Source organism: Muscardinus avellanarius, assembly GCF_963383645.1.
Source record: "Muscardinus avellanarius genome assembly, chromosome: 3".
Lineage (NCBI taxonomy): Eukaryota > Metazoa > Chordata > Mammalia > Rodentia > Gliridae > Muscardinus > Muscardinus avellanarius.
The window spans coordinates 88,147,166-88,279,614 of NC_137788.1; the positions used below are offsets into that span (position 1 = coordinate 88,147,166).

General features: G+C 37.1%; 1 protein-coding gene across 2 annotated transcripts; it reads left to right on the forward strand.

Moving 5' to 3' along the window:
* Positions 1-31,891: 31,891 nt before the first annotated feature.
* On the forward strand, positions 31,892-118,224 carry SNX7 (sorting nexin 7; the record flags this gene model as incomplete). 2 transcript variants are annotated; one of them, XM_080692648.1, is made up of 9 exons in its annotated part: positions 31,892-32,083; positions 53,081-53,263; positions 56,598-56,708; positions 57,048-57,212; positions 61,944-62,142; positions 66,471-66,670; positions 69,444-69,530; positions 100,415-100,567; positions 118,147-118,224. In XM_080692648.1, the coding sequence occupies exons 1-9, from the start codon at positions 31,904-31,906 to the stop codon at positions 118,222-118,224; spliced, it is 1,356 nt and encodes a 451-aa protein (XP_080548774.1). In that variant the 5' UTR covers positions 31,892-31,903. The 2 variants fall into 2 exon arrangements, with proteins under 2 accessions (XP_080548774.1, XP_080548775.1); XM_080692649.1 differs by lacking the exons at positions 31,892-32,083; positions 100,415-100,567.
* Between the last annotated feature and the right edge of the window lie 14,225 nt (positions 118,225-132,449).

Here is a 132,449-nt window from a genome sequence, read left to right on the forward strand (position 1 = left end):
AATAATTCATATATTAGGAGCTTGTTCCCCAGAGTCATGTGATAATGTATTTGGAAGTGGTATCTTTGGTCCATAATTAGGATGAGATACAGAATCATGAGAATGGGGCCTCCATGATGGGAATAGTGTTTTTATAAGAGGAAAGGAGTCTAGCATACTTGATCTATCTCACCATGTGATGCCCTCTAGCATATCATCTGGCCCTCCCCAGATGCTAGAGTTTGCTTATAGATATCCAAACTTCCAGAACCATGAGATAAATAAAACTTTATTTGCAGCTATGGTGTAATCCCAGCTACTTGAAAATCTGAAGCAGGAAGAATCACAAGTTCCAGGGCAACTGTGACAACTTAGTGACACTCTGTTTGAAAATAAAAAATAAAAACTGCTGGGGATGATGCTTAACAGTTGAGCACCCCTAGGGTCAAGCCCTGATAATAATTTTAAAAAACCACAAACAACAGCAAATACTGGCAAGTATATCACATGTGGAGAAGTGGGAACTCTACTACATTGTTGGTGGGATTGCAAATTAGTGCAACTTTGGAAAACAGTATGGAGGATCCTTGGAAGAATGGGAACGAATCTACCATATGACCCAACAATACCACTTCTGGATAACTACTATAAAGAATGGAAACCAAACTACTAAACTTAATGCATGCATATCTGTGTTCATAGCTACACAATTCATAATACTCAACAATGTAACCAGCCAAGATTTCCATTGACAGATGAATGGATTACAAAACTATGGAATATGCACACAATGGAATTCTACTCAGCCATAAAGAAGAACAAAATTATGTCATTTACAGTGAAATGGATGGAATTGGGGAACATTATGCTAACTGGTATTAGTCAGTCACAAAAAATAAGAAATCAGATGTTCTCTCTGATATGTGGAAGCTAGGGAGAAAATGGGCCATAGGAGGAATTCTAGACAAAGTAAAAGAAACTATAGATGAGCAAATAAGGTGACCTGACTGAGGGGGATGGAAGTGGGAAGGAGCGAAATTCCGTAATGCACATGATGCATATTCACAAACATATCAATCACTAAGCAAAACATAAGAAGGAGGGAAGGGGGAAGGAATGGGGTAAGAATTGAGGAAGAGCTAAATCAGTGATGTGTGTATATATGTCTATACCATCTTGTACCCCATTAATATGTGTGACTACAATGCACCAATAAAAAATCTAAAAAATTAAAAAGCAAAATTTTATTTTATTTATTTATTTTTTGTGCTACTGGGGTTCCTGGAAGCCCTTCTACCTCCGGGATACACTCCCAGACCTATTTTATATTTTTATTTGGAAACAGGGTCTCTTAAGCCAGCGAGGCTGGCTTCAAACCTGCGAGATCCTCCTGTCTCTGCTTCCCAAGTGCGGGGATTATAAGTGTGTGCCACCACACCCGGCTCAGCAAAATTTTATGTTTACTTAACCTGGTATTTAGCTATAGCAACAGAAAACTAAAGCACTATGATTGAAATTTGTAAATTGCCACCTGTAAAATTACTGAGTTTTTTTAAAATACTTTTTCTGGCTCCTTTTCTCTCCCCAAACTCTAAAGATTGGAGTACCATAGGTTCAATTTTCGTATTTCTTCTCTATACTTTATATGTTAGGTTAATTCCTTAAATTTAAACTTAAATATCATTGATATGCAGTTGAATCTCACATTGTTAAACTTCTGATTAGATATTCTCTGAAACTCAAGTTTCATGACCTGACATCCCACTTCAATATCTAATAAACTCCTCAGTTAACCAGAAATTAAACTCCTGATTTCTACCCTTCTTCAAACATGCTCATTAAGTAATTCTTCTTATCTCAGAAAATACCAATAGCATTCTTCTATATGTTTATTCCAAAAATTAAGGAGTATTTCCCTGGTTTCTACTTAGGCTCTCAATAACTAAATTAAGAGATTGGCCTTTCTAAGGGCAATCCTATCTTTCGTCATGGCCACCATAGCTTTGGAGATGAATTTCTGGCTCAGTGGATAGTAGCCCAGGGAGTAGGGTCACTTGGCCCAAATCCCAACATCTCATTGCATGGGAAATCCAATTGGATTCCATCTTTAGGATTTGCCCTGTGGGGAGCCATTAAGGTTTTCCCCTTATCTTTACTAAAAACATACTTCTGACTGTCCTTGCCCAGAGTCAACAAGGTTTGGGCCCTTGAAAGCTTCAAGATTACTAATGCTAATGATGATATTGTTCTGTCTGAGCTAAGACTGGGTTTGTGTTGCATCAGGGTATTGTTTGACCTGCTCGAACATTGGAATTTTTCCCTCCAGGGTAACCTAAAGCAAAAAACTATAAATACCACTAGAGAAGAAGCCCCAGTGTTGGCCAGTAGAGATATCGACCCGGGAGTTGACTGGCGATCCTTCCATGCTTAGGAATAAATCATATTTGGAATTTAATTCTTAAGAGTTATACTATTTCATCCTCACTCCTCTCTTCGGATCCCGTACTTTTGCCAGCTGGCTCCGGCCTTGCCCACAGCACCACCACATCTAAACTGGTGTAAACTACCAGCCCTTTCCTATGTGAATTAGCATAACAGCTGCTCTGAATTCACCCTTTGCCCTCTGAAGGCTATTCTTCAAACAACAACCAAAGTAATTCTTTTACTCAAATGGGTTTCCCAATGATTTTTGGTCCTCAGATTAAGCCTGAGATTGCAATCACCTACAAAGGCCTTGGTGATCTGACTGCTCACTACCTGCAGGACCTCATTTTATCACTTTTCCCCTTGTTTAAGTTTACAAACATGCAAAAGATTGTGCTGCCTTGGACATTTGCAATCAATGTTTCTTCTACCTGGAATGTTCTTCTTCAGGGCCTCATTTCCCCTCTTCTCTTTTGGTCTTTTGTCAACTATTACCCAATGAGATCATCTTACATTAAATAGTAGGATTCATGCCAGGTGTGGCAGTGCATGCTTGTAATCCAGTGTTTAGGAGGTGAGAGAGGGGTTCGAAGCCAGCCTCAGCTACTTAGTGAGGCTCTCAGGAACTTGGTGAGAACCTGTTTCCAAATAAAATAAAAAATAGGTCTGGGAGGATAGCCTGGAGGTAGAGGGCCCCTGGGTTTACCACACATTAAAAAAATAATAGGACTGATGACCTACTGCATAAATAATGTCTTCTTCTACTCCAGCATTCTCTAACACTCTTATTCATCTTAACTTTTCTTTTTAGATGCATATCACACCTAATATTCTCTACGTTTATTCTTTTTTTAATTGACTGATTCTACCTAATAAGAATGAATGCTAGCTGAAGGTTGACATTTTTTCATCATTGTGTTTGTTGTAGTAACTCCAACATTAAAATAACAATTTGCCAAGAATTAGATGCTGAAATATTTCCTGGAAAAGTACTATTGATTTTTTATACTATGCACTAAAATAATGTGTATTATCAGTAATTAGATTTTAATATCATCATAAATCCTAATTTTAGTATTATCAAGAAATTGTTTAGAAATCATACATGCCTGCCACATCTGAATTTTTCTTCTAAAAAACATAGCCATGAGCCATTCTTTCCAAACAAATGAGTCAAGCTTTAGGTCATGTAATCTTGTTTCCCAGGCCTGTTCTGGTAGGGCTAGTGATTTCTGCCCAAGGAAAACATTGGATATGATAAAAATAGGGTTGAGGGGGAAGAAAGTCCTCTTATCCACTTTTGATTCATCAAGAGACTGTGTTTGATATTAGAAAGTGGCAAACTATCCCAGACAAATATTCCCTTTTGGAACTTCTGATATTGCAATTCAGCTTGAGTAAACAATAGGCAGCAGATATATGCACTTTAAAGAGTCCAATAGAGGTCACTGGTCAGACCACTTGAGGCAGTAACACTCCTCTGATATCCTGGATGATATGAATGCTTGATGCAATGCTCGCTGAAAACAACTCTGTTTTCTATCTTGGAAGCACTGGAACTTGACTGCTGATATGGTTCCCTTTGCTTGTTTACTTCCTCAAATGCATTTATAACAGTAGTATTTCCTAAATTAAGTATGTTAACAGGCACGACACATAAACTGGAATCCAAACCCTGCTGCTTATTATGTGTGTGAATGTTGGCAGTTATTCAACTTTTATTTTCTCACGTGCAAATGGAGATGCTTACCTCTTAAAGCTAATGCTGGAATTAAATGAGTTAATATTCATGAGGTTCTCAGAAAAGTACCTGCCATGTAGTCAACATTCCATTAAGAATGTGGTGGTGTGATATACTACCTCATTTAATCCTAAAACTCCAAGATGTGTTTGGCTGTGGACCTCTCTTTTTTGGAGACTTCTTGCCACAGTTGGAAGACCTAGGAGTTTCTGAAGAGGGAGACTTCAACTCTGGATCCAAGGAATGGGGTTCTTGGCCACTATCACAGACAAGGGAATTGAAGGATGTGTCCTTTGGAGGCTTAGGCAGAGATTTATTTAGAAAAGTAGAGATATATTAAATGAAGAGGTACAGTCCATCTCAAGAGTACAGTGGTTTGGGGTTATAATTCTCAGGGGGACAGTAGCAGTAATGAGAATCTAGCTAGAGGTGGAGTCAGGGCAAAGTTACACAAGTGCACCAGTTTTCTTTGTGCTGAGCATTGTCCTCAATGGATTTTCTTAGAGGAGCTAGTAAGTCTGGGTCACTCATAAGTTACTTGTTTTGCATTCTAATGGTCTACCCCGTGCTTCTCTGTTGAGACTCAGTCTAATTTTTCTCTATATATCCCCAAGTCCCTATCTCACTCTCAAGAAATTACTGCTCTAATGTCTGAGCAATGCTGGCTGGCGTCAGTGAGCCAATGCCACAAAGGGCATGGCAGTAATGTGGTTCATGTTTTAGAGTTACCACCTGCATATTATTTGATCTCATGGCCATCTGACTAATGAGACGAGAATTAGTTTCATTTATAAGAACTACTCTATTCTTGAGTTAAGAGAGCTGTTTAATCACCTTTATTATTTATAAACATTTGTTGAATTTTCTTTTACTTGCAACTGAAGACATAATAAATGCCAACCTGGAGATGTTCTCAAATATTTTGTTCTTTTGTTATCAACTTGAGTAAAGCTTACAGTAGTATTTCTAGGTCTTAAATTTGCCTTTTTTGCCACAGGGGGGGAAAATCACTGCTCAAATGATGTTATGCATTTTAATTTGAGGAATTTCAACGTTAGAACATCAGGAATCTGTTCAGAGTTAAATGACTTATAATTCAAGTAAAGAATTCTAAGATGCCTCACAAATGCACATTAAACCACTTGAGCATGAGAAATATCTAAAATTTTGGTTGTTTAGCCCCAGACTTGGAATTAAACCTTGAATAGAAACTCCTTTATTTTTGTAGTAATGGAAATAGTACTGGGTATTGAACCCAGGGATATTTTACTTCTGAGCTACACACCCATTTCTATTTTATTTTTTATTTTGTAACAGGGTCTCACTAAGTTACCCTGCACTGACCTTCAACCTGTGATCCTCCTGCTCAGCCTCCCTAGTACTGGGTAAAAACTCCTTTTGATTCTTAACTATAAAGACACTGTAATGGTAACAAAAATTTCGTTAGATAATTAACAAAATCATCCATTCATCCAGCAAATAACTACCTGTGGTCACATATTTACCAGGCATTACACTAGACCTTGGACATACAGTGATAATCAAAGGAGACATGATCCTTTTATTTTTTGGGTTTCCAATTTCCAAATTCATTGGTAGGAAATTGACAATAAGTAAGTAAATAACTGCTATAATAAATAATTACTCAGTTGTGATAAGAGCTATTTATATAGAAAACAAACAGAACAGCATTCTGGCTGATGGGGGGGAAGGATGCTAAACTAAGAGGTTTGGGATTGCTTTCACTGGGCAAACACAATTGCAAGTTTAGGATGGACCCTGGGATAAGAACTGTGGATCAGTGCAAGGAGAGCACAGTGAGCAAAGGGAGGGGACCAGAGTCTTCTCATTCAGAAACCTATAGAACTGGGCCAGTGATTTGAATTTGTTGAGGCATGGTTGGCCCGTGGGCAGAATCATCTTTACCTCTCCTCTGGTCTCTCCTCCTTACCTGAGTCCCTCCTTCAAAACTTTGCCCCTCCCAAATATCCTCATCTTAGCTGCCAGAGTGATTTTTTTCAAATATAAATTTGAGCTGGGCATGGTGGCATACACCTTTTAATCTTAGTAATTGGGAGGCTGAGACAGGAAGATCAGAGGTTCAAGACCAGCCTCAGCAACTTAACAAGATCTTGTTTCAAATTCAAAACATTTTTAAAAGGGATAGAAGTTAGCTCAGAATGTCCCTTGTTTTAATTTATATATGTAAATATATATGAATGATTATACTATTTCATTATTTAAAATACAAAATAAGATGAATCTGTATTAAAACACATAAACATGGCAAGAGATTTTGTTTTTCATTTTTATTTAGCTATCCATTTTTATTCCCCCATACCAAAAAGGCATTGTTGTGAGAGGAACAGTTGCTGGGAGGAGACCCCCTGCAGCCCTTCCTTTCTTTTATCCCCATCCCAGCCTGCCCTGAGCACACTTCACACACAGCCTTTCACTCAACCTGGGCTTATGCCTTCCTGCATAACACCTGAGTGGTTGCGGAGACACAAGGCCCAGAATCCTGTCCTGAGAAACTGTATCTAAAATATCTGGTGACCGAGTTTGAGGGCTGGGTATTGCTGGGTATCACAGATCAAGTATTGAACCAATGACTTTGGTGAGGGCAAGGAAACCGGTCAAGATCCCACCTTAAAATCCAGCTGGGTTTTGTTCTACCCCAACTACACATCTGCCACAAGAGAAAGGAAGGATGATGGCATGGATGCTGTACAGATGTCATGACCATTAAGCTAGTCATCTCAACAACAATGAAAGAATCACCAACTACATTGTTTTGTTGTTGTTTTGTTTTGCTTTGCTTTGTTTTGTACTGGGGATTGAATCCAAGGGCATTCTTCCTCTTACCTACACCTCTAGCCCTTTTTATTTTTTATTTTGAAACAATGTCTCCCTAAATTGCTCAGAAGCTCACTAAGTTGCTGAGGTTGGCCTTGAACCAGCCATCCTCCTGTCTCAGTCTCCCAAGTACTAGTATTATAGGAGTGTGCTGCTGTGGCCCACTACCAACTACATTTAATTTCATAAAATTGAGTGGGTAGGCAGAAGCCAAGCCGGGTTGGAGAGAACAGAGATGTCAGCGCGTGGTGAGAGTTTGTGGAGAGTACGTGTGAAGGATCATGCTGACCTGGCCAAGGAGCGATGAATATAGTCCCTGTGGCACCTTTTATGCTTTAGGAAATAACCCAGGTATGAGAGGAGAAGACAGAGAACTTGATATTATAGAAAATAGCCCTAACTGAACAACATCCCGCCACCCCAAAATTTTTATGCTGATCTCCTACCCCCCCCACGATCACAGCATGTAATCATATTTGGAGATAAGGCCTTTAAAGAAGTAATTAAATTAAAATGAACACTTAAGTGTGGACTAATGAGAAGTAATTAAGTTAAAATGAGCACTTAAGTCAATAGGCTAGTGTTAGATGAAGAGAAGATTAAGATACAGACAGGCTCAGAGTAGAAATTCTATGAGGACACACTAGGAGTAATATAGGAGACCCAGACAGAAATTAATCCTACCAAGCCAGGCATGTAATCCCAATGTACCTGTAATCTCAGTACTTGGGAGGCTGAGACCAGTGAATCATAGGATTGTGACCAGTCTCAGCAACTTAGTGAGGCACACATCAACTTAGTGAGACTGTAAAAAAAAAATAAAGTAAGACTGGGAGCATAGCCCAGAGGTAGAAAGTCTCTGGGTTCCATGTCATTAACCCCTGCAAAAAAAGAAAGAAAGAAAGAAAGAAAGAAAGAAAGAAAGAAAGAAAGAAAGAAAGGGGAGAAAAAGAAAAGAAATTAATCCTACAAACACATTCATGTCAGACTATCAGTTTCCAGAACTATGGGGAAATAAATTTCTATTATTTAAGTCACCCAATCTATGGTATAATATTAGCTCTAGCAAACTGATACAATGATAAATCAAAGCCAGAGACCCTATGAGAAAGCTTGGGGAAGAAACATGTGAAGAGAGACTAGTCTTTCATAGGGAAAAGAATGTTTCTTCCCTTTAAAAAAGGAAAAGGCATTGATTGGAGCATCTGTTTGACAAAGATGATCAAGTTTTCATCATATAGTTTCATTTTTTTCTTCTATGGTACTGGAGATTGAACCCAAGACTTCATGTGTGCTAAGAAAGTGCTCTTCCACTGAGCTATATCCCAGGCCTTATTTATTTTGTTAAACTTAATTTTGAGACAGGATCTCACTAAATTACTCAAGGTGGTCTCAAACTTGTGATTCTCTTGTCTCAGACTCCAGAGTAGCTGGATTATAGGCATGAACCACCATGACTGGCAACTTTAGTACTTTTAATGAACTAGAATAACACTTAAAGTTGTTTGTGTTGTTTCTATTTTGTTTGTTTTTAAACAAGGGGAAGGATGAGCTATGAGCATTGGAAGTTTAAGAAGAACACAGATGGAGCTAAATAATTACTTTGATGAGTAGGAAAGCAGAAAGGCCATTACTTGACAATTTTATTTTAATATTTATCTTTGGAAAATAAAAATATCTCACTTTAGTTCTTATACAAAGTATAACTTTTAAAATTTTTATTGAAAATATTATACATGAAAAAGATGAATTAATTTGTTATGAATAGTAACAATTTATTATATATCGAAACCTAGATAAATATGTTAGAATCAAAACAGATTTCTTAAATAGAATTGAAATTTAAAAAAAAATTAAAACATTTTACTATATTAGTAATTGATAAAAAGAGGTTATATCTCAAGAATTCAAATGTAAGACTTACAATTCATGGTTAATTAGGATCAGAAATGTCCTTCATGAAATGTTATGATTGCTTAGAAGAGATGGGTCATGTATTTAGTATTACATTAGAAAAAAAATTGAATGAGAGAAGCAAGTATTGACTGTGCAGCTAAGTATCTGCAAGGAAACAGAGCTTCAGCTGTAGATTTTTAAAATTAATATTTTAAATTTAAAGTTTGGAGCAAGCTAGCTCTGCTTTTGAGATAAGTGTGTCATACTATGTCTAATATTAGATTTTTTTCTTTGCTACATCAGAAAGACCATCATATTATAGCTGGCTATGTCAGTGTCTTACTCAGCCTAATTAAACAAGTTACTCCCCTAACTTTCTTTAATCCAGTTCCAATTTCAAAAATGAATTTCTGATGCCCAATCCAGTTTCAATCCAATTCCAATTTCAAAAATCACTTTTGGTCTGGCTATGTGGATACAGGGCACCTTGCCCAGCCTCCATCTCAGTGAGAGTGATGTCTTAGAATAAACACATACAGTTGTATCGTATGGTTTAGATTCTCCCATTGTTTTATTGACAGAAGGAAATGCACTGATTATGCTCAAGTGTTTGTTTCTGGACAGTCACAAAATATATGTAAGGGGAGAATCAGTAGATCTTTTGATAGATGGTAAGACTGAGAGAGGAGAGAGAAGATTTATGTCTGATTTCTGATTTGGGTAATTAGTTTGACAGTCACACCATTTGCTGTGATATAAAAACTGGAGGGAAATCATGATTAGGGAGGGAAATAGCAAATTAAACATTATAGTCAACATAAACCCTGGGAAATGGTTCTGACAAGATGCAAAATCTTTGTCTTCTAGACAGGTTACTCAGAAGATAAAGAAATAAAGCATTTATACTTTTTATAAGAGCAGAAACATAATGGAAGACACTTAGGGAATATTTTAGCAAAAAGAAACCAAATCCTGTTTTTCATATCAGTATAATATTTGATACTAAAGCAAACCTTAGCTTTGACTGGAGAAATGAAGTTTCTTTTTCTAAGTTTTCTACAGCCGTTCACATCCGTTCAGACTTTTGTCCCATTCTTTATTTCTCATTGTAGGGGAGCATTTTTGGACAAAACTACCCTTCTTGCTCTTTAAAAGAAATACGGTTACCTTGTGTAATTAACTTAGTATGAACCTAAGGGTTTAAGCTACCAAAAGACTTTGGAAACTATCTTCCAGACGACCTATTAAGTATTCAACTTAATAATGGCCGAAGAACAGTTTTGGCAGTTTAAGTGGACATTCACCAATTTCTGAGACTATTAGAAACATTCAAGGTGTACAGTAGAGAAAAAGAAGAAAGAACAAAAGTGTGATGGGAAGGGAGGGAGCTTAGATGAGCCATTGAGGGAGGTCCCAAGTTTCCCAAAGAGGCTGCCGCACTTCTAAGTTGGCTTTCATCAACTTGGGCTATTTTAGAGGATATTTAACTGAGTCAGCACCATAATGGTGAAGCCTGTAGTCACATGAAGGTAACAGGGAAGAGGAAAGGAGCCTTATGGGAATAACATATAGTTATAATAGTAAGAGAGCTCAGGGAACCCAGGGTTATCTTTGTCTACACTGCCCCATAATGCCGATCGCAAACTGTTATTATTGCTTGTCAACTTTTTTGCAGCCCTGCCTAGAATGTTGGCCTCCTGAGGGCAATATTTCTGTTTTGTTCACTGTTATATCCAAAACTAAAAATATTGTGCAGCTCAGAAGTATACATTGAAGTCTATGCATATGGAATAAATGAATACGCACATACCAATACATGCATACATTAAAGAAATCCAGCCTTGACAGAGTTTCTATGAAGGACTCATTGTCTGGTTTACTACTGGAAGAGAAAGTAAATAGTGGAAAGAAGACATTTTGTAATTATATCCATATTTAAACTTTAGTTTTACCATTTACTAACCTTGTGTCCTGGAAAAATGTACCTATTCCCATTAAGCCTCTAAATAGCAAGCAGTAGAGGGAATAAAAATACCAACTTTATGAGTTATTTGTGAGTATAAAATGGAATAACATGTAAGGTTTTACAGTGATGTTAGTTCTCTTTCTTTCTCAACATACATCTCCTCTTCCAGTTCATACAACCATCTGTTCATGTTTTCAAATAATTCAACTTTATTGGTAGATTCAATAGCCTCTATACAAATCTTTTTCAATTCTTTACTGATGTGTCAGAAAAATAATAAAAATTTAAGGCATATATCACTGAATCAAAAGAAATATATGAGCCAGGCATGGTGACGTACACTTGTAAACCCAGCATTTGGGAGGCTGAGACTGGAGGATAGTGGTTCATGGACAGTCTCAGCTACCTAGTGAGGCCTTCTGTAACTTACTGAGACCCTGTTTCAACGTAAAGAATAAAAAATAGGGCAGGTGGTATAGCTCAGAGGTCGAATGCCCCTGGGTTCCATCCCCAGACCCACAAAAAAAGAAATATATATTTAGAAATTATTCATAAATATAATAAATTTAGATAATATGCACACAACAAGAATATAGGATGGGTTTAAGTCAAATTTAGTGAATTCAGGTCTTTTAATGGTACTAGGCATTGAACCCAAGAGCATTCTACCTCTGAGCTACACCCTCAGCCCTATTTACTTACTTACTTACTTACTTACTTACTTACTTACTTACTTACTTATTTACTTACTTACTTACTTACTTACTTACTTACTTACTTACTTACTTACTTAGAAACAGAATCTCATTAAGTTCCTGAGAGTTTCTCTAAGTTGCTGAGGCTACCTGGAACCTAAAATCCTCCTGTCTCAAAGCTTCCCAAGTATTGAAATTATAGGTGTATTCCACCATAGCCAGCAAAGTCAGGTTTTGTATATAACAAATAGTACCCATAAACTTTTTGACTGTAGGAAATATTTCATATCATGATTTTGGTTCTGTTTATATGACTGTCTCTATTTGTCAAAACTCATCAAATTGTACATTTATATTTGGTGAAATATATTGAGTATAAATTACACCTGAGTAAAGTTAATTTAAATTTAAACGGCTGTGATAGCATCTATTTCCAGTAATAGTCAATTAGATAATTCAGATCAACTTCTCCATTGGAAATACACACACACACACACACACACACACACACACACACACACCTAGCCAAGTACGGTGTCAGATGCTTATAATTCCAACTACTTGGAAGGCTAAGGCAGAAGGATTATGAGTTTGAGTCCAGTCTGGGCAATTTAGTGAGACCCTGTCTGAAAATGGACAACACATTGAATTGTGTATTTAAACATATGGAATGTGCCTTGCTTGCTGTAAGGCACTTGGCAACCTAAGATATAGAATTTTAGCCTTTCTATCCTAATAAGAGTAGACAAAGACACCCAAATTCTTCAGAGTATGTGAGTATAGTGGCAGCCCCATCTCTTTTCCCACACAAACAGGGTTCCCAAACTGCTATAGACCTCGATAAAAGTTACTGGAAATGGAACTTCCAATGTAGCCACATTCAATTTTTCTTAAATTGAGCCGGGTGTGGTGGCGCACGCTTGTAATCCCCGTGTTTGGGAGGCTGAGACAGGAGGATGGCAAAGGTTCAATGTCAGCCTCAGCTACTTAGTGAGGCTCTCAGCAACTTAGTGAGACCCTGTTTCCAAAATAAAATATAAATGGGTCTGGGAGTATAGCCCAGAGGTAGAAAGCCCCTGGGTTCTACCTCCAGTACCACCACCAAAAAAAAATTTTTTTTCTTAAATTTAGTACTTTTTTCTTTTAGAATGTAGAGGACTTTGGGAAATAAAGCAAGAGGGGAAATACAATTTAAATAACTTAAACAATAAAACTCTAAACATTTATTTCTTCATAAACAACTACAGAGTCTCTGATATAGACCTTGCTAAACATGCTTGATAATATACTTAATACCACAGGATCTAATTACTTTCCCTTCTGTGGACTGCTAACTTCATAATGTTGATTTTATCTTCCTACATTCCTAAATTAGGCTCAATGAGCCCCAATGTCATATCTGTCTTATCTAGAATCAACAACTTCCAGGTTTTCAAAAGTGGGACAAGGCTTGTGTTCTAGAAGGAAGGAAGACTATAGGTAGGCAGGAGTAAGTTGGTATGTGTGTTTGAAAAGTGGGGCTTTTATTTTCTTTATAAAATTGGAGACAGTTACCTGCTGAGAAGAAGGAGGGAGATTGAGCAAGGAAGGTTCAGAAGATGCTTGAAATCATCACTGCGGGTAGTAAGAATGAGAGTTGAACAAAAAAACACAATAGAAAAAGTGAGCATTGGTGAGGGCCCAGTTCCGGTTGTGACTATGAAGCTATACTGATAACAGTCTTCCCTGCTCAGCAATTCTTCTTTCCAGCAGCACAAAGTTCCTCAGGTATGGATATTGAGAAAATGAATAGTTGATACTATCCAGTTTGGGGATATTAAGGGCACACACAAAAAGAAAGCATAATAAGTAGATTAAGTATTAAAATGATTGGCATGAAGAAATAGGCAATAGAAACTGCACAGTGATATATCAGAAGGAAAGTAGTATTCTGAGGCCCATTGAGACAGAAGAATTACCAGAGAGGCAATAGTTACAAGAACAAGCTTGAACAACAGAAAACTGTGCTCAGAAATCAGGATGATTGAAGTTACATATTTGGTGACAGAAGAACCTTTATTTTTAAATTGCATTACAAACCAAAGGAACCTGAATGCATTCTTCTTTGGATTTCAGAAAAATGTCAAAATTCTTTGATTCATTTTGTTACGGTTGGGGAACTCCTCCGGGGACCTTGTTGGACTCCTGGAAATGTTCCTGTGAGAGAGAGAGATGTAACCGCAGGTTCTTGTTCTGAACTAGGTATAGAAAAAACACTGGTCTGAACTCTTGTTGAAAGATTAAGCCACTTTATTATTACAAAGATGGAAAGATAGAATACTGTCCCTAACCTGAGATAGTAATGGGGGGGGGGGGTGACTTGAAAAGAAGTCATCAAAGATTACTGGATACAGAGTATTTTATAACCAGTCTTCTGACCCAACTAGATCTGCCCATTCTTTGGGGCAGGTCTTTTAATAGACTTTCCCAGTCTCCTGCACAGACATGATACCTTTTTTTTTACACTCCAAAATGTGTTAAGTTACTTATCTGGAATCTGGAATATCTTAGAGGCTCGTGGCATTCCCCTAAATCTTTGAGGATGTTTGCTTCTCTTAGAAATGTAAAAAGGCCCTAGGGTTTGGGGCTTCTTCTATTCTCTCACCAATTACCCTTGGTGCCTGGAAATCTGTAGCCCTTTCCTTGAAGCTCCTGGATTTTTTTTTACTGAAGTTATTTTTAGATATGTTTTGAAAATTGAAAATATTTCCCAATACTGGTACACTAATACATTTTGATGCCTCTTCCCAATACTGCTACACATTTGAGTCAAAGCTAGAGTTGACTTTGGATACTCACATTCTCCCTCTCGACAGAAAATTATGATAGGAATTTTAATGTCTAGTTCATGTATATATATTTGCACCCAAAGAAAAATATATTATTGGTTTGTGTATGTATATATATGGATATGTATTTGTAGTTTACATATCCTATTCTGAAACAATTTTGCATTTTTAATATTTTATTTAACAATCATATTTGACTCTATGGATGTATGTAACTGCTATACATTCCTTTAGCTAATTAATCATTTTATTATATGAGCCTCTAATATTTAATTTAGTCATTACCTCATTGTAGGGGCATCAGTCAGGGTTTAATGCAAGAAACAAGCCAGGCATGGTGGTACATGGCTGATATCCCAGTACTTGGGAGGCTAAGATAAGGGGGATCACAGGTTTAATGTCAGCCTTCACAACTTAGTGGGACTCCCAGTATCCCTGCAATACCCTGTTTCAAAATAAAAAGTAAAAAGGGCTGGGGGTATAGCTCACAAGTAGAATGTCCATTGAATTCAATCCCTAGTACAGAAGAAGAAGAAGAAGAAGAAGAAGAAGAAGGAGGAGGAGGAGGAGGAGGAGGAGGAGGAGGAGGAGGAGGAGGAGGAGGAGGAGGAGGAGGAGGAGGAAGAAGAGAAAAAGGAAAGGGATGAATGAAGGAAAAGAAAGAACAACTGTGTGTATATTAAGCAAGAAGCGATAAAATAGAATTGGGGCTTAGACAGTCACTGAGAGGGCTAAAAATGAAGGGTTCTCAGCAGGCTTTTGGGGAACATCTCCCAAAACAATGTAGAATGACCAATTAAAGCAGCTACTACCTATGAGACCGCCTTTAAAGTGTACAAAAATTAAAACACCAATGTTTTTCCTACTGCTTCCAGCAGACCAGACCTCAACTCTCAGGAAACTGGAAAATGTATTGTGGAATGATATTGCTGTTAGAAACATTCAACCAAATGACAGGAGTTATCAAAAATCAGCAGAGTTTTACCACCTTGCTTACCAAATAAAATGGGAAGGAGGATAATGTCCATCTCATTTCTGCCTTCTAAATTTTAAATAAATATATCTAATTGATTGATTGATCCTAGCTTATATCCAGAACACTAGCACTAGTCTTTGTAAAACAGCAACTTCTAAAAATATGAAGATTTTATAACTGGTGCATTGTAGTCATACATTTTAATGGGGAAGAAGTGAAATTTAAAGGAGCTGATTTACAAATATCCAAAACCAGTTAAGGGCATTTGAATTATTACCAGTTCGTTACAAAGGCAAAAATGCTGATTTTGATACAGGTATTTTTTAAATCTAGGGCATTAACTTATAAAATTCTTTTATCTTTTAGAAACAAAATAAAACCTTTTTCTCTTATAATAGTAAACTTTCCTATAACATCTTTGAAACAATAATCTTCTCATGAGAAGAACCACTATTCTTCCAAAAAGATAAAATCACGGTTAAAATTAATGTTGGTTACCTACAAACATTCAACAATGTTGTTCCTGTTTTTTGAAGTATGTTTTCTTCATGTTTTGTCTTTTTCCAGAAGAGTTTGAATTTGAATGTCTTAGGGTTTTTTTGTTTGTTTGTTTGTTTTATGTTGTACTGGAGATGGAACCCTTCTACCTCCGGGCTACACTCCCAGACCTCTTTATATTTTTTATTTGGAAACAGTCTCTTAAGTCAGCGAGGCTGGCTACCAACCTGCGCGATCCTCCTGTCTCGCCTCCCAAGCGCAGGGATTACAAGCGTGCGCCACCACGCACAGCTGAATGTCTTAATGTACTTGATTTTTTTAATTCTTACATATTTATCTTGGATCATCATTATTTATAATCTAGTAGAAATTTTAGATAGTTTTTTTTTTCTTAAGCTGTATCTAAAATCAGTTATTTAAAATAGTTCTACAGGCCAAAATGTTGATACTGTTAAACTGTTAATTGGCTTTTCATCATTGTGACATAATACCTGAGATCAATAACTTATAAGGAGAAAAGGTTTATTTTGGTCCAGAATTTTGAAGGTTTAATTCCAGGGACACTTGGACCTCCTGCTTTGGGCCTGTATAGGGGCATATGGTGGAAGAGGCTAGTTCACCACATGGAGGATAGGAGAAATAATAGAGACAGGAAGTTATTACAATCCCAATACCCCCTCTTAGACCACACCCTCGATGACCTCACTTCCTCCCACTAGTCTCCGCCTATTAAAGGCTCCACCACCACCCAAAATATCATGGGCTGAGGGCCAAGCCTTCAATGCATAGGCTTCAAGAGAACTTTCCACACCTAAACTACAGAAAATAGCGCACAGAGATGATTTTTTTTTTTTTTTTTTTTTTTTGGTGGTACTGGGGATGGAACCCAGGGGCCTTCTACCTCTGGGCTACACTCCCAGACCTATTTTATATTTCACTTGGAAACAGAGTCTCTTAAGCCAGCTGAGGCTGGCTTCGAACCTGTGTGATCCTCCTGTCTCAGCCTCCCAAGCATGGGGATTACAAGCATGCACCACCAGGCCATGTGTACACACAGATTCTAAAGAAATTATTTGTCAAGGTTTTTTTTTGTTGTTGTTGTTGTTTTGGTGGTACTGGGGTTCCTGGAAGCCCTTCTACCTCCGGGCTACACTCCCAGACCTATTTTATATTTTTGAAACAGGGTCTCTTACGCCAGCGCGGCTGGCTTCGAACCTGCGCGATCCTCCTGTCTCCGCCTCCCAAGCCCGGAGGGCGGGGGGGGGGGGGGGGGGGGGGATTACAAGTGCGCCACCACGCCCGGCCAAAGGTTTTTTTTTTTTTTTTTTTTTTTAACAAAAATGTAATTATAATTAATAAAAATTTTTTAAATAAAGGTTTTCTTTAAAATCATGCCACATTGCAAAAATCCTGTGTCCCAAGCTCTGCATCATAAACTTAAAGTCAATACTACCCTTGGTTTGAGGAATTGTTAGCCTTTATTTTTTTCTTGGTCACTCAGAAAATAATCTTTAGACACAAATTTCTGAATGGTTCATGAGAGCTCTGCAGATCCAAGGGTAAAGACCTTTAATGGCAAAAATTATTGTTAAAGCTATTTTCTTTTTAGATGTTGAGGACTGAATCCAAGCCTCACACATACTAGGAAAGTGCTCTGACACTGACCTACACTATAGCACTTCTATTTTATTTTGAGAATAGATGTTACTAAGTTTCTTGGGCTGGCCTTGAATTTGTAATCTTCCTGTCCCAGCCTCCTGTGTATCTGGGATTATAGGCTTTTGCCACCATGCCCCGCTAAAAATTACTATTATTATCAGTATTATTTGGCACTGGAGGCTGAACCTAAGAACATTCTACCTCTGAGCTATATCCCAGCCCTGTTTTACTTTGTATTTTGAAACAAGTTTTCACCAGGGAGCTAAGAGTCTCACTAAATTGCTATGGTCAGCCCCAAACCTGTGATGTTCCTGTTTTAGCCTCCCAAATACTCTTGTTATAGGCACACACTGCCAAATCCAGCTAAAATTTATTTTAAAATAAATTTAAAGTCTCTTGGCATTGACCTAAGGGTGTATGGCAGATTAAGAAATACTTATTCAGGCCGGGCACGGTGGTACACACTTTTAATCCCAGTAATTGAGAGACTGAAACAGATGGATCACAGGATTAAAGCCAATTTTGTCAACTTAGAAATAAAATCAGGCTGGAGTTGTAGCCTGAAGGTGGAATGCCTCTGGGTTCAAGCCCCAGTACCAAAGAGGAAAAAAACAAAAAAGACAAGAAAAAGAAACATTTATTCAGGAAAGTCCACTGAGTCGTGACTACAGCCATGATTACTCTGTGGGATTTGAGCCACAATCTTCTGCCCTCTCCTCCCCCTCCTGGCTCATGGTGACTGAAGCTTCACTCTGAGTGGCTGTGACCATGAAGACAAGGGTCCTTCTCCCCCTGGGTCACATTACAGGGCTGTAGTATCTCCCTCGGATGGACAGGAACATCCACATTTCCATGTTCCTCTCCTTGTTTCTGTGTCCCAGAGGCTAAATTCCAGGCTACTGCAGCCAGTGTTTGGAAATTTCTGCACCAGCCCTCAGTCCCAGAGACTCTCTTTACACAGACAGGCTTGTTCTGGTTGTAATGGTGCTGTGGCCTCTTTTTCTTCTAGCCAACTATAATTTCTTGAATAAGGAAATCAAAACTAATAGCTTGGTGCAACTTCAACAAGTCTTTTGCACAAAATCATTAGAAAATGGAAAGGGAAGAGAAGACAAGCAGCATTCCTGGGGCATGCTGGAGAAAAGTGGAACTCTGCCCCTTCTCCATCCTCGGACTTTAAATAAATTTTGTATTGTTATGTTCTTATCAGCATTACCAAGGCAACAGGGTAATAACTTATTTTTTTTCCAGATGGCGCCTCTTTGCCTCCAGACAGTCCACTTACTAAGTGCAAGGGTCAATAATTACCTTGTGTTTACTTCTATTGTATTGGGCTATGTTGGTTGCTCATCAACTATGGGTGCTTTGAAGCGGCACACAGACCCTTTTTTATACCCAGGCCAGTAACAAAGGAGAGGATGTCAGCAGGTTTTTACATATTTTCTGCATATTTTTAGGGCTAAAGTCTTCAACTGTCTCTAACAGGCTTCATTTTCTTTACATTTTTACTATAGGTTAGTCATTAGAACAAAGGGCAAAGAGAGAGTAGAGCTCTGCAGGGTCACAGCTGCTGTCCCTCCCTGGTTGGTGCATACACAGCCTCTAGGCTCTGACTGCTTTTTACATTTTGGAATTTAATATCGAGCAATTTTCCAATACCCACACAAGGCTGAGAAGTACCAGGTCCCAGACCATATTCACACTCAGTCATGGGGCAGAAAGTCTATCCCATGAGGACAAAATTTCATGATCATCTCAATGCAAACAGTGAGAAAATCCCAATGTTAAACAATCCATAAAATTCCTGAACCTGATCAAGATATCTATGAAGATTATCCAGAAAGCATTGCACTTAAAAGAGAAAAATTGAATGTTGCCCATGTAAAATCAGGAATAAAGATCTTAGTTACAAGGGGAGTCGTGTTTCCACCAGAAAACACAACAATGATTTCACTGAACTGGAAGCAAAGACTTGCCTCTGCCTCCTCTGAATCAGCAGACAGAGAAAAGAGATCCTGTACTAGCTGGGGTGATTGTTACCAAGGACAACCTAAATAGAACAATTAGAGACAGTCTCCAATGAATAATGATGTATATATGTTTAGGTTTTGTCATTGTTGTTATTTAGTTTTTGGTGGTGCTGGGTATTGAACTCAGAGGCATTCTACTTTCAAGCTATACTCTCAGCCCTATTTATTTGAAGCAGAGTCTCACTAAGTTCCTGAAGGTCTTGCTAAGTTGTTGAGGTTGGCCTCAAATCTGTGATTCTCCTGTCTCAGCTTCCCAAGTACTGAAATTATAGGTATACGCCACCATACCCAACAGAATAATGATACTTGAGAATAGCCAAGCATTGAGATGAGAATACTCATGCTGTAGTAAACTAAGGGCATATTCGAAAATATTCTGTCAAAAGGAAGTTTTCAAAGACAATAATGGGAAGGATTACAACAGATATTTTGAAATGATAATCTTTGGACACAACAATTAATGACAATGGTGGCATCGATCTGAGGTTGGGGAGATATTTTTGTTTACGTACTCTTCCTAGGAGATTGTGATGGCCTCTCTGCAAGCTTGTGGCTCTGACACAGTCATCTATGACAATCGCCAACATACAACTGTGTGCAAGAAAGCTTCCCTAATAAATAATAAGTTTCATTTTTGTTGTTGTTAGAATTGACGCAATGACTCCAGGTTTTGTTTTTTGTTTTTTGGGGGTTTGTTTGTTTGGGTTTTTTTGGTGGTACTGGGTTTCCTGGAAACCCTTCTACCTCCGGGCTACAGTCCCAGACCAATTTTTTATATTTTTATTTGGAAACAGGGTCTCTTAAGCCAGCGCAGCTGGCTTCGAACCTGTGCAATCCTCCTGTCTCTGCCTCCCAAGCGTGCACCACCACGCCCAGTCCACAATGACTCCATTTTGATTCTGACAACTGTCCCATTTCTTTCACATTACCAAGGACAAATCTGACTTCTACTCCCTGGTGGAAGAAAGGAAGAAATGAAGACAAGAGATACTTCAGGACATGTATTGTTATTACTATGCCCTGTGATTAAAGTTAATGGAAATCTAGGACAATTCAAGCCAAATGAGACTACTGATGGCCCTACCCTTCTTGAAACCAGGTGTGGGTCACAGGACCAGATAAAGAACCACAGCCAGCTGAGGTGCTTGCTGACAGCAAAGGGCATATAGACTGTGGAGTTGAAGAAGGTAGTTATAAACATCAGCCGTGACCATAAGAACAGTTTCAGAACTGTGGACCATAAAGTCATGAGTATTTACTCTTCATTTTGTTATGTCTCTACTTGTGAATGTATATGTATGTGTGCAAATTAAATATCTTGGTTTTATTTTTTTTATTCCCTTGGCTGTGACATAAGATGTGTTGACTTTATACTGGAGTATTTAAAAAATAGTAATTTCACATCATAATGTTTATGTTATGGGTATCGCTATGGTTTTGATAAATGGCTCCCAGAGGACCATGTTAATGGCTTACTGGCCAGCCTTTGACATTACTGAGAAGTGGTAGAAATTTTAAAAAGTATGTCCTAGTGAGAGAAAGGTCACTAGGGAAATATTCTTTTTGTGTGTGTGTGGTACTGGGGATGGAATCCAGGGGCATTCTACCTCCGAGCTACACCCCAGACCTATTTTTTATTATTTTTATTTTTATTTTTTGGTGGTACTGGGGTTCCTGGAAAACCTTCTACCTCCAGGCTACTCTCCTAGACCTATTTTATATTTTTATTTGGAAACAGGGTCTCTTAAGCCAGCACTGCTGGCTTCAAAACTGCTGGGTCCTCCTGTCTCCTCCTCCCAAGCCTGGGGATTACAAACGTGCCACGCCCAGCATTATTTTGAAACAGGGTCTCACTGAGTTGCAAAAGACCTCACTAAATAGCTGAGGCTGTCCGCTCACCTGCGATCCTCCTGTCTCAGCCTCCTGAATGCTGGGATTACGAGGTGTGCTACCACACCTGGCTGGGAAATATTCTTGAAGGAATATATAGGGACCTCCGCGTGTTCTGCTTCTTGGTTCCTTACTGCTATGAGTTGAGCATATTTTCCACCATATGCCATGATGTTCTGCCTTGCCACAGGCCTGAAGGCAAACTTAATAAATTGGTTATCTTAGGGTTTTTTTTTTTTTTGTCACAGTGATGGAAAGCTGACTAACATGGTTAAAAAGGAGAATAGTTATCATTACATGAATATTTTATTCTTTATCTTCTGGGACAAGAGTGAATGCTTGTAGCATGTTAGGCAGAATATTATAGCCCTATTATTGGATTTATTTTTAGATTAAGCTTGGTTTAAATAGGTGTGAGTGGACACTAAAAAGAGAATGCTTTCTGATTTTCTTCAATATTTAATAGCACCCTCAATACTTCACTTCTGACAAAATTAGTGAATTTTACCCCACAGCAATTAAAGTCATTCCTCAAGTAGACACCAACTGGATATCCTATACTTCAATTCTGAGACCGTCAACCTAAAGTTAGAGTCAGATCCCACAGATTAAGGGCTCAGCCCCTCAGGATGTTCCCATTGCCTCCAATGTCAACTGCAAGTAGTGCATGTTAAAATTGACCACAGAATTTGCCCAAGTGTGCTACAAACAGAAGTTCCCATGACCCCTTCTTTGGTTTTGATAATTTGATAGAATGTCCCACAAAGCTAAGAAAAATAGTTTACTTAGAGCCAGGTGTGATGGAGCACACTTGTACTCTCAGCATTCAGGAGGCTGAGACAGGAGGATCACGGTTCGCGTCCAGCCTCAATTACTTAGTGAGGTCCTTTGCAACTCAGTGAGACTTTGTTTCAAAATAAAACATAGGGCTGGGGGGTATAGCTTGGAGGTGGAATGCCCCTGGGTTTCATCCTTAGTACTGCAAAAAATATAGTTTATTAGATTATCAGTTTATTACAAATGATGCAACTCAGAAACAGCCGATGGAAGAGGAACATAGGTCAAGGTGTGAGGAGAGGAACGTGGAGTGTCTATGCCTCTCCAGAGTGCCACACTAGGACCTTAACATCTTCATCAACCTGGAAAGCCTCTGAATCTCATCCATTGGGGTTTTTGTAGAGATGCCATTGCATAGGCATAGCCCATTAAATCGTTGTCCATCGGTGGTTAATTTAATCTCTAGTCCTTCTTCCCTTCCTAGAGGTCAGAGAGTGGGGCTAAAAGTTATAACTTTTTAAGCACTTTCTTGGTTTCACTGGCAACCAGCCTGCATCTTTATGTGTTTTCCAAAATCATTTATAATATTTTGTAAGTACACTAATAACACACATAAGGACTCTGCCCTAATGATCTAATCACCACCGGAAAGTCCTCCATCTCCTAATACACCACTTTGTGGGTTAGTCTATCTTGGGGAGGGATACAAACATTCAATTATAGTAATATTTTTGTGTTATGCAAAACTTTCTTAGCTATGAATTCAAGAGAAAAAAAGTGAGAGAAGTGTGCTTTATCAAAATTAAAACCTTTTTGCTTCAAAGGATAGCCATAATAAACTAATGAGAAAATCCACAGAATATGATACATATTTTCATATATCTCATAAAAGACTTTTATTCTAATAAGATAAAATCAGAGAAAGAATCTGAATAGCTATTTTCTAAAAGACAAATGATCAATAATCACATGAAAAGATTATTAGTATCATTACTATTAGAGGAACACAATTCAAAATTTCAAATTTCAATGACATGTACCATTTCATTCCATGAAGATGGCTGTAATAAAAAAAATTGCCAAGTTTTGTCAAAGATGTGGAGAAACTGAAACCTTCAAATATGGTTGGTGGGAATCTTAAAAGTACAGCTGCTGTAGCAAATAGGCAGTTTCTCAAAAGGCTCAGCATAGAGTTATCATATGCTAGCAATTCCACTCATATGTAAATAACCAAGAGAAATGAAAAACTGTCCACCCCAAAATGTGTATGCAGTTGTTAGTAGCAATAGTATTAATAATAATTCCAAAGTGGAGACAACTTTTATATTCATAAACTGATGAATGAGTGAATATATTTGGCATATCCATAAATGGCATATTAATTTGGGATGAAAAGAATGATGTGCTGATACATGCTACATCATAGATCAACCTTGAAAACCTTGTGATAAGTGCAAAAAGCTAGTAACAAGCTGGGGTGTGGTCACCACACACACACACACACACACACACACACATACACACACCTACTGTACTAGTGACTGTGGCAGGCTAAGACAGGAATATTCCAAGTTTGAGGCTAGTCTCTGTAATTTAGTGAGATCCTGTCTAAAAACAGAAAATAAAAAGGGTTGGGGAAGTATCTCAGGGGTAGAGTAGTACTGGAATCAATTCCCAGTACTGGAGCGGTGGGGGGAGGGGAGAGAATTTGAGTCACAAAAGTCCTGATATTGTATGATTCCATATAGATCATATGTATAGAATGGGCAAATCTATAGTGATAAATGAAGATGAGTAGTTTCAGGAGTTTGAGACTGTGGGTAAATGACTGTAAAAGTATATAGAGTTTCTTTGGGAGATGATTAAATTTTCTATAATTGATTTTGTTGATTGTCACAAACCCCTGTGAATATATTAAAAGCCACAGACCATTAAGATGTATGACTACAATGCACCAATAAAAAATTTTTAATAAAGCCACAGACCTGAACTTTTTAAATGGAAAAATTATATGGTATGTAAATTATATCCAATAAATATGTTACTTTTTATTTTTATTTATTTTTTTGTTCTAAAATTTTTTAAATTTTTTATTGAACATAAATGGTATACATTTAAACTATACTTGGTTCCCTTCCCCCCGCCCCTATTTTCCCTTCCCCCTCCCACCAATGATTGTCCAGGGTAACCATGCCATATTCATAATTTTACACATATTAGGATGTAGACCCTCAGTAATCAATTTCAGTCTTCTTCCTCCCCTATCTTTCTATTCAAGCTTTGCTGGTATTTCCCCTCGATTACCTGAAGTACCACTGGTATCCTCTACGTTCCCTAGTTTGGGCATATTAGAGGGAACATATGTACCTTCTCCTTCTGGTCTTGGCTAATCTCACTTAACATATTGTTCTCCAGGACTTTCCATCTCCTTGCAAATGATATTATTTTGTTCTTCTTCATGGCTGAGTAGAATTCCATTGTGTGTATTTCCCAGAATTTTGCAATCCATTCATCTGTTGATGGAGGCCTGGGTTGGTTCCATATTTTGGCTATTACGAATTGTGCTGCTATGAACATAGGTATGCATATGTTGCAATAGTTCTCTGGATTCAACCCTTTTGGAAAAATACCCAGGAGTGGTAGAGCTGGATCGTATAGTGGATCTATTCCTAACTTTCTTAGGAATCTCCACATAGATCTCCATAATGGCTAAACTAGTTTGCACTCCCACCAACAGTGTAAAAGAGTTCCTCTTTGCCCACATCCTCGCCAGCATTCGTTGTTGTTTGATTTCTTTATGCTTTCCACTCTGACTGTGGTTAGATGGAATCTCAGTGTAGTTTTGATTTGCATTTCCCTGATGGCCAATGATGTAGAACATCTTTTCATGTATCTATTGGCCCTTTGTATCTCTTCTTTTGTGAAGTGTCTATTTAGTTCATGTGCCCATTTCTTGATTGGGTTGTTTGTTTTGCTAGTGTAGAGTCTTTTGAGCTCTTTGTATATTCTGGGTATTAGCCCCCTATCAGAATGGTGGCTGGTAAAGATCCTTTCCCATTCTGTAGGCTTCCTCTTTAGGTTATTGGTAGTTTCCTTTGATGAGAAGAAACTTTTTAGTTTGATGCTATCCCACTTGTTAATTCTTGCTTTAATTTCCTGAGCTTTGGAGGTTTTGTTGAGAAAGTTACTGCCTGTGCCAATATGGGCAAATCTATAGTGATAAATGAAGATGAGTAGTTCCAGGAGCTTGAGACTGTGGGTAAATGACTGTAAAAGTATGCAAAGTTTCTTTGGGGAATCATGAAAATGTTCTATAATTGATTTTGTTGATTGTCACAAACCCTTGTGAATATATTAAAAGCCATAGACCATTAAGATGTATGATTATAATGCACCAATAAAAATTTTTAATAAAGCCACAGACCTGAACTTTTTAAATGGAAGAATTATATGGTATGTAAATTATATCCAGTAAATATGTTACTTTTTAAAACAAAAAATAAAATAAGCATTAGATTCTTGCTTTTATAATATGGTTCTTCTATGTTTCCTAACACCTCCAAGACTATCAGCAAACATATAATTTATAGGAACAACTCTTTCTAAAGTATTTTTTTAAAGAAACTATCTTCAAAGAAACTTGCAATGGTTTATATCTGGAATGCCCCCCTCAAAAGCTCAAGTCTTTGCAATATACAAATCTTCAGTGGTGAAATAATTAAATCATGAGGGTACTAACTTCATCAGTGGACTAATCCACTTGATTGATTAATAATTTGAACTACTAGCTGGGCGGGGTAGCTCACTCTTATAATCTCAGCATTTGGGAGGCTGAGACCAGAGGATCATAGTTCAAGGACAGCCTCAGGTACTTAGGGAAGCCCTTTGCAACTCAATGGGACCCTGTTTCAAAATAAAGAATAAAAAAATAAGACTGGAGGTATAGCTCGGAGGTATAATTTCCCTGGGTTCCATCTCCAGTACTGAAAAAAAAAAAAAAAAAAGATTTGAACTACTTAAGTTACTGGGTGGTAACAGTAGACTGGTAAGTTGTGGCTGGAAGAAGCAGGACAATGTGGGGTACTGGTCTTGGACTATCTCTGTATGGGGTCCCTTCCTGTTTCTCTCTTTTCCAGTTGCCATGAGTTGAACAGCTGTCCTCTACAATGCCCTGCCACCATGATGTTTCTGCCTTGGAGCCAGCTGACCGTGGACTGAAACATTGCAACTGGGGACCAAATATACTTTTCCTCCTCTAAGTTTTTCTTGTTGGGTATTTTGGTCAAAGAGTTAAAAAACAAAGATGACCAATGAAGAACTGAAGATAAGTATTGATTACAATGGCATTACTTAAAGTTTCATGGTAGCAATGATTTGTCCCATGGATCTGTTCATGGGGGAAAAAATTAGTAGATCTAAGAAGCTTTCAAAACATAAGAAAGGTTTCTTTCGGTTAAGAACATAAACTTCAAGAAATATTAAGTGGTTTTTAAACCTGTCCAATTATAGAATTAGGTATTTTTTTGTTGTTGTTGGATAATGGTCTACTATATGTTATGGTTTGGGTGTGGATATCCCCCAAGCGTTTATTTGAAGAAGGTTTAGTCTCCAATGCAGCAGTGTTGGAAGGTGGGTCCTTGGGGAAGTGATTGGACCATGAGGACTCCAGTGAATTCATCCATTGATGGATTAGTAATGTGATAGAATTACTGCGAGGTGGTAGAAATGAGAAAATAGGAAGTGGGGTCTAGATGGAGAAAGTAGGTTCCTGAGTGCATGCTCTGGAAGGTTTATTTTTTTCTCCAGCCCCTTCTCTCCTGCCCCCTCTGCTTCATCGTTGCCATAAGGTGGCCATGATGTCTGCCATGATGTGCCTTACCAGGAGCCCTAGCAATGGAGCCAGGCAACCATGGGCTGAAACTTCTCAAACTATGGGCTGAGATTTATCTATCTTCTCTATGTTGTGTATGTCAGATATTTGGTCACAATGATGAAAAGCTGATTAACACACTATGCCTAGAGTTTACCCTACCTCTATATTTTTACTTTCATGGGGTAATAAATTTGCTTCTTATTTTGACTAATGATCATTGATCATTCCTAAGTTCCTGTCTTTGACAGCAGAATTATTATATCCTGTTTAAGAGAAAATAGGGTGATTTTAGGTTATGGAATTACATATAGTCTCTGTTCTTTGAGCTTGGATGAGTTAAAAGAGTTTAAAATCATGTTGCTTTATTATTGCAACACATTAATTTATTTGCACAATAAATGTCAGCAGACATGAAACTGCCAGTGTCAGATAAGATATACTTTAACCAGAGCTGCAAAGCATTACATTGCATTACAAGAGCTAACCCAAATATTACTGCTTGGAAGTCTAAATGAAATTATGGGGTAAATATAGCAGCCACATGCTACTACTTAAATTAATACTATTAACATTAATAGTAAGAAAATAATTAAGATTTATATAGATATTTAGTTCACAAATGATTTCAGCTATATTAGTTTCTTTGATCCTCATAACCTTTGAAGTATCTACTACTAATTATCCAAATTTTGTTGATGAGAAAATTGAAGTTAATAATTTGAAATAAATGCCTGAGTTCTCAAAGCTTCTAAGAAATTTTACGTAAAAAACTGTATACTTGCAGATAATTGAGTATTAATCATAGGCTGGAGGTTATGGCTCTTCCATTAGCTATATCTTTGCCTCATGTTAATCACCTAGAATTAACCACTTAAAGGTTACAATTGTCATTTGTGCTATTCAAGTATTTTTGACCCTCTGACTACTGAGCACATGGTATGATTATACTTCATGACCCCATTTAAGTTGAGTGGAGCAACATGAACTGTTCTGGCCAATGAGTTACACTCTCTGATTCCTAGGCCCTCATTTTCTACCTACATGGAATCTGATGTAAAGTATATACTTCATCCTCTGAGACAGAACCTCATTTTTTCAGGATATTTTCTCCCAAATGGCACTGTAATCATTTTCAGGAAGCAGGTCCACATTTCAGTTAAGTCAGCTACTTGCAAGTTACGAAATACATGGTAAGAACAGTCCATTCATGACCTCGAGCCCATGATAACTTTCTCTGCTATAAAATGTATTTCTTGACCAGATGTAATACTATTGGGAAGGCCATGATGGTAATAAGACATTTTATGAATCCATGGATAGTGATGTTGGAGGAAACCGTAATGGAAGGGAAAATAAATTCATATCCAGGATGCATGCATTTTGGTGAAGACAAATCTCTATGGAATCCATGGGAGCAGAGGCCCAAGGTAATCAGCTGGCTGGCCTGGCCCCCACATACCAGAATATTGCTATAGTGACAGATTAATCATGAATCTGTGCTGTTGGCAGATTAGGTATACAGCTTTGGTGAGGAATGTCCATGTTACTGTACCCACACATAGTCTCCATTCTTGTCACCCTAGTTACTTATTTCATGGCCCCAGTAAACAGTGGATGTGATGGCTGGTGAGAAAGGCTATCATTCCACAATGCATAGTGCCGTCTACTTGACCATCAAGTCCCTCCCCCCTGCAGTGTGGACCCTCTTGTGGGTGTTTCACATTCACAGATATTTTTGTGACCAGGCTGCAAAGTTCATCTACATAGTTCTCTGAGCTCCCTTTACACCAGTTACCCAATACTGTTTCCTTCCAGGTTCTTGATTATCCAACCCAACCACATGTAACTACTCATGAATTAGAATGGATCTGCATTTCTGTCTGGCTATTTCTTTCTCCAGACAAGGCATATAACCAAATATCACACTGAGAGTCCTGGCAACTGGGAGAATTTGCCTTCACTGCTGTCCTCTAGTTATCTTTGACTGGAAATACAGTGCTGTAGCTACCCACTTTCATGTGGGCATAGCAAATTGTGAAGTACAATGGTCAGAATAACAATGGCCAGAAATAAGGGACAGGGCTGGGTGTGGCTACTTTCAGTGAGACTTATAGTCTAAAATTTGGATCTTGTCAGTTTAAAGGCCTTATTACCCAAATAAAAATTCTTCCATTAAAAAATCAAATGCCAGTCCCATTTAACGTGCAGCTGAAACTGCAGGTGTTAGACATATTTAGAGTTGTACTAATAATGTGTAGGTTTGGGATTTTCCTCCTCTGTTGATCTGTGGACTGTACACCCAGGTGCTTGAGGGGCAGCTAAAGTGTGTCCTTTAGGGAATGGCAAAGGAGTGAGGAATATGTGAAGGAGACAGGACTGATGGGGAGCAAAAGGGGCAAATTATAGTTGGGATTTTTTTCTTTTCTCCTTCTCCTTCTCTCCCATTTCCCTTGGCTCCCTTTTTCTTCTCCTTTCCATGTCTTTTTCTTTCTGACCAGCATCAATATGGCCTCTCCATGTTTACAAACTTCTCTGCCTTAGGAATCTCCATGAAGTTGGTCAGGTAGGCCAAACAGACAAACCCTCTAGGGTCTTGAAACTGGGACTATAAAAAAGAGAAATAAAGCCATGTGTGGTGGCACATGCTTATAATCCCAACATTCGGGAGGCGGAGACCAAAGGATCATGGTTCACAGGCAGCCTTAGCTACTTAGTGAGGCCCTCCGCAACTCAGTGAGACCCAGTTTCAAAAAAGAATACTAAAAAGAAGGTCTGCGGGGTGTAGCTCAAAGGTACAATGCCCTTGGGTTCCATCCTTGGTACTGCAAAGAGAGAGTGAGAGTGAGAGTGAGAGTGAGAGTGAGAGTGAGAGTGAGAGTGAGAGTGAGAAAGAAAGAGAGAGAGAGATAGAGAGAGAGAGAGAGAGAGAGAGAGAGAGAGAGAGAATTGCAGAAACATTAAAAATATAATGTTGAAGTTCTTTTTAAATTTTAATTCAATAATTTATGTTCTTATGCTCTACTTGCAATTATCCATCATAGTGAGGTTCAAAGTGATGCATTCATACAGGTATGCTGCACTTGGTGAGTTTGCCTCCGTTTTCCATCTCCCTCCCTGCTCCCTCCTTGGTAGTGACACCTTCCTTAGGGACATGACATTATTTGAGCTGTTTCCTACTTCAAGCCTTTTTTCTGCTCTCCAGCACCTTCTCCACTTCCCTTCCCCTGTTCTTACAGGCAGTGCAGTACCGCCTTAGTACATTCTTAGAGATGTTGTCAGGGACAGCACCTGGACTCTCGTGTGACATCATCAGTGTCCAGGTGCTGCATGTGAAGGTGGCTTGGCGTCTAGTATCAGGCAATGGCGGCAGCAAAGGCTGCAGGAGTGGTCTCGTGGCTGTGAGCCAAACCGTGTGGCCTTGTCCTATTTTCTGAGGCTGTTCTCTGTGCGTCCTCAGCAATTCTGAGTCACAGGATCATTAAGAATTTCCTCGTTCAGAGATTACAATTAGGAAAGCTTGAATTTTCTTAACTAGTTCATAACGAGCTTAAAGAGGGAAAAACATAGTCTTATATTCCGTGTAGATCTTAGCAGACAAGCCTTTTTGAGTGAGCGCATCTGCTACGATGGCTTACTAATAAATCTAAAAAATGTGATAGTTTACTAAGGAGCACAAGACATATACATGAAGCAAATGCAGTCTATAAAATGGAAAAAAAATGCAAAATTGGGAAGCAGCTGTCATTTGGAAAGTCTGAAAAAGATGGGACTAAGGTTAATTCCTGAAAGACCAGGGTTTTGGGTATAGGAACCATAAAACTCAGCAAGTTTACTGAGCTGTGGGTACATCTAAACTCAATGGAAGGTTAATTCGAGTGGTCCAAAGGCAATATATTAGGGCTAATATCAGAAATAAAAATCGCAAATAAAGGTATTCTCTATGTCCTCCAATAGGGAATTCTTACATGTAGTTTTCAACTTAAAAATTTAAACAGGGCCTATAGTAGGTCAGGTTGAAGGGCATAAAAAATCTGAAAGTAGTTTAAAAATATCAATTTGCTTTTGACTTTTCAGTATTTCTGGAATTTTAAAATTAGTAAGCAGTGAACTAGCAAATAAATAATCACAGCTTTGCATCTGCGACGCAAGAATTGAAGATTGTTTCTCGGTGGCAATGTCCAGACCTGCTCACTGTCCTAGGCTCTAACATCCCCCCCCCCCCCCCCCCCGCTCATTAACTTCAGGAGGACTTTTAAGGGACACAGATACATTGGCAAGCGGCTGAAAAGTTGTTAAATCTCCACTTTCTTGGCTCAAAAGAGACAGGACCATAAAGTTCCACCCCTGGGTGGAAAATCAATGACAAAAACAGGAGCTTTTCACAGCTTTTATTTCTGCATCAGCCTTGGTAAAGACGGGCTTGAAAATTCCCAACCAAGGAAGGAGGAAGGCAAACCATTCAATCCAGGAAATACAGTAGTGGGTTTGATTTCTGTCTCCGGGCCAGCTGCCTTCCAGCTGGCCCAGGATTTTGCAAAGTCCCAGGTGCGCTCTGAGGCTGCTTCCCCAGACTCGGCCACTTAGAAACCCGGGCTCGGGGTGCGCGGGGGTCAAGGCCCCCAGTCTCCACCGTGGCGGGGCGCCCCAGGCCGGGCGGGGATGCTGGAGCCCAGGCCTCTGCAGCCCAGCCCCGGCCCGGCTCGCGGCGGTTCCGCGTCTGCGCAGCGGCGAGGGCTGGAGCGGGGCCGGCGGGGAGGCGCCGCGCGGAGCCAATGGGCGCGGGGCAGCCGGGCGCGGCGGGCGCGCACTGCCGGGATGGAGGGCGAGCCCCGGGCATCGCAGGCGCGCTCCTCCGACCTCCCCGCCGGGGGCGCGGGCGCCGAGAGCCCGGGGGGCTGCAGCCCGCAGCCGGGCAGCGGCGGCTCCTGCGCCCTGCTGCAGGCCGACGTGCTGAACCTGGACGAGGACGAAGACGACCTGGAGGTGTTCAGCAAGGTGAGGGCGCGTCCCGGCAAAGTTCCGCGGCAACTCGCGCTGCGCCCGGGCGCGCTCGCCCTCGGGGCGGGATGCGGTGGCGCTGGGCCGGGGATCCCCCCCCCCCGGACCCCCCTGGCTGCGGGACAGCGGCTTCTGAACCCCCCTGGAGACCTCCTCCGCACTTTGACCTCGCACTCGGCGCGGCCCGAGCTCCTTGGAGTCTGCAAAGTTGTCATTTTAAACCCCCCCCCCTTTCTCCTTCCCGGGTGGGACATCTCCTCCCGACGGTGCCCACGCCCCGGAGGCGGGGGGGCGGCCTGAAATTGCCCCGGCTCCTGCCAGTTTCTTGTGGGGCGCAGCCAGCCCTCAACTCTGGGAGAGAGAGATCGCCCAGAGTTTAGAGAAATTATTTTTGCTTTAGGATTGTAGGTTGAGGATTTGAGAGTTGGGTGACAATACAAAGTCAGTCTCAGGTCCCTTAGGGACAGGGGCGAGGGAATGCCCTCGGCTGGGGAAAACGGTAGCGCGCGTCCAGCGGGGAGCTGCTCTCCTAGAGAGCTGAGGGTTTTTACAGATGGTCAGCTACCGCCATCCAACCCGGCAGCTTTTGTTTTTCTCTTTCTCTTCCCCCTGGAAATCCAGGACCAAAAGCTCTAACTAGCTTGCATCGTAATTGGAGGGAAATGGATTCGGAATGGGAGGGGGGGGGTACCGGGCGAGGAGTTAGTGGCAGTCTTTTGGTGCACGTAGAAGGTACCTGTAATTTCCTAAAGGGTTTGGAAAAGAACCTGCTTTTGTTGTTCAGCGGTTGATTATCACTCCAGGTTCTCAAGTTGCCTCTAATAGAAGACTTGATCAGAACATTGTATTGATCGCTAAGGAAGGCTCTGCGGTAGTGAAAGGTTAACCTTGAGATGTTAGTTAAAAGCAACCAACCTACGTAAACCATTGTCTTTATTCCGGGAGAGCGAACAGAAGTTAGAAAGTGACCCAGCTTACTCTGCCTCCGAAGAGGAATGTGCAAAACTAGTCGTTCCCCTTCCTGTTAAATGGAAGGCCCAGCTGTATTCCAGATACTCGGACAGAGGCATCACTTATTTAATTTGTAAAAGATGGCATTATTTGATGTTTAGTTGTAAAAGATAAACGTCTTTCTATATTCCACGCATGCTTTCTGTTTAGAACGAGGACAGTTGGCCAATCGATTGATTTATTTACCTTCCTTTCTTCGGCACATTGCCTTTTAAGTCTCTGATTAGGAGTCTCTGGTTAGGTTTTGCAGCCTCCTGTAACCTGAGCACCAGGGAGGGGTATTTTGGGAGTGGTGCTGCAGGTCAGCCTCCTCTGGAATTCTTTTAAGCTTGTCAGGTGTCTCCCTTTCCCCAGATTCTAAGTGTCCCAGCCAGCTCTTTAAAATCACAGTTTTAATGAGGCCTTGGCAGAGGTAGATCCAAAGTGGGGCTGATGGCATTTAAGCTGCAGAACTGTTCCTCTGCTTAGGCCTGTGAGAGGATCAGAGTTTGCTGGAATTGTAGATGTTCTAGGTGGGAAGGAAATGACAGGTTGCAGGCAGAAGCATTTCCAAGTGTAAGCATTCCTAGTAAATTGCCTGAGCTGTCTCAGAATAAGGGATCTATATCACCATGGCCACAATTATTTGCTGAGACTCCTTTTCTCATTCTAAATCATATTTTTCCTTGTCATGTTTTTATTTGTCCCTTTGTATTCTCTTCAGAAGGTATCCTTCCAAACTGTGTAAGCCTCGGACCTATACACCTGGATCTCCCATGATTGTTAGTGTTTATAGCTGCATTTGTTTAGGTGCTATGAGAAGGCTAAGCACAGACCACTTTTACAAAAACTGGCCACATAGATTGAAGTAAAGATATGAAGGTATACACTGTTGATTAATGTCTGAAAAGAATACTGGACTTGGAAATCTTTAAGATTAGCTACCTTCCTACATTTGAGTAAGCTAAAATTTCAGCCATTAATCATAGTTAGGCAAGCAAAGTTCAGGAAGTCTCCTCCATTAAGCCTGATTTTTCCATTGTTGCATCGTTAGCCTATGTCTCTGTAGAGTTCCACCTCTGTCCAGCCCACCCAAGGATGGCCTCTACCAATTACTTAGAAAGCAGGCTATCATGGGCCTATGGTATGTTAAGATTGTCTGCATTCATATTTATAATCTCCTAATTCCCTTAGGTTGTTTCTGAATAGATTTACCTGGTATTTACTTCCAGCTTTTTTAATGAAACTGGGTAAGCCTCAGATCTGTGAGTTATTGTCCCATATCTTCCTGCACATAGCAAATAGATGTCAAATACACGTTTTTCACAAAATATTTTGCTCAGTATTTTTTGGGGGAAAAAATACAAGATTCATTTCTTGCTGTCACAATCAAGGTGACAGGGTATGACAGAAACTCTGAATAGCAATATAAATCAGGAGGCAAGGAAAGTAAAATCAAGTGTTCTGAGTTTTCAAATATCCAGTAAGGAGAAAAACATGCCAAGTCTCTGGAGATTATAGATCACTGGAAAGAACAAGGGTAGTTGTTGGAAGGGAGGAAAATAAGCAATGATACAAAATAATAAAATAGAACCCCAAAAATATAAAGGGTAACAACTGTGTAAGACCTGCCCTAGAACTAGGACAGAATGAAATGAACCTTGCAAAAACTGAAAATAGAGTAAAAAGGGTCAAATTCTCTTAAGTTAAAGGGCAAAAGTTTTCCTTTTGGGGGATCAATAATATATTAACATAAAAATGCCTTTGTTTTTATTAAGCACTATAATGATTTAGAGAAACAGTGCTTGAAACAATGTTTGTGAATAGATTACAAAGAAATGAAATTTTTAAAAAAATTTTTGTTTGTTTTTTTGGAACAGGGTCCACTGAGTTGTGAAGGGCCTAAGTAGCTGAGGGTGTCCCTGAACCCTGATCCTCCAGTCACTGCCTCCTAAATGCTGGGATTACAAGTTTGGACCACCATGCCTGGCAAAACATTCAATTTTTAAGTTATTTATATATTCTAGATATTAGTCCTCTGTCAGGATGGTAGTTACAAGGATTTTCTCCCATTCTCTAGGCCCCCTTTTTAGACTCTTGATTCTTTCCTTAGCTGTGCAGAAGCTTTTTTTTTTTTTTTTTTTGCACCGTCACGTTTCTTGATTCTTGGTTTGATTTCTTGTGCTTTGTGGGTCCTATTGAGGAATACTCTACCAATGCCTTTATGTTGAAGAATTGTTCCTCTTTTCTTCTAGTTAATTACAAAATTTCTGGTCTACTTTCTAAGTCTTTGATCCATATTGAGTTGACTCTTGTGTAGTTTGAGAAATTGGGGTTTAATTTTCTTTCTCTACATAGGGATATCCAATTTTCCTAACACAATTTGTTGAACAAAAAGTCTTTTCTCCAGTGTATGTTTTTGGCTTCTTTGTCAAAATTCAACTGGCCATAAATGTGAAAACTTGCTTCTGTATCTTTTATTCCATTGTTCTGTGTGTCTGCTTTTTTGCCACTACGGTGCTTTTTGTACTATAGCTCTATGGTGTGATTTGAAATCAGCTATTGAATATATAAAAAACTTAGAAAACTTAAAACTAAAAGAAAAATGCGAATTAAAAAATGGGCAATATAACTGAATAGACACTTCTCAATAAGTATATGAAACCATGTTCAAAATCATTAGCAGCAAGAGAAATTTAAATCAAAACTACGCTGAGATTTCATCTAACTCTGGTTAGAATGGTAATCATTGAGAATACAAACAATAATAAATGCTGGAGAAGATATAGGAAAATAGGAACGCTTATATATTGTTGGTAGAATTGCAAATGACAACAACCACTGTGAAGAACAGAATGGAGGTTCCTCAAAAGACTAAGAATGAAACAATTCTATAACCCAGCTAGACCACTCCTCGGTATCTTTCCAAAATAATTAAACTCAGAATACTATAGTGATACATGTATATTCATGTTTTTAGCAGCACAATTCACAGTAGCCAAATTATGGAACCAAGCTAGGTATCCATGAACAGATGAATGAAAAAATGAAAACATGGTATGTACACACAATGGAATTTTACGCATCCACAAAGAAGAACAGAGTTATTTCAATGGCAGGAAAATGGATGAAACTGGAGAATATTATGCTAAGTGAGATCAGCCAGTTTTAAGAAAGTTAAGGGTCGTGTGTTTTCTCTCATATGTAGAAGCTAGAGAGAGCATAGAAACAAAAGGGACTTTAGATGAATGAGGGGTGAGGCCAGGAGTGTAATGAAAGGGAGCTGGGAGTTCAAATCATGCTGCCTGTGCCAGCAGTCTCACTAACATGTATGGGGGCTGGGGGGCTGGAGGGAAACATGCCAAGTGCTGTATGTGTGTGTGTTTATATCACCTTGAACATGCTGTGATGCATAATAACAATGTATCAGTGACAGTATATACATATATACATATACATACACACACACACACACACACACACACACACACACACACACACACATATATATATATAGTCAGTATCCATATACTGAGATACTTTTACCTGGTACTCAATAAAGGATAGTTCTTATTATGGGCCTCTTTAAAGTATTTAGGACATGAAGTGAGACAAACATCATCCAGAATAAATAGATAAATAGGAAACTTACAGATATTGTCATCCTCATCACCAGTATCCATCTTTAGAAGACATGGAGTGTAAGACTGGTGCCTCAGGTTAGAGATAGGTAATATACTTTTTTTTGGTACAGGGTCGTTCTAACCTCTAAGCTATGTTCCCAGCGCTATTTTTTATAGGGTCTCACTAGGTTGTGGAAGGCCTCTCCAAGTACCGAAGGCTGGCTGTGAACCTGTGATACTCCTATCTCAGCCCCTCAAAGACTAAGATTACAAGTGTGCACCACCTACAGGTTGCTGGGATTACAGTTCTAAGCCAATATATCTAGCTTGTCCATTACATATTGGCTCAGATCTGTAATCCCAGCAACCTGGAATGCTGAGGTAGGAAGATTTTAAATTTAAGACCAGTCTGAGAAACTTATTGAGACTCTGTCTTAAAATAAAAATGAAAAAGGCTGGGGTGTAGCTCAATGGTAAAGTGCCCCTGGGTACTCACAGAACACACACACACACTAAAGTGCCCCTGGGTACTCACAGAACACATACACACACTAAAGTGCCCTGGGTACTCACAGAACACACACACACACTAAAGTGCCCCTGGGTACTCACAGAACACATACACACACTAAAGTGCCCTGGGTACTCACAGAACACACACACACACTAAAGTGCCCCTGGGTACTCACAGAACACATACACACACTAAAGTGCCCTGGGTACTCACAGAACACACACACACACACACACACACACACACACACACCCATGAACAAAAAGGAAAAATGGAAGTTCTGGAAGATATAGGCCAATAGTCTTAATTTTATCTCCTGCAAAACTATAAGGTGAATTATTTGCTATTTTGTTGAAAGCACTTTGTTTTTTGTTCTTTTTGTTTGTTTGTTTGTTTTTGTTTGGCAGTACTGGGGTTTCTGGAAACCCTTCTACTTCTGGACTAATTTATACTTCTATTTGGAAACAGGGTCTCTTAAGCCAGCGCTGCTAGCTTCGAACCTGCGCGATCCTCCTGTCTCCTCCTCCCAAGTGCGGGGGGATTACAAGTGTGCGTCACCATGCCCGGCTGTTGAAAGCACTTTGAAATGAAAGAGTTGATCAGCATGATCAACAGATGCTAACATGTTTTATAAAAATAATGTAAAACTTAAATTACTTTAATGGTAAATTAGAAATATGCTATTTGAAGCCAAGAGTGGCGGCACATGCTTGTAATACCAGTATTTGGGAGACTGAGACAAGAGGTTCACAGGTTCATGGCCAGCCTCAGTTGCTTAGGCCCTCTGAAACTTAGTGAGACCCTGTTTCAAAATAAAGAATAAAAAATAAGCCTGTGTCGGGTATGGTGGCACACGCTTATAATCCCAGCATTCGGGAGGTGGAGACTGGGATTCCCAGATAGCCTCAGATACTTAGTGAGGCCCCTTGCAACTCAGTGAGACCCAGTTTAAAAAATAACAAATAAGCTGGTGCGTGGTGGCGCACACTTGTAATCCCAGCACTGGGGAGGCTGAGACCAGAGGATCGTGGTTCGTGGACAGCTTCAACTACTTAGGTCCTCCGCAATTTAGTGAGACCCTGTTTCAAAATAAAGAATAAAAAATAGGGCAGGGGGTTTAGCTCGAAGGTAGAATGCCTCTGGGTTCCATCCCCAGATTCACAAAAAATAATAATAATAAAAATAAATAAAGAATAGCCAGGCATGGTGGAACACTCTTGTAATCCCAGTGCTTGGGAGGCTGAGACAGGAGGATAGCACAGTATCGAAGCCAGCCTCAACTACTGAGTGAGGCTCTCAGCAACTGAGGCCCTGTTTCCAAATTAAGTATAAAATAGGTCTGGGAGCTAGCCTGGAGGTAGAAAAGCCCCTGGGTTCCACCCCTAGTACCACAAAAAAATAAAGAATAAAAAGGGCTGGGGTGCCTCTCAAAAGTAGAATGTCCCTGGGTTCCACCCTCAGTACTGCAAAAAAAAAAAAAAAAAAAAAATTAGGGCAGGGGTGTCACTTGGATGTAAAATGGCCCTGGGTTCAATCTCCAATACCACAAACACAAACAAACAAACAAAAAAGAAATATACTATTTGAAGAGACTTTTGAAATCATTAGTTCCATAGAAAAGTATATTTTTGGAAGAATAACATGTTCTAGGTATGGAGACATCCAGTTTTGCTGGAACCATCACGAAATGCCTAAGGCACTCGGGCAGCTCTGGTGAAGGCCTTGCAGTGGACAGGATCTCTGAGGCCAGTATGCATGGGACAGGGGACCATCACTGTGTCAGATAGGAGGTCAGAGAGGCTGGCATGTGGCCAGCTGGTTCTTTAATAACAACCTTCTTGCAAGAACTAACTCAAGTCCCATGAGAACAACCTCATTTTCTTCTGAGGGCAGCCCCCAGTGACCTGAGAACCTCCCACCAGACCACCCCTTCATGGTCCCACCACCTCTCGGTATCAGCAGATTGACAACAAAATTTCAACACATGAATCCTTGGAAGACCAACTCAAAGCACATCTAAACCATAGCAGTGGTGGAGAGATGTACTTAAACTACTCAACAGTTCTCTCGAGGACTTAGAAGAAGATATTGGATTCACATTTGCCATTTGCTCTCTCAATCTCTATTTAGTTTTTCTGGTATTCCTATATCCCTTTTCCAGTGGTTTATTTTATTTTATTTTGGTGGTACTGGGGGTACAACCCAGAGGCTTTCTACTTCTGGGCTATACTCTCAGACCTATTTTTTAATATTTTATTTGGAAACAGGGTCTCACTAAGTTGCTGAGAACCTCACTAAGTACCTGAGGCTGACTTTGAACCCGTGCAATCCTCCTGTCTCAGCCTCTCAAGCACGGGGATTACAAGCCTGAGCCACCACGCCAGGCTTTTTCCAGTGGTTTAAATGAGATTTTAATGTAAGCACTACTTGCAAAATTATGGACAGAGTTTAGGAACAAATAAGGGATACTGCATCACTTACAGTTCTATAGTAACAAAAAGCCAATCAGCACCCCCCTCCCAGCTCTAAAAAGATGAACAATGGAATAGAGTTGCTGGAACCCAGTGAGAGCTGGAGCGGCAGAAAAGATGCCACTTGTGCAGGAACTCTATTTACAGAGAGATGTAGCTGCTGTCAGCAAGTGCTATCAAAAGCAGGGAGTGAGTGGAGAGCATGTTTCTTGAGCTCCCTCCCTCTGTCCTTGGGTCTCCTGCTTAGTCCCTCTACTGGGTAAGCTGCTATGGTGATGTCACCCACCACCTCTTGGATGCATGAGGCTGAAGGTGAAAAGAAAAACCAACTAGCTTAGAACACAGGATGAACAGCAGCTTTGGATAAAGATGCCCATATCAATGCTTTCTGTCATGTGACCTGCCACTCTTCTCAGAAGGTGACATCTGTGCTTCTTCTTGAAAAAGGGAGACAGTGGAGGGGAAAAGATGTAGCTGGGTTTTTTGTTGTTGTTGGTTTTTTGTTTGTTTGTTTGTCAGTACTGGGGATGGAACCCAGAGGCATTTTGCCTCCAACTACATCCCAGCCCTGTTTTTTATTCTTTATTTTGAAACAGGGTCTCACTGAGTTGTCAAGGGCCTCACTAAGTAGTTGAGGCTGTCTGCCAGCCATGATCCTCCTGTCTCAGCCTCCCAAATACTGGGATTACAAGTGTCTTGACCACAGGGACATTCTGCATTCTGAGCTACACCCCCAGGTCCCAGTCCCATTTTATTTTTTGTTTTGTAACAGGATCTCATGAGGTTGGTAAGAGTCTCACCATGTGGCCAAAGCCTGAGGCTGTCCTCAAACCTATGATTTTCCTGTCTCTGCCTTCCAAGTAAGTGGCACTCTTGAAGATGTTTTTTATATGATTTCAGCCCTAGTATCCAGGTGTCCTCAGACATCAAATCTTCTCAGTTGACATGTAATGCAAAGGAACAAGACCAGTTCTGCTGTGTACATTAGGATGCCTGACCCAATAAGCCAGTAAGCACAAGAAAATATAAAATGATACCATTGTTTAATAGCACTAAGTTGGAATTGTTTGTCCCACAGTAGTAGTAACTATAATGACAGCCAGTAGTCTATAGGACATAATCAGCCTTCAATATCTTTTGATAAGTTAAAATACTAGGCTTGGGAGCATAGTATGAAATTTAATTGGGATAATTGTTCATTGCTAAAGACACCTCAATTAGTCATTCAGAGTAAAAATATAACTGAGACAAGCTTAGTGGTTAAGAGATTCTGTAGCTGCATTGACCGTATTTGGAATCCTGACTCTACTGCTTATCAGCTTTGCTTTTTTGGGTAAATTACTTGATATCAGTGCCTCAGTTTTTCATAAAACGAGGGCAAATTGTAACTATGAGGATCAAATGAAGTACTCTGTATATTATGTGTCCCCCGTTCCTCTGGGCTACATCCTGATTTTAGCTCAGTGGCTTTTACCATCTGTGGTGGGTAATGTGTGTGTTTGCGTGTGCACATGCATGTGTGCATATGTGTTTATGTGTGTGAGAGAGAAACAGGTTAAGATTATTTATATTCCACCCACCGGAAATTCCACTTTATGCCATCATAGCGCTCTTAATATGCTAAGTATTTTTCATATTCCTTCATAAGTAAATAAAAAGATCCTCAAGTGATAATATTAAAGCAAGTAAGGAAACTTGAGGATAAGTTTGAAGGAGACATTTTATAAGAACATTTTTATGTGGAAACATTCTTGTGGTTTTTAGTGTCTGGAAGATTCATATGAACAAATGACATGATACTGAATCTAAGCAAAAACCACATATTCATGGCCACATGGAATATTAATTATACTGTAGTCTCACCTGTTCATGCCATTTCAGAAGATCAGTTCCACCCTCTGTATTTTAAAAAGGTGTTGATGTCCTCTGTGTCAGAAATAGCAAAGAAATTATTCATTTTCAAATGTCAGCGCCTTGCCATCAAATGCTGTGTTGGGATGCAGCCTGAGATGTCATCTGGGCCTAGCTGTGGTCCATTAGCATTGTCTTCCATTGACGCAGGAAGTAGCAACAGTTTTCTTAAACATCTGCCACCCACAAAAGGATTTCACTGGTGGGATGTTCTGCTAACCAGGGCCTCTGAAGAAAGTCTGGGAAAGAACCAAAGTGGCTTACCTTGGGAAAGGCTTAATTTCCTTAGCAACTCTTTATGAAGAGTCATTATAATCTAGGTGGATTAAATATTTGTAGTTTTGAAGGGCAGAACAGGGACCAGTGGCTCAAATATACAAGAAAAAATTTCAAGTCTTTTTGTGTGTGTGTGTGTGTGTGTGTGTGTGTGTGTGTGTGTGTGTGTGTGTTTTACTGGGGATGGAACCCTTCTACCTCTGGGCTACACTCCCAGACCTATTTTTTTTATATTTTATTTGGAAACAGGGTCTCTTAAGCCAGCAAGGCTGGCTTGGAACCTGTGTGATCCTCCTGTCTTCGCCTCCCAAGCACCGGGATTAAAACATGGGCCACCATGCCCGGCAATTTCAAGTCATTTTAAAGAACCTTCTAATTGAAGGTTCTAAAATGAAGGGTTACCCTGTGCAGTCATGAATTCTGTCACTAAAAGTGTTCTGTTCCATGCTGGATGACTAACTGTCCCGAAGGAGAAGGTGTTATGACAGTTAAATCCTCCCTTTCCACAATTAAGAAGTAGATACAATGGGATTTTAACGTACAAAATGTAACTATAAGCTCAGTGGCACGTCTTAGATGGTCTTCCTCATATGTTCCACTGTTTTCCAATTCTTAGTATTTCTTTCCAGTCCTGTTGTCATTTCCCCTTAATTTTCTGCTATCAATTTTACTGTTTCTTAGGTGTCCAGGATAAAATTCCTAATGTTTTCCTTCTGTTTATCCCACTCATTCACGCTCCGGGCCTGCCCATACATCTGAAGTTCTCTGTCAGTTGGTCTTCCTGTTAACTCTGGTGTGAGTGCATCCTTTCCATTCCCATGGCTACAGAGTAATTAGATGGTTTCCTCTGAGAACCATTAATACAGCCTCATCAGGTCCTCACTGTCCCCCTATGCCTGTGCTCTCTACCTCCTGTGCTGGCACAATTCCGGTCCTAGGCTCAGTGTGCTCTGCTTAGTTCTTGGTAGTCACACTGTGCAACCGTGCACTGGCTCTTCCCCCTCCTCCCTTTCTATTCTCTCTTCTCCAGAGCTTCACTACTTAGAATATGTCCCATGAACCTACTGCATCCGTGAGAATTGGATATAACTTTTTTCTCAGAATGCACTGCAGACCCAGTGAATCAGAATCTGTGTTTGAACAAAATTTCCTGATGGGTGATTTATTTCTGCTTACAATTTGCAAAACATTGGTCTCGAAGCACTGATGCAGGTTGTCTATTAGCCATTACATGAGCTTACTCTGCATTTTTTACTTCTCTGTATTTACTGCTGGAGCAACCAGACAAAATCTATCCTATTATTTATGGCCCAAGTGTAAAACTATCTCTTCCTAGGGAACCTTCTTCATTTCCTAGATAGAATTAATTTCTTTGTATTCTGTGTTCTCCACAATAACATTTTGAAAATATCATAATGCTTAATACATTTTGCCTTATAGTTACTTATTTTTCTTCTGTAAAGTTGTGATTGCTTGTCTGTTTCCAATAGATTAAGCCTCTCAAGGTAGGAGAATATGAATATTAAATAAATATGGGATATTTAGATGAATATTAAATAAATATGGGATATTTAAATAAATAGATGAATATTAAATAAATGTAGATGAATTAATATAGATAATATAGATATAGATAAATTTAGATGAATATTAAATAAATATGGGATATTTAGAATCTATTTATGTTAATAAATATGGTCTCTGGCTGTATAGACCTAATTATTACACTAATTTGCCAATGATCTGTTTTCAGTAAATTTAACCAATTTAATAAATCTGAATTATTTGAGTAAATTCAGTTTAATTTGTATTGTTTTGGTCTTTTCTATCAGGATACTAAACAAAATAAAATTGAAATAAATTATTCTTAATCAGTCATAAATAATATTATTACTGGAAGGCACAGAGCTATGTTGAATCTCAATCCTAGACAAACTCTCCTACTGATATTGTTTCAGAAGAAACAAGTACAAAACATATAAAATCCTAGAGTATTATTTACTCAGGAGCTCTCTTCTACTTGAAAAAAAAATCATTTTAAGCTAACAGCCCCTGACTTGGGGGCTCAGTTACAAGCCATACAAAGTTTTTTGGGCAGGAAAATAGTGAGTTGATGAGTGTTAGATGGCTCACAGACTTGACCTGAAGCAGGAGTGCAGGTTCAGAAGGGGACTGGCAGCCTATAGAAAAGGTAACTACTATACTTTTATGCAGAATAATATACTTTTATTTGTTGATATGTTGGTTGGGGCAGTGGGGAAAGTTACTGCAAATATTTTAGGAAAATGATGTCAAATGACTCCCAACTTAAATTTAATATACTCCCCAAAGAATACTTATTCCATGAGTCTTAAAAGTTGAATTTTAGGTTTATCTCCTTGAGGGTCCTAACACACACCTCTGAACTGATGGCCTTCTATAGTTTTACATGTAGCTAGTAAGTCATTTTATAGAAATAGAATTGTATAATAGGTGACCTTTTATGTCTGTGTTTTTCACTTAGCACAATATTCTTGAGGTCCATTTTTGTTGTGATTATCATAATTTTTAATTTTTTGATAATAAAAGTGTTTTGTTTTAGATGAAAAACAGATTAATCATTTAAGGTAAAAGATGAAGAATAGAAAATGTTTAAAATGCAAATAAAAGACTTATTACGAATGACCAAAAACACATGGCAAATTCCTGGTGATGAATCTTCAAGAGTGTAAAAGAAAAATCTCTAATTTGTACTATTGTACTAAATCTGAGGAACTTAAGTTTGTATATGTTTTTTAATCTGTTGGAACATTGAGTATCTTTTTTTTTTTTTTTTCCTGGTACTGGGGATGGAACCCAAGAGAATTCTACCTCTGAGCTACACCCCCAGCCCTATTTTTTATTTTGAAACAGAGTCTCACTGAGTTGCAAAGGACCTCACTACATAGCTGAGGCTGTCTGTGAACCGCGATCCTCCTGTCTCAGCCTCCCAAATGCTGGGATTTCAAGTGTGCACCACCGCACTCGGCAGAACATTGAGTAGTGTCTTCATCTACTTCCACTAAGTTATACTGCAGTACAACTTCAGGATCTCAGTGGCTTACCTGCAGGGAAGATTTACCTCTTGCTGGTGTCCTGTCGGAGCTGCGGTTCAGTTGTAGGCTTTGAGCTGGCTCTATAGGTCATCTGCATTTCAGGATCAAGACTAAAGGAGTGGCCTCTAACAGGGATGCATCATTCTTCTGGCAGAGGGAAAAGAATATATGGGAACACACAGCGTCTCCCAAATCTTCTGCTCAGATATATGTATTTTCCAAAGCAAGTCACTGTCAAACCTCCTGGACCAGGAACTAGTTTCCTTCCATAGGCAGACACTGACTGTTGCCTGGTAATTAGCCAATAAGTATAATCCTCTTACTGAAAGAATACTCATACCTTTTCCAACAGCGGTCTTGTGGCAAAGTTATAGGCAGATGGCAGGCTGGAACTTTTCTGAATAAAGGCAACCAAAATTTTAATAGAGTGTTCAATATAAAAAAGGCAATTTCCACTAGGTAAGAAATTATCAAAGTGTGATTGAGATAAGAGGGATTGCATTAATTATGTTCTGTAATTTCTAATATACTAATGCTCATAAATAGCCTTAATCAGACCATGCAGTTGCTTAGCGATCTCTAGCTGTGCAACAAATGCTGTATGTGTGTGTGTGTGTGTGTGTGTGTGTGTGTGTGTGTGTGTGTATGTGTGTGTGTAAAGCCCTTGATGGAAATGCAGCTACTAAAAATCAAGAATTTACCTTTGCCTACTTAGTAATCATTAAGAGGAATTTATTTAGTTTTATTTCTGAGTTTCATTAGAAAACTGCAAAGAAAACTAATGGACACTGTAGTCAAGAATAGATCCTTATCCTACATACATATAGGATTCATATCCTGTATACATAAACATTTTTCAAACTTTTAAAATGATTTTTATTATGGGCTATTATCATGCCATATAAAATATCTATATATTTTATAACTATGTAATATCTATATCAGATATATAAATAGCATATGGGCCAAATGTGGCCGGACTCATATTTTTTTAAAATGTGATATTAGAACAGCCACACCCATTCATTTATATATTGTCAATGGCTGCTTTCACACTACAATGGCCAAGTTGAAAATTTTTTAGCAGGGAGCAGATGGCCTATGAAGTACAAAATATTTACTGTCTGTTCCCTTATGGACAATGTTTATAGACTCCTAGGAATAGAGGATTAAAATTTACATTTATATACCCATCTCTCAACTTTTGAAATAATACATCCAAATATTTTGACATTTTTGTGAAGCCTTCGCAAGTTATTTCTCTTTCTCTTTTTAAAAGTTCTCATAACAATCACCTGAATTTTGTGTTTGTCATTTATTTTATTTTATTTTATTTGTGTGTAATCCCAGTACTTGGGAGGCTAAAACAAGAAGATCGTAGGTTCCTGGCCAGCCTCAGCTATTTAGCATGTGCCTCCGCAAGTTAGTAAAACTGTGTTTCAAAATAAGGAATTAAAACTAGGGTCAGGGGTATAGCTTGGAGGTAGAATGCTCCTGGGTTCAATGCCTAGTACCACAAAAATAAAATAAAATAAAATAAAATAAAATAAAATAAAATAAAATAAAATAAAATAAATGGCCTCACTAAGTAGCTGAGGCTTGCCATGAACCTGGATCCTCCTGTCTCAGCTTCCCAAGTACTAGGATTATAAGTGTGCACCACTATGCCCAACCGATCATTCTGACTTTTGATGGGGATAAAGCATACTCAAACCACACAGGCCACTGTGTGTGTGTGTGTGTGTGTGTGTGTGTGTGTGTGTGTGTGTTGTGTCTGTCTGTCTGTCTGTCTGTCTGTGTCTGTGTGTGTCTGTGTGTATGTATGTAGGGAATAGTAATAGTATGTGGAAAATTTCTTGGGTCAGTAGATAGCTCTGTAGTACACAGACCTGAGGATATACAAGTACAAAGTAATACTGTTAGAAAATTTAAAGAATAGGAAGCAGAAAAGTGGATAAAGATATTGTTGTAAGCATACAAGGGCTTATATATTACATAGCAATGGGAATTATATCAAACAAAATTAGAGTGTTATAGGCCCCTTTATAGAATATGACAGAGGCTGGCTTTTTCCCCAATCACACTTTCGACAGTGTTCCACAGAAGGCCTTTCTCATTTATTATTATTATTATAAGCAGGCAGATTGGAAGGATTTGCAAACGAAAACACAGCTGGTAAGTCTAAATTTAGGCCTATCAAGATGAGTGTCCTTCTTCACAACATGGTTTCTCAAACTCCTTCCACTTGGAGTTGCTTTTTTACCAGATGTCTCTTGCTGTGCATGTTTCTCGTGCATCAGCAACTTTATTTGCATGGCCTTTTCATGCCAGTATTCTGATTTATCACACTTCTCACATTGATTTTTCCCCCTCTACTTGTAAAAAGAAAATAGCTGTTTGTGCCCAGATGGTGGATGCGATTCAGTATTATCAGAGTAATTCATGTTATATTTATGAGATGTTCCTGAGTAGCATTTTAGCAAGGGATATTAAGGAGGAATATCTCTCAAGGAGATCCTATCTCACCTTTGAACCAGTGTCTTTTGGTATTTTTCTCCCAAACATTCAGATATTGACAAATTATCATTTGTTTTAAATACCAGCTATGTATTTTATTTCTTTCAGTAGTAGAAACTTGAAACCATCTCATAGCATGGCAGGAAAGAAACAGAAACCTTTTCCAGAAATTACTGTTGTTGATTATTAACCTATAAACAGATAAATGAGTGAAACAAGGAAGAAATATTTTAATCATGATCTCTTCCATCCTCCTAACTTTACCTCTAGCCTCAAATTTGTTTTTTATGAAATAAGTTGCAGAACTGCTGTAATAAATAGTTGGCAAGGGCTGCTATAACCAAGACTGAATTTCTTAACAGAAATTTCTTGACTAGCATTTCTGGAGGCTGAAGGTTCAGGATCTAGATGTCCACAGGGCTGCTCAGCTTCCTTCTTCGGGCTGTGAGGGAGGGATCAGTTGGGCTCTCAGTTTGTCTGTTTTCACTCTCCCTGGGTCTCTTCACTTCATCTTTTTCACCATGCCTGTGTCTGTGTTCAAAATTCCCTTTTTGCTAAGATATCAGTTATGTTAAACTTGGGACTATGCTAATGACCTCATTTTAACTTAATCACTTCTAAAAAAAAAAAACAACCTCTCTCAAATAAGGTCACATTCTGAGGTATTAAGGGTGAGAACTTCAATGTATGAGTTTTGGAGAGACATAATTTGATCTACTGCAAATGCTTATCATAAATCAAGAATAACAACAAGAAAATTTACACTTAACTAGTAAATAATTTTTGCCAATAAATTCATTCCAGTACCATGATATGATGCCATCCTAACTCATTCATTGTAGCACAGTTACTAAGACCTTTTGCTTACCATGGATGTGCTAGTTTGGAATAAGGATAAAAGTGAATTTGTGTAACATATTGGGTTTTCTTCTCTATTACGGACATTTAAATTTCAGCCTAAAAGCACTGCAAGGTTTTCTTGGTTTCGTGTGGGTACATTTTCACCATGGGTACAGTATTAGATGTGACTTAAGTGCTATAGAGATTTGTTACTCTGATAGTTTTCTCTTTGCTCTAATGTCTTGAAGAAAAAATATGCAAAGACTCTACAATGATAGGCATGTATCCAAATGTTTAAAGAGAGGGAGAAAGAGGAGGGAGAGATTGATTGTGGAAGTGAGACCTTTGTTTGGAAAGAACAAATTCCTCTGATCCGTCTCTTGAAAAGCATCAACCACAAAAGGTTAAGTGGACATTCCTTTTGGTTAATTGCTTCTTTGGAGCGCCTCAAACGCTTGTTTTATTCAGTTATTCATATACAGATGTAAATTTTTAAAGTTATCAGTATGTTTTCTTTCCTTCTTTGGAGTGAATATAAAACACTTTGGATAGTCAGTTTTATTGAGGTTTTCAGAATGTTTCTGAGTGACTCATAGTGATTTAAAACCCTTCTACCGAAATCTTAGATGTTGCTAAATTTCAGCCTGTAATTTTCTTCCTTTGCCAGATATCGAAACATATTTCTATGACACCACACTGCACTCATTGGAATTGCGAGCCTTTGTAAATTCATGCAGATCTTTCCCACTCTACAAAAGGGTGCATTTTAAGCAGAAGAAATAGAATGCTAAATTATGTAGTAGGTAAAAGAAGTGGGTTGCAGAGTGTTGGGAGGGTGAGTTAAAAAAAAAAAGCCACAGCACATGGTTGTATGAAATGTCTGTGAAATTAAAGTGCCTTTGCCCATCAAACTAAAATATGTCAGCTCAAAAAACCGCATTTATATGAAATGACTTTGTATTTTGGTACATCCTGATTGTGCATTTATTTGGTAGTTCTACGTTCCAATAATGCTCAGTATTCCATTATGTGATCATCCCATACTTTATTAAGACAATCTCACTTTCATTGGATTCTGATATAATTAAAATTTTTATTTGGCTATGCAACCTAGATAAATTTAGGAAAAATAATCAGATGTTAATCCAAAGTCTTCTGCCTTATTCAAATATTTTGCCTTATCCTTATGGCTTTTACTATCTCTGAACACATAATGTACACTGTTGGCACTAACAATTCTAGCATTTTTCTTTCCGATTACAAAACAAAATAATACATGTTTATTTTACAGTGTTTGGAAAATTTAGAGAGTCACATAGAAAAATATCAGACTCAAAAACAGGCCCAACATCTGGAATAACTTCTGTTACCCTTTTTTCCCCACTGTATAACTTATTTATTTATTGATTTATTTATTTATTTATTTTGGTGGTACTGGGGTTCCTGAAAACCCTTCTACCTCCAGGCTACACTCCCAGACATATTTTATATTCTTTTATTTGGAAACAGGGTCTCTTAAGCCAGTGTGGCTGGCTTCGAACCTACGCGATCCTCCTGTCTCCGCCTCCCAAGCGCGGGGATTACAAGCGTGCGCCACCACGCCTGGCTCCACTGTATAACTTCTAAATTCTCTCTTTTCTTTTGTCTTCTTTCCCTCACTTCCCTTTCTCCTCTTTCCCCATCAAAGATTTTATAACCTACTGGTTTTAAATAATATCTTTTTCCAAGCTAGTGTATATTCTTTGAAAGCATTACTTTTTAATTATTATTTTCAGTCATATACATAAAACTTATTATATCCTATCATAGAGACATAAAATGACTTATTTCACTCAATTTTTTTTTGCAAGACATTTATTTCCTTTGTACATTTATGTGCGCCATTAATACCACTAAAATGTGCCCTCTACTCATTGGTCCAAATCATGCCTGAATGTTTACCTTTCACAAATAGTTTTATGATCACTGATCACTGTGCCCTGAACTTCCTTCTTCCTTTTTTTTTTTTTTTGCCGTGGTACTAGGAATTGAACCTGGGGGCATTCTACCTCTGAGCTACATGCCCAACCCTATTTTATTTTATATTTCAAACAGTATCTCACTGTGTTGCAGAGTGTCTTAAGTTGCTGAGGTTAGCCTTGAACCTGCAATCTTCCTGTCTCAGCCTCTCAAGTACTGGGATTCTAGATGGCATCTCTGCGCCCAGTGGCCCAAACCTTCTTAACCTAAAGGTATTGTTAGTATTGTCTCTTTAATTGTTGGGCTCTAAGGTAGTATCTCTTCTGCTTTGTATCGAGAATTCACACAGCTAAACTTTTTGTGGGAAGACCATACTCTAGAAATTTTTGATGCCTTAAAAGCATTTTTATTTATTTGTTTTGAGGGAAAAAACCAGACCATACTATGATTTCATCTTTTTTTTTCATTCTTAGTTCTACTAAAAGTCCCTTTTCTTTAAAATATCAAAATGCATTACACTTTGCTATGTTGGTGTTTTTGGAGCTGTCAGAGAGATTTTGGCAATCCCAAGTTCAATTCCTTAATTTAAGAAGAGTTCAATATTTCCTGTCTAGTCAGGGTAAGAAGATATTTTTGGCTTCTTTTCTGCTCAGGACTGGCCAACTTACTTACTAAACCAGTGTCTTGATTGTAGACGTAAATCTCTTGTTGTGTCTGTTTAGTTTTTTTTTATAACAATGGATACAACTTTGATTCTTATATTCTTACTTTTGGGGGAAAAATGTATCTAAAAAAGAAAGTAAGGAATGTAAGAACAGGTTAAACTACTACTACTGAAATAACTCTGTCCTATTGATGCTGTCAGCTTCATCTTTGTTTATGAAGGATTATTTGAATTTTTTGTTTGACTGTATACTATCATTTTGTTTTACTTAAAAACAACAACAACAACAACAACAACATGTGGCCTTTGCATACCTGTGTCTTCCCTGTTCTATATTAAACTAACCAAAATGGTTGAACATAAATGAGCAAACACTCCATGTGGCGAAGGAAGTAAACGGTGGGATTAGGGTGGAGGCGTCTTTCAATAAATTTGAGCTGGAAAATGAGGCTGCCTTGGCCAGTGTGGTCGGAGTTGAGGAGCAGCTGGTATTGAAAACTGGTGTAGAGGGGTTACACAAATAAGCAAATGTAGTCGGATGATGGAGGCCAGGCTTCTTAGTGCTGGAGAAAGGATTTACAAATAGAGAGGGGAGGAAGGCCAGAATCATCCATGTGGCACCAAGTTAGAATTGGACCTACCAGTGTGAGCTACTGGAATTTTATTTTTATTTTTATCTATCTACAGCTCCAGATCTAGATGTAATGTGTGTTATATGGTGTGTGTGTGGGGGTGGGGATGGTCTGTGAGTTTCATGCATATATATATATATATATATTTTTTTTTTTTTTTTTTGGTACTGGGGATGGAACCCTTCTACCTCGGGGCTACATCCCAGGCTTATTTTTTATTTTTTATTTGGAAACAGGGTCTCTTAAGCCAGCAAGGCTGGCTTTGAACCTGCGTGATCCTCCTGTCTCCAAGCACAGGGATTATAAGAGTGCGCCACCACACCCAGCTCATGCATATATTTACTAGCACTCACATTTTGGCTTGTCAATACCAGGCTCCTTTAAAAGGACCTACAGTTCCTTGGAAAAGCACTCCAAATGGATCTAGGCAGTGGGTTTGCACATTTTCCTACCAACATGCCTGGGACCCAGTGAAGAAAGAGGGTTGGCTGTCTTTCCTCTAGTATGCAGTCTGTTCACCTAATATCTATATTTTCATGAGCCTCTCTCCTTATACTCATTTCCTCGAATTTAGAAATGCTCCATAAAGTAAATGTCCAATATTCTGCAAAAATGGATTAGGAAAGTCAACTGATTGCATGGGGGTAAGTCAGAGAATCTGAAGTTCTCACTTGTTTGATTCTATTTAAAAAAATTTTTTTTTCATTTTAGCTCTACCACCAGCTTTGTTTCCACAGATTCCTGAGCTTTTCTAAGATTCTGCCCCATAAACATGCTTGCTTCTTTCCAGTTCCCCACTTCTTCTGGGTGACTTTTTGTCTTCGTCTGCACTGCTATTTAGTACCACTTGATCAGACGTCCAATTCCTAAAAAGTACTTAATGTATCTCACTATAGTTTCTTTTTTCAATCCTTCTCTTAGTCTATTTGGGCTGCTATACCAAGTACCAGAGAATAGGTCATCTATACGTGGTGGGTTTTATTTCTCATCATTCTGGAGGTGGGGAGGTTGAAGACCAAGGTGCTGACAGATGCTTGCAGGTTTGGGCTCTGGGGAGGCTGTTCTCTGCTTCTGGGATGGTGCCCTGTGGCTGTGTCCTCACGTGGTAGAAGGCAGAAGGGAAAATCAGCAGCTAGCTAGTTCCCTCTACCCTTTTATAAGTTTCACAGAGCCTTTTATAAGGGCTTCACGCTCATGACTTAATCATACCCCAAAGACTCTGCCTTTTAATACCATTGTTTTGATGACTAAGTTGTACATGAAATTTTAGAGGAGACACAGTCAAGTCACAGGAATCACTGAGGGTTTATGCCTTACATTTGTTTCATTCTTGTCATTTTATTTTTTGGGGGTAGGATTTATAAGGAAGCAGATATAAAATTAATGTTTAATATACCATATTTAACCAGTACTCTAATAGTTCTTTTCTTCTTGACATTTCATTAATATTTGCAGTGTCTCAAAAATGAAGGCTTTAACTATTTTTTATTTTAATGTTAATTTTTGAATGTTTTATTTTTTAGGATGCTTCATTGATGGACATGAATTCCTTAAGCCCTATGATGCCAACATCCCCTTTATCAATGATAAATCAAATCAAGTTTGAAGATGAGACAGATTTAAAGGATCTCTTCATCACAGTTGATGAACCCGAAAGCCATGTTACTACAATTGAAACTTTCATTACTTATAGGATTATTACTAAGGTAAACATTGAATGAGCATCTTCTGGGATGTTGCATTATCTTTGAAACTTTACTCATTATAACTCTTAATATTACAGAATCTAAGCCAAATTGCATTTATTTTTGCAATAATTTTGGGTAAGATTATGTTGCATCTTTTTTGTGTGTGTGGTATTCTACCTCTGAGCTACACCTTCAACCCTATTTTTTATTCTTTATTTTGAAACAGGGTCTCACTGAGTTGTAAAGGGCCTCACTAAGTAGCTGAGGCTGTCCAGGAATTATGATCCTCCTGCCTCAGCCCAGTTTACTTTCATACTATACAGTTTTAAAATCAGTGTTTGGTATCTGTATAGGGATATGGAAATAATCTTTCATTTTAACTGTTATAATCTGTTTTGTTCTACATACCATTAGCTACTCACATTCTAGTATATAGGCTATACCTGCTATAGACTGAAATATACATTATAGGTAGAAATATATAAATATCCAGTCAATGGATATTGTATTATCAAATAGTTTTTTCTGTTTTTGTTTACCTGCATTATTTATTTAATCATTGAGTCCATAAAGTTGTACTGAGTGCCAGTTATGTCCTAGGTACCACACTTTATGTTAAGCTCACTTCAGCGATTATAGCAGATCTGGCAAGAGCTTTCTGCCTTTTTGAATCTTGCAGTCAGGAAGATGAGTGGGGGCACTGATGTGGTGATATTAAACAATGCAATACTTATTCAGTTTCAGTTTTGTTATGAGGTAAAAATAAAATATATTTTGAGCGCTGAGCCCCCTCTAATGGACATTAAGAAATGGCTTCCTTGAGAAATTTTTAGTCTTATAAATATTTACATTCATAGAAACTAAGACTATAAGGATAAATGCACGAATACATATTCACACATGCAATCTCCTGCTTAGTAATACTTAAGAAAGATCTGTACATAACTGAGCACAAAATTGCCATGTTCATTGTTTCTCTTTTTCTTCTGGGGATATTACTTTTTTTTTAATGAGTTAGCATATCTGATGTGATTGATCTAAAGAAGTACTTTATCTTTGGAGATATAGAGATCAGATTACTGTCTCTTAATGCTTGTAGAAGTAAACACTAAGAGATTTTACAATTGACTTTTCTCATTATGAACACAAACCTACAAATGACTACCAGTGCGTAGATAGGGATTAAGTTATGCTCTTGATGGGCTACATTGATTATTAGGATCCTTTACTCAAAAGCAGTTCTTTAAATTTTCAGAGCTTAGAATGAATATTTGGATTTGACCAAAGGTCAGTGTTTGTTAAGTGAATGTATTTTGAGGTATACATCACATGAGCCTATTGGTACTAAACTTGAAGTGCCTAAGCCTTTATGGTTGGGCATAAAAAAAACCAAGCACCATTTTACAATGCGGCTTCCATGGGAAGCTGTATTTTAGACTAGAAGTATTACTTGTACTACAAATGAACTTTAGCGAATACTTGTCAGAGGTATGTCATCAAACCCAATTTTTATGATTTTTTGAAATTTTTCTATCTTCAAATAACTTAATTTGACTATTTTAGATAGGATGATATTTCTAATCTCTGCTGTTGGGAAATTAGTCATGATCTAAACCCAGCTGATTTTAGCTGTTTTTCATGTCGTCTTCCTTTAGTAGAATAGTCTGACAGTAGGAAGAAACAGCACGTTCTCCTTGATACATGCTTTGTTTTCTTCCTCTGTTGCTGAAGTGTGTTGAAGTTTTTTTTTTTTTTAAGTTGGTAACATAGTGATGAAGACAGACTCAACCAATTATCTGACTTGATTTTATATCTTCTGCCTGTTAGAATATATACCAGATTGTTTTATGTTTACTAAAGAGTTGGAAATTCTTAAGGACATATACAGCTCAATCTTACTTTAATTGCCCATTTTTAGTGCATTTATTGTTAGTTGTGCCAATTTATTTTCTTGGAAATTGGTAGTGAACCTGTGCATATGTGCTTGGCACCAAGAGATGCTTAATGAGTATTTCTTAATGAGTGATTCTAAACCATGTTTTGTGTGCATATGCATGTATGCATGCATGTGTATTTGCATATATATGTACACATACCAACTAGTATGTATATATTGTTAAACTGTGTTTCCACTAGATTTTCTTTTCCTATTTTTACCATTTCCATATCTTGTACCATTTTGTGAAATAGTTAAGAGTTTGTAGTGTTTCATGAACATTTAGTTTCTTAGACTTATGCATCACATTTGCCCCTACTTTTCCTCCACATTTTAATATTCTTTTTACTTAGAACAGTATATAGTATTCTAAACATTAATTTTAAAAGAATAAACTTTGAAAATAATAGTTTTCATGAACTTTATTTAATGACAATTACAACTGCATTTTATAACTGCTTAATTGCACAATTGATTCATCTGCATGGTTGATGGTTATTTTTGGTGAGAGAATAACATATTTGCAATAGATTATTCCATCTTTACTCTTCCAGGAAAATCTCAACCTAAATATTGCTGCATGTAATTTTAATATGTAAAATTTCAGTTAAGGTGTCAGTGTGACTGTTTCTTAAGAGAGAAATGAGTATGAGTTAGGGAGACCATGTTTTTTATTTTGGCTTGAGATTCAGGCAGTAGACAGGAGGTTGATATAGTATCATGTTCTTATCGTATTGTTGGCATTGATTTTTGGTTTGCTGAGAATAGATATTTTAACGTATTTGCTTAATTTTCTGGAGTTTAGACATGTATCTTAAAACTCCTTGAGAGAAATGACAGAAAGATTTTCTTTCCACCTCAGATATCCATTAATTGCGTCTTGTAAAACAATGATAAAAACCAGTCTGTAAAATTTTTATATACTAAGAGCAAATTTTAGCAAAGGAAGTCTTTTGAGCAAATTCCAAGGAAACATTTTCTCAGTTACATGCAGGTTATTTTCCAAATTGCAAAAATAGGACTTTCCTCAAATTCTGAATTCTAATCATTTTGAGAAAAATATATTTGAAACCTAAATTCATAACACACTCTCTTCTTTAGCGAGAAAATCATGCCAAAGATAATAGTAGTTAAAATCTTGTGGAAGGCAGATGGTTGTTGTGAGACAGATTTTTCAGTTTGGACTTTAAATTTAAGTATAATGTTTGCTTGCTTTTTGGAAATACCGGAAAGTTTGCTTCATTTCATCTGCTACATGAATAGCTGACTTAAAAAATACAGGCTGACAAACACTGAATAATTAGGATTTGTTAATTTTCCTTAGAGACGCATTTACTTCAAAATGTCTAAAATAACATTAAGCAAATGTCTTTGGCTTATATTACATATGCTGCTATTTTCTCCTATTTTGTTCAGACTTCTCGTGGGGAGTTTGAGTCCAGTGAATTTGAAGTTAGGAGACGTTATCAAGATTTCCTTTGGTTGAAGGGAAAACTTGAAGAAGCACACCCCACTCTGATTATTCCAGTAAGTTTGCAAGTTTTTCTTATGCTATGACTTTTTCTTCAGTCTTTTAGAATGCTTAAAACTTAATAGCAGGCCTTTAAAATCAGTGTAATCGTTTCATCTTAGAAGCATTTCTTTCTAACCCTTTCAATCTAAGTACAGAATTCTTGTAAGTATCATAATATGTAATAATTTTGTACTTTTTCGTTCTAGCATTGGGAATTTTTTATATGTATTTTATAATAAATTATCAGATGTTCGACTAATCTTCCCAAAAGAAAAATGTAGACTTACTTGTAAACCTGTGCCACATTATGCTCAGATAGCCTTTGTTTTTACTTTTGGTGTTTCTGGTCTCAGCCATTGCCAGAGAAGTTTATAGTGAAAGGAATGGTGGAGCGCTTTAACGATGACTTCATTGAGACCCGCAGGAAAGCACTGCATAAATTTTTGAATAGAATCGCCGATCACCCAACGTTAACCTTTAATGAAGACTTCAAGGTTTTTCTCACTGCACAAGCTTGGGTAAATAATTTCGACTTATTCTCATATAACCATTTAGCATCTAATACATACAGTAGATTGTATGCTTCTTCTTTGCCTTTATACATCCCACAGTGGTGTCCTTGCATGAAGGATTTTCCTGAAGACACGGGATAGAACTCCTTTAAGTATAATACCCTGTCAAATCTACATAAACACATTGCAGAGATCTTGTAACTTCTTTACATAGAAATACTCTTTTTAGGTGGATGATTTTGTTTTTAAATGCCAGGGTACTCATTTCATATATGGTCAATACTGAGCATATGTAAATATTGTTATTGACATTATATTGAGAAATACTGTGTCAGGATGTTTCATGTTAGGATAATTTTTTTTTTTTTAAATAGCCAGGTATGGTGTCACACCCCTGTTATCCTAGTACTTGGGAGGCTGACACAGGAGAATTGCAGGTTTGAGGCCAGTGTGTGGTAACTTAATGAGGTTTTGTTTCAAAAGCAAAAAATAAAAAGGGCTAGGGGTGTGGCTCAGTGGTAGAGCACCCCTGGTTTTAATCCCATGTACCACACCCACATATACAATATTAATGGAAAGCAAGAGAAGGAGAGAGAGAGAGACTCTGACTCCTTACTTTCTTCAATTAACTGTGTGTGGGCAGCCTAATTTCTAATATGGAAAATTATCCATTTTATGTCTTATTTATTTTCTACTATGAAGCTATAACTCAACAAGAAAGATAATGGGACAGAAGGTCAATACTAAACAATTACTGACCAATGTTGAGTTTTACATCTCTGACTTCTTACCAAAGTGGTAGAGGCTAAAACGTCGATCACAGTCATGGCAAATGGTCCTGCTATCTGAGAGCCCTTTGTGACTCATGTGAGATGAACGTGTGGCCTGGCCTCAGACCCTTAGATGCTGTTAGAAGCATTCCCCGCAGTCAGTAGTTGCAGCAACAGCTCACCGTTGTGATTTGTGCTGTCTCTGATAACTGACTATCCAGTGATGCTGTAGTTCCCCTGGAAGGATGTATTGCCTGGTCAATGAGAGCACCTGTTATTTTTTTGTACACAAAATTATACTGCCTTAGAAACAAGCTTACTTTATATCATATATATTTATATTTACATATATATTTCTGAAATACTTTCAGGAAAGAAAGCCTGGAAAAATGGACAATATGCTATTTGATATTATTTATTTGGATAAGTGATATTTTTTCTTAATCTGTAAATTAGGTAGTCAATATTATTTAAAGATTTGTTTCACATGTGCTAACTCAACTTCTATTTCATCAGTTGAAACCTTGTTTTAGCAAAAGCTGCAACTATTATCAGAATTTTTTATCCTTTTTTAAAAAATATGCCATGTTTCTGAAGGGATAATTTTATGTATATTGTATCCCCCCCCCTTTTTTTTTTTAGCATTTCTTCTCTTTTCAAGTCTGTAGCTGTTCCTCCTAGGTCAACTCTAAAATAACTAGTGATCTGTGTTATTACAAATCTTTCTCTACTGACAGCCAGTCAGTGGAGGTGGTGGTACAGTTTACCTGCCTCACTTGGTTGAAGAGTTGACCTCACTTGGTCAGATAGTATCTGTTTACCAACTCTTCTCATGGTGCAAAGCAGGTTTCTGCTTGACAGCAGAGCCTTTTCAGATGGCCTGAATTTCCATTCTTACCCTCCACTTACTTGCTCTTTCATGTTAAACAAGTTATTTAACCTTCCTGTGCCTTCATTTTTTCATAAAATAAGAATTAAAAATAGAACCAACCTCCAAGGTTTATTGTATGTCTATAATAATATAAGTATAGTGCCTAGAACATAGTAAACTATCAATAAATGTCAACTTTTATTATAACAAAATAATTAATGAAGTTGTCCAGTTTTCATTCAGGAGTCATGGGGGCCCTGAGAAATTTTGCAGTGATTTTAAAATTAATTTTCTATTACAAAATATAACTGGCAAATCCCGGTTTTTCCATCTTTTTGCAAATGACATGCTTTTGTTCTTTATTGCTGAGTAGCATTCCATTGTATGTATTTCCTATAATTTTGCAATCCTTTCATCTGTTGATGGAGACCTTGGTTGGTTTCATATTCATATAGTGTCTCCATGAGTACTGTTCCTTCTGTTACATTCTGTTCTTTGAAAGACTTATGCTTGGAGGAAAGAATATGTGCTTCTTTTACATGAGTAATTTGAAAAGGAATATTATCCAGGGGACCGAGCCTGTAAAGGAGAAAGAATGCCGTAGTGAAACTCATTTTCTTCAGAGTAGCATTTCTTTTTGTTTGTTTGTTTGTTTTTATCTTTTGTTTTTTATTTATTCATTTTTAAGTTTTTATTGGTACACTGTAGTTTCACAATATAATGTAGATCATATTGACAATGGCATACATTCACACAGTACTTGGTGCCCCTCACTTCCCCTTCCCCCCTCCCAACAATGAATGTCCAGGTTGACCACGCTACATTCACACTTATACACATATTCTAATGTAGCTCCTCCATTAATCAACCTCAGCCTTCTTCCTCCCCTCCCCTTCCTTTCTAGCTTTGCTGAGGTTTCCCCTCTATTATCCCAAGTCACTCTGGTATCCTCAATGCTCCCTAGTTTAGGCATATTAAAGAAAACATATGTCCCTTCTCTTTCTGTGCTTGGCTGATCTCAGTTAACATAATGTCCTCCAGGTCTTTCCATCTTTTTGCAAATGACATGCTTTTGTTCTTTATTGCTGAGTAGTATTCCATTGTATGTATTTCCTATAATTTTGCAGTCCATTCATCTGTTGATAGAGACCTAGGTTGGTTTCATATTTTGGCTGTTATGAATTGTGCTGCTATGAACATGGGTACACATATGTTACTGTAGTTCTCTGATTTCAACCCCTTTGGACAAATACCCAGAAGTGGTATAGCCAGATCATATAGTGGATCTATTCCCAGTTTTCTAAGGAATCTCCAACTGATCTCCATAGTGGCTAAACTAGTTTGTACTCCCACTAACAGTGAAAAAGAGTTCCTCTTTCCCCACATCCTCGCCAGCATTTGTTGTTATTTGATTTCATTGTGCTTGCTACTCTGATCAGGGTTAGATGGAATCTCAGTGTAGTTTTGATTTGCATCTCTCTGATGGCTAATGATGTTGAACATTTTTTCATGTATCTATTAGCCATTTGTATCTCTTATTTGTGAATTTTCTATTTAATTCAGTTGCTCAGTTCTTAATTGGGTTATTTGTTTTGTTAGTGTAGTCTTCTGAGCTCTAGAAAAATCAGTCGTGAATCTTATATGGAGAAAGAAAAGATCCAGAATAGCCAAAGCAATTCTCAGCAATAAGAACCATGCAGGAGGCATCACAATCCCTGACTTTAAATTATACTACAGAGGAATAGTAATTAACACAGCATGGTATTGGCACAACAGGCATACAGACCAATGAAACAGAATAGAAGATACAGAAACAAACCCACACACATATAGTCAATTGATCTTTGACAAAGGGGCCAAACTCCTACACTGGAGAAAAGACAGCATTTTCAACAAACGGTTCTGGGAGAACTGGCTATCCATTTGTAGAAAGATGGAACTAAATCTTTACCTCTTACCATGCATGGGAATCAACTCAAGATGGATCAAAGACTTGGAAATTAGACCAGAGATTGTGAAGTTATTAGAGGAAGACATAGGCTCAACACTCCAACATATAGGCACAGGCAGTAACTTTCTCAACAAGACTTTCAAAGTGCATGAAATTAAAACAAGAATTAACAAGTGGGATGGAATCAAACTAAAAAGTTTCTTCTCTTCAAGGGAAACCAAGAACATAGAGAAAACTTACAGATTGAGAGAAGATCTTTACCAGCCACCACTCTGATAGAGCACTAATATCCAGAATATACAAACCAATATTTCTTTTTTAAAGATGTATAAGAAAGAGGTGTTTTTTGTTTGTTTGTTTTTGATGGTGATACTGGGGGTGGACCCAGAGGCTTTTCTACCTCTGGGCTATACTCCCAGACCTACTTTATACTTTATTTGGAAACAGGGTCTCACTAAGTTGCTGAGAGCCTCACTAAGTAGCTGAGGCTGGCTTCGAACCCGTGCGATCCTCCTGTCTCAGCCTCCCAAGCACTGGGATTACAAGCGTGCGCCACCACCCAGCATAAGAAAGAGTTTTATAAACTGGATTTGGTGGTGCATGCCTATAATCCCAGTGTTGGAAGGGAAAAACAGGAGGATTCCATATTTGAGGCCACCCTCAGCAATTTAGGGAGTCCCTTATCAACTCAGTGAGATTCTATTTTAAAATAAAAAATAAATAAAATTAGATGGAGAGTGTAGCTCAAAGTTAAAATACTCCTGGGTTTAATCCTCAGTGCTACAGGGAAAAACAAACCCATTAAGCAAAAAGAGATTTATTTATTTATTTATTTATTTATTTATTTATTTATTATTTTGGTGGTACTGGGGATAGAACCCAGGGGCCTTCTACCTCTGGGCTACACTCCCAGACCTATTTTATATTTTATTTGGAAACAGGGTCTCTTAAACCAGCCGAGGTTGGCTTTGAACCTGTGCAATCCTCGTGTCTCAGCCTCCCAAGCGCAGGGATTACAAGTGTGTGCCACCACGCCCGGCTGAGTTGTATTTATCTTTATCTTGTTCTTAATTAGATTTTCTTTTTACTGAGCCCTGGAATATTGTTACTTGCTTTATCACAAATATTTCATTTTTTGTTTCTAGGAACTCTCTTCTCACAAGAAGCAAGGGCCTGGATTGCTAAGCAGGATGGGCCAAACGGTCAGAGCTGTTGCCTCTTCCATGAGAGGAGTTAAAAACCGCCCAGAGGAATTCATGGAGATGAATAACTTTATTGAAATATTTAGCCAGAAAATTAATTTAATAGATAAAATATCTCAGAGAATTTACAAAGAAGAAAGGGGTACGTAGAATCACTGGGGTGTGATTTCAGGGTTGTTTAATTTCTTTGGGATCTTCACTTTGTTGGAATATGGCAGCATTGCTAGAATTTCACCTGCAAAGCGTGTCTTACTCCTAGCAAGGTAGTGAACATTTCTATTTCTAAATGATTTTGAAGGTAGAGATGGCCAGTCTCTATGTTATTTTATTCAATCACTTTTTGTGTTAGCTCTCGTTTAGAGATAATAGCGTTAAAGCAAGCCACAAGTTTAAGATTTGGGTGAAATGGTATTAAATATTCAATGTGGACTATACCTTAAAATCAAAGAAGTGATGTTTCAGGAAATCTTTTTTTTAAGTAATTATTTTCATTGTGTTGTGGATGGTGGGGCAGAACTATATATTAGGCCTGCCCAACTATAGCTGAAAAGTTATATATTGGAAAATAGATCTTTTTTCCCTTATTTTCTACTTTTTTGCTTATAAGTTAGACTTTATTACATGATGATTTTTCCCTAGTTCCATGAAGACTTTTTGAGATTTTATTGTTCCATCCATACTAAAAATACACAGCTGAGTCAGCAAATGTATTTCCTAATATAAGTTGGTATTAGAGATGAGGAATTAATTACACACAAGCAGAAGTCCCTGTGTTGATAGCTTATCCGTTAATTTCTATATCTATTACTAATTGTAATGTCCATTAGAATGAGCAGAGAAATTTTTATTTTATTTTTTATTTCTAATATCTCAACAGCAATTAAAACATAACGGATGCTCAGTTAAATCTTTTTCAATAATTGAAAAATAAATGACTGAATATTGGATTGGAATAGTGGCAGGATATTTGCTTTATCAAGAATTGACTCCCAAAGCCAAGCGTGGTGGCACTCACCTGAAATATCGGTCACTTGGGAAGCTGTAGCAGAAGGATCACAAGGTCGAGGCCAGCCTGGGCAACCTAGTGAAACCTTAACTCAAAATAAAAAATAAAAGGTTTGGGGAGGTAGCTGAGTGGTACATCCCTGGGTTTGATACACAGTTCTGAGAAGAAGAAAACAAAGAATTGATGGTTATTAAATGAGATGGAAAATGTTATTATAAATGAAGATATTTTTCCCAATGTCTGTCTTCGTTTTTTTACACTGACATTTGATGAGATCATTGTGGCACCTGAATGCAGTTTAATAATTTGTTTTAATCTTCCTTAGTTTGCTCTTGTATTTACCATTTTTCCATTTTTCTTCATCTGAGAAGCCAATTCTTTTAACAAGATTCTGGTTTTCCAGTTCTGTTAAGCAGATTGTGAATGCATGCTTAGGTTAGACAGCAATTCAAAGAAGCCTCAGGAAACTATTGACACTTGAGAGCTTTGTAGTATACCAAGATGTTTTTAATTAACTGGGTAAAAGGGAGGGTTTAAAAATCTTTGACAGGCTTCAGTGTTGGTGAAATGTTCAGAGGGAAAACTACATTTTGATAGATTTTATAAATTTGAGTTCATTTTCAGTGACTGAATGCTATTGGGCCATACTTAAAGGGTTTCTTGTTCTTCGGAATTTGGAGCCAACATGTCAAAATGCCATTCAAAACAATAGAATGTTTTATAGCTTTGAGATGTAGCGTGATTCATTCATATTCAGAAAATGTCATATTCTTGAAGAATTTGATGATCATAAGTAGTAGTCTCTCTTCCATATTTTTGTACATTTTTCCCTTGTAATTTTTACTTAGGATTTCCCAATTTATTTGGTATAATTGTATTGACCAATTGTTCTGTTGCTTCTCTGTGCTGTAGGTTAAAGGAGGAATTAAGACAGTACCCATCTTTGAGCTCAAATTCTTATTGAGAAATAGATAGATACATGTGCAGAAAAGTTACAGTGAAACTCAATGTTTGCATGTGTGATTTGAGTGCTATGTAATTTTACAGAAACTCCTTTTGTAAAAATATTTACCTATTCAGTGACATATATTAACATATTAATAAATAGAGAAAAGATACCATTTTAGAAATATTAGTTTAGTATGGTCACTGTTTAATAAAAAATGATAGCCCTCAACTCAGGAAAGTGGAGTTAGGAAAATCTCTAGAGATCATAAACTTTAGGTGACAACTAATATTTCTGTTGTTTTTAAATTTAACTTTTTCTTTTTTTTTAACAAATTTTTATTGAACATAAATGGTATATATTTAAACTATACTTGGTGCCCTTTTCCCCTGCCCCCATTTTCCCTTCCCCCCTCCCACCAATGGTTGTCCTGGGTAACCATGCCATATTCATAATTTTACACATATTCAGATGTAGACCCTCATTAATCAAGATCAGCCTTCCTCCTCTCCTATCTTTCCATTCAAACTTTGCTGATATTTCCCCTCCATTATCTGGAGTCCCACTGGTATCCTCTGTGTTCCCTAGTCTGGGCATATTAGAGGAAACATATGTACCTTCTCCTTCTGTGCTTGGCTGATCTCACTTAACATAATGTTCTCCAGGACTTTCCATCTACTTTATTATATAAACTGTAGGCCAGGCGTGGTGGTGCATGCTTGTAATCCCAACATTGAGGAAGCAGAGAGTGGATAATCATGGTTCGCAGATAGCCTCTGCTACTTAACAAGGCCCTTTGTAACTCAGTAGGACCCTGTTTCGAAAAATAAAAAAGACTAAAAAATAGGGCTGGGGATATTGTTCAGAGTTACAGTGCCCTTGGGTTCCATCCCCAGTACTGCAAAACAAACAAACAAAAAAACACAAACAAACAAAAAAACACTTTGGAACTTCTAACAGTTAAATTTTGAAAAATCTTATAAATTTCAGTAAATTCTACTGAATAGTATGATCATTAAATATAGAGAATTAAATTGTACTTATGGATATCAAAAAATGCTCTCTGCATATTCTGCATCACTAAAAGCTTTATATCATTTGTCTGAAAATAAAAATGTAAAACTATTGACATTTAGAAGAGAAATTCAAGTTTTTTTCTGTTTTGTGGTACTGGGGATGAAACTCAGGTGCTTTTCTACCTCTGGGCTATACTCCCAGACCTATTTTATGTTTTATTTGGAAACAGGGTCTCACTAAGTTGCTGAGAGCCTCACTGAGTAGCTGAGGCTGACTTCGAACCTGTGCAACCCTCCTGTCTCAGCCTCCCAAGCTGGGGGATTACCAGCGTGCGCCACCACGCCTGACTAGGAAATTCAAGGTTTTGAAAGCATAGTTTTTCATGTATTGCATAGCTCTATATTCATATATTCATTTTTTATTGATATGGAAATATTTATTGAATACATTACATATCAGACTTTCAGAGATACAAATGATGAGACTCGGCCCCTCTTTTAAGGCAAATATGGACTAGGATCAAGTGACTTATGCTAGCAGTTATAATAGAATGGGATAACACATTAATAGGAGTACAAAATATAACAAGCATATTGAAGAAAAAAGAATCCTTTGGAACAGAATTAGAGGAGATTTACTTTACTTAAAAATTAGAAATATATCACAGGGTATCAGAAATTGAGAGGGCAAAGCAAAGGATATGCAAAAAATATTTGAGTTTAAGAGAAATTATGGGATATTCATAAATGAGCAACTATTTTGGTTGGAGTCAGAATACAGTGGGCAGAGAATCTCAAAAATTGGATATGGAGAGAAACAGATCATAAAAGACTTTCTCATTCAGATAAGAAACTTCAGTGTTTATATATTATGACAAAAATGGAAGGAGGGAGAATAGTTAGGAATTGTTCAGCACAGTGGAAGTTAGAGGTGTTGGTGACCATGAAAGTAAGGTGGGTGGGAAGGACGTTGGGTAGAAATATTGTAATTGTGATTCCATTATAACTGTGAGCATGCAAATAGGAGTCTAGGAGGACCCTACTCCTAACAGCACCACCACAAGCACCACTACTACCACCACACAAACATTGTTTTACTTAGATCTTTTTGTAGTGATTACCATTAAGTAGAATCAGAAGAAAGGGAGAAAGAAGACATGTTTTGTTTAGGACCTATTGCCTATGAGGCACTCAGATATGGTTTGTGCTAGGTGGAAGTTTACAATAGACATGGTAATCATATAATTATTTTCCAGGCCAGGATACCTTTGACTGTGAAAAGGATGCTATTATTGGTTACACTGGAGAATAGTCATTTATTTATAGACTGACTTGGACAGGCTGGGATGGCTGATTAGTTTAACAAAGGATGATCTTCATTTGCTTGGTTTCATGTAGTAGAACATTTGCACAAGGAGAGAAATAGTCATTTCTTACTGTCTATAATGTAAAGATTTTGAAAATATCTGTAAATTGAAGAACTTATTAAGTCATCTTTTTAGAATATTTTGAAGAAATGAAAGAATATGGCCCAATTCATATTCTGTGGTCAGCTTCAGAAGAAGACCTGGTTGATACTCTAAAAGGTGTTGCCAGCTGCATTGACAGATGCTGTAAGGCCACTGGAAAGCGGATGTCTGGACTCTCAGAGGCCTTGCTTCCTGTGGTCCATGAGTATGTGCTTTATAGTGAAATGTTAATGGTAAGAAGACCTAATTATATTTTTATCACAGTCCCTTACCTGACTTGGAGCTTTCTAAAGGCAATTTCTGTTTCTGTTTCTCACCACTGTTTGTCTTAGCTAGATATTCTGCATGTAGATTTTCAATAAATATTTGTTCCTTGTGTGCATGAACAGATGAATGGAAGAATGTATTGATAAAAGACAGAAATACTCAATAGCAACACCAGCAATTTGTAAGAATAGCATAGATTTGAAGCATTCCCAATCAAGATTTACTTAGAAAATAATATGATTCATTTTCCAGCCTTCTTAAAATTTTACTTTAAAGAAATTTTGGTACTTTAGGAAATTCTTTTCATAAGAGTTGTTTTCCAGCTTTTAGGTACATTCAATTTAGCAATACATTTAGTACCATTATGTAGAAAGTACATGAGTAGGATCTTGATGTTTTTTTCTGCCTTCTGGTGCTTCTAAGAAGAAATCCATCAAAATGAAATGGTTTTACTACTTGAAAAGGCCTCTATTCCTGTTATTTCTACATTTTTCATTTTGCCTTTTCAGTTCTAATTAACATTTCCAGATATGTGGGATTTAGCAATACTATTTACAAAGCTATTATTTTTCATTCAGTATTGTCCTGTATCTACAGTACTTTGCACAGTAAAACTGGTACCTTCTGTTCTTGTTCTGAGTTTTTTGTTTTTGTTTTTTTTTTTTTGCTTTTTATTTTTAACTTTTTAGGGATATTAGGGGAAGGAATCAGCTTATATTCAGGTATATAATCCTCTCTAACATTTCTACTTGAAGCCATGTCTGGTTTCTGGTATTTTATACCCTTGGTTTCTAGGGATTTTTAACTTTGCTTTTACCTTGATAAGAAAAGGTGACCTAGTCTTTTAGCATGAATTCTGTCTCTTGTTTTTCCTGTCCAGGCTTCCTTTGAGAGAGTCATTAAATATCATATAGACATTTCAGGCTTCTGTTGTTCCCACCTTTATTAGAGTCCTCCCATAAGTAAACTCTCCTTGCATCCCAAAGGCCTCTGATGTTACACTGCTGAGGAGTCTCTTACTTTTTTCAATCAATTTTTGTGGCCATTACTGCTTTTGCTCCATTATTGATTGCCCCTTGTGTGGCTCCTCAGAGAGATCTGATTTGTATATTTTTTCCCCTTAATTAGGTAGTGTTTTCCCCTATACCATGTCAAAATGGAAATTATGCAAGTGAATCTTGTGTTATGAAATATGTATAAAATTATGAGAACAACTAGAAAGAATTATTGTATGGATCCTCAATTCATTGAACTATGGCATAGACTCCTATGGTATAATCAGTAGAATTATTTTTGCATTTCCAGTTCTGTTTTATATTGAAATGTTTTTTTCAATCTGAGCTGAAATAATACAAAATAATGCCTTGATGAAAATAATGAAAGCTGTGTAATTTTCACTAATTATCTTATGAAGCAAAGCCTTACTTAAAATATATCTAGGCATATGAAACTTAGTATTTTACAGAAGCAGATCTTAAATTCATTGGACTAAATTAGAGTGTGAGTCATTTGTATTAGAGAAAGGAACAGAGTTTTTGACATTATTAATCCATCACACACTGAAGCATAATAGAAATTGTTATAATTTTTTGATTTTTCTATTGATTTCCTTGAAACCTACAAAATATTAATTTCTCTTGAATGCTTTAAGACTAATTCTACTAGGTGCAAAATTGGACTGGGTGGTTCTCTAGACACATTTTATCCTACAGTCTTGCACTTCTCATTCAAATGCTATAGAACCATGTTTTTTGACTTTCATGCATTTGATCTGTGTCCAGATATTTTCCTTGTTAATAAAAGCCCACATCTCAACAAGGTCCTTCCCTTTATTTCCTGTCCTTCTTCTATCACTGGTTGACCTATTTGTTTACCTGGGGTAAATTTATTATTTTTTTACCTCGGTGGGCCATTTTTTTTCATTAGAATTTTATTATTAAATCCAGTGAACAATGTGTACAAAGAGTCCTCATTTCTATGAAAGTCTAAGTAAAACATCATGGAAGTTAGTCAGCAAGGGGAAGACATTGTGAGAAATTAGGAAAAATTATTAAATGTGGAAGTGGGTTCTGCATTCACGTTGTTTCACAAGAGTGTTTTATATTTATAAACATTTAAGCATAAAAGTATAGCTACTTGAGAAAACAAGATGGAACTCACAAAGTAAAGGCCATGTTTCTCATCAGAAGCCTGGATAATTAATGGATATTTATACATTTTGAACTAGAATAAAATGTCCAAGTGAATGTACCCTTCAATTTTCTGATTCTCAGTGTAATTGCCTATTTGATTAACTGTCCCTTTGGAGTCAGATAAGTGGGCTTACACTGATTGTAGGAATTGCCAGGGGAATGGCCTCTGTGACTCTCAGCTGCACCAGTATACACTATTTGTGTTTCCATTGACCTTATTTGTGACGAGTTACTTTATTCTTTGGTCTTTTTCAAGAGTTGAACAACAAATGTTGAACATACTTGTAATGCATGAACCTAAAAAGTATACATTTGGGAAAACCAAGAAAAGATTTATTTAAAAATTTTTTTAAATAACTGCTTAGAGTTGAGATTTTAAAGATTGAAAAACCCAACTTTTTAAATGTACTCGATTCTCCCAAATAACTGATGGCATGGGGAATGTAATCCTGATAGCTGTTCATATATTGAATTATATACTTGTGTTATAGAAAAGGACGACTAAAACCAAGCGCAACTTACTTTATCCTTGTGTTCTAATATGAAGGGTGTTATGAAAAGGAGAGACCAGATTCAAGCAGAACTGGATTCCAAAGTGGAAGCTTTGACCTATAAAATGGCAGATACTGATTCAGTAAGTTTTAAGTTTCTTGATATAATCATTTAGAATTCATTGTCTAAAATCTTTATTAGCAGCATATACCTTTATTGCATAAGTATTTCTAAGCACTCAATAAAGGATACTAAAATTTCTCCCCCAAATTTGCTATATAATTAATACCACATTAGTCTTAAGCTTAACAATACTTTTCTTCATTTCTGACTTATGATTCATAAGGTAAGTCTGAAGTCAGTGTTTTAAAAAGGGCATAATATGTTACAGGAAGATATGAAGATTTGTGATATTATTACAGGTTAGTTATTTAGTAAATAAATTTACATTTTTTTAATATTATATGATAGTTATACAAAATAAGTTAGTGTTGCTTTGTATCTTTTCTAGTTATTGGTGAAAAGATTTACCAAAAAAGCATTTTTATTTTCAAATTTAATTTTGTCCATACAATTCTTTTGTCTTATGTTTTTCATCTATCTTTCTACTCCCACATACATACCTTTTTTATCTAAAATTTTCTAAAGCAAATTTCAGGCATTATATGGTTTTGCCCATAGCATTTTGGTATTTTTATTTTATTTTATTTATATATTTTCTGGGTAATGCTATCAGATTGGATTCATTATTTTCATTTTAAAATTGAGGAGGGGCTGGGCATGGTGGCACACACTTGAGATCCCTGCACTTGGGAGGCTGAGACAGGAGGATCACACAGGTTCAAAGCCAGCCTCCGCTACTTAGTGAGGCTCTCAGCAACTTAGTGAGACCCTGTTTCCAAGTAAAATATAGAATAGGTCTGGGAGTATAGCCCAGAGGTAGAAAGCCGCTGGGTTCCACCCCCAGTACCACCAAAAATGCATATGTATTTGAGGAGGAGACTTGAAAAGTATAGTGAGTTGCCCAAGTATTTATAGCTTTTGAAACACAGAGGTAGGATTGAAGGTGATGGTATCTCATGATTATCTCAGACCATGCTACTTCTCAGAGAGCAAGTATAGAGGTGAGAAAAAAAAAAACCAATAACAACTCTCAGTCTGGTTAACATCTACTGCGTGCTCTATAGAGAATACTTTGTGAGTTTTTTTCTTGAAGGATCTCGATGGGCCTCCAGTGCTCTTTGTTCAGGTGTGCGGGAGTGTCCTTGAGATCCCCCTGTGTGTCTGGATCATTGTACCTCCCTCACCCTGACATGGTCACGAACTTTCATCCCTCCTTCCTACTTTAGCTTTCTTTTTTTTTTAATCACTATAATATCTGATTTCCTAATCAACATTTAAAATATTTCTTTCTCTCCATAATCTAAAAGTAAAAACCTTAATGTGAGGAATCTTTGATTTATTCACTGAGGCATTCCCAGCTCCTACCCTGACCTGTGATAGTCACTTAATAGATATTTAGTGAAAAAAGATGAAAATTGGTGTGACTTCTCAGAATCATTAAAACATGTTAAAGTTTTGAAGCAAGAAGTCTATAAAGGCAGCTCTATGCAGAACACTGAGACTTTACTAAAAAGTTACTATGAATTATACTGGTGCTTCTTGAAATATATGTATTTTCCAAACTGGAATTTTTTTCTTCTGGGTGGAATGTGAGTGGGAAGTGATGGGTTGCTATGGACAGAGGGACAGAGGAATCTGTTTGAAAGAATAACAAATAACATAGAGCTTAAGGAAACTACTGTTCCAGGGGTAGATCATGTGCATTTTTAGCACAAGATGAGAAGAAAAGAAGGAACCCAAGATTAACTGTTTTCTTCTTCAAAGAGAAAACTTATATGTATATACTTTTTAGAGTTAGTTACATGGAACAAAGAAGAGTAGACATGTGTAGATATTTAATTGTATTTTTGAATTTTAGAATTATTTTTTATTCCTTAAAACATTTAAGGTTATTCAGTTTCAGTTGTTAGATAAAATCTTGCCCTTGCCGGGCGTGGTGGCGCATACTTGTAATCACCGTGTTTGGGAGGTTAAAACAGGAGGATTACACAGGTTCGAAGCTGGCCTCAGCTACTTAGTGAGGTTCTCAGCAACTTAGTGAGACCCTCTTTCCAAGTAATAAAATAGGTCTGGGAGTATAGCCCAGAGGTAGAAAGCCCCTGGGTTCTACCCACAGTACCACCAAAAAAAAAAAAAAAAAAAAAAAAAAATCTTGTTCTTGACTAAATGCTAAAGAAAGTAAGTATTTCAAAGTTTCAGGAGGATAATAACATGACTTACATACCAAGCATCTGTTCAAAATGACCTGTATTCATATTTTAAAATGAAAGAAAAATTAGGTGGAGTTGTTCCAACCACAAATGTACAGGGAAAATATAGCTTAGGTTCAAAAATTGCTAGAATTTTCCAGCTCAACTAAACAAACACACACACACACACACACACACACACACACACACACACTCTTTTCATTTGACTTGCAAATATTTTTTCTTTTGTTCTATAAAAATTTCCTTCATAGTGCATTATTGCCTATTGATGAATCTGTATATATGACTTCACTTTTGGTGCATGCCATGCCCACTGTATTTAATACCTACATTGCTGGTGTGTTATAAGATTGGAGAAATTTGTAACTTTCAGTATTTGTATTATAGTATATAAAATGCATTTAACCAATTAAGATTTGAAGCAGAAACATTTAATCAAATCATTGCAGTGGTTTTCTGTTACCCATCGAAACAGATTCTTCCTAGAAATGTATAGGGACTGATGCAATGATTTGTGAATGTCATTGTTTACATTTTCTGATAGTTAATTTGTTTACAAGCCTTCTCACTTCTAATCCCTATGTGTAATGATAGCATCTTTGGGAGAAATCTTCCCGAGTTAATCTAAAAATGAACCTGCCAGGAATGGCCACAGAACAACCAAAGGGAAGTTTGCTTAGAAATATGCAGGATAGGGTCACCATGGAAACTCGCCCTTGTGAGGTCCTTCTAAGGAGCAGTCCTTTGCAGTCACCATGGCGACCCTGGCAGAGAACTGAATATAGCAATCTGCCTGGTTGTTTACCATGGCAACTCAGGCAGGGCCACTTTGGAGACAACCCTGGGGCCATTTCTATGAAGACCCACTGGGGCTGCCTTCAGAGGTTCCATCAAAGTCACCTTTGGGTGGTATGCCATGTGCAAATCCAGTAAAGTGACTCATAAAAAAAGTCAGTGAAAGGAGGCTATCCCAAAAAAACAGAGATTAGCAGCATTATAATTATTAGGTAGAAAAATCAGTGATACAACATTTCAGAGGTCAAGTTGAGTATATCAGGTGACCTTTATATGGGTTTTGTGGCATGCAAATACAAGGCTTTGGTCTTTTTACCTTGCTTGTGACTCTGACTGCACTGTAAATCAGCAATAATTACTTTGACTCATTCACACAAATATGCCCACAAAGTTTGTATGTTTTTATACAAACTAAAATAATATTTGATAATGAGTCTCTTGATTTATTACCTGGCGAGTCATAAAGTAGCTGCTTTTTACAGTTTGTAGTTTGTAGTTTTTATTTCACAACGTTAAAGTCATCTTTTTAAATGACCTATACACAACAGAAATATTTGAAATGGGTCCTGATATTTGAGATGGGCCCACTAAGGAATTTTTCATTGAACAGTCCAGGGCAAGGGGTATATTTTAGGTAGAATGGATATTATTAAAAGTAGTAGAAGCTCAAAGAGCAGCCGAACTAGAGAAGAAAGACTGGTTATGGAGAACATGGTGGAGGGGAGATAAGGGGATGTGATTTCAGGAGATGCCGTAGTCTGTGGGGCAGGGAGCCTTGCTTGTCAGGCTGAGTCTAGGCCTTATCCATTGGGCAGTAGGGACCCACTGAGAGCCTGAGCTCAAGAGGTGGCCATGCAGTGGCAGAGCTCGAGTTAGTTTGATAGTGAAGTGGGTGAAAGGTAGTGTTCTGTAACAATGAATAAGGGTAACACTAGTCACTGACATTTATAGATATAAGATGGGCAATTATTAGCTCCTCTAAACTGAGCTCAGAGTAAGAAAGGAAGAAAAAAAATTGAGATTTGCAATTCCATGTTGTTATGCTATTTAAGGTAGAGGCCTTCAACAAAAAACTTGGTATTATTTTGTGATATTGGGTATTGAACTCAGGGGTATTATGCCACTGAGTTACACCCACATTTGCTTTATTTTTTTATTTTGAAACAGGGTCTCATTAAATTGTGGAGGGTCTTGTTAAGTTGCTGAGTCTGGCCTTGAAACTGATCCTCCTATCTCAGCTTTCCAATACTGGAATCACAGGCATGTTATTACACCCATCTTTCAACAATATTTTTGAATAAATTTTATTGAGTTCCTACCAAGAGAGATATTATTTCAAGTTCTGAAGGAACAGTGGTCAAGAAAGCAGGTCCTTATGAGGTATACATTCTAGTAGATAGGATAAAATAAGTAAATAATTAATTAAAATTTATAGTATATTGTCTAATGGTATTATATTTGGAGAATTGGACATGTAACATTAATGTGCCAACATGGAGAGGTTATGTAGGGAATTACAGTAAAAATCCACAGGTTAGGGAAGGGGCGCTGCTGGATATTGGATATTGTTTCTTTAAAGCCATGCAATTAGTTGAGGTCATTAAAGGAAGAGAGAAGAGAGAAGAAAGAAGTCCTAGGGCAGAGCCTTGGCATATTCTTACATTAAGAAGTCAACGATAATGGAAGAAGCAGAGAAAGAGTGGCTGGTGAAAAGGAAAGGGAATGTATATAGCTTTGACTGCTCGTGAGCTAAGCAGGTCTAACTGGGATCACTTATTATTTTACTACTCCTCCATTTTTTTATTCTGTTTTGTTTTGTTTTGTTTTATGTTTTTGTGGTTGTAGGGATTGAACCCAAGAGCATTCCAACTCTGAATTATACCCGCAGCTGTTTTATTTATTTATTTATTTATTTATTATTTATTTATTTATTATTTTGAAACAGGATCTTGCTAAGTTGCTGTGGGTCTTGCTAAGTTGCCAAGGCTGTACTTGAGCCTGCTGTCCTCCTGTCTCAGCTTCCCAAGTACTGGGATTACAGGCCTGTGCAGCCATGCCCAGCTTCGTTCTATTAGTGAAGCCTTTATAAAAAAAAAAAAAAAATTAGTACAGAATAATTAACATATTTTACCTAGATAAAATATTTCAAAGGAATTTGAGACTTGTATAGTAATGAACTAATAAAGAAGATATTCAAGAAAATACACCTTGCTCTTTGAAAGTAAGAGAATTTTGACTAGTGGTAAATGCGTATCACCAACTGCGTTAGGAAGAGAACTCAGAGGTTTAGAGGAACCTGTGGGTTTTGCAGTTTGGTTATAAGTTTTCAGTCAGAGCTTCTGTTTGAAAATGCTTATTCATTTCACTACTTAACTGTAAAGTAAATAAGATTCATCTGTGGTGCTAAATAATGCTGCATCTCCATTTTATTTTTATTTTTATTTTTGAATGGATGATTTATAATTTTCCACTCAAAGCAGCATTTAAATATAAATGAATATGAATACATTTGACATTTAGCAATATGTGCAAAGACTCTGAAATTTGGATCTAGATATAATGCCATAGCTGTTTAGCAGTATATTCATGTGAGCAAAAAAAATTCATTTTTGTAAGATCAGTATAATGTGGATTTGCATAGAGCCACATTCAGGGAAAACAGTAACCAAATTTATCCAGGTTGGTCCTTGTTCTGTGTGACTTACCAGTTTTGAACCAGAGTTTTACTCTCAGTCTCAAAGGGTGGTTATTAATTTTCAAATGATCTTGGTAGTATTATAATAAATGCTACACAGAGCAAGACTGCCTTCTGTCTAAGTCTAGTAAGCTTTTAAAAAAAAGGATAATATTGAGCTAGTGAGCTTTTATTATAGTAGTAGAAAAAGGTTGCCTGTTCTGAGATGTTTGCTATCTCACTTTGTCCCCTTATCTTTTCTTGAGGTTATTTTTTTCAAGCAGCTCCATTTCCTAATATGACTTGTTTTCCTCTCTCTGCATATCACATAGAAACACACACAGTCATATGCACATGCTCACACAGCAGTAAAGTATAGCACAACTCCACTGGAATCAGCAAAGGCTTTTCAGCTTATCCTAGAGGTCATCCAGCAAACTTTTCCTCAGGCTTCCTGTCAGGACTGTGTAAAGCCATGATCATACCAGTCACCTGAAATGGTAATGTCACCATGAGATTTCACTAGGACTAGCCTCCTAGTTGCAGATACTGGGAAACCTGGAGTTCTCCAGGAAGTAAGAAGGGGAGTGGAGAATAGATTCTGTATTTTAAAAAGCAAAGAAATGTTTGGTCTCCCCTTTAAAACAAACACATAGTGTAGCAGCATCTTGGATTCACATACACATGCTAGATAGGGATTAGGGAATGGTTGATGAGTGACGCTGGAATCCAGAGGACCTTCAGAGCATACAGAATAAGTATATGGCATGGTTGGCAATTTGGATTGTACCCAGGAAATGCATGAACTCAACTATTGGGATACAGAGTTATAAATGGAAGTTTTTAGATGGGAGACAGCATTTATTTTTTTTCTCATAAATTGAGGTATTGGAAAGTCTCTGAATAAAATATAATTAGCTTATAAATATAATGTTGTCCTTAACTTCTAGGTGACAGGTCCCCATTCCTACCCTTTAGGGTAGCCAGGGAGACTTGGAGGTGGGAGGGAGAAGGTCACATCCTCCACCCAGAAGACAGTAGGAAGGAGTGCATAGGACACTGTTACAGCTGCACCTTCTTACCAAGTCTGTTGGTCAGGGCTTTTTGGCATTGCTGGTAAAGGGAAAAATTCATGCGCTTCTATTTATGTACACTTATACAAGATAATTTTTAAAATGATAATAGTAAAAAAAATTACTGTCTGCCTTGTAAACAAAAGTCTGTTGAATTTGGAATCATTATTTGAAATTTTATCCTTTTGGCCTTTTTTCTGTGCCACTTGTTCTTGTGCCTGTGGCTTTTCTATGTAGAGCAGTTCTGGAAAAAGTATTTAATGCATAGTTTTCATTCCAACTGCAGTATTGTGCATGAATGAAACCACAGGAATATGTGCAGAAAGGCCACTTTCTGCCTTTGTAGTTTGGGGCAAGTGCTTTAGTTTCCTTAGCTACAAAAGATATGGATAATGTCTTCTTAGAGTATTTTTTTTTGTTAGCATATTGAAAACCATAGCCCAGTGCCTAACCAAGGTGAGGTTGTAAGTATTTTTATAAAAATTGATGAGGCATTTTCTTTGAAGTATATATTGTGCATATCATACTTCCAGATCAGTATATGGAAGTAGTGGCTACAAGTCCTGTTTATTAGACCTTCATCTTGTTAAAAAAAAATCAAAGAGGGGAATGAGGGAAGGTGACAGAAGGAAAAGAGGAAGGGAGGGAAGAAAAGGAAGAAAAAGGGAGAAAAGAAGCAGTTGGTTGGAGCTGACTCCTGAGCTCCTCACATTCCCCTCTAGGAAATCGAATGGCTTCTTTTAATGTGTCTGAATTTATGCAGAGTATCAGAAGTTATGTTTTGGACTCCTATAGAATTATTTAAACTAATCTAATACTAGATACTGTACCAGGCACTGTACTAATGGAATTATTTAAACTAATACTAGATACTATATTGATGTGTAATTAAGGACTTTTTAAGGAGAACCATAAATCCATTTATGACTAGCATCAATGGCACCAAACACCTTATATTTTTTTTTATAAAAGGACTCGTGAGAAGGTTTAATTTACATCTCAGCATCAGCAGTAGAGTACATCACTGCTGAGTAGTAGGTTTTCAGCTCATTCACATTTTGGCTTTATATTAGATCCAATCCCACTTTGTAGTCTATTTTATTTGTTGTTATTTTTTTTTTTTGTGCTGGAGATTGAATTCAGGGACATTGTGACTTTGAGCAGCAGCCCTAGCCCTTTTTATTTTTTGGTTTGAAAGGATCTTGCTAAGTTTCTGAGGGTTCTAATTAAGTTGCTGAATCTGGCCTTCAACCTCCTGTCTCAGCCTCCTAAGTACTTGGATGATAGGCCTGCACCACCACGCCTTGCTGTAGCTAACTCTTTGCATTCATTCCTAGACTGTTGAGGACCCTGGTTCTGACCACTTCTGCCTGGCAAGTGTGTATTTGTGATTCATTCACACCACTCATTTCACATTGTATTTTTATACTCCTATTTTCTCTTTGTACTCTGTTTTCCAACAACGTGCTTTCTTGAAACTAGTAGAGTATAATTTTGGAAAGCATCGTTAAATTTAACATGTATCAGGTCAGAAACAAATTAACAAATAATAACTAGAGACCAAGTATTCCAAATCATCTCAAAAATCAACATTATTTTTGCAACATATCTGTGACCAAAAAAATTAATGCACTTTCAGTAATTTTTATTTTTATGTCAAAACAGACACCAGCATGTCTGTTTTGAACAGTAAACTGTGCAATGAATAGTTTGTGTAACTGTTATCCAGAAAACTAGTTAGGAGATATTGGATTGTGAGGTGAGAAAAAAAAATTTGTACTTCCAAAATTTTACCAATTAAATCTGCTTAGAGAAGAAACTGTGTAATGAAGTTTACTAATATGAAAAAAGAACCTGTAAACTCACAGGTTTGAATAGAGCCTGTGTGTTGGAGGTGGGAGAGGGCAAAGACAGTGTAATTTTTTTATACATGATTTTCCTAAGAAAGACTGTAAGTCCTGTGTCCTTTCCTAGAAATACTGCATTTTTTTTTCTATATTCCTTCACTGCAACAGAGAAAGTAACAGATGGATAAGTAAAAGGAGTGGTTTAAAATTCCAGTCACTTTTCTTTAGGTTTTTAAGAAATTCTACTTATGGTCTCCTTTGGATTTATGGTTTGTATTGTGGCATACACCAGCCATGAATATAATAGTTTTAACAGCTGTCCTATGCAGAAAATCAAAATAGATTCAATTTCTTTCTAATTTAAACAGGTTGTTAATAAGAAATGTGTCCTGCGGGTCTGTCTTGCATATCTCTTTCATTCCTAGATCTATCTGGCCACTCAATAAATATTTGATTATGCTGAGAGCAAAAACACTGGGAGCCAGAAACTGCAAGAGGGTTTTGATTCACTTTTACTTAACTTGTGACCTTAATCAGACACTAATTATTCTTTATCCATCAACAAGCAGAAATAATGCTTATTTTAAGAAAAGGTTTTTGAAGATGGACTCATATATTTAAATCTAAAACTTGTGTTACTGAAAATTTTAGTAAATTAGAGTGTGAAAATATAAAATTTTAGAGTGCATATAATGTAAACTACAAATATTTAAATAGTATTAAAAGTCAAGAATTGTATTACCACAATGAATAGAGTGTGTAGTTTTGATTTTTTTGCTAGCTTATTACAATATTAGTACATTTTGTACATTAAGTACATTTAGTATATTAAATACATTTTGATTCATTATAGATTTCTAGACTTTGACGAGTCAGCCTTTTCTCTCTACTGAATCTTTTGTCAATTGGGGAGTCACTTTTGTGGGAAGGAAATGCCTCAGTCACATCACCATGAAACTTAAGTTCTTGGCCCAAATATTTAATTCCTCCTCCTCCTCCTCCTCCTCCTCCTCCTCCTCCTCCTCCTCCTCCTCCTTCTTCTTCTTCTTCTTCTTCTTCTTCTTCTTCTTCTTCTATTTGTTTTGGTAGTATTGGGGATGAACCCAGGGGAACTCTACTTCCAAGCTACACTCAGTCCTATTTTATTTTGTATTTTTAAACAAGATCTTGTTGATTTGCTGATGGTCTTAGTAAGTTACGGAGGCTAGCCTTGAACCTGAAATCTTTCTGTCACAGACTCTCCATTACTGTGATTACAAGAATGCACCACCATGCATGGCTGAATTTAACATCTTTTGACTACATACTGTGTGCCAGACCTTTTACTAATCATTTGTCTAGACCATCAAATGAGGTATACAGTAGTTTAGTTGATTTTTATAGATAGAAAAACTGAGGCCTTAAAAGTCAACCAGTGGCTTGGTTCTTTTAATGTCCAAAAATGGGTGGAAGGGAATCCAGTGTCTGTTAAACCCCTCTTTCTAAGGAGCTTGCAGGCCAATAGAAAATTGAAGATAAGTGAGAACATAGTCAGCAAATCAATAGTTTTAGATAGTGATTTGTGCTATGGAGAACATAAAGCAGGGTAATCAGATAGAAAATACCAGTAGAGACAAGAACTTCAGCTAATGTGATCAGAAAAGGCCTTTCAAGGTGGGAAGCTTTTTGATTCCCTGAATAAGAATCAAAAAGAAACTCTAAAGGAATTGAAGGATGCAGTGAATGAATACATCATTGCAAACCACAAACGGCAGACTAGACCACATGGAAAACAGAATCTCACTATTAGAAGATGACTATTCCCAAAAAAGAACACATAGTTTATAATTTAGAAAAATCAATTAGACAGCTAAGAGTTTTGGGATACCTTTAAAAGAGCAAACCTAAAAATAATAGGTATAAAAGATGGCCTAGAAGCTGAAACCAAAAGATTAAAAAATCATTCCTGAGAAATATCAGAAGTTCCCATAGAAAGTGAGTTCTGTACACAGGTACAGGAAACATATAGAACCCCCATTAGACAAGATTAGAGAATAGGTTCACCATGCCATGTAATAATCAAATTGACTAACATCAAGGCCAAGGTGAGAACCTTAATTGCAATGAGAGCAAAAGACCAAGGGACATTTAGAGGCAAACCAATAAGAATCACTCCATATTTCTCAAACAAAGTAATGCAAGCAAAGGGGGGATGGAGCAACATATTTCAAACTCTGAAAGAAAACAACTTCTAGCCAAGACTACATATCAAAGATATGCTTTTAATTTGAAAGAGAATCAAAAATCTTCCATGACAAACAGAAGCTGAAAGAATTGTATTTCAAAACAGCACTAAATGAAATATTCAGAGAAATAAATTACAAAGAAGAAATAAAAATAAACACCAGAACCAAATAAAAGATGATTTCCATCAAATGAACCAATAGGCAAAGAAGAACAAACACTAAAACAGAACTAAAAAGCTCAAACAGAAATTATAATTCAAAATGTTAGGAATTAAAAATCATCCCTCAGTAATTACCCTGAATATCAATGACCGCAAACCCTCAATTAAAAGACATAAAGTGGCAAAATGAATAAAAGATCATAACCCATCTATATGCTGTCTGCAAGAAACACACCTTTACAAGTAATGGAACTCAAAGACAAGCAGGAGTAGCAACTCTCATATCAGACAAAGTAGACTTTAAGCTTAAACTTATCAGAAGAGACAAAGCTGGTTATTTTTTACTGAAAAGGAACAATCAACAGGACATAATAATAATCAACATTTATACTCTAAATATAGGTGCAACCATTTTTATAGAAAATTTAGAACCAAGGTATAGAAATAGAAAATTTAAATATACCAATAGCAACCAAAGGGATTGAAAGCAATAAATACCCTTCAATCAAAGAAAGCTCAGGTCCAGATGGTTTCACAGCCGAATATTTTTGAACCTTTATAGAAGATCTAATCCCAATACTTCTTAATTGATTCTATGAAATAGAAAGCGATAGGATTCTGGCAAACACATTGTATGAAGAAATCATCACATTAATACCAAAACCAAAACCAAATAAAGACAGCTCAAGTAAAGAAAACTATAGACCAATATTGCTGATAAACTTAGACACAAAACTTATAAGCAAAATATTAGCAATGCAACTTCAAAACCACATGAAGACAATTATCCACCATGATCAAGCCAGGTTCATCCCAGAAATGCAAGGCTGATTCAGCATTAGAAAAGCAATCCATGTAATTCACCACATAAACAGAACTAAGGAGAGAAATCACATGATTATTTCAATAGACTGAAAAAAACATCAGACAAAATATAACATTCATTTGTGTTAAAAACACCACAGATAATTAGAATAGAAGGAACTTACCTCAACATCATAAAGGCAATATACAGTAAACCCACAAGCACTATTATATTGAATAGGAAAAAATTAGGAGAGTTTCCATTTTAATCAGAAATAAGACAAGGATGCCCACTATCACCACTCCTTTTCAAAATAGTACTAGAGACTCGAGCCAGAGCAATAAGACAAGAAAAGGAAATCAAAGGAATACAAATAGGAAAAGAAGAACTGAAATTTGTCTCTATTTGCAGAGTATATACTTACAAGAGCTAATAAGCTAAACTAAAAGACTATGAGAACTGATTAACAAATTCAGCAGTATTTTAATACAAAATCCATCTAAAAATTGAAGATTTTCTATATGTCAGACATAAATCCACTGAAAAAGAAACTGGAAAACATTTCCATTCACAATAACCTCAAAATCAATAAAGTACTAGGAATAAATCTAATCAAGGAGGTATAAGACCTCCACAATAAAAATTATAAGACACTAAAGAAAGAAATTGAAGATCTTAAAAAGTAAAAGATCACCCATGCTCTTAGATAGGCAGAATACATATCATCAAAATGGCTGTTCTTCCAAAAGTGATCTACAGATTCAATGCAATTCCCATGATCAGTCGTTCTTCACAGATCTAAAAAAATCAGTCCATATATTCATTAGGAGCAACAAAAGACCAGAGTAGGTAAAATAGGTTTCAGCATTAAGAATCATGCAGAAGAGCCAGGTGTGGTGGGGCACACTGATAATCCCAGCATTTGGGAGGCTGAGACAGGATCACAGGTTCCCAGACAGCTCAGTGAAATTCTGTTTCAAAATAAAGAATCAAAAAATAGGACTGGGAGCTAGGCATAGTGGTGCAGGTTTATAATCCCAGCATTTGGGAGGCTGAGACAGGAAGAGCTAGGTTCACAGCCAGCCTCAGCTACTTAGTGCGGCCCTTGGCAACTCAATGAGACCCTGTTTCAAAATAATAATAAAAAAATAGGGCTGGGGGTGAACTGCAAAAAAAATTAAATAAATAAATAGGGCTGGGAGTGTAGCTTGGAGGCTGAGATAGGAGGATTGCAGGTTCGTAGCCATCCTCAGCAGCTTGTGAGACCCTCCACAACTTAGTGAGATCCTGTTTCAAAATAAATAATAAAAAAAAATATTGCTGGGGATGTAGCTCAGAGATAGAATGTTCCTGAGTTCAATCCCCAGTATCTAAAAAAAAAAAAAAAAAATGGGAATAAACCTATCTTAATGACCCAGATACACAACTCTTGGGTATCTACTCCAAAGAATTGAAACCAGACTACCATAGTAACACATGCACATCTATGTTTATAGCTGCACGATTCATTGTTGCCAAACTACAGAAGCAGCTGAGATGTTTATCAACAGATGAATGGATTAGAAATGTATGGGATATATACACAGAATGGAATTCTACTCAGCCATAAAGAAGAACAAAATTATGTCATTTGCAAAGAAATGGATGAAGCTAGAGAACATGCTAAATGAGATTAGTCAGTCACAAAAAGTGAACAATCAGATGTTTTCCTTCATATGCTGAAGCTAGGTAGAAAATGGGACACCGGAGGGATTCCAGAAAAAGGAGGAGAAAACTTAGTGGAGTGAAGGAGAGAGCCTCATGGAAAGAAATGGAAGGGTAGAGGAAGATTTGAAGAGGGAAACACCTCAGTGAACCTGATATACATAAACTTATCAAAGCCAGTCACGATGCTGACAGACAGTGATTTAAAAAAAAATTTAGCCTGGCATGGTGGTGCATGTTTGTAATCCCATTAATTGGGAGGCTGAGACAGAAAGATTGCACAGATTCGAAGCCAGCCTCAGCTACTTAGTGAGGCTCTTAGCAACTTAGTTAGACCCTGTTTCCAAATAAAATTATAAAAAAAATAGATCTGAAAGTTTAGCCCAGAGGTAGAAAGCCCCTGGGCTTCATCCCCAGTACCACACAAAAAATAAAAAAAACAAATAAATAAATAAATAAATAAAATAGAAGTTCAGTTCCTCAGCTGAGGTAGCCACATTTTATAGTCCCATGAGACTATTTTTACCATGGTGGACAGTCCAGAATAGAGCATTTTTGTCACCACAGAATGATCTTTTGGGTAGATTTGTTTTAGAGAATGTTACAGTACTTAGAGCTTTTTTTCATGCATAGTAGTTGGTTGATTGAATCAAAGAAGAAAGTTAATTTCTCATGAAATTTTTAGTTCTACTAAGGATTCAGATAGAAAAGAAATGAAAATATGAAAGAAACATTGGGGTGGGTGGTTAACTGATTAAAAGTATCATATATATATATATATTTCCACAGCTAAGCTAATATGGTTGACGCTGGACGTTTTGATTACACACTGTGTTAGCTTCTTGTCACTGTAACAAAATGCCTGATTTAATCCACTTACAATACAGATAGGTTTATTTTGGCTGACAGTTGTAGATGTTACATTCTGAGAGTGATTGGCCCTGTTGCTTTGGGGCCTATGGGACGTAGCACATCATGGTGAGAGCACAAGGCTGGAAAGATGCTCACCTCATGGCAACTGAGAAACAAAGAGAGGAAGAGGCTAGCATCCTGTGATACCCTTCAAGGGCACACTCCCAGTGAGATGCTCTTATCAGTGCCATGGGCTAGAAACCAACCCTTTAACACGTGGGCCTTTGGGACAAACATCAAATTAGTACATGCTCTGTCACCTAACTACCTTTTAGTATATCTCTCAATATATGTTCATTTTTTAATATATAGATTATTCGTTCATGCTACTATATTTCTGTATTTTTATCTGTATTAAAAACTATGCATGTAAATGTGAGGAGTCTTATACATACCCTGAAGTTCACACAATACTCCATCTTGGAGTTTTGTAGTGTGATGAGGTTTGGATCACAAGCTTAGAGGACCTAGGTTCTAGGTGGAAATTATAAAATGAGTTACATAAACCTCAGTAAGCCTTGCTTTCCTGTATTAGTAAACTGGGAAAGATAATATGTATCATATAAGTGCATATTGAAAAAGGAGGTAATAGGTAATATGTTAGATATTGTTTGGTTAAGCAGTAAGTAAAATAACATTTCAGACAAAATTGTGAGACCTTAAAGGTATGTAAAATAAAGTTTTAGATTTTCTTTTGAAATAAATTTTATATACTTTTATTGTTTGAATATAATTAAATAGATAATAGTGAGATTTAAAGTGATATAAACATATATGACACATTACTTGGTGTGTTTCCCTTTGTATAGTGGGCCTTTTCTCCTCTCTCCCCTTCTTGAAAATGTTAGTGAAATTGGTAGTGAAACCTTGTTTGGTTATAGCCTAATTTGAATTGGGCATTTTCTCAATCTTTGATTTTTCCCTTCCTCCCTCCTTCCCTCAGTCTTCTTCCACTGTAAAGATGCCCTTGCTTCCTGTTTTGGTGTGTGTGTGTGTGTGTGTGTGTGTGTGTGTGTGTGTGTGTGTTATGGGGCATTGAATCCAGGAGCAGTCTATTTCTGAGCTATACCCCCAGCCCAGTTTTTTATCCTTTATTTTGAAACAGGGTTTCACTAACTCTTGTGGAGGGTCTAACAAGTTGCTGAGCGTGGCCATGAGCCTGCGATCCTCCTGTCTCAACTTCCCAGGTATTGGGATTACAAGCATATACCACCATGCCTGGTTGCTTTCCATTTTTGTTCTAGCTTCCACGTATGAGAGAAAACATATGACCCTTGACTTTCTGAGACTGGCTGATAGGCACTGAAATAATTTTTTACCTCAAAAATCTAATGGTTAAGTAGCATATTGCTATAATTTAATATAGTATACTTCTTTTTGGCCTAGATATGTGCTTAAATACATAAAATTATCACATATCAAAAGTTAAAAGACTTTGAAGTTTTTTGTTGTTGTTTTATTTTAAAGGAAACACCTTTCTTTTTAAAAGGTTTTTTTTAAATTAATGGAACTCCTGGAAACACCTAAAAGGTCATGAATCTTCCTTATTTCAATGTACATTTGCTATGCAGAAGATTCAGAGGTGGTATCTTCATTTCCTAGAATGCTATCATTTAAATAATTGACTTTCTGTGCCTGCAGTGTAGCAAAAAAAGCATAATTATTATTTGTGGGATGTTAATGCCGTTGGAGGTGTTGGCTTGAAAGGTGATGTGTCAACTACGTTTGTGGGTGTTTTATGACTCAATTTGTCATTTTTAGAAAATGCGTTGTATTTTACTGAACAAGTTACATTTGTATAAAAAAAAATTGGCACTGAGTTTCAGGGAGAGAGGCTTCTACTTTCTGAGAAAAGCATGTATTATGAAGTATATAAAAAAGGTACTACTTAGTAATCACATGTATGCCTGAGCAGCATTGTATAATCAAGCATCTAATTTCTTCAGACACATCTTACCTTCTCACGAATCAGAAAATAATACAATTTTATTGTTAAAAGCCCTCTTCTCTCTCCCCTGCAATTTAATTAATGCTTGTTAAGAAGAGGTAGCTGTCAGATTAGAATTGAATTTTTGAATTTTCTATTGTCTTCTGATGGAGTGGCAATTGAAATCTTTTTATTTAGGTATGTTATTTTTAAGAACTTTTCGAAATGATAATTTCTGAGCTTTCCTGATTGTGAGTTGAAAATTTTAGCATTTGAATAAATAGATTTCATGGTTATTCTTTTTTTCCATAAAAGGAAAAATTAGAGACATCATTTATAAAGGAAAACAGTAATGACATTTTTAAGTGAGAATAACTATCATCTACAAGTTATATTATTTTTTTAGATTTTTGTGATATATGCCTTTGGGGGTAGGTACATGCACTTTTTACATGTTTGTAGTATTTACAATGTAAAAACATAAATATTGGAAAACTGATAAACTAATAAGTCCTGATTTATCACTAATATTTTACTTATTTGTTCCGTTTACAAATTCTCATATTCACTCAGTACATGGTGCAAAGTAGATGTGCGGCCACTCATGGCAAAACACATCACATCAGGAAAGAGCAATGCTGAAGACCATCTCCAGCCAATTCAGAGGTTCTCAAAGGTTGGCGAGGAGTCAGCGACTTGAGGGAAAGAGAGACAGCCTTTTTTGGAGGCATTACTCTGCCATTCGGAGTCAATGCTTTATTTTTATATGCTTTTACACTGAAATATTTGGTACTAACAACTTTTGGCCAAACATATTTTTACACATATTTCTCAGCTAGTAGCTAGATTCTTACTATTTGGGATTTATGAATTTCTGAGTAATTCTCAGGTTTCTTAATACCTTTTTTCCTGTAACATCTTCATATGTAAAGAACAGCATGTTTCATTGAGACCACCCAGATCCTTTGCCTTGATTAATAATCCAATTAGAACACAGAATACCAAACAGGGTCAAGGTAAGCCTGCCTTGCTGGAGTCCTCCTCTCTCTGGGACCTTGTCAAACAGCTCAAGGGACCCGGGTCTTACCAGAGCAAGACAAATAGAGCAAATGCTATTTCTAATGAATAATTAAAAATTGACAGTGGACTGAGATAGTAAGAGATGGAAGAAAAAGAAAACCCTAGCATGTATATAAATGCTGTTCTGGGAAGGATTATCTGAGAACCATCTAAAAGGAAAGGGAAGGGGAAGAGTGAAGTTCATAGAAGGAATTACTACCATGAACTATGTGTACATATGTGGAAATACCAACGTCAAAATCCATACTCTGTACAGGAAAGGAGGAGATGGAGAGGCAGCCAGGGAAGGGGAGGCCCATCAAGTGCTGTGTGCACATACGTCACTGTCAACATGATTTACATTACGATGTTGAGACTACAACGCACCGATAAAAAGCATGTTAAAAAAGGGGACTAGCTAGAAAATTTAAAATAGAATAATTGCTTAAATACTTCACTCTTAAGTCTCCTTTATCATCTGTCCATGAAGTTTAATTTTTTTCTTCAAGACCTTCTGCAGCTCTGGATTACGTGCCTTTAAATATGTTCACTAGTCAGCTGTGCATGGTGGCGCACGCTTGTAATCCCTGCGCTTGGGAGGCGGAGACAGGAGGATCACACAGGCTCGCTTACGAGACCCTGTTTCAAAATAAAAATATAAAAAATAGGTGTCTGGGAGCGTAGCCCGGAGGTAGAAGGGTTTCCAGGAATCCCAGTACCACAATAATTAATAATAATAACAATAATAATAATAATAAATATGTTCACTAGTGTAATTACACATCCTAGTGAGGTTCAAAATAATACACACATATGTGCACGCAGCACCTGGTGCATTTCCCTCAGGATTCTACCCTCTCCCCCTCCTCCCTTCCTGTACATGTTAGTGAGATTGGTGGTGATCCCTTAGTAGATGGACAGAGCATTATTTGAACTGTTTCCTTCCTCAGTCCTCCTTTTCCCCCTCCTTTTCCACTATCCCAATGGTCTCTCTCCTCATTTATCTCAAATCTCTTTTGTTTCCTGCTTTTTTCTAGTTTCCATATAGGAGAGAATACATAGGACCTTTGACTTTCTAGACTGGCTGATCTCGCTTAGCTTAATAACCTCTAAATTTCATTTATTTTTCTTACAGATGACATGATTTTGTTCTTCTTTGTGGCTGAGTAGAATCCCACTGTGTGTATGTAGCACATTTTCTCTATCTATTCATCTTTTGATGGATACCCAGGCTGGTTCTATAATTTTAGTATTGTGAACTGTGCTGCTATGCCAATTTTTTTATCATTTGTATTTATTTGTCTTTTCAGACTCTTTGGAATATCACTGAGTATTAATGTGGGTATAGAATCCCAATCTGAGAATAACATATTAATCCCTTCCATCCTGGTCTCATTGTTGGCACTGGGAAGGACGTATTGAGATTTTCCTCTGTGAAGAAAGTGTTTCACAACTGAATCAGAAAGGAAGGGAAATATTTCACATAGGAGCATTGTGCCTCGCATGCGTTCTTGGCATATAGTAACTTACTGGAAGAATTAATCTTTTCCAAAAACTGATCCTTAATAAAGAAGAGTAAGTAAAAGCATACTGGTAAAACTGGAAGTATGGGAGTCTTTGCTTTTATTTATTTATTAGTTATTTATTTATATTTTTCTAGGCAGGATTTCTTAGTTACTAGGAAGTATAAAACACTTTAGAGTCAGGGGAAATGTTCTGTGGTATATTTTGTCTAAGAGATTTATTATTCCATAATTTGCAAAGAATTAATACTTCTTGGATTAGAGAAAAATAATTTATTGAAGTGAGATGGCAATTCAGTTCTTTAAAATAGAAGCCATTTCTGGGCTTATTTGTAGAAAGACCTTATGGACTAGCCTTACTTAACTTTTGGGCCTGAGATGGTCTTTAGTCCAGCTATCAACACTCTCCGGCACACTGGGGTTTTGGAGAACTTTCTATGCTATTAGTAAAGTAACTTATGTCCACTGTGACTGTTATTCCTGGCTTATGCTGGTTTGCCACAGAGATTTCAAACATAAGGCAAGTGAATTCTAAGAGGGCATGTGTGTCAGGACAGTTCTGACACCCTAACAAGATCCCTTCCTAATCACGCCAGGGGCCACTCTAACTCTTACATATTAGAAGTGCACGTTGCTAACACATTATACAAGATTATTCTAGGAAGCAAGTGCTTTCTCATTTTACATATGAGGAAACCACATCTGACAGGTGGCCTGCGTCACAGCAGCCCTAAGCCAGGGTCTATCAGGGTTGGTGGAGAATGGGGGAAAGATAGAGTCACTATTACCCATGCAGCATCTCAGGCCACTCTTCTGAGAGCACAGTAGAATGGTGCCCAGAGTCTAGCCCATGCGGCTCAGGAGCCCCTCTGTTAAACCTTGATGGGAAATGAGGACGTCATCACGTCTAAGTTGATTACATTGGATTGACTTATGTTAGTGTGTGTTATAATTGCATTGAGTGAATACTTATTGCAATAGAATAGGTATTGGATATAAAGATCCATCTCCATTTTTATGGGAATTTTTTAATTCCAGATATGCTGGATTTCTTAAGTTGGGAGTTGCTTTTTTATTATATAATTTTTTCTAAAAAAGAGAAAAAAATTCATTGGTAGATTTTTAAATTTAGGTAAGAAAAGAGAGAATACCCAATGCAATGAAGATCTTTGTTTGCTGCTAGACTGTAGGCTTCCAGTGGAAGGGACCTTCCCTTCTGTATTTATCCCTGTGCCCTTTGCCACATGCCTGGGCCAATACCTGTTACATAGTAGGACTTCAAAACAAAGATTTGTTAACTGAATGCATACTTTATACCAGATTTCATTTTTCTTTTCTTGAAGGTAATAGATTCATTTTGGTGGAGAATAGTTTTGCAAGAACATGAATGATTAAAATATTTATAAAAGCAATCTATATTCTGGAAGCAAAACGTATCAGTGAGAAATAGTTTGCAGTCATGAAAAGCACTTATGGGGACCTGCATCTCGTGCCAGGTCCTCCTTTTGTGTTACCTACCGAGTGTTGGGCCAGTTGAAGTAAGGGAAGGAAAGCCATCTCCAGGAGTTAGAAGGTGAACTGAGATTCCACAGGTGATACCAGGGTGGGGCTCCTCACAGAGCTGGCCACTTAGTGGGTATACACTAAGCATCTACTGTGTGCTGCAGATGTTCTGGGTCCTGGTTGCCTTTGCTAACTCCCCCTGTGCTTCACCATGACTTCAGTACCTCTTGTGAATTCCCTACTCCTAATTAACTATCAAACCGTCCTTGACATATTAGAAGCCAAAGATAGTGAGATGATTGTACAACTTTCATGTGTGTGTGTGTGTGTGTGTGTGTGTGTGTGTGTGTGTGTATGTTACTGGGGATTGAGCCCAGGGTTGGTATTCTTCCACCAAGCTATTCCTGCAGACCTATTTTATTTTTATTTTCAAACAATGTCTCTATGGATTGGTGTTAATTTCACTACTTGCTGAGACTGTCCTCAAACCTGTGATCCTTCTCTACCATACCTGGCATATCATAAAGCTTTTAAGCAAAAATGTGAAGGTGATCAGGGCTACTTGTTATCTCTATAATAAAAAAAGTTAATATCACTGGGCGTGGTGGCGTATGCTTTTAATCCCCATGCTTGGGAGGCTGAGACAGGAAGATTGTGCAGGTTCAAAGCCACCCTCAGCTACTTAGTGAGGCTCTCAGCAACTTAGCGAGACGCTGTTTCCAAATAAAATATAAAATAGGTCTGGGAGTGTAGCCCAGAGGTAGAAGGCATCTGGGTTCCATCTATAGTAGCCCAGAGATAGAAGGCATCTGGGTTCCATCCTCAGTACCACCAAAAGAAAAAGTTAATGTCACTCATCTCTCTGACTAGGTAGATTGGTTCCCATTATCTTGTACCATCTCTCCAAAAGCTAATGCCTTTCATTGTTGTTGCCAAATTCAGAGCTATTTCAGAGTAACTCCTAAATAGCTGTACATTCTGTCAGAATGTCCCAATAAGCTCTCAAAGGTCACTTCTAAGATGATATACAATATAGAATATAGCTATAGGATAGCTGAGTGAATTAAAATAATTGTTATTTCTATTGGTAGATTTGAAAGTGCTTGTCTCTATAATGAATACATAGTAGAAAAGATACTGACATAATAATTAAGTCACATTTAAGTCTTAAGAGCAAAAGGCTTCTCCCAATCATTTTTTAAGCACATTTTTACTCTCTAGGGAGAAAGTACTAATTGCTTTCAAAACCCTAACAAATGTTTAGTGTTAGATCAAATGGGTATACTCTGGATTCATTGTATTTACCTCTTAATTAATAAGTATACAAATAATCCTATTTTGCAGAATTTCTTTAAATTTTAATTATTATAGAGCATTTCTAGAAACAATTTGAGGACTATATTCTTAACAAGTTAAAAAATAGTTTCAATATTCTATTTGCTGTCCTACACTTTTAAGAATAAAATTTATACCTGTAATATTTTATTTATAAATAGAGGTTTCCATTTATAAATAAAGTTTCCAAGATAACATCCTGTCAGAAAAGCATCTTTCTTTTATAAGATTCTAAAACGTTCTGTCAGCTGAATGTGATGGAACATGCCTGTAATCCCAGTACTTGGGAGACTGAAACAGGAAGATCACAGGTTTGAGACCAGCCTTAGCAACTTATTGAAACTTTTACCTAGAGAGACCCTGTTAACAAAACTGAAATAGAAAATGGGCTGGAATTATAGGTTGGAGGTAGAATGCCCCTGAGTTTAATCCCCAGTACCACCACCACCACCACCACCACCACAACATAAAGCTGAGACAAGAAGATCACAGGTTGGAAGCCAGCCTCAGCAACTTAGTGAGGCTTTCAGCAACTTGAGGAGACCCTATTTCCAAGTAAAAATTAAAATAGGGCTAGGAGTGTAGCTCAGAGGTAGAATGCCTTGGGTTCAGTCCCCAGAACCACAAAAAAAAAAAAAAGAAAGAAAAGAAAACAAGGTAAATAAAAGGTTCTGTCACTTTAAGCTTTTCTATAAAGGTAGTAAATACTGTTTTAAAATACTTTTCTATGAAAAGATTATTTTACTTTATTATATTAATCATTTGGCTAAAACCTAATTTATTCATGTATTTGCCTAGATTCATATAATTTTTCTCTAATGTCTCAAATGTTCTGTTTCTGTTGGTTCTATTTTAAGATACATTCTTGCAAATTTTAATGTGTAAAAGCAATAGAAAATTAAATTTTACCATTAAAATTTATCAGTAAAATAAACCATTAATGAAAATTATAAGAATCTTGTAGAACTTCAGATTGGTTTTACCTCAACTCATTATTGAGAGTTTAAGAGTCAAAAATAATTTAATAGACTTGAGATATTGAGTGCACCTATGGTGCTATTAGCCGCCATATGTTCTTCAAAAATTAAATAACTGTGAAAAATAGTCTAATGACCTGTAATGAGAAAGACAGGCTCATGTGGCCATGCAGCTAGAAGGTAGGCTTTCTTTTAGTAATGTTTGGATTCACCAACACTGTCTTTCTAACTTTCCACATGACCTAGAAATATTCACAACATTTTGACCAGGCTCAGAGCTGCAGCTGGTGTTTATGGAACCCAGTATATCTCTTCTTAGCCCTTTTATTTTTATTTATTTACATGTTGTGTGTATGTGTGTGTGTGTGTGCGCACGCGTGCGCGTGTGTGTTGCTGGGAATTGAAGCCAGGAGCATTCTACCTCTGAGATACACCCCCTCATCCCATCTCTTTATTTTGAAACAGAGTCTTGCTAAGTTACTAACAGCCTCATTAAGTTGCTGAGGCTGGCTTCGAACCTATGATCATCCTGTCTCAGTCTCCCAAGTACTGGGATTGCAGTAGTGTGCCATCACACCTGGTATCTGGGCCCTTATCCTTATAGGATAATTCTCTGGACAATCTTTAACTGAATCAAAGAAACAAGTCTAATATGGCAAGTACATGATGGACCCCCTTCAGCTGAATCTGGGCCACCTCCCATTTTGATAGAATATGACACCAGCTGAACCTCATGCCTCTTTTGCCTGTTTGACATCCCTCCCCCCAGCCCTTGGAGTACACTTTCCATGGATGAGAAATAATGAAGTATAGTCATTAAATATGACTTTAACATTTAATGTGGTGCTGTTAACAGTGGGGTTATTTTTGGTGTGATCTTCATACTATTGCTTCATTATTTCCTATAATTTCATTCTCTGTGACTTTATCCCTTCTCAGCATATTCTGTTTCTGCGTGGTCACTTTGTAAGAAGAGTAGGATTTTTAATGAAATATATTACAAGCTTACCAAAGTTTAATTAAGTTTCCCTCCCAGCAAAAGTTTTTAACTGAAAAGAAAATGAAGAGTTTAATCCTATAGTTTTTTCCAGAACAAAAGAAAACTCCAGAATTCAAGAATCTTGTTTCTATAAGGTTAATTTAGCCAAGTGCCTCAAGAAACTATGTGCTCATTAAATTGTTTGTACCTCCTGCCTCTGCCATATGCCTTGCCCATAGTAGACAGGAAAAAAAATATATTAACTCAGTGAATGTGATCTATTATCTTTTTAGTATACAGTTCTCCTAGGTTGGTTTTCTTGATGAGCATTAACTACTTCTATATTCTCTGACATTGCCTTATTTTGGGGGGGCTTTTAATTGAAATATTTTCAGTTATTTTTATATCAATTTTTCCATAAGCTAGTCACTACACATACAAAAGTTTCCTGTTTTTGCTTATATTTCTCACCATGATGCACTATAGATGCACCAAAATTAAAGCTTCTATTTAATTAAATGTGACAATCAAATTATTTAAAAATAGTGAAATGTTTTACAGTTTTCACACAACTCCAAAAGCTTACCACTTCAAAATAAGTAGTTATCTTAAAAAATGTTTACAGGCAATGAATATAGTCATATATTTGTGCATTTTAATGAGGCAGATCATTTATTTTATAGAAACAACTGTTCTTTTTTTCCCTAGAAGGAAAGCTCCTTGAGTATTAAAATATCAAATGAAAACTCCTGTGTGTTAGTCAGTTTTCTATCACTACAACAAAATAACTGAGAGAATTGATTTATAAGGAAGAAAGGTCTAGTTTGGCTCACAGTTTCAGAGGTTATAGTCCATGGTCCCTTTGCCATTGACTTAATTTCCTTCACTAGGTACCACCTTCTAAAGGTCTTATTACCTACCAGTATAGCCACAGGCTGGTGACCAAACATTTAGCATGTGGGCCTCTGGCAGACATTCTAGATCCAGACTGTAGCACCTACTAATGGAGTAGAGAAATCTATCCCAAAAGAGAACAGCTGCACATAGCTGCTCTGTGAGGGAAAACACTTCTCTAAGATACTTTACTTGTAGTTTTACTTCTTTTCCTTAGACATACAGCTCTACTTTCTTATTAACTCAGATATTCAGTTCTGCTTGGGTACCACTCAGCTGTCAACTGGTATATCATTTCCCAACTTGCCTAAAGCATCTAAATTAATGTAGAAAAGTCACTTCGGAAGTGATCTTGATTCCTGTTGCATCCCAGAATTGAAGTCTATTGCCCTGTGTGCAGCTGAATGGGTTTGAATGTTTATGTAACAGTACGCCTCGCCAGGCAAGACAGGACAGTGCGGGGTGAGTGAGTGTCTGTGTTACCGGTATTGCCTTCAGGCATTCTTGCCTGCCCCACCCTACCCTGCCTGTTCTTCCAGTTCACCTTATCAGCAAAGGACTTTTCTCCCAAAGGCTGCTTCAAGCCAGGCGCCAAACTCCCCTGATTCTGCTCCTCCTCGGCATTTTGTTTCCTCAGTTTTCCTAGAATCAAGAATCTGATTCTCCCTGCTGCCTTTTTTTCAGTTATTCTCTACTAAATCCAAACACCCTCAGGAAAGCTCCTGTAGGACCCGACAGCCCCCTGCCTATGAGTCCTCACTTTGGCTCTTCTTTTCATTCTCTAAGGTCCCAGCTCCAAGGACAGGCCTCTATTGTTCAAAAAAACGTCAAAGTGAACATGCTTCTGTGAAGTCACACCTGCAGTTTGCTTTGCATGGAATTCCCTTCGTGTTTTCTTTACCCAGTCGCTTTTCCTTCTCCCCTGTCAGCAGGAGTTCATGAGGGCAAAGTCTATTTCTCCACACTCTATTTTAGTTCCTGGCAGCAGAGTTGGATGCTGGTGAAAGCTGAGTGAGTGGGAAGGAACCAAGTCCTCTTTAATGCTTTTCTTGGTTCTCTCCTTGGTTCCACTTCAAGCTAAATGGTTTCTTTCCCTCCCCTCTTCTTTCTTGTCCCTTATAATTATCCCTGCATACCTCAAGAATCTGTCTGAAGCATAGCTCTGGCCTGGACAAAAACCTTCAGTGACTTCTCCTTCCCTACAGAATCCATTTCTTGCTCCTCATTTCCACCCTCTAGTGGTCAATCTTAAATCCACCTTTCCACTGGCATTTCTTTTCTCCTCACCCACTCTGGACTCCAGAGCAGGCTAGCTTCTGTCAGACTCCATAGCACAGTGTCTTTGCAGTTGTGTTCACGCCTTTCCCTCCACTAGGTGTTTCCCTGCCCCAGTCACTGCCCAGTGCATTAGCAGTCAAAATGACCCTTCCCCCACAATTGGAATCAATCATACATCCCGTATCTTCATATGCTACTTTCATCTTTTCCCTTCAGGCGGTATATATTGCATTCTGTGTTTTATTATGGTCTCTGGAGTTTGCTTTAGTTTTACATATCTGTATCTTAATAGCTTATAAACTCCTTGAGAGAAAAGTTGAATCAATTTAATTTAAAAATCACAGGCCAGCTAGCCCCACCCTGGTCCCATTCAGTCAATGTAGGCAGAGTGTTATCTGGCAGACCTGGGTTAAAATCCTGGCTGTGCCACAAGTAACTGTTATCTTTGTCAACTCTCCCATTTTTCACATTTTCAACAGGAAGATAATCCCCAAGTTACAACATACTTAGTCAAATTAAGTAAATACTGTATGTAAAACACATACAATGTGCTTAACACAATGGTTCATGGCAGATACACGGTAAATGATCATTATTACTTCTGTTATTTTTACTAGAGGTATGTGATATTGCAGGAAATATTGTTTGGTTTGGGTTCTTAGTATTAATGTCTTTCATTGACTTACATGGCTAATTTTGAGTTTAATAACAGAAGCTAGAAATTATCCATTAGCCTTTCTATTAAAAAGAAACCTTTTTTGTCATCATCTTACAAGCTCCTATTTTTACTTATTTTGACATTTTGCTTGCAAAAAGCAGTGCTCACTTCTTCAATCTTTCCAGTGACTTAATTGCTGCCAGTATCTGTGAAAAGAATTGTAGAAGCTTTAAATTCTCTTTATTCCTATCTTCCCCATGCTAATTTGAGGTAGGAAATGTGAATTAGATTTTAGTAGTTAAAGTTATTGATACTTAGCACTCAGGAGTTTCTATGGCTTGGAACATTTCTGGCATCTCAGCCTCACACTTTGGTTAACTTTTGTTGAGTATATCACTTTGTCAGAGCCTGGACAAGTGGCAGAGTCAGAATGCATGGTCCTTGGACCAAAGGAGACCTTGCTAAAATTAAAGTTAACCAAAGGGAAAGACATCTAATTATATTACACTTTTATCAATGGTTAGGCAAGATATAGCCCAACTCATTCTTTGAATGAGATATCTTGTGTTTATGATCAATTGGTGTTTCTTAGGATTGAAATTATGGGAAGACGAGTCAGTTTGAGGAAATGCCTGTTTCATTTCTCCTTTCCCAACTGAAATCATTAAGAACATATCCAAAAGAGAAAAAATTCTCATTGATACCCATCAAAATAATGACAAGAAGTACTTATCATACATGTATAAAACAGAGGCATCATCTTTTACACTGGTGAGAACAGCTTAAGAAATATCACTAGAAATCAATTTAAGACCCAGACACTGGCAGAATAATGACATGTTGGTAGAGACCAAAATACCAGAGAGGAGGGGGCCTAGTGTCAGTTTTGCCAACTGACAATAATGATGGTGTTAGTAGTGATGGTAATGGTAACAGAGAACAGTTAGTAGGCAGATTGTTAGACACTGTGTGGCTCAATATTTCTTATTTCATGCAATTTCTCAAAAATATTTATGAAATGAGTATTTTATATCTATTTTTAGATGAAGAAACTAGGACTTCAATAAGCATTCTTACGCAGTGTTACATAGTTTCTGAAAATTAGAAGTAGGACTTAAAATGATGTTGTTCTAACCACCTGTTAGTCTTCCTAATCCCAAATCTGTACAGATAAAGCTAAGAACTTCCTCTCTGTAGGTGAGAGTGAGTTCAGAGAAGACCTCTTTTCTAGGAGTGCATTTGCTCTGGCCAGAGCGATACCACCACCAACCTGACCACCACTCCCAGGAGCTTAAATGGAGGGGACTTAGAGATCCACAAAAGAGAATTCTTTACTATAAATCTGTTATGACAGTGAGCCCATGCTAAGCTTCTTCAGGAAGGGGAGGAAGATAAAAACATGATTTTCTTACTGTGTTTCCTAAAGCCAGCTTCTGGAGAGCCTCCCTGTCAGTAATCCCACCCCAGTGCACCTCAACTTTAGACTGCAGAGCCTGAACAGAGAGTAACAGTGTGGTGAAGCTGGTGGGTATGCCTGTTGATCCTGGATGCAGGAGAGACATTGTGTTAATACAAGCCTCCATCCCATAACCCAGAGGAGTGAGGCCTTTTAATGCCCTGCAGCTTTTGTAGAAGACTCAGATTCTCTTTTGAGTTTGGCCTTTTAACAGTTTTACTTTTAGCTTATCTCTGAGCACCCACAGCCTGTCATTATTAGTTTTTCAATTAACATTTCATTAGATATGTTCTCTAAGATATAGCAAAATAACTGACCCAAAGAGTACATAGACCCATAAAGTAGTAAATGGTCTCACCAAGATATTAGTTCTACCCAACAAACAAAATAAGAAAGTTTAAAAGTCACACACATTACAAAAAAAAAAAAAAAAATGAAAGTCAATCTTAACACTGCAGTAGATCTTTCATAGATAATATTTAGTATCTATATTTGGAATTTTAAATATCTATTCTTAGCAAAATAAAATACTTATGGGTGCAATGAAATAAGAAGAGTGAAGTGGCTAGGTGTGGTGTCACATACCTGTAATCCCAGACTTGGGAGGCTGAGACAAGAAGGTAGCAGGTTCAAGGACAGCCTCGGCAAGTAGTGAGAGACTCCCATCAACTTAGTGAGACTCTGTTTCAAAATAAAAATAAAATAGAGCTGAGGATATAGCTCAAAGGTAGAATGCCTCTGTATTCAATCCCCAGTAACACACACACACACTTTAAATGAACAGAGAAGTGAAATTTCATATTAAAACATTAATTCAAGCAACCATCAGAAATAATATATCTTATCAATACCCAGATATTTCTACATTGTAACATGCTTAAAATAGGAATTATTTTTTCATAATGACCCTTTATTAACATACTCAATTACAAAATGGTGGTCAAACCCCTGTTGAAACCTGAGAGAAAAGGTGTCATCTCTCCTAAGACAGCTTTGGGTCTCCCCTGCCCTGGCCGACATGACTCACTGGGATCTGGGTATCTACTGCTTCTGACCCTCTTACCTACAGCGTGTTTGTTCACTGGTGCAACAAGCCTGGTCTCCTCATTCCAGGACAGCAGGTCATCCCTCCACCCCTAGCTCAATGCCCTTCTACCGCCACTTCTTTACTTTTTCTTTTATTGTACTTGGGATTGAACCCAGGGAAATTCTAACTATGAATTACACCCCTCCGCCCTATTTTTTATTTTGAATCAGGGTCTACCTAAATTGCTGAGACTGGTCTCCAACTTGGGGTCCTCCCGTCTCAGCCTCCTATATGCACCATGACAGGGGATTGAACTCAGGGACCCTCTGCCTCCTATATACAGCTCCCCCTTCTTATTTTTATTTTTTGAAATTAAATCTCACTATGTGGCTGAGGCTGGCCTTGAACCTGCCATCCTTTTGCATCAGCCGCCCAAATGTTAGGATTATAAACAGGTACCTCAGCTGGCTTTCAGTGCCCTTGCAGTTTCTTGTGCCAGAATGCCTCTCCCACTGAGTATCCTATGGTATACTCACATCTACTTCAGAGTTTTATTCAAATGATATTTTATTAATTGGTTCTCCTTGGTCACCTTACCAAAAATGTCAGCATCCTAATAACATTTCTTACCCACCTGCCTCATTTTTTTCTAGCTTTTATTACTAGGTGATAGTTCATATTTTATTTATTTTGCTTATAGTTTGTCTTTCCCAGGAGAGTGTAGAAGCTCTGCCAAAAGCAGGGATTCTGGTGTTTCGTATTCACTACTGAGTCTCCAGGTCCTAAGTAAATGCCTGGCACCACCAAGGCACTTAAATAACAACTAGTGGATTACATGCTCAAACTTTGGTGGATAAGAGGGAGGAGATTGTAAATATCTATCACACTAAGTTTGTCTACAGGAATTTAATAATCTATGGGTCGGGCATTTCGACATAAAACCTGCCTTTGTTACCAGTTATCTGAGTGAAAATTTGCAAGTTGATCCCCTCCAAGTTGAACACTGTATTCATCAGCATCATCACAGCTGTCATCAAAAGACCTGACCACAGAATTCAAAGGCAGGGAGATTTATTAGCTTGTGGTTTCCGAGTTCAGTCCTTGTGAGGCCAAGGACTGTGGGCATCTCAGGGCCTGATGGCAGGGAGAGAGAGAACTAGGCTTTGCCCTCACATCATGAAGACCAGAAGTAAAAGAGAGAGCAAGGGAAGGGTAACTGCATATAATCCCCAGTGATACAAGCTCAGGGAACCACCTCCTTCCAACCACGCCCTTCGGGTCTGATTTAAGCCACCACCCAGATAAACCCTCATGACTCAATTCCATCAACTCCAAATATCCATTCATGAGCTCTTCAAGGGGTCGTTCTATATCTAACTATACTAGACACCGTGATCTGGATGTTATAACATGTCAGTTCATTGGGGTCTCAATTCAAAACAATTAAAAAATGAGGCCCAAGACTGGGGAGCTGAAGTGAATGAAACCATATCATAGCATGTCACGTCATTTCACATTATATCATACCATCTAGCATAATTGTGATGGCCAGAAATGACAGTAATAATAAGAATGTTAGTACAAGAGAATTTTCGGGCAATTTTGTTGTACAAATTCCTTTGTTTTCTAAGTGGTACAACTAAAGCTCCGGTTTGAGCCGAGGTCAAGTGCTAATTTGGTGGCAGACCTTACAACTTTGCTTGGCACCCCTGCCTGAATCCAGTGTCCTTTTTCTAACTGGAACATGGGATAAGTACGGATGACGCTTCAAGAATAAAAGTTATTCTTAAGGTGTTTTAATATCATGCTCTACTTAAATTCAATGAATGCACCTCATAGCGAGACTAGGTGGATCAGTTTCTCCTCTCTGCCCTGCTTCAGCTTACAGGAGCGATCTGCAAGCTGGAAGACAGAGTGGAATGTGCTAATAATGCCCTGAAGGCGGATTGGGAAAGATGGAAACAAGATATGCAGAACGACATCAAGTCAGCATTTACAGACATGGCGGAGGAGAACATCCGCTACTATGAACAGGTAGCTGCTGACGCTTCGTGGCCCCTCGGTTTTTAAGACGTAGCTGTATCCTCTTTGGTTTTCTACTTACCCTGTGTTGAAAGAGTCAATGTAAAGAACCAAGTTTCTTATCAGAAGCGCCTTTGGCAGCTCAATGCCAGAGGAGTTGCCGGTAACCATGGTGTTCATGTTCATTTTTACTCCCCCCTTTCTCTCTTTTCTATATTATAAAGTGCTTTCAAAGAAAAGGAGAGAAGTTTGAAGAAAACAGAAAATCAGAGCCTGTCCTTAATATCCTGTATCCCTGCTGTCTCAGGCTCAGGTAGCCATTTTTAGAGCGATGGGACCAAGAGGGCATTCAAAAAAGACCCAGTTATTTTTCTTTATAAATAATGCTTTTTATTATACAATTAACTTTTCTTCAGAGAAGGTACTTTTTCAAATGAATTTTATAATACACTATCACTTTTCTTTGCCCTACATGTTCTAATCCTACTTTTTCTAGGAAAAAATGTTTTATTTTTATTTATTTATTTATTTATTTATTTATTTATTTTTGGTGGTACTGGGGATGGAACCCTTCTACCTCCGGGCTACACTCCCAGACGTCTTTTTTATTTTATTTGGGAACAGGGTCTCTTAAGCCAGCGAGGCTGGCTTCGAACCTGCGCGATCCTCCTGTCTCCGCCTCCCAAGCGTGGGGATTACAAGCTTGCGCCACCACGCCCAGCTAAGAAAAATATTTTAAATACATATCTTTAATCTTATCTCTGGCTGGATTAATGAATATAAAAAATTGGTAAATTGAGGGAATGATGTTTTATAGTCTATAGTGCTTATCAGTTTAAAAGGTTTAAATTGAAAAATATTGTTTTGAAATATTAAAAATATTATATTTTTATATTTTACTGGTATTTTTGTGCAGTAAGAGTGATGCTGATATTTTTGTTCAGTAAGAGTAACTTGACCACCTGCTATTACCAGACACTATGGGGACACAGAGAAAGATTATGGATAAAAAGAGATCACAGAATGCAAGGGAAACACAACCCATTTTTCCTATAGTTACAGACAGAGGGAAAGAGTTCATCAAAAGCTCAGCTCATGAAGTTAGTGTAAATTTCAGTAAAGACAGACATTGGAGGGGCATTTCTCCTGTTGTAACGGAATGAGGAAGTTGCCTCAGAGAATAAGTTTAAGCTGAGACTTGGTAATGAATAAGAGGTCACCAGATAAAGACATGAGAAATAGAGGTGCAGGCAGAGAAATCATATGGGTGAAAGCATTCCCAGAAGAACATCGAGAGAACTTGTTTGAATTACAGAGGCCCTATTTTAGAGGAAGAAAGGATAGAGATAATGTTGAGTCCTCTAATTAGGCTGAAGACCACATTAGGATTTTACTCTTTTATCATTCATTCAAAGGGAAACAGAAACCACTGAAGAGCGTTTAGCAGGGAGGTTACCATATGGACTCACAGGTGTCTAAAAAGAATTTTCCACAAGCCTCAGATTTTGAATGCTTTAAATATATTTTAATGAAGCATATATATCCATATAAAGTATTATTACCACTTAACTGTTTATTTTTTTAAATTTTTTAATTTTCTTGGTGGTACTCTGGTCCCTGGAAGCCCTTCTACCTCCGGGCTACACTCCCAGACCTATTTTATATTTTTATTTGGAAACAGGGTCTCTTAAGCCAGTGCGGCTGGCTTCGAACCTGTGTGATCCTCCTGTCTCTGCCTCCCAAGCGCAGGGATTACAAGCGTGCGCCACCACGCCCGGCGTCCACTTAACTGTTTAAATCCACAGTAATAACTATCTCCTTTTATGTAAAACTTCTGTATGCTGACATTACAGAATTGTAATGAACATCAGCAGAGAAAATTTACAAGAAAATGCCTTAAAAATTTTAGAATGTACAATATATTATGCGTTATTACCGTTTATAAAACAAGTATATTAAGGTATAAAAATTACATAACTAATAAAATGTGTTTTTCTTTAAATAAGGTTTGACACATTTTTCTAAATTTGGACTTTTTTTTAAGAGAAAGCATAACAATTCCATCAAACTCTAACTAGTCTTTAGGTTTTGACTATAGTAACATAAACGTGTTTTTTTCATTGTCATAGATTGAATTCAATTTATGTATAAAACACTGTCTTCTGAAAAATAGTTAAATTAACATTAATCTTTTCATATTATAAATTATGTTCATTATAGCAGTTTATATCAGTAAGTTATATTCTTAACTTTTTCCCCCAAGTGAATTATATTTCTTACTGTTTCTAAAAATGTATCAGTTGCAGTACATCTTAGATGTATAAAACTTGGAGGAATCATAGATTTTCTTTAATATAACTTTAAAAGACACTTACAGCTTCAGCTATTTGTTGTTTTCTGAGTGAAAATTTTTTTATGTATTTGGCACATAAGTCCACTAAAGGATAATCAGAAACATGGAGCCCTTATATAATCAAGGTTTCTTAATTAGCCGAAGGACTTTGAGGCTTGAACAGCCACAATCTGCTTTTATCTCCTAACTTCAGAATACTTCAGATATGCAGGGAAGTGGAATGTTTCACAATCCTTATACCCCTGTTTAATTTAATCATGTTCTAACAGAAATACTGCTTTTTTTCATCAACATTTTAATAGATAAATCCCCAAAGGGGTCTGTTCTTAGTATGATAGACAAAATGGGGTATAAACATTTGCCTTTGGATTTATTTGTATGAAGTGAAGTGGCCTCAGCTTGTTTGTAGCTTTAAATTTAAATATCAAAGGGAAAGAGGAGTGAAATTATAAACATAAGGTATGGCTCTGAATCAGACTCTAATTATCATATTGAAATGTTGTTCTTAGATGTATGAGTTTATTTGGAGACAATTGTCTTCGCATACAAAACTAGTAATTCCAAGTATGAGTAGGTAAAATTTTATTTCCATTCTGTTTTGTCTGACTAATAATTAAGTGTAAAGTTATTGGATCTTTAAAAAAAAGAGAATAAAATCACAGGTAAACAAAAATTCCAATTGAACAGCATAAATGCTTTCAAAGCATGGTCCTTTGTCATTAAGCAACCAGGCTCTATTCTGAGAAACATGTCCTTATATGGTTTCATCTCTGTGTGAGCAATGTGGAGTATTCATATACAAACTAAGATAACTGTGATATCACTAGGTAATAAAGTCTACGTAGGGTCTGTTGTTGACTGAAATGTTATGCAGCGTATGACAATACAATGGAACTGAAATAAGCAAAAAAAGATTTTCTGCTAATATGAAAGGAATGTCAAAACAATAAAATATGACATGATAGAAGAAGGGCTTGGATATTTTCAAATCAGTCCTCTCTAGGTACAGGAGATGTGTCTACTAACAGTGAAGATGACTCCAGAGGAAGTGATCCTGGGCAGATGCAATGAATTAGAACAGCTTATTCTTAGGAAAGCTCAATATCAGTATCAATGAATTCATTTATTTATTTAGTTCTCGTATGTCCTCTAACCAGTGGGCTTTGATTGCTCGTTTGGAGTTTATGGCAGGAAAGTACAGCTGGTTAGTAATTGCTCTAGAATAGCTCTGGGTTTGGCAACAGCTATAAAACAGAACAATTATATTTTGGAAAGATAGGTGCAAGAGGCTGGCATGTGCAGGTTTGTGCACACACACACACACACACACACACACACACAGAACAAATGGGAAAAATATCTATTTAGTCCAGCGACATCACCTTTGTTATTAAGGAGAAGACCAACAGACCTCGGCCCTTACCTTCTTTGCTTTCCTGCTTGGAGGTCTTTTGATTATCTTAATGTCTTTGTTTTATTTGTCTCTAACACATCAAGGGCAGTTTGATTATAGTAAAGAGTAGAGCATTCATAAGAGCTATCCTGAGGTTGTAGTCAAAGGTCTAGCACACATCGGAGTATTTTGTTTTGTTTGTTTTCCCATCACTTGTCATCAAATCCAGGGGATCTTCACCACTGAGCTACGTTGCCAGCGCGCGCTCTCTCTCTCTCTCTCTCTCTCTCTCTCTCTCTCTCTCTCTCTCTCTCTCTCTCTCTCTCTCTCTTTTTTTTTTTTTTACTCTTTTTATTTTGAACTAAGTCTTCCTAAGTTTGCAGGCTGGCCTTAAACCTGTGATCCTTCTGCCTTGTCCTTCCAAGTCACTGAGATTACAGGTGTGCAGATTAATATATGTCTGCATAGTATTTCTGAGTACCTACTGTGACCAGTCCTGCCCTCTGCATAACAGAGGCCTTCTTGCTTTCTAAGTCCCCATCCCAACCCCATCTGGCCCAAATTTCCAATAATAGGAACTTTTCATGTTAATTTTTGCAAAATTAAGCAGTTTGTAGCTATGTGAATAAAATGAAGGAATGCAGTATAGTGCTTTGCATAGTTTATTTCAGAATTATTAATAGATGTGTGGGAGTTCTTGTAACCTATTGTTCTAGTTATAAAATTAACACATGCTCCCTGAAAAAAAAAAACACAAAAATTAAGTAAGGATACTAATAAAAAAGAAACATGCTAATAAGTCTTTCTTTTAAAGAGTTGTACATTTGATTATAACTACAAAAAATAATTTACTATTGTAAAATTAAGATAATAATTTAAAATTTTCTGCATGGCCCTTCTTCATGATAATTAAAGTGAAAATTTTATTTTAAGTTACATAATTTTTGTTTTATGTGCTTTTCTACTGAATCATAATTTTAATGTATCATACTAATGTATCTTCATTACCTTAGATAATTACTTATAGTTGAACATTGATAATTTTTTTTACCATGAATACATCCTTTAAATTTGGTATGGTGGCACACAATTGAAGTCCCAGATACTTAGGTGTTAAGGCTGGACAGTCACTTGAGCCTAGAGTTTCCAGGCCAGCCTGGGTGGCCTGGCAAGATCCCTATCTCAAAAATATAAACAAAAAAGTAAAAAGTAATATGAGGTTTTTAAAAACTTGCTTGGTAAGCATTCTAGGAAATAAGCATTACCACATGTCAAATGCCATCGATTTATTTAAGAATATCATTTACCTTTTGTAAAATCATCCATTGTTGATTCAATTTTTATCACAGCACTCTGGGTCATCCAAATTCAAGCTTAGACCTTCGCAATAGGAGGTTAAAATATATTAGGAAAGAATAGCATATTGTATTTACCTAGTTAATACATCTTTACAATATGTTAGCTTCTTGCAAAGAAATATGTAACTTTGTGTTTGTTGCTTGTATCATAATGGACAGACATCTTAGAAGGGTTTTATACTTAGTAGATAGTGCAAACATGTTTATCAATAAGGGCATATAGGAGGCAGAAAAATCTGGTAAAGCACATTTTCTGAAAAATAAAGAAAAACATTACATAAGCATACCTCTGGCCAAACAAACAATATTGTTAATGCTTTTCCAAAATCCAAATCCAGTTTTTATTTATGGGTCATTTAAAATTTCAAAGTAAATTGAAAAAGTAGATCTCACAGTAGTTCTTTTCTGCAATAAGTAGTGGGTAGGCATTGAGTATGCAGACGGTTCTTCAAGTGTGGTTTTATTTAGAAATTCATACCTTTTTATTTGGGAAAATGATGAATTCTCACAAATTATTTTTAAGTCAGTGTATTCTACATACTTTGGGACACTTAGCAGACTTTGTGAATATTTACTAGAAAATACCCTGGTGCAAGTTAGGGTAGCTCCTAATAATTCTGATTATAAGAAGTTAATTTTTATTGATGGTGATTATAAAACTGTTGCCTATGGAAGATTCTGATGGGTGGCATTCGTATTTCTCTCAGAAATTCCACTCTTTTAGAAGCTAAAAATCAGAAAAACTATTAACTTTGTTGGAAGAAGCAATGAGGAGAATGGCCTCCATAGCCTCATTCTAACTAGTGAAGGAGAACTGGCACGTCTACATGCCATTAACCTAGGGAGAAAGTAACTTTTTCAAAATCTGGGAGGTGTAAGCAAAGGAAGGAAGCCTTGGCCATTTTCATTTATATTCCCTAGAATTTAGTAAAGCGCTTGAAAAATTATAGAAAAGCTAGTTATACTTTCAAAGTCACAGACTTTAAAAGAAAGTAGGACTTGAGAGGAGTGAGCAGTTCTGAAAAGTGAAGCGTGAAGCAGATAAAGAATGAGGCCTGATTACACCTGTGGACCGTGGACTGTGAACAGTCAAGATGAAAGGGGAACGGTCAGGATGAGTGCGGGAGAGAACAGGACGAGTCAGGGAGGGCACTTTGCAGGAGGGACTGAGGTGTGGGGGAAAGTAAAGAACTTCCCAGCAGTACCAGAGCCAAATGAGAGTGGGTATGAGGAGCCTCCTGGAAGATTATATTTTACATATAAATATGTGTATATATATGTTATAAATTTACACACATATACTTACTGGAAGCCTGTATATGTATGGATATGTATATAATCTTCCCAGAGTGGTAGAAAGATCAGATATATATATATATATATATATATATAGATATAGATATAGATATAGATATATAGATATATAGTTTATATTCGATAATAAAATTAATCCCTAATAAAAACTGAGAAAACAGAGCTGCCTCATTAATTTTGCTTTTTTCCATCATAAAGAATGAAAGTATAAGTTGAAATGATTGTGCAAACACACCACACACACACACACACACACACACACACACACCCCTAGAATATTTGAAGAGATGAAACCAAAAATATTCATTTCCATAAAAAGAGAAAACTAGGTATATTTGTCAATGAGTGGTACAAGAGCCCTACCTTTGCCAACTGGAAACCAGAATTTACAAAGCCCCAAATGAAGCCTTTAATTCTAAACTGACTCCTAGAGGGAAGATTGACAGACCACCTTCTATCCAGGCCAATTTTCTTTCAAGGTGAATAGTATATTTACTAAATTTAGCCCCAGAGTGGTGGAAATACTGAAGAAAGGACATCTGCTTCCAAAGTAGCTAACTTCTTCTGTAATTTCCAGCATACACCATACACAATCACCTGATATGGGAGTCATAGAGGATTTACCCAGATAGAGTTGTTTAGCATAGTTCTCAGCCTAAGGAATGACAAGTAATATCTGAAATTTCTTTCAAAATCTTGGGACAGAGCCATAATGGATGGTCTATATTGAATTGTTATTTTTTGTTCTTACATTGGCCATCTCTTTTTCTTCTTCTTTTTTTTTAAACTGGAGCATGAAACAAAGGGCATTCTGCCTATTTAGTCTAACCTTATTTTATTTTATTTTATCTTGTTTTATTTTATTTTATTTATTTATTTTTGGGGGTACTGGGGTTCCTGAAAACCCTTCTACCTCCGGGCTACACTCCTAGACCTATTTTTTATATTTTTACTTGGAAACAGGATCTCTTAAGCCAGCGAGGCTGGCTTCGAACCTGCGCGATCCTCCTGACTCTACCTCCCGAGAGCGGGGATTACAAGCCTGTGCCACCACCACACCCGGCTATCTTGTTTTATTTTAAAACAGGGTATTGCTAAGTTCCTGAGGCTGGCCTTGAACCTTCCATCCTTCTGTCTCAGCCTAGAGTTCCTTCTGTAAAGTTAAGCCTTCTTTCCTTATCATAAAAAGAAAGAAGAAAGTTGGCTAAAGCCGGAAGTGGTGGCGCACACTTGTAATCCCAGCACTTGGGAGGCTGAGACAGGAGGATTACACAGGTTCAAAGCCAACCTCAGCTGCTTAGTGAGGCTCTCAGCAACTTAGTGAGACCCTGTTTCCAAACAAATTATAAAAGTAGGTCTGAGAGTATAGCCTGGAGGTAGAAAAGCCCCTGGGTTCCACTCTCAGTACCACAAAAAAATAAAAGGTTGGCTAGAGCTGAAATAACCCAAAGTTACCCAAGACAGTGACTTCAGAACACATTTAAGGATGTTTTTCTCTTTATAATCACTCATCATAACAGTTCCGAAAGCCTGTCCTAAACACAAGGACCCAGGGAGAAAAATTTCTTGATGGTGCTAAAAACAGTCCTTGAGAGAAGAGCAGTCAGTGTTTTGGGTCCTGTGTGAAGAATGGCTCAAATACATTGTACACACAGGGATTGAAGAGATCCTCATTAAGTGCAGGTTAGATTTCCAGCAAAGCAAACACACCTACCTGCTTGAGATGCCACCAGGCATAGACATGTTCAATACATCACCCACATTATCATCCATTGTGCCCACATGATTTGTTTTCTTACCACTTGGAGGCACTTACTGGAAACCTAAAAATGTATGGATTAGGAAATTTAGGCTACATCATACTACTTCTGTGTGAAGCACCTGTCCCTTTAGGTACCTTCATCTTTATCTAAGCAAAAATATCAGATTTTCATCATCTTAATGCTATCAAAGGACAATCCATTGACTAGGAGCTTTACTCTTGTATTTCTAATAAAGAGGTCAACATTATTGATTATTTAATGATGAATCATTCTTTTTATCATCTGTCATGGAAATTATTTTTTTGGTAAGCAATCAGTTCTTACTTCAAATAGGACCTCAACAACAAATTCTCATTAAAAAGGACCTTTAAGTACACAATAAAAATGAACAGAGCGAGCCAGACATGGTGGCGCACGCTTGTAATCCCCGCACTTGGGAGGCTGAGACAGGAGGATCGCACAGGTTCGAAGCCAGCCTCAGCTACTTAAGTGAGGCTCTCAGCAACTTAGTGAGATCCTGTTTCCAAATAAAATATAAAATAGGTCTGGGAGTATAGCCTGGAGGTAGAAAAAAGCCCCTGGGTTCCACCCCAAGTACCACCAAAAAAAAGAAGAAAAAAAAAAAAAAAGAACAGAGCAAGAAAATCAGAGATGGAATAACCTTATTTTAGGAGTTTAATTTTAAATTTTAAATTTTATTTAATTTTACTTTTGTGTGTAGTACTAGGGATGGAATCCCGGGGCTTTCTACTTCTGGACTACACTCTCAGACCTATTTTATTTTATTTGGAAACAGGGTCTCACTAAATTGCTGAGAGCCTCATTAAGTAGCTGAGGCTGACTTCAAACCTGGACAATCATCCTGTCTCAGCCTCCCATGTACTGGGATTACAAGTATGCACCACCACATCAGGCTATTTTAGGAGCTTAAAACGTTGTCTTCTTACTTTCTGAGTACGGAGTTGCTATTAATTATGCATCCAAAAATAAACTGTAGGTAATTTTTTTGTTTTAAACCATTTTGGACTGCTCACTGGAGACTATTATGGTAACCTATTTTAAGGTTGACTGTAAGGGGTAGGGAGTGATGTTTCCTTGGAGATTAGCTACCACAGGTGCCAGAAAACTGCCTTCTCAGTTTGACAGGTTGTTACCAGGAATTTGGATAAATGAAGAAGTAATAATTATAAACTAAACCCAGGGAAATATACAATTAAAATTAAATGATGATTTCTGTTGTAACTTAGATATTCAAAAGTCATAGCTGTTGCTCATGTTTCTATATAGATGTAGAACTCTTTAATTATGTCTCGTATAAGTCTAGAAGATTATTGCTTTGTAGGTTTCTGCTTTAATAAAAACTTCTATTAAAATATTCTCACCACTCCCCTATATCCCTAACTATGATTATTTCTCAAGTAACTACATAGATGAAGTTGAGCTTAAGTCTGAATTGGAAAGTTATACCATAGCCCTGTCAGTCTGCCCTTTCTTTGGACTAGATTCATTTTTTTTGTAAAATTAAGTCAATCAAGGATTTGAATAGAAGGAAATTATAAAAGGAATAAATTATTTTAAACTTATACTCAAGGCATACCTAATCAGATATGTAGTATCTTGAGTAAAGAAGATGGGATTACTAATAAAATATTAGAGTTAGATATCACAATGCCACTACTAAATATTATAATTGAATTATTTCCTTTCTTTACCCATTTGCTCACTTGTCACATGAAGATACTGATACATCTTCCTTTGCCCATCCATAATATCCCTCATAAGTCTTTAGGAGAATGAAATTAGCACACTTAGGTGAAATGCTTTAAAACAATGTGCTTTGATAAGTGTGCCCTTCTTTATGGTTTGTTATATTTCATTGTCTTATTAAACAAAAACATAAGCTTGGTGTTTCAAATGTCTATTATTAAACTGGACAAACTTTATGTCATTGGATTTCTATAATTCAGAAACAGTGATGAGAGGGCATAGATTAAGTTCAAAGAGTATGAATTCAAATTTAGGTCCGTATGTCAATTCCCTCATAATTGGGAGCCATATATGTGCCCATGTTGTAAAAATGAGAGGGACAAAATAAATTATATCTAGGGCTCCTATCTTTATCACATTTTGAGGTAAACGGCTATAGAAAAAAATGCTGCAGAATAATAAATAAATAGACCACAAGATGGCGTTTGTAGCTAATGAGTCTTTTCACATTCACCGTTGCTGTCATGTGTTTGTAGTGTTTACAAGGGCAAACTTACCACTTGCATTCTCCAGAAATATGGAAAAGTAATATTAAAAAATATGCAAATCCTGTTATTTTAAATTTACATATAGTTCTAAAATTGCAAGTTGGCAAATGCTTCTCAGAAGCCGAATTTAGACTTTTCCACAAATGAAATTCAATAAATAATTTTGAGCTCTACCACAATAATACACATTACTTTTATCTGGCAACATCATCTCTGATTTCTTTCCGAATCAATTATATTTCAGAATTTCAAAATACTGAGTTTTTTGAAAACTGAAAGTTTTCGTTAGTGTTTAACATTTTAAGTTTAGGTGAGAAAAAAAAAGTAACTACTAAAATGTTACGCAATTCATTTACTTAATTTTAAATATAACTTTGACAGACGCTAAGTAATTACAAATTGGAATTTTGGTGTTCCTGCAGATATGTGTGATACAATCTATGTCCAAGTTCATTTGAGACATTAAAATATTAAGGGGAAACTCAGTCTTATTTGCTATTGCTAGTTTATTGAGAGAGTGGTAGTTATCACAGTACTCTGTAAAAAGGTGCTCTGAGATTAGTGGAGGAAAGAAAAGACTCAACAGCTTAAAATTGGAATTTCTGGTTTTAAAAGAAATAAATGGTAAAGTTTGGCTTTTATAATTTTATAGTAAGCATCATTGTTATTGTTCTAAGCAGATTTCTAGTTATCTTACTCTGTTGCCCTAGAGATACATAGATCGAATTTTATTAGTTTTGAATTTTGTGACAATTTAGATGGAACTACATTTCCTGTTAGCTGTCTTCATGAACAGGTTATTGGCATTACCTGTCAGAGATACCACACATTACGTTAATATTTTCACAAGAACTTTTTGGATGGGCATAACTTTTGACTTTAAGTAAAGTGATATATTGAGGACTCTTCTCTATTTCAGGGAGCATCAGTATCCTCTTCTAAAATGTGCTAAAAATAGTGTCTTGCTCATCTTGGATTTGTTTGGGTATTAAAATATACATGTGTATATACATGAATATAATGAAATATATTTGAAGATGAAAGAAATGTCTAAGCAACAAATTAAATATTCCCAGTAAGTTACCAAATATTAGTTGTTTTTAAGCTTTAATACTCATACATATTTTTTCCACGAGTTTTACCTGACATATATCTTAAGCTGCTAATTTTGCTTAAGCCTGAAATTGCCAATAGAGAAAATACATTTTTAATGCTGCAAAGTGAGTGAATGAAAAGCACCTCACTCAGAGTCTGACACATAATAAATTTTCAGTAATGGTAGGCTCATAGTAGTCATGGTAATTTACTTCTGAGCCCCGTGTGGTGACGCATGCTTGTAATCCCTGTACTTGGGAGGCTGAGACAGGAAGATAACACATTTTAAACCAGCTTTAACAATTTATTGAAGCCCTCAGCAGCTTAGTGAGACCCTGTTTCCAAATAAAAAATAAATTAGGTCTGGGGGTTAGCCCAGAGGTAGAAAGCCTCTGTGTTCCATCCCAAGTACCAAAGTAATTGAATAATTAATTACTTCTGATTAAAAATATTTCTCAATATTATAAATATTTATGTGAAAATACCAATTTTATCTTTTAAAGAAATTTGTAATGATAATTACCTCATTAATATCAGATACTTAAAATTTTATTTATTTATTTATTTATTTTTTGGTGGTGGTACTGGGGGTGGAACCTAGAGGCTTTCTACTTCCGGGCTATACTCCCAGACCCATTTTATATTTTATTTGGAAACAGGGTCTCACTAAGTAGCTGAGGCTGGCTTCAAACTTGCGCGATCCTCCTGTCTCAGCCTCCCAAGCACGGGGATTACAAGCGTGCGCCACCACACCCGGCTTGATACTTAAAAATTTCATGCTGACAGCATTCTACACTGGGTCAAGCTAAGGAGGCCTAATTTATAAATTGTTCTTGATCTCATCTGCCACCTTCTTGTCAGCCATGCTGAGCCTGTGGAAATATTCTGCTTCAGTTTGGGAATAAACTTAATGGACACACATAATAAGTATGTCCCAACCTCTTAGTCTATAAATAGGTAAATAGTCCTAGAGAAGTAAAGAGGTGTGCCTGAAGTCACACTGTGGGACAGAACTTCCTCAAGCCCCACAACCCTGAGAATATAAGAGCATTGATTCTTAAATGTGGAAGCTTCCATAGGAAGCTATATTATTTATCAGTTTATTTTTATTGGTGCATTGTAATTCTGTATCATAACTAGAGTCAGAAGGAGATTCATAAAAACACACATCCACACAGAACCTGGTGTGTTTCCCTCCAGATTCCGCCCTGCTCTCTCCCCTTTCTCCATACCTAATATCAAAATTGGCATTGATAACTTTATATATGAGCATAGCATTATTTGAACTGTTTCCTTCATTAAGTCTCTCCTTTTACCTCCTGACCTCTTCTCCCTAAATCCCCTTTTACCATTCCACTAGTCTGTCTTCTTATTTATCTGAAGACCCTTTTGTCTTCCAATCTCTCTCTAGCATGTGAATGAAAACATAGGGCCCTTGACTTCCTGAGACTGTCTAATCTTGCTTAACATACTAGTCTCCTGTTCCATGCATTTTTCTGCAAGCGATATAACTGTGTTATTTGTGGCTGAGTAAAGTTCAATTGTGTGTAGCTACATTATTTCTATAGTAACAACATTATTGTCACCGTTTACTCTTTAGTGATCACCGTTTACTCTTTAGTAATTCCACAAGATGTGATCACATCTTGTGGAATTACTACCCAATTATAAGTACTAAAGAGACATTTACCTCTTCTAGTGACAAAATGTAATCATCACCTCTGCTGGAATGGCAATATATTTTTCAAAACTAAAAGTCTTGGAATTAAGACTTAATTTTCTAAGAATTCCATCTCTGTATATTAGAGTAGGTTTCAGATGTATGTGTGTAAGAGTGAAAGGGTCTGTTTCCCATGCAGTGTGGCCCCCACTTGAGCATCCTTTAAGCTGGGCTGGGGCTGGTTCTCTCTGAGTCCCTCCTCACTGAGAGCCTGCAGTGTTTGGCCTTTGTACAAACTGGGGCTACCTGGGGAAAACATGTACTGGATCTCAGTTAAGTAGGAAGTGTGATGAACTTGCTTTTCCATCTCCCTACCTCCTGGGTAAGAGCATCTACAGCATATTTATTGGCTTATTTTACATTAAGTGAGAAGGAGCATCACTGTGGTTTCCTATGGATCACTGGAAGAAGCAGAGTATCACTGTACTCTGAGAATCCTCAAACTGGAATGTCCTGATTTCATCAGAGGATTGTTGTATCAAAATAGTGTGAATAAGCCAGGCGTGGTGGTGCACGCTTGTAATCCCCACGCCTGGGAGGCTGAGACAGGAGGATCGTGCAGGTTCGAAGCCAGCCTCAGCTGGCTTAAGAGACCCTGTTTCCAAATAAAATATAAAATAGGTCTGAGAGTGTAGCCCAGAAAAAATTTAAAAAAAATAGTGTGAATAAAAAAATGATGATGTTATTCAAAATGAAAGTAGAACTCCTGTCATGATCTTCTGTGATAACATGAGAATCCAAGGTAATGTGGGCTGAATGACACTACTCAAGGTCAGGTCAGCAGTGATACTGGAGATTTTCACTTGTCACTCTAATTTTAATAGATTAACTTCATGGATTATGGATTTTAAATGGGAAAAATTTGTCTAATAGCAATACAAAGCCAAATTAATAGAAAAAAAACTTATTAAAATTAAATTTATAATAAAGGCAAGTCTCATGCTAGGTTTTAAGATTTTTTATTGATTTAATGATTCTTTATATTCTTCAATTATAATATAGAACCTTGTGGATGGTCATTGAAGTAAATTGCTTATGTGTTATAAACACTCTATTTCTGGAGTTTTTAGTTGGGTTTTCATTCTCAGAAAGTTTTCATACTCAAAGAATGAAGAAAATTAAGAAGTGTTAAAGATCACCTTTTTAAATGAGATTTATATACATTGGTTTGATATATGGGCAAGATGTCAGGTAACTCAGGTGAATATTAATATTGGTGGGGAGGAGCAGTTAAGTAAATACATTTGTTAATAAAAAAAAATCTGCTATTAAGATTCCAAAAGAGATCTGGTAGCATCTGAAGCTGCACAGTTCAAGGTCAAAACATGTCTTTACAGGCTCAGAACTTACTAGTCATCAATTTCAATGGGGTTCAGGATTTTAGAGCAAAACTTAACATCAGTAGGTTTAAAAAGCAAGAGAAATCAGGATAGCAAGTCATTAGTATTCAGAGATAAAAATGAGCTTCCATGATGCCCAGCATTTTCTCATCAGTCTTTCCATGCATTCGTTCACTGTAGTCATCTACATTTACTGAGCATGAGCCACTTGCCTGGCATGTATTAATTCAGTCATCTTCAGAGGATATATGTGCTCCAGGAAATAAGTAATCTCTAAGAGGTATGAAGGGAATCAGTTTCTGTACATCCAACCATTGTATATACTCTTTCCTAAAATTTGATCAACCTGATGCCTCTGTAGTCATACATATTCATACTCACTTCTTTTTCCAAAAATTTCCTTCTTTCACTCTGTAAAAGAAAGGCAGCCTGTGCTATTGGCCAGTGACTTTTTAAATGTATTATGGTGTGAATTCAAGAGATTGGTTATTTTTTATTTTGTTTATTAGTAACACAGTGGCCCTGCCACTTTTGAGATTCATAATATTACATATGCACTTCTATCATTTAAGCTTCAGCTTTCTTTCCCATGAAATAGGATTCATAATAGTCATTGTGAGATGTAAAGAAAGTGATATATAAAGCAATCGTTATAGTGCCTGACCAAATAGTCATATCAGTATATCACAGCTGTTACATTCTAGCTAATTGTTCTATAATGGTTAGTATTTAAAAATACATAAACTTTTTGTTCTCTCTAATATGGAGGTGGTAAGGAGATGGTTCAACAATTAATTCATCTCTTATTATATTTCACTGTCCTTTTAAGTACTTACTTTAGAAATGAATTTATTAAAAGTTGGGCATGGTGGCACACACTTGTAACACCAGCATTTGGGAGGTGGAGACAGGAAGATCAAGGTTTCTGGACAGCCTCATTACTTAGTGAGGCCTTTTGCAACTCAGCGAGAGCCTGTTTCAGAATAAAGAATAAAAAGTAGGGCTGGAGATGAAGCTTGGAGGTAGAATGCCCCTTGGTTCCATCCCCAGTACCACACACACACACACACACACACACACACACACACACACACACACAAGAAATGAATCTATTAAATCCCAACATTAGGAGGCATGCGTGGCTATGGAAAACTTACAGCCTTTATTAGTGTAGCTGAAGCAGGATATGGCAGAGATGGAAATGTGTTCACCTGAGGACCAATGCCATCTTTGGAGCAATGTGCATCACTTATTTGACAGGAATTCTAAACACAGAAAACTGCTTAGAATTTCATTTGGAACTTTATATTGAAGATGTTCAGACATTTATTTAAGTGATACTTTGGCAGAGTTATCAAAAAGATGTGCAATCTTTTGAGCATTGATGGCTTTGGGCTGTTCTGCAGGCTTAAAACTACTAGATTAGGTGTGAATTTGCAGAAAAGAGGCCAAAGAGCTCTACAGACAGCAGACTTGCAGGGAAAGAAGGGCTCTCCCCAAGTATGAAGTTCTCCTCACTGTGTCTGGGTCAGCCCTTCTAACCTGACTTAGTACTTTTCTTTGTTTTGTAAACATTGTATATAGATGTTTTTGAAGCTATTCTTTGGTGTATTTCTATTTTTCTTTTTATCAGTGAAATTTGGTAAAAAGAGATTTGTATTTTATAAAGCCAATTTTTTATTTACTTTTTCTTGGCATTGAAAATAAAATATTAATAACAGTTTATTTATGGCATGTTTGCATATGTTATTAATGATAGGATTTGTATAGATATTTTTCCTGTGGGTATGGAAGTTCTTCTAATTTGCTCGGATTTTTTTTAGATTTTTTTTTTTTTGTATTGGTGCATTGTAGTCATACATCTTAATGGGGTACAAGATAGTAGAGGCATGAAGATTTTTTTTTTTAATCAGGACTAGACATTGGAATTGAGTAAATGTTTTTCTTGTATCTGTTGAGATATTACTACATTTAATATAGTAAATTATGTTAGTTGATTTTTTTGTTTTATTTTATTTTTATTTTTATTTTTTTGGTGGTACTGGGGTTCCTCGAAGCCCTTCTACCTCCGGGCTACACTCCCAGACCTATTTTATATTTTTGAAACAGGGTCTCTTAAACCAGCGCTGCTGGCTTCAAACCTGCGCGATCCTCCTGTCTCTCCGCCTCCCAAGTGTGGGGATTACAAGCTAGCACCACCACACCCGGCCCATTAGTTGATTTTTTTAATGTTAATCCAACTTAACATTCTTGGGAAAACCCCATTTGGTTGTATATAATTCTATATATAGCTGGCTGAATTGGGTTTGATAAAAGCTTATAGAGAACTTTTGCATTTGTGTTTATGAGTAAAATTGGTCTGTTGTTCTCTTTGAATGCCTTTTGTTTAAGTTGGAAAGTTTTCCTATGTATTCAGCTTTCTGTAAAAGTTTGTATAAAATTAGTATGACTTCTTCCATATGTGTGTCATAGAAGTCACCAGTGGGTTATGTGTTTGTTTCTTCTGAATTGAGTTTAACAATTTGTGCCTCTTGAAAAATTGGCCCATTTTACCTAAAATTTCAAATGTATTTCTTTACAATATTGTCTCTTTTTAAGCTGCTTTCTCTCCTAATAATGGGATAATAGGGAAATATTTCAGCAAAATAGTCCACTTAATCTTGTTTTAAAAACAGATAAAAATATGAATCTAATATTCTTATTTTTACCCCTATGCTTTTATTGATGCATTGCAATTATATAACATAGTGAGATTCAAAGCAATACATTTCTCACATCACAGTCTTTTTACCTTACCTTTAATATACTTTTCTCTTGTGTAGTGATAACATCCCTCATTAATAATTAAAATACATAGAAAATGACGGAGATTCTAGCAAGCTAATAGGAGAAGATGAGTAGGGGAGACTGTTACAGGCTCAAGTGTGAGGATTTATTCATCTTTTTACTGCTGAGAATGAACTGCTGTTGATCTATTCCTGGTGTGTTTCCATTATTCAGTGCCTTGCTACCTGGGAATCATTCCTGACATCACAGACTGACCTCCACTTGGAAGAAGACTCTGAAGATAAACTTTAATCCCACTGAGGGCTTCTGTTTGTTCTTTGGGAGACAGCATCTATCAACCAAAGTTACTCTTTATGGATTGGCTGTACCCTTTATAAAGTGGATGAAACGTATTTTGTACTCTCTGGAAAACCAACAACTTGAAAACTCAGGTATTCCAGGTCATTGACATGAATTTGAACGGACACACACACACACACACACACACACACACACACACACCTATTTATATAGATATATAGATCTATGTTATATACTCTATATAGGTCTTGTGTATAGAGACCTATAACATATAGATGATATATATCTATATTGATAGAAAAAAAGATTTAGCTTAATTTTAATTATGTTCTTAAATTTATGTGCCAATAATTGCATATAGAGATTTTTTCTTAAATAAATGGTTGTGGAACATGACATTTTAAATATGTTGTAAAGACTCAATTTTAATAAAAAACAATATGAAATGATTGGTGTTATGTATTCTTTTACTACTGTATTTCAAGCCTTTTGAATGTATTCTAATATGATTTAGGCATGTGTCAGCAAGTATATATTCACTTATAATTTTCTTTGAGATACTGCTTCATTAAATTAAGAATGTGAAGCAAGTATATAAATATTATTTAACATTAAACAGGTCATAACTGTTTAAATATTGATTTTTATTAGTTTTTACAATCAAGTTTCAAAAATACTTGTGAATTATTATTTGAGTTATTGATTAGAGATCTTTATACAATGTTATTCCTACCAGTAAATATATTCTTTTTTGGTATGTTTTGTTGCATCCTATTCACCACTCATATCTCGTTCTTATTTTCTCAGACATGCAGTGCTTACCAAGCATATTCTCTCATTCATTTATTAAGCCTCTCCCCTTTGCAAGGCATTGTTGAAGGTGATTATGGTCTTTGGTAAAAAATAAGACACACAAGTTCTAATTATATTGATCATACTGAGTGATTTTATCTTAATTTGGGGGCATGTATTTTAATTTCTTGTGGGCCTATACCTGGGAGTGGATTGCTGGGTCATATTATAACTGTGTTTAGCCATGTGAGAGTTTCTAGGATGTTTTCCAGATTGGTTGTGCTATTTTAAATCTCCTCCAGCAACGTGTAAGGGTTTTAATTTCTCCACATTCTCACCAACACTTGACATCATCCCATGTGTTTTATTATAGACATTGCGATGGTGTGAAGTGGTACTTCACTTTTATTTTGATTTACAGTTCCATGATGCATCTTTTCACTTGTTTCCTGGCCATATATACTATACCTATTCTTTGGAGTATGTCTATTTAGATATTTTGCTATTTTTTAAAATTAGGTTGTTGGTCTTTTAATTATTTATTTATAAGACTTCATTATATATATATATATATATATCATTATATATATATATATCAGATACAAATCTCTTATCAGACTATACTTTTTTTTCACTTTCTTGATTATGTCCTTTAAGCTACAGAAGATTTTAATTTTGAAGAAATCCAAAACTATTTTTTCTTTTGTTACCAGGTCATATCTAAGAATGCATTGCCAAGCATCTGTGGTTATGCAGATTTATTCCTGTGCTTCCTTCTAAGAGCCTCTTGGACGTAGAGCTTTGGTCTATTTGGAGTTAATTTGTGTATATTTTGAGGAAAGGGCCTGATTTTGGTCCTTTACTGGTGGGTAGGCAGTGGTCTCAACACTCTTCATCGAGACACTCTGTCTCACCACCTTCCACACTGGCCTGCAGTCTGCAGAGGTCCTCACACTGTCCCACTAGCTGTGGAAATTCCGGTGTCGCGTTCTTGAACTGGTTGTGGTTGTGTGTGTTGTGATGTGGTTGTTAGTAATCATAAACAGCTAGTCTACAATAACAGCACTGGAGACTTAATAGAAAAATCTACCCTGCTATTTATGTGTACTTTTTTTCAGTGGTACTGGGGATGGAACCCAGGGGCATTCTACTTCCAAGCTACAACCCCAGCCCTATTTATATTTTGCTCTTTTTTTTTTCTTTTTTGGTGGCAGTAGGGATAAAACCCAGGGGTATCCTACCTCCGACTGACATCCCCAGTCCTATTTTTTTGTTCTTTATTTTGAAACCGGGTCTCACTAAGTAGCTAAGGCTGTCCGCGAACTGCGATCCTCCTGTCTCAGCCTCCCAAATGCTGGGATGACAAGCGTGAACCACCAAGCCCAGCTTTTACTCTTTATTTTGAAACAGAAGTCTCACTGACTTGCAAAGGACTTCACAAAGTACCTGAGGCTGCCCACGAAAGATGGTCCTCCTGTCTCAGCCTACCAAATGCTGAGATTATAAGTGTGCACCACCACGCCCAGTTTATGTGTACTTTTAATTCAGTGTACACACTCTTTCACTAACTCCTTCCCAAAACACAGGTTTCCTGATGTTCAATTGCTTTTTTCTTAAGCATATAGCCTTACAAAAAAGACAAATGGGATATACTGATAACTATTATATGCACCTAGTAGTTGTGGATGTTGAAATAGCTATGAAAAGACAAGTCCTTCCTATACAGTTGTTCAGAGCTGGGCAATAGACTGTTCTTTCTAAGGACTCGTCTCCCTCCTTTCTTTCCAGATAACTGGAAGTAAATTAAAAAGCATTTATTTCTAAGTAGATATTCAAAATAGAAGCTTTGATCATTGATTATCTAGTTATTTGACTTGAAATCTTAGGCAGAAATAAAACTTATTTTCTGTGTCTGTGGGAAGGGAGATTGCACTTGGGTAAAAGACATCACCAGAGAGGATGAATCTCGTGAACCCTGGAACCCCAGGCCAAGGTTTTGCCTATGACTTGAAAACATTACTGAACTTGCTTGGCTCACAGATGCAGAAGCCCCTATCCTCGACTTATACTTTTCTTTCTCTTTTTAAGAAGTTTCTCGCAGCCAGGCATGGTGGTTCACTCTTGTAATCCCAGTATTTAGGAGACTGAGACAGGAGGATCCAAGTTTGCAGCCAGCCTCAGCTACTTAGTGAGGCACTGTGCAACTTAGTGAGATCCTGTTTCAAAAATAAAGAATAAAAAATCTGGCTGGGGGTGTGGCTCAAAGGTAGAATGCCCCTGGGTTCAACCCCCAGCACCAAAAAAAAAAAAAGTTTCTGGCAGTTAATTGAGTGGAAACATTATTTGCCCATTTCTGGAGAAGTGAAAAAAAGACAAATACACACATACACTACATGCACACATTTTAAACAGGAAATCATTATTTGACACGTGTATATTTCTCCAAAATGGGAATGTGTATTTCCCACAAATGAAAATCTAGATTTTTTTTCTCTTTCTCTTGCTCATTCCAAGACTACCTAGAGGATACTTTTTTCTCTCCCTGATTTCTGCTTATGATTCTACTTGTGCCAGTGATTGTCTATTTTGCAATCCCTTTATCTGCTCTGCTATAAACAGTTACATGATTTTTCAAAATTCACAGTCAAGTCTATGCTTTGATGAAACACTAATTGGTTTTTTATTTTTTTCTTTCATTTTTTTACTGCTCTTTGTCCCAGTTTCCCCATCTGTTTCTTCCTAATTTTGTTTCAGAATTTTTATTGCACTTGACAGAAAAAAATCAAACTACATAAGAAACACACCAAGTCCTGTGTCCATCCATGTTATTTGTATCACTTCAAACTTCATTATGATATATTATTACAATACACGAATGAAAGTATTTTACAAATTTCAAATGTGAATACTCCTTTACAACTTCACTTTTTTAAAATTGATGCCTGTGAAATAAAGGTATTAACATGGGAGGTGGAGAGGCAGTTGATCATCGTGTAATAAACAAAAAGAAACAGGTATATTTGGGTATAGCTGGTCCTGAGCAGCTCACTTTCTGTCTTTATTCTCCACTTCTCTTGAATGGGTTGTATCCTTTCTCCCTTTTGCTTCCTTTCCATAAGGCTAAATCTGTGATTTGTAGCTGATATCATTTTGATTCTAGCTGAGCCTGCAGATGTTTCTGGTTGTCACACTAGGAGGAGGAGAGTCCTATTCTCATATAGTAGATAGATGCCAAAGATGCTGATAAATGTCCCATGAGCACAGAATAGCTCATAACAACAAAGAATTATCTGAATGAAAATGTTAATACTACTGAGGTTGAGAAATTTTAGGTTAGATTAATGTCTACTAGGAGCTCCTGCCTCATAAGAGTCCAGCTTTTCCATAGAGAAGGAAAGAGTTTATTCCTTCCAGTTTTGATTCAGTTGAAATTCTCAAGGAAAGTAAAAAAAGAACTTGACTTAGGATATTCCATTTCACCCCACACATCATTCCTGTCCCAGCCAATTTTTGTGGCTGGGAGCTGAGATCTATTCTGACTTATTCACAAATTATATCAGGCAGGGTGGATACGGTCAAACATGGCAGCTTTGACTCAAACCACAAGTTAGATGTTCGCCATCCAAAATAAGGAGTGCTTTACTCAGAAAAAGAAAATATCAGAAATATAAAATAGCATAGTGCATGCCTGTATGTGTAATTGTAACTTGTAAACATATAATCTTATCCATTGGGAATTTTGATATTTCTATACATTTTTATAATTAACACTATCCATGTGCCTTAAATTCGTCAACAAGCAAGGACTGATGTAAAATGTTCTATCTAATGTTCTTTGAATTATATAATAATACATGAATTACATAATAATGTTCTTTGAACATTAGAGATTTGCGTGTGTAAATATAATCAGTCCAGCACATAGAACAAGCTACTTAAAATTTTCTGGCTAAAAAATAACAAAAGACTCTGAAATTTAAGTCGCTAGTAAACATCTGTATTATAAAAAAACCACCTTTATTAGATTTAATTGAATAAAGAGCTTGGTATATAAAATGCATTCCTATACTAAAATACTGAATTGTGATTCCATTGACACACACTGATGTGAGGAATATATTAAATTACAAAGATGTGATTTTTCTTTTACAAACATGTTCAACTATATGATTATTTGAACATGAATGGAATAATAGACTGCTACACCCAATATTACTAAAGATCAAATTCATGTGCTAGTTCAGAGAGATTTGAAAGTTAAAGATAAAGAAATTCATGAAATTAATCTATGATATGGATTTCTTTATTAGGTCTCTTAAATCAAATGTACATGGTGTACATTCACAAACATGAAAGTCAATCCCTAAGCCAAACATGAGGAGGGAGGGCGGAAGGCAGTGGGGTGGGAGTTGGGGAAGGGCTAAATGAGCGATGCGTGCATAGTATGCCTCTTATCTTATACTCCATTAAGATATATGACTACAATGCACCAATTAAAAAAAGAAAACAAAAAAGATAATTAAGAAATCAGGTGAATGCCTGAAAATTGCATTTAAATGCTTTCAATTTAAGTGTCTGCATACCTCCAATATATCCTGTCAATTATCTTTTACTAAACTCTCCTACCATGTTATGTTTTGACTCCTTTAAGTAGTGAATCTTATAATTCTGGAAATTTTGGGACAGAGAAGGTATTTTATTTAATCCTTTTTTTTAAGAGAAAGGACAATTTATTTGCTTATAGTTTTTGGAGATTTTGTATTCATCCCATATAAAGCTGGGGTATATGGATCTCAGGGCATGGAAAGAGAAAGCATTGAAAGGGAGATAAAGAGGCTAGACATAAGAGAGAGTAAAGAGCAAGGGAATTAAAAGACAAAGGCACAGCCCACATCCTTCCTGGTTACCACCCAGTAAATCCATTACAATGGGTTTATCCACTGATGAGATTATAACCCTCATAACATCTAAAATGGAACTTTCACAAATATTAAGTATATAAGAAATACAGCTACAGCAGCACTAGTACTATGCTCATTTGTTTCTTTCTCTAGATATATTTTGCCAAGGACTTAAGTTGGCTTTTTATTCAGTTCTGTTCTATTTTTAAATAGGATTAATCTTACATTCTCTCCTGAAAATATTCAGGACAATCATAGATTCCTTACAACTATTGAGTTAGCAGAGTCATATTGGTCCAACTTCCAGATTTTCTATCCACAGCTCTATCATTCATTTCCCAAAGATCTCTTGGGTGTAAGATCTTAAAGATTTATTTTTTTTAGACATCATGTAGATCTGTTGAGTTTGGATGTGCTAGGATCATGCTGTTTGAAAGACCAAGCCTCATACTATTTCAGTCAACCTGTATCATAAGAAAACCTCCAAGGAGCAAAGTGGCTGCAGGTCAGTTGTGTTTTCCATGTTGCCCTTTCAGCTTCCATACACCCTCCAGCATCACCCCAGAATGGAGTCTGGGTCTTGCCATCCCTGTATTTCAGCTGAGGCCTCTCTCAGTATTTTCTTGCTTACCAGCTATCTGACATGCTTAATGTTCTGACTCATTTCATTCTGGCACAATTTTCTTTGGTCCATGATACAATGAAAAAAATTAAGGACAGTGTACTGTAGTTTCACGTAGCTGAACTCAAGTCCTTTCAAAATTCTTGTTAAAGTCATGAATTTGCTGCCTTTACAGTATAATGATAATGATATGTCCTTACTTGGCAAAACAAAAAGTATGGAATTGGTGATGGTTAATTTCTTGTGTCAAATTAAATAGATCACAGGGTGATCTATTTATTTGGTTAAAATTGGTGATCCAGATATTTGGTTAAAATTTATGGGTGTTTCCACGATGGTGATATTGGATGAGTTTAATAGTTTAAATTCATGTACTGAGCAAAGTAGATTGCCTTTCCTAATTTGCATGAGCCTCATTTAATCACTTGAAGGCTGAGTAAACAGAAAAGGAAAGAGCAAAATTCTGCTTCCCTGCCTACCTGCCTGCCTGCCTCTAAGTTCACTTCTAGTCTTTAAACTTGAATTAAAATGTCAGCTTTTCCCGGGTCTCCGGCCTGCCAGCCATTAGACTGGACCTACATGATTGGCTCTTCAGGCCTCCAGCTTGCTGGCAGCAGATCTCAGGACTTGCCAACTTCCATGATCATGTGAGCCAATTCATCATAATAAATCCCTTTCTCTCTCCCCTACTCCTCTGTTTCTCTGGAAAATACAGAGTAATTCATCATCATTTTGTCTCCCCACATTTCTGTAGAAACTATACTGGTTGATGAAATCCAAAAGTTCAGAATCTGCACCTGACACCACCCTGCTTGATCAGTTGGACTCTTTCTCTACTCTTATTGTTTCAGCCTTAAGCCTGTGGAGCTCTGACTTGTGGAACTCAAGAGTGTCCTGCCTCTCTACTGAATGGTCCTACTCCCAACACGATCATTGCCTCAGATGTTGGAATGAAGAGTGAGAACAGGGTAAATAGTGCAAGGTAGAGGGAATGATTCTGATTCGTATTTTGGTCTATTGTTCCACTGAATGATTAATTATTTTAAAAGAAGAGGTGTATTCTTTTTAGGTGTTCTAAGTCTATCAGAAATATAAATTTTTAGAGATAACACTGAGTTTCCACGATTGTTCTGTCAATTACTGGGGCCTTTTCCTGTGCCAGGCAGGCTAGCAGCAATTTCCTTACATGTTCTCACTACAACTTTCTAGCAAAACAGAAACAGAAGCACCATTATCTCTAATATTCCCGAGGAAGCTGGCATTCATACAAATTGTTTTGCCCAAGCTGAGCTAATTAAAAGATAATAGGTCAAGGATAACGCAGGTCTCTTTCCAGCAGCTATGTTTTCTGTACCACTGCTTCTTGAACCTTACCATGCACCTGGATCATCCGGGGGCAGTGTTTACATGTAGATTCTGATTCAGTGAGTCTAGTGGGTCTGTAGTTTTACACTTTCTAACAAGCTTTCAAAGGATGCTAATGCTTCCTGGCCAAAGATCACCTGTTAAATAGTAATGTGTTTTCATTATAAGCAAGGTGCTCCCTCTGAGAATTTATTTATCCCTCTGGGGATATAAAATCCTCTGCTTGAGCTATAGAGTTCATGTTTTGCCTCTTTTGCTTATAGTTCTGTGACCTTAGAAAAATTGCTTCATCTTCTTTATTTATTCTATAAAATGAATACTAATAATACCTAATTATATGATTATTATATAAAGTAATATATGAAAATGTTATTTATGTTTTAACAGCACAGGTTAAATATTTAAAAAAACAGGGTCAAGTGCAGTGGTGCCTTCCTGTAATCCCAGGACATGGGAGACCAAGACAAGGAGGATTGCAGTTTCAAGGCCAACCTCAGCAACTTAGTGAGACCCTTAGCAGCTTGGCAAGACGCTGTTTCAAAATGTTTTAAAAGGGTTTGATTCTAGATATTGCTCAGGGATAGAATGTTCCTGATTCAACCTCCTGTACCAAGAAAAATAAATAAATGAATAAAAAATTTAAGAAAGAGGATGTGATCGTTTTCCTAGAAAGACATACCTTGTGTCATGGACTACTTCTAAAATGGGAAGACCACTTGGAATAAGTAGATCAAGAAACTCTCCAAGGTCTGAGGCATTTTTAACCATTTGCAATATTACATCTATGTGGACAATGATCAGCCGAACTTTAGAGGAATCTCAATAAAGGTTATCTGGAAACAGATTCTTTCTTGTAAATTATTCTTATATCTATCCAATAAATGTAGAAATAATGTTCATGCATATTTAATAATGGCTTTGGATGGCTGGGAGTGGTGGTGGTGCACACTTGTAATCGCGCTTGGGAGGCGGAGACAGGAAGATCACGCAGGTTTGAAGCCAGCCGTGCTGGCTTAAGAGACCCTGTTTCCAAATAAAAATATAAAAAATAGGTCTGGGAGTATAGCCTGGAGGTAGAAGGGCTTCCAGGAACCCCAGTACCACACACATAAAAAATAATAATAATGGCTTTGGATAAAAATCTTAGAGTTGTTAGAGCTAGAATTAAATTATGAACATATTGTTTAAAAACATTTTAGCATTTAAAATCTGAGCTACTAAGTTAACTATTCAAGGCCCCAATTTCCCATCTGTGGAAAGGGGGAATTAATCTGCCAGATCTACATTGCTGAGAAGTATAAAAATAAATTAAATGCAGTTGACTTTGACTAAAATAAAAGTTTAAAATTTATATCAACTTCCCTTTGTTATCCACAAAAGGAATCATTGAAACTTCCAGTCTTTCCATAAGAATACTGAAATAAGGCAAACTAACGATCATCTTTGCTATGGCATAATTGTAGGACAGGCTCAGAGCACAGTGCATGTGCATGAATGTACAGGGATATACTGTACATAGTTAAGTCCATATTTATGTCCATGGATATGAATGCAGATGGAATGTATGCATATGTGGTATGTAAATATGTATAGTAATTACTAGAAAGACGTGAGTTAAAAATCAACAAATCAGAAAGCTAACTGCATATATACTCTGACTTATCTCCACCTCGTTTTTTAATGAAGTACAATTTCCCCAGTTTTGAAACATGTATTAATGAGTCGGGCATGGTTGTGCACACCTATAATCCCAGTACTTGGGAGACTGAAACTGGTGGATTGCAGGTTCCAGGACAGCCAGAAACATAGTAAATCTCTCATTCACCTATTGAGATCCTGTTTCAAAACAAACAAAAAATTAAAGGGCTGGAGGTGTAGCTCAAAGGTAGAATGTCTCTGAGTCCAATCCCCAGTAACACCCGCATACATATACATGCACACATATGTGCATATTCATATATACAGACACACACACAAAATGTATTTGTGTTCTAAAGTTAACCACTGAGATTCTTTAAATTAAGGTAGTTGTTTATATTTGCCTACTTTAGCGTATATAGTCCTTTAAGCCTATAATTAAATATATTTAAAAGAAAAAATTTGAACTTGTTTTTATTTCTCTTAATGTAAGTTATAGAGATTGAAGAGATTGTATTTTTTTATTCTAAAACATTCAGTGTAATCTTTTGATAAGATTAGAAAAACAATGCTTTCTCATCTTAAGGGCAATCAACTAAGAACATGCAATTTAATAACCAATTGTAGCTGGTTAAATAAGGCATTTAATAATTATGCATCAAAATTTTTCTCTAAGTACTTGAAATATTATGAATATTGACTTTAATATTAAATTAATATTTATTTGAGGCAGTTTCTTTGAACAATCTGAGATTCCAAATATTTTTAAGCACTTCACATTAAAATATTCATGCATCCACTGATTCATTCACTTGTTCCATAAGTATTCCACCACCAATACATTCCAGAATCCAGCTTCTGTGCTGTTATAAATAGTAATGGTAAATAAAACATATGTACCTCACCATCATGAAGTCAAAATCTAGTGAGGAGATAGGCATGATGCAAAAAATAATATGTCTCAATGCATTTAGTAAATAGGCATCAATAATAAGTCTCAGTGCAGTCCTAAGGCTGACTTTAAAATTACCCCAAATCGAGTGGCTTAAAACAAAAAAAATTTGTTGCTCTATGATTTGAGGCTAGAAGCAGGAAGTCAAAGTGTCTATAAGGCCCTGCCCTGCTTAGTGGCTCTTAATGGTTTTTGGGGAATCCTTCCTTTCCTTTTCTAGCTTTGGTGTTTGCTGGCAATCCTTAGTGTTCCTTGACTTATAGATGAATCTCTTAGTCACCTGGTCTTCTTCTCCTTGTGTGTCTTCAAATATTTTCTTTGTAAATGTCTCCATGGCCAGATTTCTCCTTTAAACAAAGATACTAGTCATATTGGACTAGGGTCCATCTCAGCAAGCTCATTTTAACTTAATTTACTCTAAATGCCCAATATTAAAATAAGGTCCTATGCTGAAGTATTTGGGGTTAGGACTTCAACAAATCATTTTTGGGAAGGGAGACAATGTAAGTTCTAACAGTATATAATCTTATTACCATGCATGACAATTACAAATTATGTCAGGTACTCTAATATCATCAGGTCACTGAGAAAGAGACTAACACAAAGCCTCTATTTTAAGTGAATAGACAGGAAAGGATTACTAAGGGGCCTGGTAATAAGAACCAACCAAACAATCAAGAGGAGATTGGTCTGCATGAAATACACAAAGATCCTGAGGTAAGGAAAAGTTCTGTGTGAAGATGGAAATTTAAAAAAATAAAAGAGGTATGGGGGATGTCTGGATCATTGTGAAGGAAAAAGAATAAGAGAACAGACCCAGGATGAGTTGTTTAAACTGGGCAGATCTCTCACTCTCTCTCTCTCTCTCTCTCTCTCTCTCTCTCTCTCTCTCTCTCTCATTTCTTGGATTTGTAGGCAATTATCAGAACTTAGCTGAGGGGTAGCATGAACTTAAATAGGACCCAATTTGTATGATTTTATGACTTTCCCAGTAATGAACAAGAAACTTGGGAGGAGAAAACAAGAAAGTGAATGGCAGCAGAAGAGCGGGGAGGAGAAGAGAATGCGCAGGTAAGAGTATTGGTGGGATGGATGGCAGCTCAGATGGTGAGAGCCTGTGTCCATATCCAGGTTGACAGCCATACTACTCATTCAAATATTTAAATACTCTGATAAAAATTGGTAGATAACCATTGCCAGACCTTCCAACCAGCCTATCTCCTAGAACATTCCTTAGGCTGCCCCCAAGTTTCGGAAATGAAAGCATCACCTCATGATTACAGCCCCAGGAACCCCTGCATTGGCTCAGTCACCTGCTGTTCTCTCTTCTGATTAGTCCACTTGTGATGTATATATCCTAGGAAGGATTCAGAATGTGATAGAAATCAACATAGATACACATTTATGTGCATATTACCATGTACATGTATACAATATGTATGCAAATGTGTTTATGCAAATGAAAATATTTGTAAAAATTAACTAACAGGCTAAGCATAAAACTTTATTTTATATACCTGTCTTGGCTACAATCTGAGTGTCGGAGATTCCTCCCCGAGACTTGGGAGGGAGAGACCTGAAATGATGGACACGGACAATTGCCTCTCGTGCAACTGACATATTTATTCTTTAAAACCAGTTTGGTTTTTTTTAATACCTTTTTCCAGTTAGGTTAAGTATCACATCCTCATGGGGAAAAGCAAACACCGAAATACAATGGGGGATGTTAGGCATAGGGCAGGTATCATAAATCACCAAGATACAATCATCAAAGGAAACTAGCAAATACAGGGGAGGGCAGAGCGACCTAGTAAAGCTGAAAATGAGATTAATATCAGCCCTCGCTGTCACTGGTGGGCCTTAGAAGGTGACTTCCAGAGAGGACAGGAGTCACACCCAGAATTTTAGAGGATTCGACCTTTCGTAGAACCCTCTTTAACTCTTTCGGAACCTTTCATTCCTCAGGCTTCATCCATCTCCTCCATCATCTGAGATCTTCCTCTACTGAGAATCAAAAGCATTGGCTGATGGGGAGGAAGGGGAATGGAGAGAAAGACGTAGCTGGGAAGTGAACCGAAAAACAGAAAATCCAACAGATGACCAAGTTGGCCTTGATTCAGGCTGGTGTCTACATCCCAACTGGTCCCATTTCACAGATGTGTCATAAATGGGAGGCCCAGGCAGAAGCGATGCCCAAAGCCCAGAGGATAACCGCATGCTAGTACCAGGAAAAGAGCTAGAGAATGAGGGACAGGGTTACTCCTGTGGTAGAGAACTGGCCCAAGATGGATTCTGGACAGGTGTCAATATTAGCTCAGGAATGAGAGGCTAACACCATCAAAGTAAATGAGGTGCATTTGGAAATGCCTAAGCAGGGGAGTTCACTCTTTAACTAGGGAACCCATAGGTGGGTGGGCTTCAGGATCAGCTTAATCTGGTTGCACTGTCTCTGTTTTTCTGCACCTCCCTGGTCTGTGAGCATTTTGTTCTTGGATTTTCCATCTGCTTCCTTTCCTGGCTGTTGGAAATGACTTGGTGTTTTCTGGTTTCATATCCACATAATATAATATAGAGAGAGCAAGCAAAGAGCTGTTGTTCTAATGGTTGCCTACTTTTAAGAATGGGAAATCTCTCAGAATACCTAAAAATTGTTTTTTGTATGCCATGTCTCCAAATTGAAATTGGCAACCATCTTGGACCAATTCTTGTGACTATTTTTGTCACATAACAATTGCCTTAGGCTTCTGAACCAATCCCAAATAAACAGAATAGATTATTCTGATTTCATTTAGTCCATTTCTGGATTTATCATCAAAAGTGTTTTTTAATTATTTATCTCTGAACAATTTAATTAGATTCTCAGTTTTGTTGAAAGCAGAAAATAAAAAAAAAGGATTTGATATCTTGGTATTAGACTTTTCCTTCAAGGACACAGATCCCAAGACAAGAGGAGAAACATGAAAGATTCATAGAAGATATACCTATAAGTACTACAGAAGAGAGGAACAACGGAAGGCTTTGGGCTGCAACAGGGAAAAAAGAGGCCCGCAAAGACAGAACTGGAGTGGAAGGCCTCAGAAGACAGCACAGCCCTGAGAGATCTTAGTCCAGAGGGAATCCCAGGAAAACTATTTTCTGCTATGAAAGTCTTAGGTTGGCAGGTATGGCCCAGATCCAGAACCTCTGGCTGGCTCAGTCGGTGGCCGTGAGCAGTCTGTGGGAACTTCACAGTGGGTCTGAAAAGTAGGTAGCTGGAGATGCCTGCTGACTACACTTCGCACGGTGGGTTCCCTCGTAGAAAGAATGCTGAGCTGCAGGCCATGCTGCTGTCTAAGCAACAGCCACACAGTCTTTCCTCTCGTCTTCATGTCTGGAAAATATAGAAAATAGATTTTACCAAAACTTATTCAGTGACAGTTACTAAGTCTTCTACACTTTCTTTCAGAAGCACCTTGTTAAACAGAAAGGTGTGGGAAAATGTAAATATTACTAATTTTAATAAACTTTGCCTTTTTAACTTTTTTTACAGTGCTTTAATCTTCATATCTTAAATGTATTATTGTCAAAACTTTGGTGTTTCAAACATAGCTCATGCAATTCATAGAAAATGTCTACTGTATTGTTCTAATTATCAACACCAGTCTTCATTATGAATCAGTCACTATTTTTCATTCTGATAAACATGTAAATTTATATTTTCATTAGAATCATCTCCTCTTTGAGTTTTAAGATACCCAGTTACATGGAGAGATTGGTAATAGATCGAAGGGTGGGTCCACAAATTGGTAAATAATTACATCAGTCTTGCTACTAGTTTCTCATTTACATAAAATGAACATCAGAACCTTCAGTATTTCTTACCATAGACCCATTTTTGCTCTCATGATATACAGTCACAACCACCATGCATTTCTTGGTGACAATTCAGAGATAGAGGAGATGAGGT